The following is a 144,179-nucleotide window of genomic DNA, read 5'->3' as shown; positions in this document are numbered from 1 at the left end:
ACTGTGTACTAGGCACTGTGCCACTCCTTTGGTGCAAAAAGCAGTTGAGGTATGATCCATCTCTCGGGGACAAAAGACAGACTGGTTGAAACTAACACACAAGTAGAAAGCTCAGAAACTACAGATTTCTTAGGTTTGAGTCTGCACCCCAGTGTAAGATGTCCTGCAGTTACATATGTAGAATGACAGAGATAGACTAAGTTAATAGTCATCCCTACACGGATTTGTTTGTTAAAGCAGTGCTTATTGCCTTTCAGGGAAGAGAGGTTTTGTTTTTGTTTTTGTTTGCTCGGTGGCAGGTGAATTGTGAAATAGTATCTTTTCTCTGTACACAGTATTAGAAGAAAACATTCGTAACTTTTATTTTCTTTACTGCATCTGTTAATGTAAGAAGAACAGAGATTCGCCTCTACCAGTTCAATCACTTATTTAATCTCTTTGAAAATAGCTCCCATGTTCCTTTGTAGCCCACCCATTTCCCATTGCCCTGTTCCTTCAAAGCTCACAGCAATCATAACCATGTCGGAAAATTCTTCACCAACTTTTATGAAAACTGTCCTGTTATGCTTTCCAATTATCACGCACACATGCTTGTTCACATTCATAACTAATATAACTTTCCATTTATGTTTATGATTATTGATTATCTTATTACTGGCTGCTTTCTTTGCTACCACATAACTTTCATGAGAGCAGGGGATATCTATCTTTGTTTCCTAAGTACCTAGTAATCTTGGTTTTAAGAACAAATAATTGCTAAAACCAATGTATGATTTTATAGCTAAGGAAATGGGTGCAATACAATTACACAACATGCCTCCTGTCACAGAATTCATAAATGGCAGAGACAGATTTAGAACCCATGGTTTGTATGACTCCAAAAGTCCACGTTTTTACCCCCTCCTCCCTTATATAATTGTGTGTTCCCTCATTTATAAGAGGGAACACAACTTCCATCAGGATTGAGTGCCAGATCAGGAGAGGAAAAGCCACTAGCTGGTGTTTCTAACAATTGATGTCTAGGCCCTTTTTCTTAGCTTGTGATCTGCAGAGAACGTTTCTCTTTCTGGCTAGGTGTGAGCCTGACATTTCCCAGAGAGGCAGTGAGACTGGGACCGTGAGACTGATGTATGTCCTGTGGAATGTAAAAATAATGTCCTCCACTTCCAGGCCAAGCCCCTACAATATCCCTGCTAACTCTCACATTTTCCCTCCTTTGCCCTGAGGTGCTAGAAACATATCCCTCTAAGATGGCAATGGTACTAGAAGGAAGGGGATCAGATTCATTTGTCACCAGTCAGAGTACATCTTCCTCAGAGAGTGTCTGAGTGCAACAGGGTAGAGGACTGAGCTGTTACATTTGGGAACCAGGTAGTACAGAGTCTGTCACATACTAAACACTTACTACGCATTAGCAGATATTAACAAAACCTCTGCCATGTTTTAGGTGCCTTATTTGCAAATTGGAGAAGCACGTAACTATCTCATCCAGTTGTGATGTTTAATACAATAAGGAGTAAATAAGACAACACAGATGAAGCCTTGGACATAGACTGGCAGAAAGAAGTGAACCAAAGACTGGTAGCTATTATCCGGATCTTCTTTCAGACCAGATAACAGAGCCTGGCATCAAGATTAGCTTTCATTTTCCCTCGTAATGATCCCATTGTGAATGCTTAAACAATTGTATTTATTTCTTCCTGCGGCAATGTGGACAGATTTAAGATCAATTCAAGGCCAGAATAACTTTTCAAATATCCAAAACTGGGTATCACCTGGTGGAGGTTAAAGATGGCAGGTGCCAACATGTCAATGATGATCTCTCCGTGTTCCCTTGGTTATTTCCCAGAAGATAGAGCAGTGTAGCCTGGAGATGGTGTTCTGTTTTTAGAAATTTTCATTCTTGATTTCCACTTATTTTTCCCGGAGTATGCCTCAGGGAGCTCCACTAATATTTGTTAGAGCCGTGCATCTTTCTACCATATGCATTCAGTGGTCTTTAGGAAAGGAATATCGTTACTTCTCATTGACATTGAAACATCTCAAGAAATACTTGTGAGCAGCCACCCATGTCCTCTCAGATTTCAGAACTTTCTCCTTCAACTCACCCAAGGATTTCTTTACATTTATCCATCTCTCTGCAGCTCATCCCAGCAGGTGTTAATTAGGTTCTCACTGCTTAACAGTGTGTCTTAGGAAGAGAATGGGGTTTGAGGCCAGACAGAAATATGACCTCTGGGTTTCTGACGTTAGACACTTGCTAATAGTGGTACTATTTACGGAGATAAAAAACCTGAGACCAGTGAGCGGTTTGGGAAAGAGCAGATGGGTGTGATTTCATCATGTTGAGTTTGAGGTCTTATTCAAGTCTTTCTATGATGAGTACAGTTACACAGAATGGTAGCTCAGAAGAAAATTTTGAAGCTTAAGGGGCAAGAAAACTGCAGAAAAACTGAAGGAGGAACTGAAAGTGATACTAGCGATCTTTGGTAGACATTCTTAATGCTTCCAATATTTCTCATCCGCATGGAAGACTACCTTCCTCATTCCCTTTCATTACAGTGGTTCCATGTGAATAGTTCCCGGCACTTGGTTGCATCAGGAGGTGATGTGTGCACTTGCAGCTGAAACATTTAAGGGCTCGTGCTTGATTTTCCCATCCAGGCTCCTTTCTTTTGCTGCAGCAATCACGAAAGGATGCTTGGGAAGGAAGCAACACACATTTGAAGCATCCCTTCTCAGAGTCACCACCTGCAGAAAACTTGACCATGTGTTGACTGGAGCTGCAGCAGATATTGGGAGCACAAGAAATAAGTTTTTGTCGTGTGAGTGCATTAGGATTTGGCATCGTGTGTTCTTATGCCACAGAACAGCCTCTGCTGACTGACACAACACATTTGCAACAATTGGAGTTAGGCCTCCAGACATGAGGGACTCCAAAAATAGACATTGGCCCAGGCTGCTCTGTTTAAGGGAAAGTCGTGGCATCGGCATGTGTCTTTGGCAGAAACCAGTGGAATAACAGGTTCTTCAAACATGAGCAGGAGGGAAGAATGCATGCAGCTGGTTTGAGAGGACTAAAGTACACTGAGTACCGGTAAAATACCCCTCAGGATTCCCCGAGCTTGTCTGCTTTCCAGAGACGGAGTTGGTAAGTAGGATTATACTATTTAGAAATTGTTCTTATGCAACCAAATATTGGAAGTGGCAGGATCCTTGAGGAATTGTATCTAGTCACCGGCAGGAGGGAAGAGTAACTTTTGGGTGAGAGAATGACTTCAAAGGAAAGGATGCTTCCATGAAAACAACTTAGGTAGATAATTAGTATGGATATATATATATATTTGAATACTGTGATGTAAATTATGTTTTAGAGCACATTTAACATTTTTTAACTTCATTTTTTAATTATTATTTTTAAAAATTTTCTTTTGCCCCAATTGTGTATGTGTCATGATCTTACCATCCTGGGGCTTTTGCCCTGAATGTCTTTTTATGTTCCTAAACTGGTGGATTCCTTTATGCAGAACATCCTCTAAGATGACCTGTTAAGGCCTTTCCTTCAAAAGCTAAGAGGCACTGAGCCCTAAGTAAATGGCTTCCCCTTCCTTTCTCCTGCACCCTATTCTATCCTCTTTCTTGCTGCTGGGGTCCTGTCCATCCGTGTGTTTTATATGCTGAGTTGCCCGGTAAATCACACCTAGATGTCAAAGGCAACACAGAACCCTCCCGCCAAGTATCTACATTGTATACTAGGAACTAAGTCTTCTCTGAAGTTCATGCTTCTTTTTTGGTGACCAGGACTATATAGAGAACTTTAAAAGCTCCACTAGCCATCTCTTTATGAGCTTAAATAGAAATTAACCTTAGGAGATACTATCCCACCCCCAGCCCCAGTACATTTTCAGCTCTTCGGATGCCTTTCTAGTTTTCTAATCTTCCTAGGTCATTCCTAAGCTGAAGTTTTATTAGTTAAATATTCCTTTCTTTCTGCTTTCTTTCCTCCCTCTTTCCCTCCCTCCCTCTATGCCTTCCTTCTTCCTCTTCTTCCTTCCTCCCACAAATATTTTTCTGAGTGGCTATCACACACTTGTCACTACAGTAGAAATTTGGCAGTAAAAAGTTGAATTAATTGCGATCGTAGTACATACATTCTAATGAGGGAACCAGAGGAATGCCCACGAGGATGCGGAAGCAGAGTAAAGTCAGTTGGTCATGGAAGTTTCCTTTTGAGGAGGTGACATTGAGCTGGAACTCAGGGATGGAGAAGGATGGAGCCATGCAAAGATATGAAGAAATCAGATTTATCTTCCTTTACAGGAGAAAAGAGGAAGGTAGAAGAATTCTTTGCTAATTCATTTTTGTCTTCTAGAAAAGATTTAATCTCCTCTAACCAATGCCAAGTTTAGGAGCAAAGGAATAAGAAAGAATAACAATAAAAGAGTGACCTTGGCTTGGCAAAGGGCTGCTCTTTCTGAGGTTGTAGCAAAGGAAGAGGCTGAATGGGAGGTCAGTGGTCACCAAGAATTATTCATTCATGGGAAGGATAGTGATCTATCCACATGCTTACCCAGTGGCAATGTAGCCAATTTTAATTGTAGTATTTTGTTGCAAACTAATCCATACAGGGAAGACCTGGATAATTTGTTATGATATCAGTGATAGCTAATATATTGATAATTTGCTCCCAAATTTATTAAGTAAAAATATAACCATTCGAAAGTGTAAAATTGGTTACTTGGTGTTCTCTCTATTCTACTTTAATCAATTTTCAATTTTTTCCCATTTATGGAAAATGCTTTAGAACTGCAGGCATGTATTTACATAACACATGCAAAGAAACCTTGAAAAACAACCACAGCAAAAAACCTGAATAGAAATTCAATAAGGTTAAAATTTCCTATGGAAAGTGTTAAGTAGAGGTTGTAAAAACAAGTTAAACCAGAAACAAGCTAATGCATCCAAGTGTCCTTGAGTCCAGGAAAATGATACATTAATTCACAAAGGGGAAATTTAGCTTACTTTATGCAGAAATTTGGATATAGGAAACTTAGGTAAAAAATGAGACATAATCAAAAGGAAGAAAGTCTCTTTTTCAGAATTCAGTGTTGGAATATGCCATAGAGCTAAAAAAGAAGGGTTACTATCAGAACTAAGAAGAAGAATAATAGTAAAAGTAATAATAAAAAATAATAACAGTGACTGACTAATGGGCTCAGTGTTGTATTCACATTTTAATATAATTCAACAAACATTTGATGGGCAAATACTAAGTTCTGGATTCTTTCTCTCTCTATATATATGTTTTTTCTTTTTTAATTTGTAACTCATTTAATCTTTACAATGATCCAAAAAAGTTGGCACATTATCACCACCATTTAAAAATGAGGAAGCTGAGTTAGGGGGGAAGTTAACTGATTGAAAAGGAATTAGTCTTATCCTGAGAACAAGGGTCAGTAAGTACAAAAGAGAAAAGGCATGTGGTAGATGGGAAGTCTCTTATGCAAGCATTTTCAGAAGGAAATATAGGATTCCATATACAATGTGGGTGGTCCCAAGAGTCCAAAGAAATGGGATACTCACTGTGGTCCAGAAAATTGAGAGAAGCTTCATGGAGGATTTGGAACTCAGGATTGACCTCAAAGGATAGAGTGGGATTTATTAGAGAGGAAGGGAGGGAGGGTGTTGTAGCCTTCAGTACCCCATGGGTTCAAGTGCTTATAGGACATTCTGGGGCTCATGGCGCAACTCAGACCCAGTGGAGAGTTGTCGAGAACAAGAGCAGGCATGCTAGCACATTAAAGCCCATTGACCGTTTAGCAAGATTTCTGTGCCCTGTTAGGTCTCAAGCATGCTTTGAGTATAACAGGGGAGGTAAGCACAATGGCCACCATACACAGTACAAATTGTGTGTGTGTGTGTGTGTGTGTGTGTGTGTGTATAATCGTATCTATACCCTTTGAAATACATATATACACCTATATATGTATATATTAATGTATTATATAATACAATATACACAAAATACATAACAGATATGTGATTTAAATATATTTTATACATGAAAATATTTTACACTGAAATTATATGTATATGTGAATATGTATTATCTATATATTTATATCCTTAGATGTTGATATAGACATAATAAGAGGGAATTATTTTTCCTGGTATAATCAAGAGACCTAAAATTGCTGGAGAAAAAAGAGTTTTGGAGAATTTATCTTTTCTCCAGCAATTTTAGGTCTCTTGATTATACCAGGATAAATCATACCCTCTTATTATATCTGTATCAACCTGAAATTTCTTTGTTGGGGGAAGATACTCCCTCATAACATGAAAGCGATTATGTCTGCTTCTTGAGTAAATTATAATTTGTATTTTCTTTTGGAGTGTTTATATTTTTTTAATCTCTCTGGAATGAAAATTGTTATTGATGAAATAAATAGGGAAATAGGTTTTTGTAAGAAATACATTGTATAATGACACACAGCTTACAAAGAGTTTCAGCACATACTCATTTCTTTAACACATATAACATTCATACCATTTGTCTGAAAAGACAGTCAGCCTTGCTGTGGTGTTATTGAGCTCCTGTGGTCACAGAGGGCGTAGGTATGAGACTAAAAAGACAACTACCCAGGCCCTGCAAAGGAATCTGGTCTGGTCCCTGTGAGTTCTTCGCAGTGAACAGAAATTCAGTTCTGCCGGGCCAGCCATCAGCGTTGGGTGGGGTAGCTTTTCCTCCCTGGGTGACTCCACAGCTGCCCTTGCTGTGACAATCTGATAACCTTCTTTCTCTTCAAGTGCAGAGGAGTGGGGGCATGCAGGATCAGATAAGAGAAAATGGATCCTGACAAGGCATTTTCAGGTTTTCAAAAGGCAGGTCTTCATTCCAGCCTGATGTTTCATCGGGATTTATAATCTTCCCATTATGAGAAAATCAAAAGAGGTCATTTGGTGAGGTTTTATCTTCCTCTTCTTTTGTGGAGCCCTTATGAAACATTTATGAGTTTTCTGACAATATCAAACCAAGCTTTCTTTGCAGTTCTGTCTTCCCAAGCTGTGCCCTTCAGAGGTGCAGCTCTTTCCACTAGATAGTGAGCATGCCCAGTGCTGTCTTGTGAGGTTAACTCGTTAATGGCGATGGTTTGCCTTTCTGCAAATCTCCCAATGGTGATGACTCCCAACTGTCTGAAATAATAACTAGTGGTAAATTAGTCAAATGGAGTGGCTTCATTTTGGATAGTAATTTTCTATGGCAATGACCTATTTTGAAATTAACCCCCAATCCGAGATAGCATGCAAGTAATGGGATATAAAGTGAGTTCTAAATTTTGTTTCTTACTCCTTGTATGTTCTAAGCCAGGATTCAACTCTTCTCTGTTTTAGCTTCTTCATTTATATGTGCAAGGCAAAATCAAAGCTGACAGACCTGTGCTGCAATATGGAAATGAAACTTTAGCAAGTATTTTATAAATACTTAAGAGCTACTTAAATATAAAAAAGTTATCAATATTAGTGACTTAATTTTCCAAACATTTATTATTTATCGCACATCAGGCCCCTTGCATCTGCAGTGCTACAATTACAAAGATGAATATGGTGACAGATAAATTAAGATCTCAGCTAGGAAACATAGGAATAACGTGGTAAATATTAAAATAAGTCTGAGGTAGACAAGTCAATAGAAAACTATTAACAAACTGGTGTAAGAGGAAAGAAAAATAATTCAAAAACTAATTGAGCATCTACTCTGTGCCAAGAAATTAAGATATTATTTCATTCATTTCATGCAATCATTCGGTCCAGTGAATCTTTTTATTTCCATTTCACAGATGAAAAAAAGTTGATGCTTAGAAAGATTAAACAACCTGCTTGAAATGTCACAACTCATAGGTGTGTGAACAGAATTTAAATAATTTATGTACAAATCCAAACCTGTTCTTTTCCCACCAAACTGTACTTCTTGGTTGTGTTATCTGTTTTATGTAATATGACACTATTTTAAAAAAAAAACAAACTCCCCCACCCATACACACACGCACACACACACACACACACACAGCCTCCATTAATTAATATAAATAAAAAATATATAAAACATCTTACTAAAGAATTACAAGCTAAAAATTGAAAATGAATGTGCTCAATTCAGTTTATTATCCAGCTCCAGAATCAAATGGAGAATCAACCAAGTGAAGAATCAATCAAATGGGGTCATAACATACAAAAATGGTTTCTCCAAAATTCACATAATTACTTTTAATTACAAAATGCCTTGCATTTTGATTTACAATTTTGTGTGGGTGTTTTCTTCTTCTTTTTTTCTTTTTAATTGTTCCACGCGTATATTATCGTGCGGGCTTTAAAGTACTTAGAGAAGATTTTATGCTTTCTGTTTCTTTAAGATGAGGAAGGTATAAAACTGAAACTATTGGAGTTCTCAACACTATGTTAAGTTGTTACTGTAAGCAACCATGAAGACTTGATTAAGCATTCTAAGGAAACATAGTAGCAATTTAACAGTGCTAAGTTTTAAAATGGGAGGTGAATCTCAAATAAAGGAACCCTATTGTAGCAGATTGTCTTTTCCAAAGAATACTCTGGAATATATCCCTCCTACAGGTTCTTTTACAAACTTATCACTGGTTATCCATATGTTAAGGCTGTATCTCCTACATTTAAACCTGGGTGGACACTTGTGACTGAAATGGCCAAAACAGTATGTCAAAAAGGACCCTATAGGACATCCAAAGCTAGGTGGAAATATGCCTTATACTTCTCCCTAGGTTTTTGTGGGGACTGTTGTTTTAAAACCCAGCCACCATGCTGTAAGAAATCTCTAGAAGCCTTTCGAGGGGCCTGCATGGAGAGGAAATGATGCCTCAAGCCACATTCTCAGCTGGGCTCCCAGGAAATGGCCGGCACCAACTTGCCCAGTTTTGTGCGTGCACCATCTTGAAAAATGGAGTCCTCATCCACCAGTGATGCTGGAGCTGATGCTTTGTGGAGCAAGGTGAGTTTCTTCCACCAAAGCCTGACTAAATTGCAGATTTGTAGGCAATCTGAATAGCCACTGGTGATTCAAAGCACTAAATTTTGAGGTGCTTTGTAACGTAAAAATTGATAACCAATTTGTTTCTTAAGTGCTTTGCAGATACTATATGTATAACCGTAATATGATTAATTTTGTTTTGTTCACTATTGACTGATTATATGCATATGCTTCATCAACTGAGGTTTTGAGCAGGGATTAGGCTTGATTCCAGGTGAAACCCCAGGTTCTAACATTGTGTTCAATAAGTGTTTTCAGAGACTGGCATACCTCCTCTCTTGCCAAATTATATAATGGGAAATGTGTTCTGAGAAAGATGATCAGTTTTTCAGGAATAAATGGTTCAGTTGTCTGCTAGATTTAGGAAGGACTTGGGGGAATCAAAACACGTGTCATCTAATAGTTATCTATGAGAAGTCCTACCGGGCAGGACCTTCTTTCATTGAAATGTAATCTTGTTGAATATTTGAAACAATAGATTTGATCAACAAATAGTGTTTCTCTCACGCACCTTTAGAACCATTTTTTGAGGCATAGTTAATGAACAAAATCTGCACATATTTAGATTGTGCAGTTCAGTAAGTTTTATTATTTGTGTACACCTAGGAGAGCATCACCACAAGCAAGGTAGTGAACATACCTGTCACCCCAAAATATTCCCCATGCCCTTTTGTGATTCCTCTTCCCCAGCTCTTGCCAGCCCCCCTTCCACATGCAGCCACTATAATGGTGCTTCTGTCACTATTATAAAAATAAATGAAGCCAACAGGCATCACGATCCTCCAGGTAGGATCCACTGAGACATAAATTATCCATATGATATTTTTGTCAAAAATTTTAAATATAACCATAAGGTAACATGCAAACAAAATCCAGATTGTGGGAAATGCTTGCATGTCACATTTATTTATTTATTTTCGCTAATGAAATGAAAATAGTCAATAAAGCAAAAGGGGTCCTATTTAACGATGTGCAGGGAGGAATAAGATACCATTTCAGACAATTAGAACGTGATAAGCAAAGGGTCAAACGTGATTTTGTGCCTTAACCACGTTCCCGTCTAGAGAAGCAGTGAGGCACAATGGAAGATACCTAAACATGAAAGTTACACTTTGTGCCTCTAAGTTACTCGTATTCCGTCCATGAATTCCCATCCAACTTCCACCCCCATCAACTTGTACCATGAATCCAGGTTGCCTCACATCCAGTCTATTTAAATCAGGGATGCTCCTGCTCTGCTGAAATTCTCGGGGTAGAGAAGATGAAATCCAGAAGCATCGGTTACCCTGGCCAATGGCAAGCAGCCTTGGATATTGAGCAAACGGAAAAGCTTCTTCTGACAGTTGCCTTTTCCAGAGTCTTTAATTATACCTGAGATATCGCTGTAAAAACTGGAATTCGAGCAATAACGAGTGTTTGCAGGTCTCTCTTTGGGATTAGAGATTCATGAATTATGCATGTCTATGCAGATTTTTCACCTGTGACAGGTGTAATATGGGCAATTTCCCTAACATATTAAGAAAACCAGCCATAACACCAGTAACGGATATAAATGAGATGCTCCCATCAGTTTATTTAAATATTTCACATAACCGCGTGGTGGGAGAATGCCACAGCGTGAAACTCAATTATTGGTGGGAATCCTACAGTTAGCAGCCCTTGACGATGGGGTGCTTGGAGAAAAGATGGACATGTTGTGGCTTGTTTACTGCTTCATTTATTTATTTTTCTCTGCTGAACCATACCTCCTGAGTTGTGGCACACTCCAGCTGAAAAACCAGCTGGTGGGCTCGGCAGAGCATTTCCCTGAGAGAGGAGACAGATGTCAAAGAGGGGAGGAAAAATTACCAGTAGCCCGTACCCACCCTGGATGCAGCTGCAAGTTGGAACGCTTTGCTTTCAGCCATCTGGGTCACATAATTCCCTGTTCGGAGACCCCTTTTCCTCTGTAATCACTTTAACTGGCAACGTCCTGAGTGGATTATTTTAAGGAAATCAGTCACTGCTTTTGGTAACTCATGTGAATTATGTATGCTAAAGATTAAGAAAATAGCTTCAAAATGAATGATCTCTAGTTCAGTGAGAAGACTCTCTGGACTAGGAAACTAGAGACTCCATGTCTTGCTCAGATCCTGGAAGGTTGACTAGCTGCGCCCCTCCTCAGAGAAGTCATGTGACTTTTCTGAGTCCTACTTGTTTTATCTAACTGTAAAGCAATAGGATTTCCTGGGCAAGTCACATGACCTCTCCCAAGACACGCCCTTCACTTTTGTTTTAAGGAAAGTGAGAACTGGCATTTGCTGAGAGGTCAGGTGCAGAGACGAGCTTACAGTTCAGCTTCAGATGAGATAAGGAAATAAAACACGCCTACAGTGTTTGTTATGTACCAGGTGCCATTCTAAATGCTTTATGAATGTTAACGCACATAATCCTCTTAACTCTATAAATGTGTAAAAGAATCCCATTTTACTCACGTGAAATCTGAGAAACACCTAGAATTTGCCTAAATTACAAGGCAAATCCAGTGGCAAAGCCAGGATATGATCCCTGATCAGATAGGGCTGGCTCCAAAACAAACACAAGTAGCAAAACATCCCAACATCCCAAGGCTTTGAACAGTATCCCTGCTTCCTGAAATTGACCAATGGCGCTCTTAAAGTTTAGCAACCAGAACTGAGCAATTCATTAAGTGAACATTTAACCACCCCTCTCTTTTTCTGCTAGCTATCCTGTGTAATGGAGTGATGAATAAACCTTACTCACTGTCTTTACAGCTGAGAATAAAGTTTTGGGGACTTTGGCTGTGAGAATGAAAGAACAGAAAAAAAAAAAATGATGTAACCACCAGTTTAACCTCTGAGAAAGAAAATCGATTGCTTTACTTTCCCTCAATTATTTCCTTCCATGGTCAAAAAGTAGAAAGTCTGTCTGTATATCAGTCAATACGGAGAAATATAGATAGAATCTGCCACAAATTTTATGTTGTATATAGCGACATACTTAGACCATATCTAAATGAATTCAAGTTGTTTGCAACCTTGGCTTGTCTTTCTTTTTTTTTTTTTGAATTTTATTTTATTTATTTTTTATACAGCAGATTCTTATTAGTTATCTATTTTATACATATTAGTGTATACATGTCAATCCCAATCTCCCAATTCATCCCACCACCACCCCCTGCACCCCTGCTTTCCCCCCTTGGTGTCCATACGTTTGTTCTCTACATCTGTGTCTCTATTCCTGGTTTGCAGGGCAGAAATAGAGACACAACCTTGGTTTGTCTTCCTAGTCTGACCACAACTAATTGCGTGAGAAGCCCTATACTTGTAAGTCTCCAAATCTCCCCTGTGGGCCGCCTTCCCCATGGTCAGTCTCATGACCAGCAGAGGCAAAGCACGGTGTTGCCCTTTGGTCTCTGCACACCAAGAATAACTCATTCTCCCTCCAATATTTTCTCTTGGATTCTACTGTTGTATATGTGTTCAAACACCCAGGAATCCAATCACTCAATTCAATTGTTTATGGGTCTTATCCAATACCTTTATTATAAGGAAGTCACACTATGGGGAAAGTGGCTAAAATGAGATTGTGAAAGAACAAAAGGGGACTATTTTTAGATTCCAGAAAGAAATTTTAAAAAAGGAATATTAGTGATCTATTAAGAAATGGATATCATTTAAACCCCTTGGGTTAATTTCCACCAGCAAATATTTTGTGAGTTTAAAAATTGTATCACTATAATTCAGCTTTCAGAGAAAGTCTGTAACAGACTCTATTTATGAAAGTCATAACCCAAAGGTAGCTGTGAAATCCCAGTGTCTGTGAAGAATTACCTTTCACAGGTGTACTTGGGGCTCTCCTGGGTCACAAACACTGTAATTAGAGCTACCAAGATAGTTGTATAGAGGTGGTATTTTTAATTTGAAAGGGAAAATTTTATTTCCTTTTAAGAAACAACAAACTGTACAATACCAAATAAAATTGATTCCTTCTCTTAAACTTCTTCGCTGTTTATTTCTTGGTTGGTACCATCAGGGGACTTCGTGCTGGTTTCTGGTTGGAAGCAGCTGCAGCCATGCGCCATAACTCCTGGCAAGAAACATATGCTCAAAAAGCAGGGCCCTCACAGAATACTCGGCTACTGAGCAGTGCCTGTGACCTGATCACCTGGACAAGCTTCTGGTGACCTGTGTGGGCCTGAGTGTAAGTCATGAAGACTTCTCTCAGTACTGAGTTTTAGGATCCTTATGAGGACATGTTTGTTGATACTGAGTCTTGGCTTTTCTAACTTGACGAAGGCTTCTCTAAGGACTTGGTCCAATTTTTATCCTCTTTATCTTGTAGTTTAGGGTAACCAGTCAGCAAATATAAAAACAAGGGCCTACTGTGCAGCACAGGGAACTCTGCTCAATATTCTGTAATAACCTAAATGGGAAAAGAATTTGGAAAAGAATAGATACATGTATATGTATAACTGAATCACTTTGCTGTACACCTGAAACTAGCACAGCATTGTTAATCAACTCTATAACAATACAAAATAAAAATTTTTTAAAAAAAGGAAAAGAAAAATAAAAATAAACAGTTTAATAAAGTGAAAAAAAAATACAGGATGCTTCCAAAATTGGAGTTTTGATAAATAAAAATACACATACACACACACTATACACACACAATATGTGTATATGTATATTATGTATATGTATACATGCATACATAGATTTTTTTAAAGTACACATATGCTCCATGAAACATTTAGGATACTAGAAAAAAATGTTTATCTGAAATTCAGATTTTTCTGAGGTTCTATATTTCATCTCACATCCATATTCTAGCTTGTGCTTGCCTTGGCTGGGATAATTTGCCCAGACCCCAGGGCTCTCAGGTGGAAACAAAACACTGCTTTATGGCTACACGGAGTGGACATTCTTGGGGACATCAATCCTTTTATTCTCCTATATTCAGGGCATCTGGCCGCTGATCCTGCCACTATGTTGACCTCACTCCGGATCGTTCTGAGCCATTGCAAGGCCCTGAGGAATGAAGTGGTCCAGGACACCTCACTGATTCCTCATTCATGCCAGTCTTCATGCATCACAGTCTGAGAGCCTGGGGCCTTCAGTTCCCTTAAAGGCTGGCCCCTCACAAATTTGAAGGGACATTCCAAGGACTGAGTGCATATTCCCCAGTTCTCTCAATAGCGAAAATATCTGCCCCAGCATAACAGTAATTCTGTCACCTTTATCTTAACACACCACACACACCTCTTTTGCTGAGGACACTCCTTGAGATCAGTGTATATGGGCTTTTCCAATACCTCCCCTTCCCTGGTGTCTTTTTATTGCTTCCATTTTCTCTGACTTTGTTAAGGGGGAGTCTTAATTATCATCATCGTGCTCAGAGTCATTGCCCTTGCCAGGAAGAATAAAAAAGAATCACTTGTCCACTGCCCCCTCAGATGTCAAGACTTTACACCGTGGGATATTCTCTCACGTTATTACCAGCAACCTTCGCGTGGGGAGACTGCATCTGGGGACTCACGTAACTGACAGCCAGTAAATTATCCAGATCAAAGTTGGGAACATCAGAACAGTGGGATTCTCCTCATTTACTATGTGTTTTGTAGAACAAAAGATCAAGTGTAAACAGAAAATACACTATTTATTCTGTCATCCAGGTGTTTTGATGCCTGGATGATTTGTCCCCTCTTTTTTTGGAAAATTAATGATTGGAAATATGTGGAAGAAATATCCAAATGACTGACTAATGGTTTCACTTCACACTATGAATTTACATGGTATTGATTAAGTATAGCTCTGAAATTGTAGAAAATGCAAGGTAGAGCACAGGATTTCACACACCTGAGATTAAGATTCTGTGTCAAAGATGGGAAGATTGTTCACCAAAGTGTTTCCCTTAACGCTCAGGCACAGAGCTTGACTACATTTCCCAGCCTCCTTTGCAGTTAGGTAAGGACATGTGATGGGTCATGTGACATATACCAGGAGGAATACGGGCAGTAGGGGTACATTTCCAGGTCTGTCTCATAATACCCTCCCACGCTGATTTTCTGCTCTTTTTCCCCATCCACAAGCTGCATGGAGAGGACTTTGGGAATCTTAAGGTTGGAGGAGCCGTAAGGTAAAGGTGAGTGAGTCTCTACTGAAGGAAAGTCTCCCAGGAGGCTCTTTTAGCCTGGAAAATTCACATTGAACTACAATACAAACAGGAAATGAACTTTTATTGAATAAAGATTTTATTATTTTTTTTAAAGCAGCTAACATTCAAAAACTAATGGAAGTCATACATTCATTCATTTATTCATTCAGTAAGTCAGTAAGTAGTTCCTCAAAGATATGCTGAGTGCCCACCGTGCATCAGACTCTGTATGTTTTATCCATGGGTGAATGAAACAGACACACTCACTGCCATGATGGAGCTTGCAATTTACTGAAGATAAGGGACAGCAAGGAGAATTTAAGTGATCATGTACTTTTGATAAATGCTATGAAGGAAACAAGTGGGAGAGATTGTCCCTATTTCTAAATACCTGCCTGTAGATGGTGGTCATGATCGAATTTGTGGAGGAGGTGATGTACAAGCTGAGACATGGTGGATGAGAAGGAGCAAGCTATACAGAGAGTCAACAAGGAAGGTGTCTGGAACACTTGCAGGCATTGAGTGGGCAGAGATTGGTGGTGAAGGAAGCCCCTGTTGCTGAATCCTAGTGAGAAAGCTAGATACTGGGTGATTGGAAAAGTAGGCAAGGTATGGGCTATGTTGACCGCATGGATCACATAAGGATTTTGAAATTTAAGTGCAACCATGTTTATGTATTCCTTGAAGAGATTTAAGATGGGGATTGACGCAAAACGATTTACATTTTAAAACATAATTTAGGCTGTTGTACATAGAATTGATTATACAGGAGTGAAAGTGGGAGTGCAGAGCAAAACAGGTGGTGTATTTCAGTAGTAAAGGTAAAAGATAATGAAGGCTTAGACTAAGGGAGGTGACAGTAAAGGTGGATGAAGTGGACAGATTCAAGGCATAATTTCAAATAGAATCAGCAGATTGGACGTGGAGATGCCGAAGAGGGGAGGTATGAATGAATCCCAGTTTTACAGCTTAATCATGTGGGTCCAAGTGGACATAAGAGAGGAAGAGCAGGTAGTAAGTGAAGATGAGGTTTGAAGATAAGATTATCTTAAGAGATCAGTTTTGGGCTTGTGAAGTGTAAGATGCTGGTGAGACATATCCAAGCAGTGATATCAGTAGGGACTTGGGAATGATATTTTGAAAATCAGTGAGAGGTTTAGGTGGGATATGTAAATGTGGAGATTATGAGCATAAGCATGTGTTTGAAAACATGAAAAAGAATGAGATCACCAAAGAAAAGAGTACAAGAAAATAGAGGAGCTGAGAGTTGAGCCCTGGAAAAAGGTCAACATGAACCAAATCCTAATGACGTACAAGTATCTGCCTATTTTCAGTTATTTCCCCTGTAACCCCATTGTTTCAAGTCTGAGTCTAGTGTTCTTGATCTGTGCTCCTATGATTCAATGTGATTTCTTCTATTATGTCAGTATCTGTACTATATTGTGATGTCATTTTGGCAGCCTCGTTTTTATGGAGAGAACTTCTTTAATCCATCTGTACACCCCCAGTGCTAACAGTCTCAACAGGTAATAAATAGTTGGAAGGATGGATGGATAATATTTTATAATCACACCCACACTTACAATCCTCCAATATTATGCCTTTTTCATAAATTGATAAATACTGCAGAAGACTGAAACTACAGGTACCATTGATGGAATCCAGCTGTGGAGACCAGATAAATAGAAACTAATTTATATTCTCTGTATTCACTATGAAAACTCAGTAAAAGACATTTCTGAGACTGGTATGTCTAAAATGTACCCAAATGCAATCTCTGCATCTATTGAGATGATTTTGTGTTTTTATCCTTCATTCCATTAATGTAGTGTATCACATCGATTAATTTTCATGTGTTGAAACATCCTTGCATCCAAGGAATAAATCCCAGTTGAACACAGTATATGATCCTTAAAATACTCTGTTGAATTGGTTTGCTAATGCTTTTTTTTTTGAGAAATCTGTTCATCCATGTCCATCAGGGACATTGGTCTGTAGTTCTTTATTCTTGTGGAGTCTTTGTCTGGTTTTGGTATCAGGGTTCTACTGGCCTTATGGATATTTAAAGGTCCTCTCTTCTATTTTTTAGAAGAGTTTATGAAGGATTGGCATTAATTCTTCAATAAGTGCTTGGTATAAATCCTGTGAAGCTATCTCGTTCTGGGTTTTTCTTTGTCGAGAGGTGTTTACTATGGATTCAATCTCCTTATTTGTTATTGGTCCATTCAGGCTTTCTATTTCTTCTTGATTCAGAATTGGTAGGTTGTGTGTTTCCAGGAATTTATCTACTCTATCTAGGTTGTTCAACTTGTTGATATATAATTCTTGATGATAGTACCTTATGATTTTTTTAAAATCCTGTGGCATTGGTTGTAATGTGTCCTCTTTCATTCCAGATTTTATTTATTTGGGTTTTCTCTCTCTCTTTTTTCCCTTGGTGAGTCTATTTAAGGGATCTCAAAGAAACATCTGTATTCCCAAGTTCATTGCGGCATTATTCACAATAGCCAAAACATGGAAACAACCTAAATGTCCATCAAAGCGTGAAAGGATAAAACAACGTATACAAACAACAGTATATTATTCAGCCTTTAAAAAGAAGGAAATCTTGCCATTTGTGAGAACATGGATGAACTTGGAGCATGTTATGCTAAGTGAAATAAACCACACATTGAAGGACAAACATTACATGATACCACTTATATGAGGAATTTACAATAGTCAAACTCACAGAAGCAGAGGGTAGAACGGGTAGTTTTTGGGGGCTGGTGGGGGAAGGGGAAATGGAGAGATGTTTGTCAAAGGGTATAAGTTTCATTTCTGTGCAGTGAATAAGTCCTAGAAATCTACTACACAGCACAGTGCCTGTAGTTAATAATACCATATTGTATACTTAGAAGTTGGCTGAGAGTGTGAATCTCATGTTAAGTGACCTATAATACACACACACACACACACACACACACACAAGATAATAATAGATGAAGAGGGTGGAAGGAAACTTTTGGAGGTGATGGACATGTTTATGGCATAGATTGCGGTGATGGTTTTGTGGATGTATAATTACCTCCAAACTCATCAAGTCATATGCATTCAATATGTGTAGTTTTCTGTATGGCAATCATACTTCAATAAAGCGATTGTAAAAAATTGATAAAAATATCTTTATACATCCTGGGAAAAAGTGTACTAAGAAGTTCTTTGGAATCCTAGAGCATTCCAAATTGCTCAATTCTGTTCTCCAGTTTTAGAACATTCAAAATGCAAGTAACATCCAGGGGAATATACGTCCTGGGCACTAACTGTGCTGTTAAGGGCAAAGTGACTAGGTCTGCTTTAAGGCTGAATTATTGGAATTAGAGAATTCATTACAATCTCTACATGAGCTCTATTGGGAGAAAAAAACACACTGTCTTTGCAGTTAGCTTTGTTCAAATCATTCACTGGAGGTGTAAAGGAACATTACCTATTTTATGATTTGTTGTAAACATCACCCTTGAGTGAAAGAAATGGTTTCTTTTGTTCTTTTTGTTTCAACTGTGTCTCTGTCTGTCTGTCTTTCTCTCTTTGGAGACTAGTGACAAACCCCAGTTTATTTCCTTTGTGGTTAATCTACAGGTACTTCCTATACCAAGCAGTGAGAAACCACAGGCTTATTTATTTAACAGACACCTGAATGCGCCTACTCGATGTCAGATCCTGGCTTGAAGTGAGAGGTACCTGGAAGTCATTGTCTCATAGTCCAGAGAGAGAACACACTACAAAGTCGGGGAGGAAGAATGACATTTTAGAGGGAGGATGAAGTTGAGGAAGGAAGAAGGAAGTTCCAGTGTTTTGCTTGAGTGTTTGAGTGAATAGTACAGTTACGGACAGCCACTGGGAACCTCAGAACGGAGTAGACTTCGGCTGTTTGGGACATATTTAACTTCAGTACAAGAATTTGAGATTGATATGTCTACTAGGAAGTTGTGTACTTGGGTCTGAATTTTGGGGTGATACTAAAGATGGAGATAACTTTTTCTACTGTGTATGTCCAATTAGCAGCTCTGAAGTTACATCCCTTTCACTCCCCGTTTTTCAGACACAGAAAAGGTGAGAAAAGTGGGAGCAGACAGGAATTTAACATGTGCTAAGCATCTAACTTTATACCATATTTCATTGTAACCTTCCCACGAGTTTCTGGCAGGCATTTTATGGCCTTTATTCAACAGGAGGAGACTGAAGTTCAGAAAATGAAGGGGCCTGCTATTGCCAGGACGCACCCTTCTGTCTGGTGTACCCCAAAGCTTGTGTCTTCAACTACGCTAAGCAGGGACCACGATGTCTTTCCGAGAAGCTGGCTGATGCCTGCCATGCACGTAGCTTTCATGTTTGGTTGCACTGCAAATTTCTTAGAGGTATTTGACATTAGAGCACCTTTGTCTTGCACGAAATTGGGGCTCCAATGCTTGCTAAATGGATAGATGAATAGATAAATCGGTGGTAAAAGATTAAGTTTGACATAAAATCACCATGTCTATTTATGGAAACTTATAAAGCGTGAATTTGACCACATCACACTCTCCCATCAATTGAAAACCTCCTGGAGACCCATATCAATATAAGAGCAGGCACAAAATAGTTAAAATGGCCCTTTAGACTCTTCTCAATCTGGCCCAATATGTCTTTCCAGACTTTCTTTCCACAATTCCCGCTTATTCACTATGACCCAGTTATTCACTTTTCCCACCGTTGCCCTTACCGAGCGGTTTTTGTTCATCGTTTTGCCTGGAATATTCTCCCCTGATCTTTTAAGATCTAATCCCCATTCTACCTTCCATGTCCATCCCGTGACTTTTCAGTCCTCAAGACTTTCCAAACTGAAGCGGCCTTCATGAAAATCACATCACTCCACACTGAAGCATCTGAAAGGAAAATACAGATGACAGTCATTTTTCCTTATTTTTATTCAAGTTAACCAGAGTGTTGGTATGGGTAGGGGTGGGGATATAGATGGAGATATAGAGGCAGACATCGGTTAGGAATGTAAAACATTATACATTAGATATTAATATTCTCAGGGCGTAGTGGGAGGGCAGGGCCTCTGGAGGGAAGAGGACAGACTCAGTGGTTTCCTCTCTGGGAGAGGATCCGAAAACTGCTTTTGAATTTTGAAAACTGCTTTTGAATATTAAAAACTATGTCATGCTTAGGGGAACTACAAAGACTTTCTCTAGTACAAAGTGTAGTCGTGTGTGTGTGTGTATGCGTGTGTGTGTGTTAGAGTATATTGTGAGTCCTGAATCCTGGGATGAACAATCAAAATGAATAAGGGTGAATAGATATTAGTGTTCAGTCTTAATGGATGTGGGTAATATACTAAGGTGTTTAGATTCTGAAGAAACAAATCAATCAAAGAATTTTGACTATATGGGACATATCTTTGACCTCACTGGAAAGTACTATTTCATTACAAGAAGATTGTGTACTTTTATGTTATACTGATTTGGGTTTGAATCCCTTCCTCTCAGTTAATAGCTGTGTGACTTTGTATATTTTATTTAATCCATCTGTCTCTGAGTTTCTTTCTTTATAAAATAAAATAAAAATGGCTATCTGCTAGTGTTGTTTTGAGGATTCATAATATTATGTATATCAACTTTTGGAAACATAGTAGGCTCTTGATTCATTTTGATTTTGTGTTTATCACAATATTTTAGCCCCTTGTGATGACTTGAGTTTATGTGTCAACTTGACTGTCCAGACATTTGGTCATATGTTATTCTGGGTGTGCCTTTGAGGGTATTTCTGGATGAGGTTAACATTGAAATCAGTAGACTGAGTAAGCAGACTGCACTTCCTAATGTGGGTGGGCCTCATCTAATCAGTTGAAGACCTGAATAGAACAAAAAGTCTGAGCAAAAGGGAACTCTTTCTGCCTGACTGTCTTTGAGCTGGGCCATCAATCTTCTCCTCCTTTGGACTTGGATTCAGACTTAAATTTACACCATTGGCTTTCCTGTTTCTCTGACCTTCAGTCTTGCCCTGGAACTATACCACATGCTCTCCTGGGTCTCCACTTGCTGACTGCAGGTCATGGGGTTCCTCAACCTCCATAATCACATGGGTTAATTTCTTATAATAAAGCTCAGATAGATAGATAAATAGAAGTAACACTCTGAGGAGGGATTTTGTTTAGATGTCATGAAACAAAATAATGAGAAGTCTTTAGAAACTACAGGATTTCTGTGGCACTCCTGGAAAACAGAGCAGATACAATAGCTCCCTCACTGATCTGGCTGTTACCTGAGCTGGAGCACTAAATGCCAGCAGTGAATGTACAGCCCTGCAAGTCAGTTAGAAATTAATTTAAATCTCAAATGGTAAAACCCCGAAGCAACTATACTCCAATAAAAATTAATTTAAAAAAATGATAAAACCCCAAAAATATAGAAGATAGTTATAGATTATATCTCTATCTCTGTGTGTATCTATGTATCTACATATGTATCTATGTATCTATACATGTATGTATGTATGAATGTATGCATGTATGTATGTTTCTATCTATCTACCTATCTATCTATCTCCCATTGATTCTCTTTCTCTGGAGAACACTGACTAATATGTCCACTAAGTACACGAGAGATAGCCCTATATCTTAGCTTGTATTCCTTTTGAATGGAGTGTATGCAAACACATGCATTCAGGTAGTTTTTTTTGTAAAGTAATTTCATAGAATAAAAGTGGATGTCCTGGGAAGAATGAAAGATTTCAAGAAAAATCAAGGTAAGTGTGAATAATTGAGCTGGCTATAGTTTAAGGGAACTAATGCTAAATTTTACTGGGACTCTACAAGAAACCATTTCAAATATTCCTCAGAATGATCCATTCTGGGTGGAGGAGGCGCTGGCCCATTGACTCCCATGCCCCCCATTTGTCACTGACACTCCAGGAGTAATAACACCCTCAGATTTCCTCAAGCCGCACACTCTTGCAGCAGAGAGGCCTCAGGTCAGAGCATGATAGGCATGGAAAATGAGACACCAAGATCATCAGACTTCACCTGGTATAGCCCATCATAGTCTTTTGACCCTTTTTTCCTGATCCAGTCATGGTGGTATCAACCAGATGAAGTCTGACGATTTCTACCACATCTCATTAAAGCTATGGAAGTTCTGTTCAAAGCAGTACAATTTAATGGAATAAGTACCACCTCTTGAGTCAAGTCTTAAACTTGGATCACAATTTGGGGAAATAGCAGAAAAAGCGTGGAAAACAGGAAGATTTATTTTTCTTTTCATGAGGATAGAGAACGATCTGATTTAATATTATTTCTTGGCCGTGGGCTTTGTTATCATTTCCACTTTCTGCTGGGTGGTCTTGTACTTTTCATCTTCGGTGAAGAAGGTGGACATTCTCTCACGACGTGTGATTCTCTATGTGTGAGAGGCTGTGAGGTATGGGAGAGGGTGCACTATCCCAGGGGAATGGGTGTCAGGAATGAAGACACACAAGATTTAGTTTCGTTCAGCTACTTGCTAGCTTCGTGACCTTGGTGTCTACCCTTGTCCTCTCTGAGCCTCTTTTGTAAAAGGGAAGATTTTTATAGACTCTGCCTGACTGGAGCAAAAAAAATAAGCCTTGTAACATGGTCGTGAAAGTGAAGAGAAAATGCACATAACACCCCTGCTCCCCTTCATGCTCGACATGAAATTCTATAATCTTATTCAGATCCTAATCCACTGTACAAATGAGTCTGACAAAATGCCTCCAAGCTCCTTAAAGCAGTCCCTTTCAAGAGGAAAAACATTTTCACACATTAAAACGGGAAACGCAAATGAGTCATTCTCTCCCTGGTGACCAGACTTATTCAGTAAACATTTTCTCCCCAGAAGCCCTTTTTAGAGTCCCTGCTGTGAGTTATCATTCCACATCTTATTACATGAAGTCTGAACAGCTATGACTCTGGACTAATGGGGTTGTAGCCAATGTATTTTCAGGTTGGATTCATTAGATGCTAATTGCACAAACAGTGTCCAAGTTAATTCCCACCTCTTCTGTTTGTATATTCCTTGGCCCTAGACAGTAATAGCAAAAAAAAAATCCATCTATCTCCATGGTAACAGAGGAAGCCATAAAGAACCAATAGCGCTTGACCATGCTAGGGAGACAGAATATGTAGGTAGATGGTAACTGCATTTTAAACAGGGTGTTGTCTTTCAGGATAGGAGCTTTGTGCTCAGACTAAGAGAAGAGCTACAAGGACACTGGACATTCACCCCAGGGCTTGGTAGCCACTTAAAGGAACCCCAGGTAGTGATAATAGCCCCGGCAAGAAAAGCAAGCGATTGGTAGTAAGTTACACCAGAAACCAGTGGTTAAGACTCCGTTCTTCCACCGCAGGAAGTGTGGGTGGGATCCTTGGTTGGGGAACTAAAATCTCCCATGCTACATGGTGCAGCAAAACAAAACAAAACAAAAAACTAGTTGCTGAAATGCAGGAGGTTTCAGAAAAGGGAATAAGAAGTAGTTTGGGTGGCATCCACTCACTTAGTCAGGATATCTTTATATACTGCCTGTTATCTACCAAGTGCAATACTCTACACCCTGGGGATAAAATAGCAAGTAAGCAGACACATGTGGTTCCAGACCCCATGAGGCTCACATTCTTTCAAAGGATAAAGGCAATGAACAAGCTAGCAAGAAAATACATAAAATAATTATAAAGGTCAAGAAATGCTGCAAGCATAGGAAAAAGGTAGTATACTAAAATAGAAAAAGAGCAGAGAAAGTTATTTTATTTTGAGTGGTCAGAGATGACCTCTTTGAGAGAGACAAAGGTGAGAATGAAAAGGTCAGAGAGAGGCAGGGTGCAGAAGGAGAGAAGCGGCTGGGGAGGGCTGACTCAGGGTTTTCCTTACTAGAAATGTACTGAAATTTGGTAGAAAGTAATTGGAAATTTTGGCAAGTTCTAGAACTATTTCCCAACTTTAGGGCTGAGGCCAAAGGTAGAAGCAGATAATAAAAGAGAGAAAAACCCTTTATTCAGGATTCCATCACCCTGGAATCTCTGGTCAGGAATAAGTGAACACATCACAAGGATTATCATATGGTGAGCCGCCTGGAGTACAGTGACAGAACCTGGCCTGGGTGGAGGACCAGTTTCCCAAGTAAGACATTTCTTGGTTTGAAGGACCAATGATCAGAAGTCAGGACATGCTGTGGAGGCAACAGAGATCACCCCAACTGCAGTTATTCTCCCTATCTTCTTTTAAAGACAACAGCACTTGTAAAGGCCTATGGACTGGGAAATCTTTGGATCGTCATCTTCCTTTTCAAAGGAAAAAATATGTATAGCTGATTCACTTTGTTATAAAGCAGAAACTTAACACACCATTGTAAAGCAATTATACTCCAATAAAGATGTTAAAAAAAAAAAAGATGTGGTATATAAATGTATACAATGGAGTATTACTCAGCCATAAAAAAGAATGAAATAATGTCACTTGCAGCAACATGGATGGCCCTAGAGATGATCATACTAAGTGAAGTAAGTCAGACAGAGAAAGACAAGTATATGCTATGGCTTATATGTGGAATCTAAAAAAAATGTTACAAATGAACTTATTTACAAAACAGAAATAGACTCACAGACATAGAAAACAAACTTATGGTTACCAAGGGGAAAGGGGAGGGAGGACTAAATTAGGAGTTTGGGATTAAAATATATACACTACTATACATAAAACGGACAGTCAACAAGGACCTACTGTATAGCACAGGGAGCTATACTCAATATCTTGTAATAACCTACAATATAATGGAAAAGAATCTTAAAAATAATAGATATATACATATGTATGACTAAGTCACTTTGCTGTACACCTGAAACTAACACAACATTGTAAACCAACTATATTTTAATAAAAAATTTTTTTAAATTAAAAAAAAATAGGCAAGAAAACTGAGGCATATGAGTCAAGTTCTTTTTCAAATTGATTTTTAAGTGTCCTTTTCGCTAGTTGATGGGTTTTTGATAATAGTAAAGGGGGAGGGAGAAAGAGAGAGAGAGAGAGAGATCCTTGATATCAAAGATGGGAGAGTAAAGTGAAAGGAAGCCCTGACATCACTGTCGACAGGCACACCTGAACGATACCAGGCACAGGAAGACTGCATATCAGAAACAGAGACCATGGGGGAAAACAAGGCATGGAAAGATTTGTATAAAAGGCAGTGTCACAGCAGAAGTCTTACTGACTCATACAGCAGGAAGTGAATTTGATAAACCTGACTTCAAAAAGAAATCAAAACAAAACATAAAATCCAGGCGCTTTCTTTGGAATAGACACATAAGGCCAAAATTTGAACTAATCGAGTGAAGATTACTAAGCTTATAATATATTGGCTTACAAAGTGGTGTGAAAACTCTTCTAAGCATTTTTCCATTTCTATTTTAGATGTTAAATTCCCTTGACTTTTGTGGGTTGTGTTAAAAAAAAAAGTATATGTTCCTTTATCCTTTTTTCAAATTATTTTCTGATTAGAACTCTATCCGTTGGCGAATTCCAAGTATACCTACAATTCACTTCTTTGGGCTTCCAACCATTCATTAAAAGGCAGGAAGTTTCAAATTTAGGGAGAATATTGAGAAGGTAGGAGAACTCCTAAAAGCCCTGAATAATAGGCAACATAATGTAATATTCTCTGTACAACAATGCAGGAAATCTGTCTTCCTGTCCCTGACTTTCCACTAATTAGGTCTGAGCTATTGGGGGATTTATATTCATTTTTTGGTTTCCATATTTTTAATTGTGTAATTGAATGAGCCGAATAGAGCTAGATATTTTACTCTGCAGGGCGCTGGTGACTTGGGCACAGCCAATTGAAAGGAAGAGATGGGGAAAGGGAAATTGAATTGAGGGACAAAAATTCCAAAAACTTCACTCTTGACTCAACCAGATAAAATCTACTTTTAATATATTTTTATGCTGAGGCTATAGATACTTTGTGAATGGGAGCTCTATAGCTAAAAACATATTTAAAATCCATTAGCCTAAACAATCTTTAACATCCTTTTTACACCAAAATATTCACAGACCCAAGAAAAGATACAGTAAAGATTATGAGTCTGGAGGTGAAAATTACTTTTTTGCTCCTTCATTTTAATTTCAGTTTAAATTTCATTTTGAGTAAATGGGAGCTCTTTATCTTTATAGCAGTCTTTCTCTTCTATTCTGTCTTTTGTTTTAGGTTTGTGATAAAACTTCCTCTAGTTTATTATGTCAACAGCATGCTCCAGATTTGATGTAGACATATCATTGTTTTAGAAAAGTCTGTGAGCAATTACAATCTACAATTTATGCCCTACCTTAGATGGTAATAACTGTGATTCATTTTAGAAATGGCTGTTATAATCCAACCATTAAAATTCCATAACAAACTACTATTTGCAACCGTTAAACTGAAACAGTGCATGTTTTGAAGATTTTTTTTTAATATAGTGAGAGTTGTTCTGTTAGCTCTTTGCTTTGTCGAAAGAACATTAAGCCTCTTGGTGACAGGTTACAACAAAGACTAGTTTCTCTAAGGTCATAGCTTAATCAAACATTTGTTAATGAAAATTAATGACATGGATATGACTTTCTTAATGCAAAAATCCTCATTGAAGACATAAAAGATGTACACAAACACATACTATTATTTAAAATAAATTGACCAAAGATGATCAGGCCAAGAAGTTTTAATCACGTGGTGCAGGAAAGAGCCCTTATTTGCCAACAGAAATAGAAATTACGTGTGCATGGAGTGAGTACAGGACTCAACCTGTGGACCAGATTCATCTCCCCCACAATAATAATTTCCCATTCAACCTTGGAAGAACATGTAATGTTTCTGGGTCCCAGGTCTCTCATCTCTAAACCAAATTGACTAGACTACATATTCTATGAGACACTTCAATATTTGGAGGCATGAGACGTAATGAGAGAGTTATGATACTAATTAAAGATAGTATTTACTTTAAATGTCAACACTGGATCAAATCATCTCATGTCCATATAGTGTCAAAAATCTCTTTAATACCTGTCCTTAACTTTTAGCATGGAGACTAAACTTTTTACTTGACACGTGTAGCATTCCATACAGCTAAAAGGACTTAAGAAAAGGAATCTTCGTGTTAGGATACAGGTCTTTTTAAGAACCATGGGTGAAAGGGATAAGTCCCTTATATTCTGTAATCTTCAGTTTTATCTGAATACTGGAAAAAAAAAACATGCCCCATTTGGTGAGGAATAAAGTAGATAATAGAAAATAATTTTCATGGTATAGGTGCTCAATAAAGCGTAGTTGTTTATGGTGTAACTATGAAGTAAATAGTTTAAAACCTTGAGCACTATGTACATGTATAATAATCATTGCAGTCTTTGAAGTTATTTAATTATTTAGTAATAATATGTAACAGGACTCATAGTCTGAAGTTGATAAAAAAGCAAAGCTCAAAATGTCTTCGATACAATGAGAAGTTTGTTACCTCATGTAGTAATGGAGGGCAAGAATACAGCTGGAGACAATTTGATCAAGGCACTCACTGCCACCTGTCGTAATTTATCCACATCTCATCTTTGGGTCAGTCCACTCATTGGCTTTACCTTCTTCTACGGTCTTTGCCACTTGATAGGGACTTGACCACTTCCAACTACTAGGCTCAAGTCTTTAAGGGTCATAGCTAGGAAGGAATGAAGCTTCTCATGCCTAGGTACAAATGGAACAATTCTGGAGAAGAACTCAAATCAGCCATGCTTGGATCATACACCCATCCCTCAAAACAATCCCTTTGGCCAAGGAGTAAAAGCGCTGATTAACCAAGCTGGAGCCACTTGCCCCTTTGACATTCTTCAACCTAGTGTGTAGCCAGGGAAGAAGTGAACCCCTTATATCTTAGGGGTTGAGGATGCTGGTTTGTATTTACCCTCAAAATTGAAGTTTGCATGGATAAAGCCATTGATTGAATGGACATGAGCCCACAAGTATGATATTTCTGTGGTGTCCACCAAGCCCGTTCAACAATAAGCAACCTACGTCAAGATAGTTCCAAACCCACTCTTTGCACGTGTTTCTTGTGGCATCATCCCTACCCCTAAGACCCACTGTAATTCATTTTCGAACAAGCCAGGTTGGGGTTTCCTTTATCCCTTTGCACATAGCACCGATGGATTGAGGATAGAAGCTGAGCATTTCAATAGGGACCATGGCTCCCTGGGCTCTGGGATTCTAGTCCTAATTTTGTTCTCCCTTACCACAGAGCCTTGGGGTCATTTCATCTTCCTGAATCTTAGTTTCCATACATATAGAATGATAAGTCTCCAATATAGGGGTTTTCCAACTCTATTTTCTTTAAATTTACCTATTTATCTGTTGTCTGAATCAAAGAAACAGATTAGAGCTTTCCGTTAACATGTATTTTTCTGACAGTATCCTTTTTCTAATTGAGACATCTATTTTCTCTCTTATTTTTAAAAAGTGAGCTCAAGGGGCTTCCCTGGTGGCGCAGTGGTTGAGAATCTGCCTGCCAATGCAGGGGACACGGGTTCGAGCCCTGGTCTGGGAAGATCCCACATGCCGCGGAGCGACTGGGCCCGTGAGCCACAACTACTGAGCCTGCGCGTCTGGAGCCTGTGCTCGGCAGCAAGAGAGGCCGCGATAGTGAGAGGCCCGCGCACCGCGATGAAGAGTGGCCCCCGCTCGCCGCAACTAGAGAAAGCCCTTGTACAGAAACGAAGACCCAACGCAGCCAAAAATAAATAAATAATAAAAATAAAGGAATTCCTTTGAAAAAAATTTCTTTAAAAAAAAAAGTGAGCTCAATATCTGAGCTACTCTGAAGCCACTGTCTGTTACTATTATTTCCTGGGAAAGGTTTTCAATTTTCTGTCTAAACTCCTGTGTCTTGTATGGGATAAATCCACCTACTCTGTCTTCAGATTTTATTAATCCACTCTTTGTAGCCTTGCTTCTTTGCCTCTCTTTGTTCTACCAGCTCTTAAAATGGTCTTTAAAATGTTCAGTGTTTCAGTAACTGTCCTGGTTTTCACAGTTCTCAGTGAATTCAGAATTCACAAACCCATGGACATAGGATTGTTAGATGCCTTGCGTTTCTACCTGAAATGGGTACCTAGAAATGTGAGCCCAGAAGGTATAGTTCCTATCTTTCTTTTTATAGGATACTTGTTTTCATTAGAGAGAGTTTATAAAAGTAATAGAGCATCTAAGGTCTGCTCTAGCAGGAGTTGGACCATGTTTCTTTTGATAGATACCCTAATTCTACATTTGTGCCCTGAGAAAAATATTCGTGAAATGAGAGAAAGAGAGACAGGTTGTATTACGAAGATGGTGATTTTCTGTGTACTTTTTCTTTACTTCTACCAAATTTTAAAATTCCTGGTAGCAAAGACTGTGCCTAATTTATTCATAACTGTTTCTCCAGAGCCTAGCAAAGGAAGGCATGTAGATTACACTCAACAAATAAACATTGGAAAGACAAAAAGTGGTGCCACTGTTTTGTAGATCCTGAGATATAAATACGGTGCTTTTCAGTAGTCCAATATTTAACTACCATTTCCTAGGCATTTTCTATATAGCTTATCACTGTGAAGATGAGAAGAGATAACCCTTGATTTTTAGTTTCTTAAAAATCCACTCGAGAGATCACAGGTTTTAATCACAATTATTTGGAATTTATTTTGCTATGTGACAAGAGTCCCTTTTCTGTGTCCCATGCTGGCTTCACAGTGCAGGTGTGAGTTCTAACCTTCCTCCACTCCCGAAGTGGCTAGTGAGCTAATAACTGTCCTGGAATGCCACGGGCAGTGTCCCCTATGGGGTGACCAAACTATTTTCTTTATGAGAACTGGACATAGTTGCATGGACACACCACTTTCCCTTATACCATCCTCCTCCTCAACCTTGTCATCATCACAACAGTGATAATAATAGCTCACATGTTTCAAGTGTTTACTTTGTTTCAGGTTCTGATAAATGGCTTCATCCCACACAGCCCTTTGAAGTATTTACTCTTATGTTCCAGATGGAAACAGCAATAAAAACTGAGATGAATAAAGAGAGACTAAGTATCTTGCTTCAGGTCACAGGCTAGAAAGAGAAGAGCTGAATTGGGACCCAATGGATCTTGACCTTGAAATGGTCTGTTGTCCTGCTCTGGGACGGTTACTGTGATATCTCCCCTTGAGTGGATGTTCATTGTATGCCGGGCTTGCTCTGCCTCTTGCCTTATTTAATCCTCATAAGACTCCCTGTGAGACAAACCTTTTTATTACCATTTACAAATGAGTAAGCAGAGGGACATGGAAGGAGAGATAAGAGTGATTCCCCCCTCCCCCCCACACACACAGCTGATTATAGGAGGAAGGGGGTTGATGGCTCTGGACAGGGTGAGTCTTACACACCCTGCTGTGCAGCTTCCTAATCAAAACAAATCACACTCTTCAGCTTGTAGTGACTCTCTACTCTGCCCAGTTGACCTGAGTTGTCCCATTTAATTCCCTTAATAACCCTATGTTACAAGTATTCACTATTCCTGTTTTACAAGCGAGAAAAGTGAAGGCATAGAGATGTTAAGAAGCTCACATAAAGTTGCAGAATTAATAAGTGGTGGAGCTTGGATTTGAACTCAAGCAATATGTCTTCAGTAACCAAGCTCGTAACTGCTGTGCTAAACCATCTCTTAGATCTGGGGGCTGGAAGAACAGATAGCAATACTCAGGAAGAGAGGATGGATCCACTAATGATAAAAAACCCTGTGAGGTGGTTACATGCTGAGTTGTGGTGCTTGGCCAGAGTCACCATCTAAAACACCCAGAGGGGTGGAATAAGGAGGGTCCGAGGGAGACGCAAGAGGGAGGGGATATGGGGATATATGTATACGTATGGCTGATTCACTTTGTTATAAAGCAGAAACTAACACAACATTGTAAAGCAATTATACTCCAATAAAGATGTTAAAAAAAAAACAAAAAAACAATAGAAGCCACCGCAATGAGAAGCCCGCGCACCACAAGGAAGAGTAGCCCTGCTCACCACAACTAGAGAAAGCCCGCACGCAGCGATGAAGACCCAACACAGCCAAAATAAATAAATAAATAAATAAATTTAAAAAAATAGTCAAGTGGAAATAAGAGTTATGAATAACAATAAAGCAAGAGATGTGGTGGCAAAAATAAATAAATAAATAAATAGATAAATAAAACAGCTTGTGCACTCAAGCTGTACCCTTGGAGCGCTTCTTCTTAAAGGGTCCTGCCTCGGACAGTTGGAGGAGGGCTTACACTCCAATAGCCAGACTGCTGGTTCCAGTACCTTCATGTGCCGGTTCCTGACCCATGAATTCCTACTTAGACTTTGGTCCTTCCCTGAAGAAAGGTCTCCCCAACAGCGCCTGCATGTGTTTTGTCTCCTGCAGTGACCTGTCAACAAACAGCCTGTTGATTTACAATGTTTCTCCTCCCTTCCTCCCTTCCTTTCTTCCACCCTTCCTTCCTTCCACTCTCTCATTCTCTTTCTGTCTCTTAATTCTTCTTGGAAGATAAAGAGGGTCTGGTTCTTAGAAGCAAATATTAAATAGATAATGATGCCCACCCCCGCTTGGTTTTCTTTCCTTCCTCCTGTCTCAATAATTGCAAATGGCTTCTTGCGAGCATCAAGAAATACACACACACACACACACATACACACACACTCACACATATGCACACACACAGACACTTTTTATTTGCAGAAAGTATTTATATTGCATTAAGTCATTTCTCTCTTCCTCAAAGCCATCCTGTGATATCAAAAAGAAATACTGTTATTTTCATTTCATTCGTGGAATCTGAGATTCAGGGTCGTTAACGGTAATTCTCTGAGTGATGCTGTGATAGCAGGTGGCTCATCTGAGATCAGTAGCAGAATTTCCTGTGCCAGGTCCAGTGTCCTTCATGCTGTACCAAGTCACCTTGTGAATAATTCCGGACAACACAGGAACAAGAGAAATGCTCCCTTTCATGCTGCCAGTATCCATACAGCACCTACTCTATAATTTATTGTGTCTATAATTATTTATATCGAGGATATCAGAACATTTTAAACTGAGGTCTAGAAAATTGCTTTATTTCCCATTGTGGAAACTGCTTCTGTATTTAAAACTTACCAAATTTAAATGGTAACAATTATTTCCCTTTTTTGTATTTCAATCAAAAGGATTTAAAATAAAGGCAAAATGTAATCAAATCAAACTATTTTTATCCTCCTTATAAAGTTGGGAAATATTTTAATAAGACGTGAAGGGTAAATTTAACCATAACAGAGTGAAGAATTAATTTGCTAGTAACCATGTTGATTTTACCAACATGCATATTTGAATAAGGGTAGGAAATGCCTTTCAGAGAGAGACATGTATACTGTATAAATCTCTAGCTGAATTATAATTAACACTATGAAATATGGCAGGCTGAAAACTTTGGAATAGTAAAATATTATAGCAGCGCTTACTTCCTTGATATCAAAGAAGGAGTGTGAAGGAGCCAATGAGAGCAAAAGGAAATCTTATTTTATGGATACTTTTCAAAGTGTATCTGTATTAACTGCATTTTATATCAGATGAGTCAAATCTCATTTTTAGATCCTCTGCTGAATTGCTGTTTTGAGTGTCTCCTAAAATGGAAACATTCAAGGTACAGCAAAAAACCCCAAAAAAACACTAACATAAAAATCCAAGAATAAAATGTAGTGCTTCAAATAAATCCCAAGCCTTAACTGCTTATGTGAACTACTGATCCCTCTGTACTTATCTAAAATGATCATTATTTGCATCAGGCAGGGTTGAGGTGGGTGGAGGTACCAACTCTTAACAGAACTAGATTTCTGATCCTGACAAACATCTACATCATCAGAAAATATGCATTGTTTATAAATAATTCATGATATGTCATGGGAAACATTGCTATGAGCATGTTCTTTTTATATGGATGTTTTGTTTTGTTTTCCCCAAGACCATGTAGACTGAACTAAATATTTTCAAGGCTACATTTAAATGTATGCCACCTGAATGTCCTGACTTGGGATGATGATGGAGTTTTTTTCAAAGAGAATTGGATGCTTTATTGAGATCTACTGGTACAGCTGGAGTTTATGTGGATGGGTACAATACAGGTATGATTGGGATGAATTCCATCAGACTGCCCCCTTTTTTGGGGGGAGGGGAGAGACATAACTTTTATTGGGTCCAGACTACCCTTTTAACACCTCTTTCTGATGGCCATGATCAGAAAGACTCTTGGTCTTGCTTTTCAGTTGGATAGTTGTTCGCTGGTTGCACGAGATGTTTCATTTCTGAGGTAATGTAATGACACTAAGCATAAACATTTCAATAGAAAAACAAATAAACTTTCCCCATTTGCAATGAGATGACCTCTCTTAATGTATCATAGGCTAGTTCATTTTCTTGGGCACATAAGACAGTAAATCCTTGAGTAGAATTACGCACCTCAATGAGTGTGTAGACTGTTTGGCCATTACATAGAAGATGTATGAGGTATGTTGGGAGGTGACCTTTTTTCTTAAAGTCACAATTTAAATAAAATTATTCTTATTGGATACACTATCGTCGATTAAATATGCATTTCAAAATATTTTAGGTGGACTTTTAAATAAATAAAGGAATGTTTATTACTTTTGACTTTATAATTTTTAAAGGATATACTACAAAATTAAAGTTTTACAGGTGCTTTAACATTTTTCTAAATGTCCCAGATTGTAGCCTTATTATCAATGTTTGCGGCTTTATCAAGCTTGAAATAGGTATCACTGAAAGCGTATATTGTTGTTTGCACTTCCCAAAATATACCATTCCCTGAATTAGTTTTTTTTCTCTCTCTCTTTCTCTTTGTCCTCCCACTCCTCCTTTTGCTCCTCTCTTTTCCTCTCTCTGTCTCTCTCTATCTCTGTCTCTCTCTGACTGTCTCTGTCTCTGTCTCTCTTCCTGATAGTATAAAAGCATAAGTGAAGATAAGTTTTAGGACTTTCTTGCATTTCTTCTTTTTTATCCTGATATGAATCTTTAAAACCTTTATTCTCCTGCATTGTAAAATAAATGATAACCCAGACTTTACTTCCACATGTCTAGGGATAAGGAACTCGCTCCTAACTAGAGCACCCAATTTAATTTCGGACAGATCTGAAAATCTTTTTTTAGATATATCTTATTATTTTGACCCATTTCAAATCATACAATATAGAGAAAATATAGGTTCAGATTTTCTCCATAGTTTACAGAAATAATAAATGGTAAAAAGCAATAACACATAATAAGCTGATGAATTTTTAATCTTTCCAATTGAAAACCAAGGAGTCTAACGCTTCTTCTTTTACAAGTAAGCTTTTTTCTTTCCTTAATGGTTAAATAAATACCAGAGTCCATTACTCCACTCAATTACTCAATCTGTTATTTCTTTTGTCCTGCTTACAAAGTAACAGCAAGCAATGATTATTTCAAATTTGGCTTCTTTTTGCATATTTTCTTGACAGCTTTAAAAATCTGTCTTTTGAAGTGTGGTGTTCGCTGGGAAGGGATGCATAATTTAGGTCGCATAATTTGATAATAAAAACTCCATTTGTCGATGTACAGCCATTATTATTGGGGTCCATTCTCCAGCAAGGGCTGCAAGTTTTGGTGCTGACTGATGTATGCGTGCTTTTCTTTTATGTAAATGCAGAAAAGAAAAATGCCTTTTAAAATTTCTAAAATACTCAGCATACTCTTTCAGGTGTCTACATTCTCAGTGCTAGGGGTCTTTCCTCTGAAATAGCAGAATAAATTGGACGATTCTATCTCGCTTATAATGAACTATGCAAACTCTCCCCCTTGCATGGGGCAGAAGGCGAACATACCCTCTTGGGATGTAGGCTGCTGCCTTTGCAAGCCCGATTCAGCTGCCCTCAGCGTGGTAATGCACTCACTGGATTCAGCCCCACCCAGCTCCTGAGTTAATCCCAGTGAAGTCTGATGGAGTACACGGATACTCAGAGGCACCAGCACAGTAGGTGGCTCCAGGATTCCCTATAAAATAGAGTTAAAGGCGGCACTTTCGTGTAAGCTATAGAGTTGGGGTTACTGGTGTAGGGAGACTTGTACGGAAACTGTGTTTGAATAAGCAGGTATCTTTACCAATATTGCCAAAAGTGCTGAATGTTTTAATAATTTTTATGTAAAACTGAGGACACATTGATTTTGATTGAGAACACCAAATGTTGCAATATCAGGGGATGGAGAGGGTGATATAAAGAATCATGGACCAGAATCTCTTGGTGTTGCAACTGGTCTCTAGAACAGATTGTGCTGCATCGCCAGGTATCCAGGTAACCTATTCATCCCATTTCTTCTGTTACCATAAAGCTGTCTGTGTCTGTCATGTCATGGAAGCATGTCAATTTGATCTCTTTAAGAAAAAACTTACAATTTCTTCTTCCACCCAAGATGATACAACAGGAAATCAATTTACCTGACTGCCTGTGTGTGTGTGTATATATATACATATATATATATACACATGCTGAAAAATGGAAAATATTGGTTGGCCAAAAAGTTCATTTGGGTTTTTCTGTAAGATGTTATGGATAAACCCGAACGATCTTTTTGGCCAACCCAACATATAAAGCTGTGATTTTCAAAGCAATGAACATCAGATAATGAAGGACAGTTATACCCTAAGTAAGCTCTGTGATTGCCCCAGCTTACTGGCTGGAGAGTTTCCAGACCACAGAAAAGGTAGGGGGAACCCAGAAAGAGCTTGGCAGTCTTCATGTTTGAGGAGACAGGGCTGAGTATCAGAGAGGAGAAGACTAAACAGAGAAAGAGAGAGTTCTAGACACCTGCAGAAGATCTCCTTCAAGCCTTCAACTGAACACTGATAACAAGTGTGTGAGTTAATAATCAGAGGGCAGTGAAAGAACCCCCTGAAGGATTGGAGGGAACAAATCTTAGGCTCAGACAATCCTAGATATAATTACTGTTCCCACCAGTTAGATTGGAAAAACTCTTAATTCATGGAATGTCAAGTAGAGGACTTTGAAGAGTTTTGTCTTAGTACAACATTAGGGCACAAAATTAGCCATAGACTCAGTGATGCTCTTGTCCTACTTAATGAAGCTTAAAAACAAGTATCAAAAATATCTGTAATAAATTAGCTGAGATCCAGAACAAAGTTCAAGAATATTTATTTCAATATGTACAAAAATAGCCAACACAAGGTACAATTCACAACGTCTGGTATCCAATAAAAAATGATCATTTATGCAAAGATGCAGGAAAATATGAGGCTTAGTGAGTGGAATTATCAATCTATTGAAACCAACCCAGAAAGACACAGATGATAGAATTGGTAGATAAAGACACTGAAACAGTTATTATAACTGTAGTTGACATGTTCCCAAGGTAGAAGGAATACTGAGAAAGTCAAGTAGAGATATGGAAAATATATCAAATGCCTAAATCAGACCTACTGAAGATGAAAAATACAATATCTAGGTTGAAAACTACCCTGGATGGGATGAATAGAATATGGCATGTTGCTTGGTAAAAATAAGGTTGAATCTCACAATAGCCATGCTGAGTAAAAGAAGCCAGACAACAATAGATACACACTTGTATGATTCCATTTACAGAAATATCTAGAAAATGCAAACTAATCTATAGTAACAGAAAGCAGATCATCCACAGCTTGTAATGATGGGGGTGGCAATGAGGGCAGATAGAGGGACTATAAAGGGCCACAAGGAAGACTTGGGTGTGATGTGTATGTCTGTTGTCTTTTTGTGGTGATAGATCTGTGAGTATATACATATGTCAAAACATCATATCGTATATTTTAAACATTTAAAACTTAGTGTATATCAATACACCTGTTAAGAATATAAATAAATTATGTATGAAACAGAAATACTAACCATTTATAAAATGTATATATGTAAATAGTAAGGAAAGGTTGCATATGAGAACGTGGGATGTAGCTAAACTGAAAATATGAGGCCAATGTATGACACTAAATGCCTATATTAACCAAGAGGAAAGGCGTAAGTATTACTGAGTAACAATTCAAATTTAAGAATTTAAGAAAGAAATCATTCAAACACAAAATAGGAGAAAATAATAAAGCTAAGAACAGAAATTAATAACATATAAGCTTAAGTTGTAAAAGAGAAAAGAACAAAATCCAAAGTTGTATTTTTTTAAAGATTAAAGAAATAGATCTCTGATCAAGGAAAAATAATTGAGCACAAATAAACATAATGGGAAATATAAAACCTGGCATGAGCACAGGTCAGCAGAAATAGGAAAGATAGAGAAATATTATGGACAACTTTCCACCAAACAGTTTGAAAATTTCAATGACCTTAACAATTAGAAATTATAGCTAATCAAGTAGTGTACCGACATTCTAAAGAAGTACAAAATATAAATAACACTACTATAATTAAAATAATTGATGTTATTAAGTAAATTATTCACTTAAAATGTGCAAACAAAATCTTAGCACATCAGATTATTTTACAAATAAACTTACAGGTAAGTTCTATTAAATATTCAAAGACATAAACATAATTTGAAGAAAGGGAAAAAATAAGCATTCTTTAATTCATATTATGAGTCTAGTATTATCTTCATACCAAAATATAGTGTAAGAAAGTTTTTTTTCTTAAATCTTATTAGCATCTATCTTCCTATGTTCCTTTCCTCTTTGCATGATTTACTGTCTGAAACCAGGGAGAAAATACCAAACTATTTTTCCAAGTTCAGTCCCTTTAAACATGTGAGTGACTTTATCTGCTCCAATTTTTCCTTCTCAAATCTAAACAATGATCTGTTAAAATTATTTGTGTCAAACCAAATTGTAGTATACACAGAGAAGTAAAGAAGTACTGTCCTCACCTTCTGGAGTCTTTTTCTCTTAAGAAAGTCCTTAAAGAGTCAAGAATTGCAGAAATTCAATGTGCAACTGGGAATTCCAGCTTATATAAAATATAAGGGAAAATCCTTCTCTCCCTCTCTTCTCCACCACAAATCCTTCCGCTAATGCCTCCTGCTCTGCCTCTATACCCTTCAGGTTTGGCTCTCAGGATTTTCTGCCTCAAGTTAACTCCTGTCATCATCATGTCCAATTATAATGCATCTCTTAAACAGGGTTCGTATCCTAGAAGGTAAAAGATGGCATCTGAGCAGTCACTTCTTCTCGTGGGATCTTTGGCTAATCCATTATTAAAACCCATCATCTTGGAACAAAATGTCAGGTGCTCTTTTTACCACTATACAGTGTGTGATCATTGGGTGTCAGTCTCTTTCTTTTTGGTCCAGTTTCTAGTTTTCACAGAATGATTATTTTCCTTATAAAGTCCTGCATCTACTCCTCTCTACTATCCTAGGTAGAGAGGAAAAGATATCTATGCTAATAGATGTCTACTAAACATATGAAACAATAGCAGTACATATCTTTCAGAAAATTAAAGCCCTCTCTTTTTTAGGAGAAAAAGTTGAGGGAAGAAACAGAATGCATATATGTCAACAGTGATGTCACATTTTTATTTTGCTTCAATGTGCTTATAGAAGTCACCAATGTTACACTTTTCTTAAGATTATTACATATCCATATGTTTTCTGTTATCATTTTAGCTACTTCTGCATACTTGTAAACCCCAGAATCCCATAATTATTTGCATTCAAGACATGTAAGGAATCTAGTAAAGTCTGTGGAAGATGCATATGTTCATAGTAATGAGTATCTATAAACAACTACCTTTCTGCCATCAGAATTTCTGTACTATATGCCTAAGAGATTTATACGATATTTCAATCCCGCTAGAATTGTCACTCCTCCAAACACTTCTGTTCATCAGAGAGTATCTTTCCTAGTTGAATTCCCCCTAGGCAACTCTCTCATGATCAATAGCTTTGTTATCCAACAGATGTAACCAGTGCTTAATAGATCCCTTGCGAGTGGCACCATGTAGGTCTCATTTATTGTAACATTGATCCAGGGAATTTCTTATTCCTGCTGGTCCCAAGGGTTTGGAGCATCTGCCTCTTGCTATCTCCTGACTTTTAATGTCTTTTGTTCAATTTATTACTATGGGTAGCCTGGTTTTCTGGGAAAGGTAAGTGCATGTATGTACATATGCATGCCATTGATTAAAATGAGTTATCAATCTTAATGGGTGATGTTGTGCACTGTTCATCCAAAAAAACAGAACATCAGTAACACATTTGTTTTGAGTGAAAAATCAATCTAATTCTATTGTTTATTCTTTTTTTTCTTTTGTTTTTTTGTTTTGTTTTGTTTTGTTTTTCGTTAACATTTTCATTGGAGTATAACTGCTTTACAATGTTGTGTTAGTTTCTGCTGTATAACAAAGTGAATCAGCTATATGTATACATATATCCCCATATCCCCTCCCTCTTGCGTCTCCCTCCCACCCTCCCTATCCCACCCCTCTAGGTGGTCACAAAGCACTGAGCTGATCCCCCTGTGCTATGCGGCTGCTTCCCACTAGCTATCTATTTTACATTTGGTAGTGTATATATGTCAATTCTACTCTCTCACTTCATCCCAGCTTCCCCTTCCCCCTCCCCGTGTCCTCAGGTCCATTCTCTACATCTGCGTCTTTATTCCTGTCTGGCCCCTAGGTTCTTCAGAATCTTTTTTTTTTTTTTTAGATTCCATATATATGCGTTAGCGCACAGTATTTGTTTTTCTCTTTCTGACTTACTTCACTCTGTATGACAGACTCTAGGTCCATCCACCTCACTACAAATAACTCAATTTCGTTTCTTTTTATGGCTGAGTAATATTCCATTGTATATATGTACCATATCTTCTTTATCCATTCATCTGCTGATGGACATGTAGGTTGCTTCCATGTCTTGGCTATTGTAAATAGTGCTGCAATGAACATTTTGGTACATGACTCTTTTTGAATTATGGTCTTCTCAGGGTATATGCCCAGGAGAGGGATTGCTGGGTCATGTGGTAGTCCTATTTTTAGTTTTTTTAAGGAACCTCTATACTCTTCTCCATAGTGGCTGTATAAATTTACATTCCCACCAACAGTGCAAGAGGGTTCCCTTTTCTCCACACCCTCTCCAGCATTTATTGTTTGTAGATTTTTGATGATGGCCATTCTGACCAGTGTGAGGTGACACCTCACTGTAGTTTTGATTTGCATTTCTCTAATGATTAGTGATGTTGAGCATCCTTTCATGTGTTTGTTGGCAATCTGTATCTCTTCTTTGGAGAAATGTCTATTTAGGTCTTCTGCCCATTTTTGGATTGGGTTGTTTGTTTTTTAGATATTGAGCTGCTTGTATACTTTGGAGATTAATCCTTTGTCAGTTGCTTTATTTGCAAATATTTTCTCCCATACTGGGGGTTGTCTTTTCGTCTTGTTTATGGTTTCCTTTGCTGTGCAAAAGCTTTTAAGTTTCATTAGGTCCCATTTGTTGATTCTTGTTTTTATTTCCATTTCTCTAGGAGGTGGGTCAAAAAGGATCTTCCTGTGATTTATGTCAAAGAGTGTTCTTCCTATGTTGTCCTCTAAGAGTTTTATAGTGTCTGACCTTCCATTTAGGTCTTTAATCCATTTTGAGTTTATTTTTGTGTATGATGTTAGGGAGTGTTCTAATTTCATTCTTTTACATGTAGCTGTCCAGTTTTCCCAGCACCACTTATTAAAGATGCTATCTTTTCTCCATTGTATATTCTTGCCTCCTTTAACAAAGATAAGGTGACCATATGTGTGTGGGTTTATCTCTGGGCTTTCTATCCCGTTCCACTGATCTCTAATTCTGTTTTTGTGCCAGTACCATACTGTCTTGATTACTGTAGCTTTGTAGTAGAGTGTGAAGTCAGGGAGCCTCATTCTTCCAGCTCTGTTTTTCTTTCTCAAGATTGCTTTGGCAATTCGGGGTCTTTTGTGTTTCCACACAAATTGTGAAATTTTTTATTCTAGTTCTGTGAAAAATGCCATTGGTATTTTGAAAGGGATTGCACTGAATCTGTAGATTGCTTTGTGTAGTATAGTCATTTTCACAATGTTGATTCTTCCAATCCAAGAACATGGTATATCTCTCCATCTGTTTGTATCATTTTAATTTCTTTCATCATTGTCTTATTGTTTTCTGCATACTGGTCTTTTGTCTCCTTAGGTAGGTTTATTCCTAGGTATTTTATTCTTTTTGTTGCAGTGGTAAATGAGAGTGTTTCCTTAATTTCTCTTTCAGATTTTTCATCATTAGTGTATAGGAATGCAAGAGATTTCTGTGTGTTAATTTTGTATCCTGCTAAGTTACCAAATTCATTGGTTAGCTCTAGAATTTTTCTGGTAGCATCTTTAGGATTCTCTATGTATAGTATCATGTCATCTGCAGACAGTGACAGCTTTACTTCTTCTTTTCCGATTTGGATTCCTTTTATTTCTTTTTCTTCTCTGATTGCTGTGGCTAAAACTTCCAAATCTATGTTGAATAATAGTGGTGAGAGTGGGCAACCTTGTCTTCCTCCTGATCGTAGAAGAAATGGTTTCAGTTTTTCACCATTGAGAATGATGTCGGCTGTTGGTTTGTCATATATGGCCTTTATTATGTTGAGGTAGCTTCCCTCTATGCCTACTTTCTGGAGGGTTTTTTTTCATCATAAATGGGTGTTGAATTTTGTTGAAAGCTTTTTCTGCATCTATTGAGATGACCATATGGTTTTTATCCTTCAATTTGTTAATATGGTGTATCATATTAATTGATTTGTGTATATTGAAGAATCCTTACATTCCTGGGATAAACCCCACTTAATCAAGGTGTATGATCCTTTTAATGTGCTGATGGATTCTGTTTGCTAGTATTTTGTTGAGGATTTTTGCATCTATGTTCATCAGTGATATTGGCCTGTAGTTTTCTTTCTTTGTGACATCTTTGTCTGGTTCTGGTATCAGGGTGATGGTGACCTTGTAAAACGAGTTTGGGAGTGTTCCTGCCTCTGCTATATTTTGGAAGAGTTTGAGAAAGATAGGTGTTAGCTCTTCTCTAAATGTTTGATAGAATTTGCCTGTGAAGCCACCTGGTCCTGGGCTTTTGTTTGTTGGAAGATTTTTAATCTCAGTTTCAATTTCAGTACTTGTTATTGGTCTAATTATATTTTCTATTTCTTCCTGGTTCAGTCTCAGAAAGATGTGCTTTTCTAAGAATTTGTCCATATCTTCCAGGTTGTCCATTTTATTGGCGTATAGTTGCTTGTAGTAATCTCTCATGATCCTTTGTATTTCTGCAGTGTCAGTTGTTACTTCTTTTTCCTTTCTAATTCTGTAGATTTGAGTCTTCTCCCTTTTTTTCTTGATGAGTCTGGCTAATGGTTTATCAATTTTGTTTATATTGTCAAAAAACCAACTTTTAGTTTTATTGATCTTTGCTATTGTTTCCTTCATTTCTTTGTCATTTATTTCTGATCTGATCTTTATGATTTCTTTCCTTCTGCTAACTTTGGGGTTTTTTTGTTCTTCTTTCTCTAATTGCTTTAGGTGTAAGTTTAAGTTGTTTATTTGAGATGTTTCTTGTTTCTTGAGGTAGTATTGTATTGCTATAAACTTCCCTCTTAGAATTGCTTTTGCTGCATCCCATATGTTTTGTGTCGTCATGTTTTCATTGTCATTTGTTTCTAAGTATTTTTTGATTTCCTCTTTGATTTCTTGAGTGATCCCTTGGTTATTTATTAGCATATTGTTTAGCCTCCATGTGTTTGTGTTTTTTACAGTTTTTTTTCCCTGTAATTGATATCTAGTCTCATAGCGTTGTGTTCGGAAAAGATACTTGATATCATTTCAATTTTCTTAAATTTACCAAGGCTTGATTTGTGACCCAAGATATGATCTATCCTGGAGAATGTTCCATGAGCACTTGAGAAGAAAGTGTATTCTGTTGTTTTTGGATGGAATGTCCTATAAACATCAACTAAGTCCATCTTGTTTAATGTGTCATTTAAAGCTTGTGTTTCCTTATTTATTTTCATTTTGGATGATCTGTCCAATGGTGAAAGGGGGGTGTTAAAGTCCCCTACTATGATTGTGTTACTGTCGATTTCCCATTTTATGGCTGTTAGCATTTGCCTTATGTATTGTGGTGCTCCTTTGTTGGGTGCATAAATATTTACAGTTGTTACATCTTCTTGTTGGATTGATCCCTTGATCATTATGTAGTGCCCTTCTTTGTTTCTTGTAAGAGTCTTTATTTTAAAGACTATTTTGTCTGATATGAAAATTTCTACTCCAGCTTTCTTTTGATTTCCATTTGCATGGAATATCTTTTTCTATTCCCCCACTTTCACTCTGTCTGTGTCCCTAGGTCTGTAGTGGGTCTCTTTTAGATAGCATATATACAGGTCTTGTTTTTGTATCCATTCAGCCAGTCTATGTCTTTTGGTTGGAGCATTTAATCCATTTACATTTAAGGTAATTATCGATATGTATGTTCCTATTACCATTTTCTTAATTGTTTTGGGTTTGTTACTGTAGGTCTTTTCCTTCTCTTGTGTTTCCTGCCTAAAGAAATTCCTTTAGCATTTGTTGTAAAGCTGGTTTGGTGGTGCTGAATTCTCTTTACTTTTCCTTGTCTGTAAAGGTTTTAATTTCTCCATCGAATCTGAGTGAGATCCTTGCTGGCTAGAGTAATCTTGGTTGTAATCTAGGTTTTTCCCTTTCATCACTTTAAATATGTCCTGCCACTCCCTTCTGGCTTGCAGAGTTTCTGCTGAAAGATCAGCTGTTAACCTTATGGGGATTCTCTTGTATGTTATTTGTTCCTTTTCCCTTGCTGTTTTTAATATTTTTTCTTTGTATTTAATATTTGATAGTTTGATTAATATGTGTCTTGGCATGTTTCTCCTTGGATTTATCCTGTATGGGACTCTCTGTGCTTCCTGGACTTGATTGACTATTTCCTTTCCCATGTTAGGGAAGTTTTCAACTATAATCTCTTCACATATTTCCTCAGACCCTTTCTTTTTCTCTTCTTCTTCTGGGACCCCTATAATTTGAACGTTGTTGCGTTTACTGTTGTCCCAGAGGTCTCTGAGACTGTCCTCAATTCTTTTCATTCTTTTTTCTTTATTCTGCTCTGTGGTAGTTATTTCCACTATTTTATCTTCCAGGTCACTTATCTGTTCTTCTTCCTCAGTTATTCTGCTATTGATTCCTTCTAGAGAATTTTTAATTTCATTTATTGTGTTGTTCACCATTGTTTGTTTGCTCTTTAGTTCTTCTAGGTCCTTGTTAAACGTTTCTTGTATTTTCTCCATTTTATTTCCAAGATTTGGGATCATCTTTACTATCATTACTCTGAATTCTTTTTCAGGTAGACTGCCTATTTCCTCTTCATTTGTTTGGTCTGGTGGGTTTTTACCTTGCTCTTTCATCTGTTGCATATTTCTCTGTCTTCTCATTTTGCTTAACTTACTGTGTTTGGGGTCTCCTTTTCGCAGCCTGCAGGTTCGTAGTTCCTGTTATTTTTGGTGTCTTCTCCCAGTGGGTAAGGTTGGTTCAGTGGCTTGTGTAGGCTTCCTGGTGGAGGGGACTGGTGTCTGTGTTGTGATGGGTGGGGCTGGATCTTGTCCTTCTGGTGGGCAGGACCGCATCCGGTGGTGTGTTTTGGGGTGTCTGTGAACTTAGTATGATTTTAGGCAACCTCTCTGCTAATGGGTGGGGTTGTGTTCCTGTCTTGCTAATTGTTTGGCATGGGGCATCCAGCACTGGAGCTTGCTGGCTGTTGGGTGGAGCTGGGCCTTAGTGTTGAGATGGAGATCTCTGGGAAAGCTCTCGCCGAATGATATTATATGGGGCCAGGAGGTCTCTGGTGGTCCAATGTCCTGTACTCGGCTCTCTCACCTCAGAGGTTCAGGCCTGACCCCAGGCCAGAGAACCAAGACCCTGTCAGCCACACGGCTTAGAAGAAAAGGGAGAAAAAAAAGTAAATAGAAATAAAAATACTAAATAGTAAATTAAAAAAAATTTTTTAATTATTAACATAAAAAATAATAATTAAAGAAAAAAGAAGAGAGCAACCAAACCAATAAACAAATCCACCAATGATGACAAGCGCTAAAAACTTAACTAAGATAAACATAAATATCAGAAACAAATCAGTAGCAGACAGGAAACCCAAGTCTACAGTTGCTCCTAAAGTCCACCGCCTCAATTTTGGGACAATTCGTTGTCTATTCAGGTATTGCACAGATGCAGGCACATCAAGTTGTTTGTGGAGCTTTAATCCGCTGCTTCTGAGGCTGCTGGGAGAGATTTCCCTTTCTCTTCTTTGTTCGCACAGCTCCCGGGGTTCAGCTTTGGATTTGGACCCGCCTCTGCATGTAGGTCCCCTGAGGGCGTCTGTTCCCCGCCCAGACAGAACGGGGTTAAAGGAGCAGCTGATTCGGGGGCTCTGGCTCAGTCAGGCCGGGGGGAGGGAGCGGTACGGAGGAGGCGGGGCGAGCCTGCGGCGGCAGAAGCCGGCGTGACGTTGCAGCAGCCTGAGGCGCGCCGTGCGCTCTCCCGGGGAAGTTGTCCCAGGATTACGGGAGCCTGGCCGTGACGGGCTGCGCAGGCTCCCGGGAGGGGCGGTGTGGAGAATGACCTGTGCTCGCCCACAGGCTGTCTGGTGGCGGCAGCAGCAGCCTTAGCGTCTCATGCCCGTCTCTGGGGTCCGCGCTGATAGCCGCGGCTCGCGCCCGTCTCTGGAGCTCGTTTAAGTGGCGCTCTGAATCCCCTCTCCTTGCACGCCGCGAAACAAAGAGGCAAGAAAAAGTCTCTTGCCTCTTTGGCAGCTGCAGACTTTTTCTCGTGCACCCTCCCGGCTGGCTGTGGTGCACTAGCCCCTTCAGGCTGTGTTCACGCCGCCAACCCCAGTCCTCTCCCTGCGATCCGACCGAAGCCCGAGCCTCAGCTCCCAGCCCCGCCCGCCCCGGCGGGTGAGCAGACAAGCCTCTCGGGCTGGTGAGTGCTGGTCGGCACCGATCCTCTGTGCGGGAATCTCTCCGCTTTGCCCTCCGCACCCCTGTGGCTGCGCTCTCCTCCGTGGCTCCGAAGCTTCCCCCCTCTGCCACCCGCAGTCTCTGCCCACGAAGGGGCTTCCTAGTGTGTGGAAACCTTTCCTCCTTCACAGCTCCCTCCCACTGGTGCAGGTCCCGTCCCTATTCTTTTGTCTCTGTTTTTCCTTTTTCCTTTTGTCCTACCCAAGTACGTGGGGAGTTTCTTGCCTTTTGGGAGGTCTGATGTCTTCTGCCAGTGTTCAGTAGGTGTTCTATAGGAGCAGTTCCACATGTAGATGTATTTTTGATCTATTTGTGGAGAGGAAGGTGATCTCCACATCTTACTCCTCTGCCATCTTGAAGGTCCCCCCTCTATTGTTTATTCTTTCATTCATGTGTTCATATTATTATAATTATATCTCTACCCTCAGGCAGACCCGGTACTGGTGTATAAACTGACAATACTCAGACATGTCCTCATGGAACTCAGCATCTTGAGGTAAGTGTGTGTAGTTACCTGTCCTTACATTTGGTATTTGGAGTCCATACATTTCATGGAAAATTGCATTTCCTAGCAAGCTTGGAAATAGTGTTTTAAAACATTGCCTATTGTACTTTATATCTGAGGACTATTATGGAAACCTGTCACTTACCCCCTTTTTACAGTCAATTATTTACCTGTCTGTCTGTCAGTCTGTCTAATCTGACTGTCTTAAGGAAGACTCTGAGACAAGGACTTGGAAGCAGGCAGCTTGTTTGGAGATGATTTCAGGAAGTACAAGAGAGGGAGTGGGAAAGTGGAAAGGGGGACGGGAAAAACCAATAAAGAGTGCATCAGTGAGTAGCTTTACCCCTCTGAACAACTGGAACGCAAACCCACAGAGGTCTCTTTGAGAAACCTTAGCATTTTCCGACCAAAATCTGGAGAGGCTGAGGTCATTTATCACTGACTCCAATCCCCTAGCTGTTCAACATTGATCCTGGCAGTATTAGCTTCCTGCTACTTGCAGGACAGAAAAAGCTTGTGTGTTCAGAGCAAGCCCTCGAACAAAGAAGTCAGGGAGAGATACATTGTCATCTTGCTGGTAATTATCTACTAGAGATGCAGGTGAACTCAAAGGTGGTCAAGAGAGTATGGATTGCAACAGACACTCCTGCTACACTATCTATGTATTCTTACATTTCATGAAAATCTCTAGTTATCTCTGCAGGTGGAAGGTGCTGACGGCCAGGAGAGAGAAGTGGGATGTACTTTGTACTGGATTGCACAGGAACTTGTGGGCAGTCCAGGACTAGAAATGAGAAATACTGGGTTTTGGTCTAAGCTCTGACTACATGACAGCAATTCTTCTATTTTGTTACAGCTGCTGTTCCTCTTCCTCCTCCTCTCCCTCCCCCTCCTCTTCCTCCTTCCACTATTATCTAGATGACTGCTTTCTCACTATTACACTACTATTAAGCTTATTTGCCCTTCTATCTACAATATCCCCATTCCAAGATGAACTCAAATATAGAAGACATAGCCAGTCAGTGTTTTATAAACTGCATGGTAATGGGGGAGACTTGTGGAAATTTAAGTAGGAATTGAAGAAAAGGAAATAGCAGGTAGAACTGAATCCACTATAAAACAAGAGAAAAAAAAAAAGTTAAACCCCTTCCATCCATCTGAGATTCTGATGGCCATTCCTCTCAAATGCATTCACATTAACCCCAAATTCTCACTAGACATATGGACCCTGTGAAGATTCAAAATGCCCCTCTGAGAAACAAAGTCACTCTGCACCCCCATTAGATCAATGATCTGGAAAGGCAAAGGTCTGTGGTTTTGACGTTTTATTGATAAGAATAATATGCTCAATATTTCCAACTGTGCTGATGTGTTGATATTTGACTTTTTCAGAAAAAAAAATACAAAAGGAATTTTTTTTCTTAAAGGGAAAACCAACCAGCTGTTTTCTGAACTGTTAAAAGAAATTACAGTATTTTTCATTACCACCAGAGATACTTTATGGGTCTGTGTTATTTATTGACCCACAAAATCTCAGTTTGGATGCAGCATCTGGCTGCTCAATGAAGTCTAACATTTTACACAATTTTCCACCTGGACTCACCAGAAAATACAAATCTAAACTTGATATAAATGCCAAATACTCCTTTATGTCAGATTAATTTATTTCCAAACTTCTATAAAACTGGTAGGCTACCAACATCCTCTAGATTAAGTTCCCATCCCAGCCCTCAACCCCACCATATCCTCGTGCCCGTATGGGTTCCTGCACCGATTTGCCATTTTAAATGAGGACAAAGGTGAAAAACAGGTGACTAAAAGAGGAAGTGTCACTCAGGAAAGGCAATGACACCATCTTCCCAGCATCCTGGTCTTAGCCTGTCCTCCAGGTCTCATTGTTGAGGTCACTTATACTCGCCTGTGTGAGCAATGCTACCAACTCCCCCTCAGGTTTTCCTTTGCAGGGGAGGTCTGAGGGGCCATGGGTGGTCTGGACACAGGTTCAGAACCTGGTTATGTGCCTGACTCACAATCAATACACATAATCCATTTTATTAAATTGAATACGAGGTGTTTGTGCCTAACCAATTCTCTGTTAATAGTTTCCATCTCAACTGGACTGAACACTTCCTGAGGACAGCAATGTGACTATCATTTATAACTGCAGATGCTGTGCTTAGCACCGTGCCTGGTATATGAAGGTACGTACTACATATTCTGAGATAAATTAATAGCAATGCTAATTGGTTTCTTTAAGAGCAGTGCTATGAGGAAGCCTCCACCTCATTCCCTAGTTCTCTCCCTCTGAATCCCTGTCTTCGAACACTAGCCTCAGGCTTGCCTGCAACTGACAGATTTCTGGCCCCTTCATGTCATCCCAAAGCTGGGAACCTTTATCTATTGTTCTGGTTTCTTTCAATGTATCCTGTAAGGCACCTTGAACACACACTATCTGTCCCATGAGACCACATGCTTTCCTGATATGATTCAGTGCTTACCTCTGGGGTTTACTGTTTCATTACCTATACCTACTCCTGTCATCAGCTATTTAACTCCACACGAGTTACTCTCATCTCCCTGAGTGTCTTGGTGGACTCCATATCTCAGCCAGTTATAAAGTTTCTCCATCTCCTCTAACCCACACTTTGCCTGAAGTCCATGTGAAATGTCAGGGTTCTTGCAAGATAAACCTACCAGCTTTCAGTTGGGATATTAGAAGTCACTTACTGACTACAATCCAGAGGTGGTAAAGGATTAATGTTATGTGATTCTCTAATAACTAACACCTCAGAACTAAATGGATTCATAAGCCTTGATGCTGACATTTGTTAGCTGTGTGATCTTACATTGTGTTACTTAACTCTATTTAAATATAAATTTTCTCATAAGAGAAAATGATGATGATGAGGATGATGATGATGAGGATAATAATAGGTAGTTAGAAGATTAAGTGACAGTGTGTATGAAAATGTGTAGATTAGTGCCTGAAACACAATAAACACGCATGATTCATATGATTAACATTTACATTTTAAAAATACATATTTTATGTGAATACATTTTAATTGCATAAACTGCATACTATATTTCAGAAAATTCATCTGGCCAGGTGATCTTACTGATACCCTCTCACTATCCACTTGAAGCCCCATAATAACACTGAATGCCATGCTTTTTATTCCTTTTTTGCAGTTGAAGAAGTTGAGGGTCACAGGACTGAACTTGTTTATACATAATTAGCAAGTGGAAAAAATATAATTTTAATCCCTTTCTGTTGACATATTTCCAAAGCCATTCAATCAAAAAAATTCTATCAAAATCCCCCTATAGCAATTACCCTATTTCCCTATCTTGGCAGAAAGTTTTAAGTAACAGGACAAATTTTGTGAGCATCATTTTTTTGCCATTTTAAAACTAAACTTTAAAAAGATTTTTGAGATAATTTATAAATCCACGTGCAGTTGTAAATTGTAATACAGAGAGAGTCTATGTGCATTTTACCCAGTTTTACCCGTGGAAACATCTTGAAAAACTATAGTACAATGTGGCAACCAGGATACTGACATTGATACAGTCAAGGTACAGAATATTTCCATTATCATAAGGATTCCTCATGTGGATCTTTTATAGCTAAACCCCCTTCCATCACACCCCTGCACTATCCTTAACCCTTCCTAAACACTAATCTCTTCCCCATCTCTATAGCTTTATCATTTCAACAGTGTTTTATAAATGGAATTGGATGTAACAGATGAATTTTTTTTCCTACTCAAATTTGTCTGGAGATGCATCCAAATGTTTGTATGTATCAATAGTGTGCTGCTTTTTATTACTGAGTAGGATCCCATATTATGGATGGACCACAGCTTGATTAGCTGTTCACTCATTGAAGGACATCTGGGTTGGGTCAAGTTTGGGGCTATTACAAATAAATCTACTGTGAAGATTTATGTACAGATTTTTGTGTGAGCATAGGTTTTCAATTCTATGATAAATGCACAGAAATCTATTGCAAGAAACTGGCAAACTGTTTTCCAGAGTATCTGTACTATGTACATGCCCACCAAGGATGTATTAGTGGCCTAGTTTCTCCACATCCTTGTGATCATTTTGTGTTGTCACTATTTTTATTTTAGTCATTCTGATAGGTTTGTAGTACTATCTCATTGTGCTTTTAATTTGCATTTCTCTAATGTCTAATGATGTTGAACACCTTTTCATAGGCTCATTTGCCATCTGTAAATTCTCTTTGGTGACTTCTCATTTTATACTTTTTTTTTTCCATTTTTCAGTTGGATTATTTGTTCTTTACTTTTGAGTTTTCAGAGTTCTTTATTTATGGTAGATACTAGTAGGATACATAGTTTGCAAATATTTTCTACCAGTCTATAACTTATCGTTTCATCTATCTAACAGTCTTTGGCAGAGAAACAGTTTTTACTTTTGATGAGGTCTAATATATCAATATTTTATATTATGGTTCATAGTTTTAATGCCAAGTCTAGGAACTTTTGCCTAGTTCTAGATCTTTAAGATTTTTCTTCTACTGTTTTCTTCGTAAACTTTTATAGTTTTATAGTTTTACACTGAGGTCTGTGATCCATGTTGAGTTATATTTATGTAAGTTGTGAAGTTTAGGTCAAGGCCACTATTTTTTTTTTTTTATTCCTTCAGCACCATTTGGTAAATAGACTGTTCTTCCCTACATGAATTGCTTTTTACCCTTTTGAAAAAACCAGTTATATGTTGTATATGTGTCTGAGTCTCTTTCTGGTTTCTCTCTTCTGTACCATTGATCTATGTGTCTATCCACCTGCCAATACCACACTGCCTTGAGTATTAGCTATTTAATAAGTCTTAATCCCACCACCATTTTCTACTTTTTCAAAATTGTAATAGCTATTCTAGTTTGTCTCCCCATATAAATTTTACAAGCTAGTCTATATCTACGGGTAATCTTGATTGTGTTTCAATAGGCATTGTGTTAAACCCATTTATCAATTTGAGGAAAATTGAAATATTTACTATGTGGTGTCTTCCAATTCATTACCATTATATTTCTCTTCATTTCTTTATATCTTCATTGATTTCTTTAATCAGCATTGTGTAGTTTTTACCATACAAGTCCTGAATGTGTATTATTAGGTTTATGCCTAAGTATTTTATTTTTTTAATGATTTTAAATGGCATTCTATCTTTAATTTTGTTTCCAGGTGTTCATTGCTAGTATACACATATACATTGATTTTTGTATGTCAATTCTGTATCCTGTCATCTTACTGAATTCACTTTTTACTTCTAGGAGTTATTGTCTATGTTGTTTGGTATTTTCTATGTACATAATCATGCCATCTGCAAACAGGAACAGTGTTATTGCTTTCTTTATCATCTGTTTGCCTTTGATTTCCCTTTCTTGTCTCATACTGGCTAGATCTTCTAGTATTATGTTGAATAAGAGCGGGGAGAGCAAACATCTTTGCCTTGATCATAATCTTAGGGGGGAAACATTAACTTTTTCACTTCACTTTTAAATATCATGATATCTGGAGGTTTTTGTAGATTTTTTTTTATCAAGTTAAGGAAATCTCCCATTACTCCTAGTTTTCTGAGAGTTACTGAGAATGGGTGCTGAGTTTTGCCAGATGCTTTTTCTATATCAGTTGATATGATTATATGATGCTTTTATTGGTTTTCAGGTATTAAATTAGTTTTGCATCATGGACTTAACTCCACTGCTCATGTTGTATAATTCTTGTTGCATGTGATTCCATGTACTGATACTTTATTAAGGATTTTTACATCTATATTCATAAGCAATATTGATCTGTAATTCTTTTTGTTCTTTATTTGGTTTTGATATCAGGGTGATATAGCTTCATAAAATAAGTTAAGCAGTGTTCTCTCCTTTTCTGTTTTCTGGAAAAGTTTTTGTAGAATTGGTGCTAATTCTTCACTAAACATTTGGTAGAATTCTCTGGTTTATGTTCATCATATTATTAATTTTTTAACTTGTTTTCCCTGTTTTTTATTTTTATGTCATTCTTTGGGTTACTTGCACAGTTTGGGGAATTCATTTTGATTTCTGTATAGTGTTTTTGAGTGTAACCCTTTGTATAACTTTTTAAGCGGTGGCTCTATGTATTATCTCATACATACATAACTTATCATAGCATATTGGTTTTGACATTTTATCAGTTCCAGTGAAACATAGAAACCTTTCCTTTATGTTCCTTTATCCTCCTTTATTTGTGATATAGTCGTCTTAAATATTTTCTCCATATGCATTTATAACCTCCTTCAACAGTGTTATAATTTTTAACACCCTTAAACCTAGAAAACTTAAGAGGGAAAGAAAAAGTTTATTATATGTACCTATACATTTGCTTCCTGTGTGTTTTTCTCACAGATTGTCTCATTTGATTCTCACATCATTTCTTAAAGTAGATATGACATTGTTATTTTCTTCCACAGACAACAATCTTAGTTTTATAAAGAGACTCATTGTCCTAGCTTACTAGCTCCTAAATGACATAACCAGCATTTGAATTCCAAATCTAGGACTCTTTTTTTTTTTTTTCTCCAACAGACTGCCTTTCTAAAGGAATACTGCAATGATTAAGATAGGCTCCTACAGGACAGTCAAACTGGGTTTGAATCCATATTCAGCAATGTGGGAGTTTTGTGAATTAGCAAGATTAACTTCTTTTCTTTGCTTTTTCATCTGTACAAGATGGTAATAATCTCATCTATCTTGTAGGGTTGTTATAAAAATCACAACTCTTAGGGTATATTAATGGGTATGTAAGAAGTCAGTTATTACTATAGATAAAACCAACTTTACATATAGGAACTTTACAAAGAGGAGTCGAGTTGGCATGTCAGTGTGAGCACAGAGAGACTAATTTGATGGGAGCTGAAGGTGTGGTTGGAGAGTCCTGTCTAATGATCAATTTGCACAGGTAAAGCTGAGCCACAGATTACTTTAGCTTCAGATGGGAAGACAAGAGGGGCTAGCTGAAAGATTTGAATTGCAATAGTATGATAAAAGATGAATTTTTAAAAGATGAATCTTGCCCAAAGGGTGTGTGGAAAAGGCACCGGAGGCTGAGAACTCTCTCTGACTTTCTAAGCCAATCAAAATCTACAAAGTTGACATGTCTATTTCCTTGATTCATCTTTCATAAGAGCTCCCGTATAGATCGGTTTTTTATAAAATTAGGCTAAATTTTCAAACAGCATATCTGGGTTTAAGGATTCTTTGTTCATTGCAAATAGTCCCAGCAATAAGAAGATTAATTTTCAACAACTCAGTGCGTATGGTTGTAATGTATTCTCCTGAAATACAATTTTATATCATACCACTGGAGGGGAACAGATTGAACTCAATTCTTTCATTCTCTCCCTTATTATTGAAATATTGAAGCACAACAAAGACACCTTTTTTTCCCCTAATTGCTCATTCTCTAGCTGCTGGCATATTGTTGATTCTCAGAATTTCAAATATTGATGTCAAAGTGACGATATATATTTCTGCACCACAAACAAGTGTCAGAAATAAAGAAACTGCAAGGGGAAAGCACACGATAAATCAAAAAATCTCCTACCACTGCACTTCCTTACCAGGAATAAACGTTGCTCAAGAAAAAAGAAATAGAAATGCTTGACTCTTTGAAAGGAGCATGGAAGGTTCGATATGGATTCATTTATCATCTCTGGCAAGCAACGCCTTCTGGGCGGCTGCAAGAGATTGCCACCTTGCCTGTGTGTAAAGCCTGAAATCAACAGAACCTTCCCCTGCAATCTGTTTTACAACGCCTAAGAAGGAACTGCCATAAATGAAAAAGAAAAAGGACTGCCTGCATATGTTCTCAGATCAATATTTTCCAATGGTGTGCATTTTGTTGTGTCACAACTGAGGAATGTCTATAAACATCAATAAAGAAAAGGGGAAGGAAGAATCAAAGAGAAAGAGAGGGGGGGAGGGAGAGGATGAATAAGGGTGTAACATACTTCTTATTACTCTGTGCTAATCTCCTCTAGGTTCTGAGTTTATTGTGAAGCTTTATTCATGGACTAATGGTTCACTGATACTTTCTTAAACTAATGCTTGTGGTCTTTATAAATAATATCTTATATATGTCTAGCATCCTGTGAAACTTCTATATCCATAATCTCACTCAGAGAAGTCGGCAATGCTGAAATAAGTATTGCCACTGATTGAATATGGATATAGTAAAGGAACTCAGAGAAATTATCTATCCAAAATAAAATAAGAAGGCCAGTCATTTGCAAAATGGTCTGTTGGACCACAACCTTATGATTCAAAATCCAATGCATTTCTGCTACTTGTATCACTTAGGTAAATCAGTTGTCTGAAATAGAAGAGCATCTATAATCGCAGTGTGGTGATTAATAATCAAAGTGGGTTGATGTATGGTTAATTTGACTGGGCTAAGGGAAACCCAGAAAGCTGGGGAAACATTATTTCTGGGTGTTTCTATGTAGACATTTCTAGAAAAATTAGCGTTTGAATCAGCAGACTGAGTCAAGAAAATCTACTCTCACGAGTGTGGGTGGACATCATCCAATCATCTGAGGGCTTGTATAGAATAAAAAGGCAGAGGGAGGATGAAATCTCTCTCTGTTCTTGAGTTGGGACATCCATCTTCCCTGCCCTGGGACATCGGAGCTTGTGTTTCTTTTGCCCCAGGGAGGTACTCAGGTGTCCCTCCTGCTTCTCAGGCCTTTTGCCTCAGACTGGGTAACACTATGGACTTCACTGGTCTCCACCTTGCCAATGGCAGATTGGGAGACTCCTTGGCCATAACCATATGAGCCAATTCCTATAATATATCTCAACTTATATATCTATATCTATATATAAGATGTGTATATATATACATATATACATATATATATATATATATATATACATATATATATATATATATGTATATATATATATGTATATATATATCAGTGTATATCCTACCGGCTCTGTTTCTTTGGAGAACCCTGACTAATACAGATAACTGTCCAATTCTATGCCTATTTAGCCATTGATAAGCCATTGATAAGCTCTCATTCGCCTTTCCTTTCTCCTTCCAGCCCCTCAGCCCACTGTTTTGAGTATTTCTGTGGGCTTTTTGACATTTAAATTCAGTATGTTATATCAGTAATAGTAATAATTATTATTATTGTTGTTAAAATTGTTCCATATTTGGCTGGGGTTTAGGCTTCAGACTGGTTTCTATCTACTTGACATGTTCCCATCAGTCTTCAATACTTTCTGTATTTTCTGGCACAAGATGTCCTAGGCTTACCTTACATTTTTCCAGCCGTGGACTGAAAATTGGTTATTTCTTCATGGAGCCCACATTCCTTTTCATGGAAAATATTATCTAGAAATCAAGACCTGCTATGTGGTAAGTGTATTGCTCCTGGACTATCCTAGTAGCTCCAAATCAAATCCAAACTATTGCATTCTTCCTCACAGTTTCCTCTCCCACATTTGTATATCCTTTTTTTTTCCCTCAGAATTAGAACCCTGGTTCCAATAGCATCAATCGACTTACTTTCTCTATCTTGCAGTTCCACTGCACAGATACCACTATCAACTATCATGCTAATGCTTTATTTAAGACTGTTTGCAGTTTAAAAAAATTGTCTGGATTACAATTCAGAAGAGGAGTAGCTGTAGGCTAGGGACCAGCACACTTTATCTGTAAAGGGCAAGATAGTAAATATTTTGTGGGTCACATGAGGTCTCTGTCATATATTTTTCTCTGTTTTTTGCTTCTTTTAAAAAAATCCATTACAAATATTATATATAATATATATATATTATATATATAATACACACACACACACACACACACACACATATATTAGCTAGAAGCTGTACAAAACAGGCCAGATTTCATTAACAGGCCATAAAAGCCAGCCTTATCCTAAGCCACTGAAATAGCATCACTGCCTCTTGGTTCTTTCTGCTGTATTTTGTGTCCAGACTGATTTTTTTTAAACCACAAATTTGATGCTGTCAAACACATGTTTTAGAAACAATTTAGAAGAGGAGGTAGTTAGGAGATGAGTGTAGTTGTCCGTGTATAATATGATTGTGAACTTGGACCGGCTCTGAGGCCATGGACTTGGAGAGAATCGTCACCACCGTCAATGTGTGGAAGGAGGAGTTTGGCCTCATATTCTTTGCAGTTCCTCCCATTAAGACTGAGTGTATTTTCCCCAACCCTTGAAACAATCTTTAGACAGGTGACTCGTTTTGGCCAATTGAATATTAAATGAAGGCAACCAGAAGCTGAAGAGGCCTTGCACATTAACATGTGTCCCCCCACTTGGTACCCTGAACCTATGGATTATCATTTGAATAGGCTCAATCTGGCCTTTCAGAGGATGAGGGACTGGAGACAGGTGTGCAGCCACCCAGCTTAGATCCGGGCCATGGAAGTAAGAACATCCTAGATGATCAAGCCCCAGCCAAGCAATCCCAAACTGGAAGACCTGCCCACAAGCCTCATAGAATCACAAGTCATATAATAGTTTTAATTACTATTATCATTTCATAATTTTAAGCCTCCATTTTTTGGACTTTTTCTTTACAGTAGGATGTCTTTTTATTGTGTCAGCCTGGCTAGATTGAGCTACATTTTACAGAATTCTCTTTCCTGTGTGTTTCCTATTAGGATGGGCCACAAGGGAGATTCTTACGAGGTCTGGAGGGCAGAAGAAAGGCATTAGCAGTTTTATAACTGACATACATTTTTACCAATCTATGGACTCACGTCATGAGAATGAAGCAGCTTCTGGGCCGGGAATTGCTTTACAGTCCCTGGATTCTCCTTCAATTTTTAAGGCTCCTGCATCAGATGTGCATGTTTAGCTCTGTGACAAGGGGTCCTGGCTTTTGTAGGGTACCCACATCACCAGGGTCAGAAACAAGAGCAGACGTGGGTTTCAGCGCACTCTCGTGGGATTCTAACTCATGCTTGCGAGGTTCCAGCCTGCTCCTGGTATTCCCCCTACCTTCCTGCCCCACAGACTCCAAACTCCAACCTCAGACTTGGAGACACAGCCCTGTAGAACCTGCCTAACTAGCTACATAATCGTGCAAGCCAATTCCTTCTAACAAATCACCTTTTATACCTCCTACTGGTTTTACTTTTCTGATTGAACCCTGACTGATACATAAATAATTAATACAAAAGGCTCTGAGAGAAAGCAGGGGTCATGTGTAATTTGCCTTATTATGGAAGGTGTCAAGAAAAATAAAAAGGACAAATTTGGGCTAATTTCTCCAGACTATCCAAACTTGGAGATTGAAAAAAGACCTTTTCATGCCCATGTACTCTAGAGGCTGGGATAAACCCCAGAGATAAATAAAACCCTTCAATGACACAGTACACAGCAATGGCGGAATGAAGATTAAGGGCCTACTTCCTTTCTGATTGAGAGATACATGAAAAAAAGGAAATTTGTATTCTCTGCTGCTCCATGAAACTATAGAGACCTTGCTTTCTTGTCTGCTGTCTGTTGAAGAATTGAGGTGGTCCAATTCGTAATAGAAGCCATAGATATTACACTCTCCAGGATCAGACTGTCAATCATTAATAAAAAGATTGAATTTTCCACATCAACAGTAAATTGTTTGGGACCCTTGGAGTAGTTAATATCTGATAATAGTCTTTTAATATCAGATCAGGTCTTTTATAATTATATGTTGATCTTTCAATTATATTATTATTATTATTATTCATCTTCTTAATGTTGGTAAAGCAGAGATGTCTGAAGAGGAAAAAAATAAATAAAAGATTCTAAGATACTCAGACCCAATGTACCATCCTTAATTACACCATCACTCAGCTAATTATCTTTGATAGATGATTTACAGTTTACATCTTTAACCTTGTACAGTTTTAAAACCCAACGAAATCAACATTTCTTAATAGGACAGTTGTGTGACAAATACAGAGACTAATTATCCTGAAAGATCACATTAGAAGTAAACTACCGGGTCATTAGCTGGAATCTGAGATTCTATACTCAGGTGAGTTGAAAAGACACACATGAATCGTAAGCAGATTCTCTTCTCTCGGGGGTTTCTTTTCGGAGGCATAGCAACAAACTCACACTATTATGAAATCAAAGATGTGTCTCTTTCAAATTCCACCATAGTTTGACTACCACGCATGGAGTTGAACATATTACTTAGCTAACAGGGAAGTCCTATATCAAAAGTTGGAAATTACTTTCCTCAGTGTCTTTAGTAACTATGATCTCCAAATATTTTCAGGCATTTTGTTCAGGGCACGCAGTTAGACAGGGTAGGAAGTATAGGAGTAGATATCAGATTCACTGGGATTGAGTCTAGAATTAGTGTAATCACCCTACTGGTAAGCCTGCGGATGGATGGGCCCTGGACAGACATATGCCCAACAAGACCTGGGTTCCTGTCCGGACCCTGCCAAGCGAATGCATTGCTGGAATACATATGGTCTGGCTGGTACAATCAGGACACGCGTCCTTGTCTACACCCAACTGTACCACTACTAGGACGATCACCATGACAACATTTCTGAAATCCTCTGAGACTTGGACACCTCAATGGTTAAATGGTGAGTAGAAAGACCATGTACTTGATGGGAACTGTTATGAGACTAATGTAGCGTAATATATACAAAGTCCTTAGGTCATTGCCTGGTACATCATCAACACACCACAAATGACAGCAGTATAATGAAGGTGCTACTCCTATTCTTTCCTGCATGGACTCATTCCTGTAAGCGTTCAGGACGTCTCCTGGCCCAAGGTCATTCAGGAATATTACATCCTGGTGGGAGGGAAGACCTGGCCTCCAGCATTCCCTCCGTGTTAAGCACCTAATCTTCACTCATGCACTCATCATTGCATTGACATCCTTGCTTGTGAATTTCCTTCCCCTTAATCTTGTTTCTTGTTCTCCTGTTATCCTCTTACCACCACCAGTTTGGGGCTTGACTTTATTGAAACTTTTTTGGCTACGATTTTAATTTACATTCAGCCACACTGCTCACCATGATAAAAGTCTATCCTGATCTGCCCTGACTCCCAATGTCTGACAACCCTTTGTAGAGCTCCATGTAGGCTATATCCCTTCTTGGTTTGCATCAACTTTAAAAATGAAACCTAGAAATACGTCTGATACTATTGGAGACTTGTCTTAAATGTCAACCACTGGGCTGAGGCTCTAAAATATCCTACATTTTCTGCTAGTAGTTTATTCCTGCACTGGGGTGGTTCAACAGTCACTCAGCTACTATCTCAGGGGGCCTGGCCTCACATTGCATCACGTCTCTGTTACTCACTGGCTATAAGTGACCTGAATAAATATTGACAAACATGAATCATTCATTCTACCAATATCTCTTGAGAACCTACTCTATGCTAGGTAGGCACTGTTCTAGACCCATGTCATTTCTAGAGAGGTATCACGTGTCCAATTCCATGAGCAAGATGCTTGATATAATAGAAGAAATACTCAGCACAGTGAGAGCAGGGCAAACTGATCTTGACAAGGGAACAAGGCAGAACTTTAGTGTGAAAGAGAAACAAGAAGCCTGGCTAAATTGGACAGGTGGAGAGAGTTCTCCAGGCAGCAATGTAGGAAGCTTCACATGCAAAGTAAAGCATAGGCATTTTAATAAATGACATAAATTAGGTAAGTGGAACATGGCTGGAGCGCAAGTCCTGGGAACTAAGGACACGTGACAAAGACAGTGACAAATCAGATTAACATGCAGGAAATATTAATTCCGTCATTCTCCATAGCCCCCCCCCAAGAGGCTATACCTCGCGTGCCATGGCCTTGCACTTGCGTCGGTCAATGGACTGACTCAATGCCAGTCTTGAGCCAAGTACTGAGAGGCATTTTATATTCCCACTCATCTCTCTGGATGCTTCTCACCTTTGCCATGAGAACATGCTCAGATAACCATTTCAGCTTCAGCCAGGGTCCCAGAGTGAGCCCTTGGGTGGGCCTGCAGTCTGGATCCAAGCCCAGGTGACCTATATCCAAATCAAGCTACCTGCCAACTTTCATAACGGTGAGCAAGAAATAAATGCCTATTGTTTGCCACGGAGATTTTGTGTTTGTTTGTTACCCCAGAGATAGTTGACAATGTCTTATAATGAGGTAGTACTTAATATTTAAGACCCTGATATATATTACCTTGTTATTGTCCTTCCAACAATCCTACGAAGAATGTGTTGTTACCTGCATTTTACAGACAAGTGAACTAAAGCGCAAATGGTGAAGTGACTTTCTGAGATCACACAGCAAGAGAGTCTAGATTCCAACCCATCAGGGTCGGAAAAGGTGAGACGAAAAATGTTGTCCAAGTCTGGAAAATGCTGGTCTTTTAATCATCTTACAAAGTTTGCATTTCCTCTTAGAAGTTTGCAAGGTATTGAAGAAGTTTTAGCAGGTGAATGGCACTCAGATTTTGCTCTAATGATCCTCTAACCTCTGTGTGAAGCATGAATTGAAGGAAAAAAGAGGGTTCACAGATAGAAATAAGAGCCTGTATGACTTAGGTTTGAACTGGGGTGGTAGAAACGGGGATGGCCATATGTAGACTTTTAAAGACTATTGTAAAGGATTAGCAATTCGGTAGAGTAGAATTAAAATGATTCTCATATTTGTACAGTGAAGAATGGGACGCTGAGAAAGGGCACTCTTAAAAAGGAATGGCCAGGCAGAGATGAACAATTTGATGTACTTGTAGGCAATGTTTAGGAGGATGTCTGATAAATTGTCTTGGCGCTTCAGTGTGAAGTCTGGGCTAGATAACGTGTTTTGATCACAATAGAAATCTTGCGAGTGAATGAGATTGCCTGGGGAGAACATAAGACGGCCTAGGACAGAGCCTGGGGATATCTACGAGCAGAGAGGAAGAAGATGGGCCCAGAAAATCCTGCCAGGAGGTAAGGGCAGAAAGCAGGAGAGCATGGCCTTGGAGAAGCTAGACCAAACCTTTCCAGGAGAAAACCATCACAACTTTCTAATGCTGCTAACAATGTAAGCACATGTAGGGCTGAAGGGTGTCCACTTTCACATAGCAGAAGCCACCAAGTTGTTGACATGTACTAAATGCTCTTCATCTTCTATTTCATAGTGCTCTCATTACACTCCATGCTCCAACCAGCCTAAATGAAGAAAAGTTCCCTAATGTGCTCTGCTCTCTCTTGTCTCTTGGCAGGGCTGGCTTCGTGCATGTCCGATCTGTACAGTAGCGGTAGGGCCTCACTCAGAAGAAAGGCAAAAGTTGGTTAAATGCTCTGCTGTCACCATCTAGAAATTCTGAATACTTTTATCTTTGAACTTGTATTTTGGAAGTGAAGTTGGAAGGGTCAATGGAGCATGCAGGTGAGCAGAGGAGATACATGTGCTGTGCATGCCCACTGTTTCTTGCTGGCCCATCTGCATATAGCATTCTTGATGCCTCGGGGACACGGAAGTCTGGTGAACAGGATGTGTGAGAATTCAGCAAGACTCAAAAAGTGTACAAGGTGAGTATACTTGCAACTAAGGGAGGGAGGGGGATGCTGGCTGCCAGGAAAGGCTGGAAATGATGACGTAGAAGGAAAGGGAACGATAAGGTCACCTGCAATTCCTTTTCCTTTAAGTCCTTCCTTGTTCATCAGTAAAACAAAGGTAGAGATTGTTGGTAGAACGTTTACGCTTCACAAAGTAAAATAAAAACTATGAGTTAGTTTTGTGCAGCATTTCCACTGTTCTGGTAAAAATGAAATACCTATGCATGTACAAACCACGCAATTAATTTTAGTGATTTTACATATCAGTTTAATGCTTTTATATCTGCAACAAAACCCGGTATTGTATAATATAAAGATGAATGGATAAATTCATGCTAATAATTCAGAATTTTAGTTTTTCTCTAGATAAAATGCCATCAAATAGCAAATGAAAACACTGTGACAAGTGACAGACGACTCTCTGAACAAGGGGAACTTCCTCTGCATTATGCACTAGACCCTACAAATTATGTAGTGGGCCCTGCCTCTGGGTTTATGTATAAAAGGAGTCTGCACATACTTCAGGTTTCAGCTAAAACATCACTTCTTCAAAGAAGCCTTTCCTAGACATTCAAACATGTTTTATTTTCTCTCCCTCTATGGTCCTCTGTCATGTTGTGTGTGTTCTTTTCCTTATAGTCATTTCTGATTTATATGTCTCTATTCTTTGCTAGACTATAAACGCCTCAAAGGCAAGGGTGTTATTTTCTTTACTGTTATATTCCAAAAACAGTGTATGTAGCTCAGTTTTTAAAATAAAAATGTATTAAACACAATATATTTACAACAAAGAAGTGCCAGATGTAATTTTCATTAAAGAAGCAACTTTGGAGAAATGTGAATGGTTTGGGGAATATGTGTGGAATTTGGAAAGATGTATACTAAGACTGTCCCATTAGTTGGAGGCTGATGAGGAAGCATTTTGCATTTCTAGGGGGTGTTTACTTACTTATTCAACAAATGTAGTTGAAGGTCTGCTATATGCTAGGCATTTATATTAGTGCATGGGATACATGAAAATTCCTGTCCTTGTGGTGCTTAAATTTTATTGGAATGACATTTTCAGCTCTGTATTTTAGGAAGGCCATATATAGATACGATCAGAAGGTCTCACCGCAATATGGATGCACTGTCACTGAGATTTTCTTCAACAATCTCATCTTCTTTTCTGGAAATGTTAGAATCTTGTGGTAATCAGCTGTCACACCTGACCCTGAAAGTCTCAAAACTTATCTAGGAATTCAAATCTCTTGTCACAAAATTAATGCCTTACAATTGTGTTTGCCTTTCTCATCTCATTTTACAAAATCTAACCTTATGTGAATTCTTGAAAGATCACACTACCCCGTGATTTGGTCTCCAGAAACAAACTGACAAGTATAGATTGCCAAGTGTTGTGGGAAAAAGAAATGCAGGATTTTGAAAGAGAATTTTCCATATCCAGAGGGAACTACAAAGGTAGAAGCATTTAGAATAAGGAGAGTTTGAAGAATCCGCTGGGTAAAGACCTCTGGCCCTTTACACGAGTGTTCAGCACTCTTCACCATAATTGTTTGACTACCTTGGTTCTTTTAGCTCCCAAACCATCAGCCGAGAGGTGGTAGGTGAAATCACAATAGGATATACATCTCCTCAACAAAAAGTAGGCATTCCAAAGAAAAGAAAAGAAAAGAAAATCAGACAAGGGTGAGAACCATGAGGAAAACCTACAGCTAAAGGAGAAACTGAAGGAGGTAAAGGAAATGGAGAGAGTGGTCTTGGTGATTAAGTGAGAAAGTGCAAGCACATCCAGGGTTTACGGAAGAGACAGGAAGCTGACCTCGGTTTTGCTGCATTTTTGAAATGTGAGTCTTTTCATGAAGCGAAGCAATATAGTCTTAAAATAATGGCTTCCCAGACTTCTTATAATCAGTTCACCTGAGGAGCTTTTTAAAGAGCATGGTTGGGGCTTCCCTGGTGGCGCAGTGGTTGAGAATCTGCCTGCCAATGCAGGGGACACGGGTTCGAGCCTTGGTCTGGGAGGATCCCACATGCCGCGGAGCAGCTAGGCCCGTGAGCCACAACTACTGAGCCTGCGCATCTGGAACCTGTGCTCCGCAACAAGAGAGGCCGTGATAGTGAGAGACCCGCGCACCGTGATGAAGAGTGGCCCCCACTTGCCACAACTAGAGAAAGCCCTCGCACAGAAACGAAGACCCAACACAGCCAAAAATAAAATAATAAAATAAAAAAAAAATAAATAAAGAGCATGGTTGCAAGACCAGGCATACACATTTTTTTTTTTTTACAACTTCCCAGGATTTTGATGTACTACCATCATTAATGTTTTATTATTGTATTTTATTTTTGCATAAATACGATTTAGAGGAGCAATGAAGTAGCACCATCTACTCCTCGGGCACCTCAGAGTTGGCACAGAACACAAAAAATTTACACCAAAATCTAGCAAGAAGAATGGATTTCTTCATTAAGCCATGTCACCACAGATGGAAAAAAACCAAAACAAAACAAAACTGGGAAGTGCAGAACAAACTAGATGTAGTCAATGAAAAGAAATGTTTTCATAACTGCATGAATAGTGGTTTCAGCAGTCTTCGGAGCATAAGAGATGGGGAATTGGGGCATCAGATTGAATTACGTAAGATGAGAATAATGAATAATTATGTTTGGTATTTTTGTATAACTTTATTAGCCGAGTGCTTCTCTGTTCTCGCTGGATTTCTCAAGAGAGCAAATGACAGGCTGGTTTCCTATATGGGATTCATTTGTTTGCTAACCTGACAGCGTAATGTTTGCAGTCACGGGAAATGCTCTGTGTGAAGTGGGATTAGGCAGGGCAGAAACTAGCTTATGTAGAATCAGGCAGGATTTTCCAAGTGCAGCACAAAATCCAGGGTTACGGAGGGAAATAAAGGCAACAATTAAGTGGTCACTAGGCGCTGCATCACCTCTGCAATCTTTGATGAACCTGGAATCCTGTCCTTCAATCAAGCTACTCTCCTGATTTTTCAATGCATCCCTTCTCACTATATCTCGGACATCTCCCTGTAGCTTCGCCTGGACTACAGGAAACCCGAAGTCAGCACCTCCACCACAGAATGAGTGGTCTTCCCCCAAGACCTCCGTGTCTTGTCTTCACCATCTTACAGAGAAGTCTGTAAAGTCACAAACCAGCATCATCTTCCCTATCTTAATCTGCACCTACCTATTCTTTCTCCTTCATCTTTTCTTCTATTGTTAGTCTCACCCCAACATTGCTGTTTGCTTACATTAAGACCCTTTTGTCTGAGGTCCTTGCTTTTAATTTCTTTCCACTCCAGATACCCACTGTCCTGGGGAGAAAATGTAGAAATAAAAATCTGATCAGATTCTTCGACAGTTTAAAATGGCTTGGCCGTTGCTACCAGGATCGAGACCCAAGATGTCTGATTTCACAGCTCCTTTGAGCCACACTTGCCTTCCTCTCTGAACCCGGAGGGCACAGAAAGTTGACTACAATGGTTAAGAACACAAGTTCTAGAGTCAAGGGGTGTGGATTTCTATCCTGGGTCTGCCATTTAAGCTTTTGCTTAAATTTGGTGTTCTACAGCTTTCTCATCTGTGATATGAGGATGAGGAAAATGAATAATAGACCAACCCACAAGGTTTTGGCTGGCAGTAGTTAATACACTTAAGGACTTAGAATAATGCTTAGTTAATAATAAGTGCGCAAAGAAGGTAAGCATTATTTTTGCTTTTTCACTATGCCCTTATGTTCATCTTCATATTCTTTTATGTCCCTTCCTTACTCATATTTTTATGGATTTACGTGTGTTGTTTCCCTTGTCAAGAAGCGTAAATTGTCCTCCATTCCAGTCTCAGTTTAATGACATCTCCTGGAAAGCCTTCTGTGGTTCATTAACTTTACCCACACCACACCCAACTATTTGTTTTAGGTGTCTCATCTCTGAGTTCTGATTCAGTAGTTCTGTATCTGATACTGACCAGGGTTCTTGGCCTTCCCCAGTCAATAGAAATTGACTAGAAGCCAGAAAAGAAATTCAGGCAAGGCTTTATTTGGGAGTGGGGGGAGGAGGGAGAACAAACAACAGGTTCCCTTGCTCACTGGCTCCCCAAGGGGGGGTGAGATGGTTCTTTATTTGGGGGTGAAGGTGGGAGTGTGTCCAGGGGTCGGGCCGGAGGGGTGGCTTAGGTGTTTTGCCCGCCCCTTTCGTGGTGTTGAGCGCAGGGGACATGGGCAGTACCCTGCTTTTGCTCCCAACACCCTGTTTTTGCTCTGGGCTCTTCAGAAGTGGCAGTTGAGTTTTTTGGTCTTTTGTATCTTTTTGTCCAGAATTTGCCCCAACTGCGCATGCACGCAGTTATTTTTAGTCCCTTATAGTTTCTTTGTATTTTGTTCCTCAAGGAGAGGTTTGTCCAGGTGCAAGCATTGCAGCACTGCAGCAAAGGGGCCCAGGTCCCAGCCTGTCTCGTATCTAACTTTATAATAACCATTATTATAATGATTTATTTACTTATTCGCCCCTAAGTGCATTCCTTAATGACAGCTCATGTTAGTACCCTCACTGCTTAAAGCCTGGTACACGCTCAGTGCATTTGTCAAATAAATAAATGAATAAAAAGGGAACTGTGAAATTGCCACAGTGAAAAGCATAAAAGAGAATTAAATGGGGGATGCTTTGCCACATCGGAGGGAACACTGAAATATACAGAGGAATGGCAAATGTTTTATCTTTCTCCTCTAAGGGGTCAGGAGTATAATAGAGTTAATGAAGGCTCTATAAGATTTAATCTAGGGAGGGAAGCATCCCTCCCTAGATTTCAAATTGCACCAGAGCTAAGTGACCATGAAATGGAGAGATGAAGATGAAGTAAGAGGAGGATGAGAATGAGGACATGAGGGACCAAAAGGAACTGGGGAATTCAGGCAGATTCCCCAAACTTGAGAAGCCAGAGGCTCAGAAAGCCAAGGAGACACGAGGTTTTGAACAGCAGGTCTGTCTGGCAAGGGGGAGAATAATTCCTATGTGATTAAATACCTGAATGAGGTTGATTCCACCAGCTAACCCTGACACGTAGGGCACAGCATGAATTGGTCAGCCACCCACTTTTAAGTCCAAGGAAAGAGAAAACAAATAAAACGGTCTGGTTAGGTCTAGTTTTGAGTTTGTTTATATGTTTGAAGCTGGGATCTTCTCACTCCTGCTGAACATTGTGGCAGAGTCCCATCCAAATTCTAACAATGAGGGCATAACTGTTATCGTTTTAAATGTTCTTTACATCACTATTCTTGTTATTTGGGCTGGAATATGCTTTCTCGGTGGCTTTGTGATGTGTCAACTTGGCAAGACTGAACTACTTTTCTCAGCATCTTGTGTCTTGTATGTTTTCTCTTAAAATGGACCACAAGGGAAGTTCTTGGGAGATCTGGAGGACGGAAAGGAAGCGACAACTCTCTCTTAAGCCCACATGCTTTGTTGCCGATCTGTTATTGACTTCATTGGTTTAAAGTAGTGACTGCTCTAACTTCTTTCTTCTTCACCTTCTCCGACTCTTGGATCATGAGTGTGGATGTTTAGGTCTGTGGTGAGGGCACCAGATTCTTCAAGGTACCCACATCGCCCATATCAGAGGCAAAAATAACCTATACAGGTCTCAGTCCATCCCCATGGTTCCAGCTCATGCTTGTGGATACCATCCTGCCCTACTGTACCTCTGTCTTTCCTTCCTGACTACCTGACCTATAGGCTTCAAGCTCTAGCATCATATGCAGAGATACAGCCTTAAAGAGCTACCTCCCAGCTCCACAGTTGTGTAAATCCAAATCCTTTTTAACAAATCTTTACCTCTGTCTCTATTTCTGTATCAATCCTCTCTTTCTGTTTGTGGGTGTGTACACACACATATATACATACATGTACATATATGCACGCATGCATATGTACTATATATATATATATATATGAACTGGTTCTGCTTCTCTGCTTGAATTGAGACTGATACAGAAGTCTTCTTCTGTTTGCTTATTTAAGCTGTATCTTCCACACAGAATAAAATGTCTTAAAAGTCTTGTTTGCTCTTTAGACACACTTTCATAATCACAAGTCCCATCCTTACGCATGATCTCCTACATATTCTCACACCCATTCCTTTTTGGGATTGACATGCATACACTAATATGTATAAAACAGATAACGAATAAGAACCTGCTGTATAAAAAAATAAAATACAATAAAATTCAAAGAAAAAAAGAATCATGGAAACAACAAAACAACTACAAACATTAGAATTTTCACTTTGCTTAATTCACAGGTATCAAAAGGTGAATTTTCACTGTCCTAAAAATATTAAGTATTGGGGAACTCAATAACTTATAAGAAAGCCCTCCCACTCTGTATTATTTCTATTAACTAGAAATTCCTCTCCTTGTGGTGATTTTTTAAAAGTCATGTTCTGAGAACTCATCTAATGATTTTGCTGCTCCTGTCTGGAATACAAGAAAATAAGTCTAAGCCATAGTTTGCATATTAATCCTTCAGAAATCTCAAGGCTGCCGTGGTGTCCCCATGAGTCTTGGGTTCTCCAGGTACTTTAACTTTTCTGAACCCTTATGGAGTACTTTAGTGCAGTCCCAAGGCTTTCTTCCCAACAGGACAAACTGCAAGCTCCCTTCCAGGATACGTAGCCTGAAACTATCTGAAGGGTTTTTGGACTCATTTCTTAGAGAACTGAATTTTGGCACCTGCAATTTCATAATGCATTATTGCACAGCCTTGAGGCTTATATTCAAAGTCAAGTACTTAGTATCTGACATTACGGTAGTTTATCTGTGGCGTGCTTTGAAATGGAGTTAGGAACGCACTATGATCATGTAAACTCCCAGACTGGCCATAAAGAAACATGACAGCTAGTTGGAGAAGTTCTAGTTTGATTTGTGGCACCCTTGTTGAGTTGCTTAGTTGTGATTATAAATAGTACACTCCCTAAACATAATGAAGTAGTGACTGACAATAGAAAATCAATAATGCATGAAAACATCCCTGTGATTTACTGATATTGAAGCCATCCTCACACTTCAGGGTTCAAAGCTTGTTCAAAAACCACTTTCAAGGACCAAGAAGTGAGGGCATGTACGATAACATTGTGGAGAATGCGGACGTCGACTAGCTTCACATTCATGGTTTAATAATTACCAAGATGACTCGATTGCCATGGGATGGGGAGTTCATAGACACAGGTCAGCTGATTTATAGTATGGCTTTTTAATTGCACCAACATTCTTCTTCTTCTTTAAATAGTGCCTCTGTTTATGGGAAATAATAAGTAAAGCAAGCACCTGGGCCTTCGTCGTCGCTACCGTACGAGAATAAGGTCTCACATGTCATCGTCTCGAACATGTGGTTTACAGGGAATAGATGAATGACTAGCATCCACTCTCTAAGGTGGCAGCTGACACGTGGTCCTCAACAGAGGACAGCACTGCACCCAAGATAGGGAGCAGAGGGGACTGTACCAAATCATTAACAACATAATAGCGTTTGAAGAGGGATTAGGATATTATGCGAGACGGGAGAAAAATGTCGTAGGGAGGCCTTCCATGAGATAAAGAAACAGATGAGGATAAGATTCTTTCAGGCCAGCAATACAAATGTTGTTTAAATTCCTTAGTCCTTTACTCCATTTCTAATCTTTCTTCTATTTAAAACCATCTCCTGTCTTCAGTTACTTCCAGCATTCATGGTCTACCCCTTTGGACGTGATCTAAACCTACTTGCTTCATTGCTGTTTTGTTTTGCTTTTCCTCTGCTGGAACAACACCACCGTGCCCTATGCCCTTTCTCTGTAGGATCCATGACCACTTCTAGGCCACAGAGATGCACGAGAGAAAAATCATACATTTCTATCTACTGTGCTACTCTGAAACTTGATCTCAAATGCGAAGGAATGCTGACCTTGTCCGGAGAAGCCTGAAGAGATTCCTTAGCCAACATCTTCTCCCTTTTTCCACAATAAATGTTTTTTATAGTCTCATAACTCCTCAGACCTCGCATCTCTCTGTACAGTCAGAGTCTCAGCTGATGACCTCAGCTCCAATCCACAGAGAAGATAAAACTCCAGTTCAATGACCATATAAGTTCTAACTGAGAATTGCTTTTGTGCTTGGGGCTCTGATTTAACCTCCTGAGAACAAATATAAAAATGCTTGGGATGCATGCCCTGCATTTTCTCTCCCACTTTTGGAATAAGCCAGGGCACCTCCTCCGTCTCCTTTTATTCTTCTTCTAGAGTTTCAGATCCCAACAAGGTCTACATTTTCAAGGACTTCACATTGCCTCCTCTTCTCCACAGATACAGGGATTTCAATTCTAGTGGCGTCTTTTCAATAGCATCAAATAATCACACACAGAAACACACACAACACACACATACTATTAAATATCCAACTCAACCCCAGGTTCCACTCCTAATACCACACACTTCTTTCTTACTGTCTCATAACCATGCTTCTTGAAAGAATTGTCTGAACTCTTCTTGGTTTCACTGTCTTACTTTCCACATATTCCTCAGTCAACTACTGGGAATCTACGTGGAACAAATATTTTTTAAAAGGGGGAGAAGGAATTTTGCACACCGTATATTTATGTTGTCATTATTCATACCAGATAAAAATGTACATAACTTAAATTTTCTATAAAGGGAATTTGTGTACTTAAAGTATAGTACACCAAGGTCGTCTTTGTAGCCATATAAAGGTTTAATAAAACATGCAATGCTGTTAGAAATTATTTTTAAGAAAGCAAAATACGCATATATATGTATATATATGTTTATATAGTGTGTGTGTATGTGTGCATGTGTGTGTGTGTAAACGTGATCACAGCTATGTAATATCCTGTACTTAGAAAACCTGGAAGAAAATGTACCCACATGGAATACTCTCAGGCATCAGTCTCCTGAAAGAGGGACCCTGCTCTGGGCTTTCCTCAGACTTTATCTCTGTCCTCATAACTGTCTGTGGGGCAAAGAAGATGTGCCTACCCGGAGACCTCACCCTCCCTGGTCCTGACAAGATCTTAGTTATCAGAGACTCTAGTCTCTCATTAAGTCCCTGCTTAAGTGGTTCTAGCCTCTTTCTCAAATCTGTCCTTCCAAATATCAACCATACCACCGAGAGCTGACCACCTGTTTTGGAGTCGATGAAGAGGACTTAGATTTGCTGGCTGGATTACATGGAAAGGGCACATGTTTGTGTGAAGCCCTAGGGGAGGGGCCAGTGCTGGGGTCAGAGGAGGGGATGGGCTCTGATGCCGTGTTAGGGTGAAACACTTCTAGGGTTCTGAGATGTCACTATTTAAGCCTAAACTGCCACGTCCTTATTTAGATATATCTGTCAAGGTAGGAGGAAAATATATATTTCAGTGTCAATTCGTTAATTTCATTCGCCTTGTAGATATTTAAATACATGGTAAATGGGTTTCCTTTTGTACTTCTGGCACAAGCACGAGTCTGTGAGCCCTCCCACTAAGATACTAACAATCATCTATCGCATCTCTGTGAGTAAGGTTAATTCTTTCTCTATTTCCCTCTCCTTCCTTCCTTCCTTCCTTCCTTGCTTCTTCTCCTAAATCTCCATTTTCCTAATCTTCAAAACTTTTTTGTTTATTACATTTATGGTTAGACAACAGCAAAATAAATTTTAAAATATGGTGCAGTACTCAACAGATAAAATACAACGTAAATTTTAAGGTAGGCATGCCAATGAGAGACTCCATAAATATTTGGCTCCAGGAAATGTAGATAGTGCACACTGAAAATTAAGAAAAGAAAACAATGCTAAGACCACAGGTGGTAAGTGTTGGTATTGAGAACAAGTAGCTCTGCAGTGCACAATGATTTTCCACTTTAAACCACAAATACAAATCCCACAGCAACAAAGGACATGGAACAAATGAATTAAATCAATACATACAAAAATATTTCTGTGAAGCCTGATGAGAAAGCTTTTTCAAGTTTCCTTCTCAAATAAATATGATTGACGGGGAAGCGTTAGCAATAGTAATGAGCATAAGAAGGTAACGAGACCCCCAATTTTCGAGGTCAGGGATCTATTAATGCTGGGATGATGCTAAGGAAATAGAAAATATAATCGCTTCAGTTTACTTATCCCAACGCAACATTTTATCTCGTCTCATCTTTTCTCTTTCAGCCAAATGAATTTCTCCAATAAAAGTGTTTTACGAAATTTACATGGGCATGAAGTTAGACATGAAAGAGTTTTACATTTTCTTAAAATTGCTGTCTTGCTCCTGATTCAGGCAGGGGAGATGCAGTTTGAAGCAAATGAGACAACTTTTAAAGGGTCGTCCACAAGACAGCACAGGGGAAGGTCAATATATGAATGAACTAGATCACCGTACCTCGGCCAAGAACTTAGCAAGTTCTGCTAGAAGAATGCCATTCAATAATGTTGCATTTAAGCATCCCGGTTTCCTTATCTTAGAATACAGAGAGAGACCATGCTACAAGGATGCTTTTTTTAGAAAAAAATAATAATTTTGTTGCTGTCATAAATGAGGTCTTGTTTAATGCTTTATATTCTTGCTGGCACAGTTTATATATGTGAAGGCTATGGATTGCTGGGTATTAATTATATACTCTGCTATTTTACTGAAGTTTCCCAGTTTGTTCTCTTGTGTTGCGTTTTAGTAATGTAGTTATGCCATCTCCAGATTGTGATAGTTGTAATGACTTTTTATGTACCTTTCATTATTTTTCTTTTCAAATTGCATGAATTATTTTCTCTAATGCAATAATAAATAGTAGTGGTGGAGTGGGCTTCTTGTCTTGCTCTTCTAATTAAAGGAAGTGTCTCCAGTGTTTCCCGTGTTAACCATTATGTTTGTGTTTGGTCCCAGAAAAAACTAGTTCTTGGAAAAATTTCCAATGGTTGTACCCTGTATACTCCAAAGAATTTCATCTTCGCTGGCCCCCAAGTTTTTAGGGAGGTTTTTAGGGAGGTTTTGCTTTTAAAGAAGCATGAGGAACTATCACAGTCTCCTGCACGGTGCTCTGAGGAATGCAGAAAACAAGGACCAATTAGGCTGCTCTCGTGGACTCAGATCTGCATTTTTGCTTCTTTCTAGTTTGATTAAATCCACTTCCTTTTCCACTTTTCAGGCCAATAAAACCCGAAATTTATTAATATACATGTGACTATGGCTTTTACGTGTGTTCTCATTTTATTTATGGCCCATTCATTTATCTGTGGCCAATGTTCTCTATAATGTTTCTCTATAATGTTCTTTATATGTTTCTCTATAACGTTTATCCCATGCCACTCCATTTTATTATTTTCCAATCTGCCCTCCGTGTTGTCATCAGATTGTCCTGCTATAAATGAAAATATGATCCCATTATTCCTCTGTTAACGTTTTTTATTGAACCCTCAATGCCTGCCTAATAAAATCGAAGCTCATTTACAAAGCCAACATCAATGTCATTTTTCAAGTCCTGGTTCCATCTGCCTCCACTTCACCACTCCTCCTTGATCAGGCAATGCTCTCCTCCTCTGTGCTTTTGTAAATCCTGTTTCTTCTCTTTGGATTCCCCCATCCATTCTGGAAGCACTACCAGTGTGTTCCAATAACTAGAAACCCTTCCTTCCCGGGACCCACTACCAAACTATTGATACAATCCCTAGCTTTTTGTTTCTACATGGGCCACAGTAGGAAGTTTGGAGCCATGTGATTCCAACAGAAGTGAGGGATGCCACTGCCAGGACAAGCCTCTAAAACCACTTGTCGGGATCCAGGGGAGCAGGCAGGGGACTCCAAGGAGAAGAAAATGGCCAGAGGCTTAACGTCAGATTCCAGCTGAGCTGTGGGTGAAGTGGAACGTGGAAGCGAGGTGGGCAAGAAATAAGCCTTTATTGTGTTAAGCCCTAAAATTCGAAAGTATTTGTTAGAGAAGGTAGAATCACTTATTTGAACAGTGCATCCTCCTCTCTTTCACCAGACATCTTTAAGGCCTCTTGAAGGCCTAGGAAGCTTTCCACAATCCTTGCAGAGTTAGAATCTGCTTTCTCTAGCATCCTTTATACTCGCCATAGCAGTTGCTCCTCTTCTTCTAACAATCTTTTTAAAGGACATCTTTACAGATGTCCTATAACTCCCCTGAGGGTAGAAATTGTATCTTTGTACCTTTACGTCCTCAGCCACATTGTGTAGAAGCTACAAGATTTTCAATTAACGTTGAATAGATGAGTGAATGAGTGAAATGAATCTAAGGCATATATTAAAGTTTAGAAATAGAAAAGTGGTGATGAATAGTATGCCCATCAAAAGTTGGGAACAATGACATATTCTTAAATCTATTCCTTAAGTCACAGGGTATCCTGTTAATCATTTCCTGAGGAACCAGTCTTGTAGCCTTAATATGAATAATTTCCATTTTAAATCCTACTTTAGCTCTATTACTTTGCCAGTAGTTTAGTCAGAGATAAAATTCCCTTGTCATAGACTAGGTTTATAACTCAGTTGTATCTAATAAATTGAGGAAAACCACAGAACTCGATTACTTCTGATCACTTTTATAAAAGATAAACTACTCTAGGGACAGTTATTTGGAAACCTCAGTGTTCTTTTGCACTGGTCTTTTGTTTATGCGGATGAATTCTAATTTCAAAATTGTTGCTGTTTTATGACAGTGATGGGCTTTATTAAATGTTCTTAGTTCTCAGAAATACACAAAGGAAGACGTTGTTTTGATAGATGCCTCAACTGTTATAGAAAGACCCACAGAACCAGATGGGCTCAGAGCATTGTTGCAGTGTTTACAGTTGTGTAATTATACCAGCTACAAAAGGGGGGATCAATTACTCTCTTAAGTTTTCTTATGTCTACCTTTAAAAACACAGAATGACATTAAAAGAGGAAGGAGGGCAAATGAGTGACTCTTGCTGCAACTAGATGTCAAGGTTTAAGGAAATAAAGTAAATAGTTTAAAATTTATTTTCCTCTGAACTTCTTACCCTGAATACCAAATAGCCACATTCTTACTTAGCCCTGGAGAAAGAAAGGAGGCAGGAAAAGTAAGCAAATCTACTAACATTAGGACCCTGATAGAATTCATATTACCCATGATCTTTTGCACAAGTGTGTTGCAGTAATTATTTCTCAAGGGGGAAAAGAAAACTAGATTAATTTAAACATGTACCAAAATAAAAATGTGGGACAAATTTGCTTTGCTCCTCTGTAAAAGCAGAATTACAATTTTCTTTTTTATTCCATAGACCCTTGTGAGTGCCATAAACTAATGTGTGGCTTCTTAACAGATCACAGGTATCCTGTAGGTGACAAGGTAGTTAGACTTTACCATCCTCAAAGTTGCCTTTACATGTTATTGAGGCTTAGTATCAAATGGAAAATAATATTAATGCATTAACATTCAGGAGACATATAAAGTTGGTCTTTTCATTTCACTTTCACTCAATAAGTGTCGATGACATCTTCAGGTTTTCATATAATTTGCATATATATATATGTATGTAGGTATTAGCATGTTTCATTATTATAACTAACCTATTGAGAAAATATTATCTATATTCCTCAAAAAAAGAAACTGACATATTTAGAGAAATAGTCCAATGTCACATGTCTAGTCACCATCTCAGCTGGGTTTCATTTTTCTTCAAACTTTGTCCTTTTTCTTTCTGACAGTTGCATAGTATTTTTTTTTTAAACAAAGAGCTAAACAAGAAATCATTTTACTGCAAACTTTTGTTGTTCTAAATTCTTCAGAATATCTAACCTACATTGCCTGTTTTCCTTGGTAAAATCTACTTATAATGTTTATTTTTCCCCCTAGATTATTGAGTATCTCACTCAATGTCTGTCAAGCACTGCAAATTGTAATTATGATTTTATAGGTACCTAGTTACTATAGGAAATCCCTAGGAATTTTCCTTTTAGAATAAATCAGTAACAACCTTCTGTTAGTTTGTGATTTAGCTCTTTCTCCTACATATTTTAAGTGTGAGAGATCTTGCAAATGCACATCTGAATTGGTCAATATGGTGTTCAATTTAGTGGCATCATTAAGGAGAAGTTAGATAAATGCCTTGACTTCAGGACTCTGTAGGCAATGGTTCTGCTACATTAGCTGAGTTCCCAAAGGGGAAGTATGTGCATTGAGGCCAGAGCTGGAGAAGGGGTCAATTTTTGAGTTAAGAGGGAGAGGGAGGGAGAATTGGGGAAAAGAACAAAAGAGGAAAAGGGCAGATCCTCAAACCCCAAGTGACTGCAACTTCCTGAGAGACATGCTAGGCAAATCATGCCATTTATCATATGAGACTTTGCATTACACATATTCTGCTCGGCCTGTGCTGGGACCCATAGGAGATAGAAGCCATCCTTTTGCCTAGAGTAGGGACAACTTTAAGCAGCTTCAACCTGGTTCCATCTTGGTTTCATCCCTGACTCCCATCTTGGGGTAGGAAATGTCCTGAAAATTGAGGGCTAACTTAGGAACATCTTATTACATCAGCGTCATAGAATTTCTAAAGACTGTAATTCCAAACTAAAAAAAAAAGTAATAATAATAATAAGCAGAATCTAAAATAAGTAAGTAAGTAAACAAACAAATAAATAAATAAACCCTATTCTTCAACTTGAAAACTCTGTAGCCAGAATTGTCCCTGCCCTGAAATCATTAAAATGATCTCATCCTTGGAGGATCAAGTGAATAGCCTTGTAGACACCCCTCAATTCTCCACAAAGACTACATTGTGTCAAAGGAATATATAGGGATATACGTATTATTGTGTGCTTGTGTGTAGAAGTATGTCTGAGCAGACATTGAGTATTTCTATGTATGGATACAAATGACTCCGTATGTTATGTGTCTAGATCGATTTGTGTGTGCATTTTTATTAGAGAAAATGAAGGGTGATGAATCTTTTTCCCTCCCTTGGCTATTGAGCTACTGGAGAAGCTTCGACAACGGTGACAGGAAGAACAGTAGCCAAAACTGAAGATCTGTGACTGAGATTTACATAGACCAGAAGAACCCCTTTCCCCCAGAACAGCATTTGTACGGTCTTCAGATTTCATCCCCATTTGAGTTGAATAACGACAAGGTGGAGGTAATATTACCAAGATATATTAGATTCATCGGCTCCCAAACGACACCACGCCTAGTCTTGGGGGATTTCCTTCCATGACTCCCTTTATGATTTTTGTTTGTATTAGTTCATATTAAATGAGAGATCCAGGCATTAATAGTATGAATGCCAAGAATGAATAAGACCCTAGTTATCAAAAGGTAAAAAAGCAGTCTAAGATAATTAGAGTGAGCAGGTTAAGACCCATTTAACAGAGAGGGAAATCTCCATTGCCAAGATCTTTTTTTAAATTGCCATCATCTCTAGTCAATATTGATTCAATGACTATCAAACTGGTCCTTTTCTTGCACTGCCTGGATCTCCTCCAGCCCAGTCTCCATTGTATTGTGAAAGTGACCTTATACAATGCAAATCTGCGTATTGTACTACGCGTCAAAGTCTCTCAATCACTTTTAAGAGAGAGAATGCAGCTCCTTATCTGAACCCAAAAGCCCTTGGATCCAATTCAGAGCACTTCCTTTCAAAAAGGACTTTGACAAACAAAAGTACATCTAAATGACAGTGACAAGGTTGATAGAGGGTCTGTAAATCCTGAAAGGATAAATGTTATAAAGAACTGAGAGTCTGGAAATTGGATGAGAGAAAGTTACAGAAATAGAGTGTTCAGCGCTGGGGGAAGAAGTGTGCTAGAACCAGCTTCAGAGAGGGTACAGGATACAGCCACTTGGGAATAAGGGAGAAGGGAGTCCAAGGACATGTTAGCGCTAGATCTCAGAAAAATTTCATAATCAATGTGCATCTCAGTTTATACATCTCTAAAATGGGGTAGTAGTGGTTTCTGTCTCATAGGGTTGTCTGGAGATCAAATGTCTATGAAGCAGTTAGCACAATTCCTGGGCCATCAGTGAACAGTCCATAAATGGTGGTTAGGGTGACTACTATCTCCATTATTTTCAACAAGAGCATTTCAAAAATGAAATTAACTGCCTTGTAAGGTAGTGAGCTGCCTGTGTGGGAAAATAAAACTTCTTTGGTTTTCCTGTAAAAAGCCCTAGCTTCCTGAGACTTGGAAATGTATATGATAGAAAGATGGCATTTGCTTTTACTTCTCCCAGAAGCACTTTACTCCCTTACCTACCATGAGACTGAGCTCTGTAGCCATTTCTCTAGTTAATTGCTCTGATCACAGAGGGCTAACTAGTTCAGTCCAGACTAGGTCCCTAGGTTAAGCCCTGAGGTGCCAGAAGGATTGAAGTGCTATTTCCCCAGGTGTTTGCAGCTCAAAAAGGTATGAAGCTCAGATCTAGGAGACACCTTTAGGTCTTAAAAGACCTAAAGACCTAAACAAATTAATTCCCAGGATGGTATTTTTAAAAATTGTCTTAATTTTAACTGCAAAGCAGATCCCAAGACCACCCAGTCTAACAAGTTGGAAGGTTCTGGAAATTATGTATTTAGGGGGGAAAATGGAACGTTAAAATATCTGACAGTTTAGACTGGAGGGGAAATGGATTGAAGAGATGTTTTACAAGTTTTTAGAGTATGTCGAAAGGCTTAGATGGCAAATAAATCTAAGATCAAAAAAGTAAAGTGATTATTATCTTCAGAGATAATGCAATAGTTGTACAAGAAGAGAAACTTAGCGATGGTATACTATTTGACTCAGCAGGAAATATTTTCATAGTCAGAATACTGAAATCAGCAAGCACGTATTTAAGGCTGTAGAAATATATATGGGGGTATTGGGGGTGTGAAAGAGGCAGTATAAATGAGCTAAGATTCTAAAGTGATAAATAAACTGATGGAAAAAAAAAATAAAGCCAGTATAAGCAAAATGAAACTAAAAGTAAGGGAGGAGTTTGCTTCTGGGAGAAGGATAGGAATGAGAATGGAAAAAAAACTGCACTATTTTTTGAATCTGTTGTGTTACAAGCCTTTAGCATAAATTACATGTTTATTATTGCATGTGATAGTTTGACAATAAACAAAATTAAATGTCAAACCAATAAATCCAGATAAATTTCATCCCAAATCAACCCAATAATTTTCCTTTCTTCCGAACCCCACAGTGTTTCCTTTTTGTCTTTTAAGTATTGGGTAACCTCCCAGGCAAAAGACACAGTCAGCCCCTAAGCTTGCCCAATGGGGCACTAGTAGAAGAAAAAAGTGCCTGATGTACCTGTATTACCCAATCACATTTGTCACCAGAGTTGTCCTCCCAGATCCTGGAAAACCTATGGAGCAAGAACTTCTTGAGATTCCTCCACTTTGTTCTTGATGCATATGCATTCCTATCACGGAAGGTTGGGGTAGGGTTCATTGCTGTGAATATGACCCGGACATTTTCTGCTTCAAAGAGGACTGGAAGTGGGGATTGCTTTAAAAAATGAACATCTAGAAACCACAGGTCCCATTCTTTCCCTGTTCTCAAAAAGTTCATGTAGAGTATGGAAACAATAATTCCCTGCATTTTTAAACTCTGCATTCTATCACACTAATAATTTATTAAGAGATTCAATAAATGAATTAGTGAATAAAGTAAACAACGAATGCCTGAATGAATGAATTTTTCTCACCATGGGAGTGAAATAAGACTTTGATACTTTGTTCAGGTGGACTCTAAAAACGATGAGGCAGCAGATCCTTCCCCATTCATTTTTTGATGCCAAAGGCCTGACTAAGCAGAAAAGTAAATAATCCATCCAGAATCTAAATTATTCCTGAACAGGGTGGAGGTTTTTGGTTAATTTAGTTTCTAAGTGAAGCTGCCATCCAAAATTTCATCAGGGTGAAGAAAATCTAATAGGTCAAACATTACAATCTCACATTCATAGATGCTACAAGGTAATCTATTCTGCCCATCACCCCATGCATTTTTGGAGTGTCTGTCTCTGCAGCTCTTGATGAGAAATTATAGATCCTTCCCTGGGAGGGAGGGAGCTTGTGAATCATTATATTGTCAACTTGAAGTGTCCCAGTTTTGAAGGGAACTTCAGAAGTAGAGTTTTTGTTTTGTTTTCTTTAAGTAAGCTAAAAACATTGTCTTTCATATTAATACAACAGGAAGGAAATCACAGGGTAATGAAGAGAGTCTTGGACATGGAATCATAAGATATGATTTCCAAAATGGTGTATTCATGACTTGACCTCTTTCAGTTTCTGTTTCCAAATCTATAAAAAGATGAGAATAATTGTTGGCTCAAAGAATAGTTGTGAAGGTTGGTGAGGTATAAAATCACTGGATTATCAATTCAATAAATATTTTCAAGTACCGGTCACTGGACCACATACTTCCGGTGTCTTGGTGCTCATAAGAGGGGACAGGAATGGGATCACTAGAGAGTACTTCATCAGTGTTAGCTTACTGAGGAGAATCAGTGGTGAACAGCAATGGATCTCTCTAGACATATAGAATGGTTTTTCCAGGAGTATCATATTAGAAAAGAACTATTACTGTATTTTCTATATTTTGTGATTCAGAATCCCCATAAATTGAAGGAAAGCATTCTGACTTATAAGGAGCAGTTTGGGCGGAGGAGAGTGAGACAAAGAGAAGGATAAAAGGACTTGAGCTGGAATAATGAGGTCAGGGTTCTCAATTTAATCTATCTTCATGTATAAGTCAGTCTGTAGGGGAAGACATTATCATGATGAAAGAAGTAAGGAAACACACATGATGTTGTGAATATCAGTGTTCAGTCCGGTAATTGCCTTGACTAACTATAGCAAATACCCGACTCTTTCCCCAGGGACAGACTAAATACATCCATTGAAGTTTGATCTATAGTCTCCTGACCTCCTGGATCCTGTATTTTGGGGCAGAAATGTGCCAGAGCTTTCTTCCACTTTAAAATTTCTCCACCCTGGGCCTCTGCCTTTGCATCCTGCTTTGCATCCACATTGACATATAGGAATGGCCATCAGGTGGCTCCCTAATAATAGATTTGCATTTATTAATAAAATTGGTCTTCAAAGCTTTATTCAAAGAAATGACTAGTGGAAGGGATCTTGGCTACTGATGGTAGAAAGCTGGGGGTTGACATGATTGGTCTGGTTGATCATTCCCCAAAGGTGAGGTTACACAAATTGGTCAGTAGTCTACTTTGCCAATCTATCATTAATTTTTGTGTGCCTTAAAGTTTGCCCAGTATTTTGTATGTATAATCTCATATATTCCTCCCAAAGGCACTCTGAGGACGGTTGTTGCAGAGGACAGTTGATAGTGTTGTTCAAGCTCAGGCGCTGCAGTCAGAAGACCTGGGTTCCAATTACAGTTCCTCATTTACCAGCTCTGGAACCTCTCTCATCTGAGCATCAGTATCCTCTAATATAAAATGGCGTTACCCATAGCAACCTCACAGGCTTACTGGAGGAATTACGCGCAATAATTCACAAAAGCACTCAGCGTGGGACCTGGCACGTGGTTAGTGTTCAATAATGGAAACTATTTGTATTTCTGGTTGCTCAAGTTTCCATAGCAACAGTGTTGGCCTTAGCCCTGAGCAAGAGGGGGTCTCCGCTCTGGGCCCATGCTTTAGAGGTCCCTACACATGAAAATATCCAAGAGTTAAAAATTATATTACAAGAACACATGGCCACTTTTATCACTGAGGAACTGGTGCTCATCACTGACACCTGCTATGTAACCCGTGACCCTAAGTATCTGCTCTTGTAACTGACATCATTCAGGACCCAAGGAGACATGGCTTCAATATCTTGCCTTGAAAGACTGCATTCAAATGTCATGATGTCTGTGGTTGGTGCCCAAAATGAACATGGATCTGCTTTGGATATCAGAGAGGGTGAAACAGCAGGAACACTTGGGTCAAAATAGGAAAAAAATCAGATAGCTTCAGTATCAAATGCAACAGCTCCTTATATGTGAAACTTTGCAGAAGTGCCACACACACATCCATTTTCTTCATCTGTTTGTGTTCTTATGTGTGGTTCTAGAAGACTCATCAGCTGCAACTGACAGCAGAGACTCAAGAACAATATGTGCAGTGAGTACTGTGAATTGATTCAATGTTACAGAATTAGACATAACTGACATGTATAGATATAACAGCCATAAATTGTGGCATTGATTCTTTTTATTGCTGGAGGTTGAACATTATTAATGGATTTTTAACAAAAATATTAACTGATATGTAAGTACATTTTTTAAAAAGTCAGATTTAATAATTTTTATTTAAAATATTATATATGTTCTTCCTCTTCTTTCCCTTCCCTTCCATCATCCTAAAGCCATTAGATGGGGCTATACACAGTAGGCACATTTACTGGGGAGGGCGGACAGTGGCAGAACACGAAGCGTTGGGCTGGGGGCAGGGTGAAGAAGGCATCACACATGGGGCATCTTGGGGCTGAATGCCCAAGTCTGAGTGGGATGAGGAGGGCATCCCCTAACAAGGGTTTCCAAGCATGGGGTGCTGGAGCCTGAGAAAGGTAAAGGTGCATCTGCATAGCAGAGCTGTTTAACATGGGGTGCTGGAACCCAATGGGGTACAGGAAAAGCCATGAGAGTGTGTGGCCTGGCACAGAGTGTTGGAGAAAGAAAGGGGTGAGGGGACATCCCCAGGAAGGGGTGGCCCACTATGGGGTGTTAAAGTCCAGTGTAAGCAGTTCTTTGTCACATGGGAAGTCCCAGCGCAAGATGTCAGAGCCCAAGTGGGGTGAGGAGGGCTTCTGTTTGAGGATGCTGTAGCCCAAAAAGGGGACCCTCAACAGAGCAGGGTGAGAAAGAGTGTCTCCTGGTCAAATTGGGTCAAGTTAGCCATCAAAGTAATGACAATAATAGATTATAACCCACTGAATAAAATAGGAAGCCATGGGTCCATACTGATGCCAGTAAGTAAATGAATAAAATCACAAGTTTGAAGAAGAAAGAGGTTTGAACAGAGTATTAATGTACCTCCCCACAAAATACTTATTAACTAAACAGGGGAAACATGTAATCATGCAATGATGAAGGCTGCCAGACATCACACTGATCAAGCGATCAGTGTGAAACTCTTCTGTCACCGGACAACTCGAAATCACATGCCATGTGATAGGATGCACTGAGTAGGACTCAGCTTCACTTCAGTGATATTCCTGCGCAAAAATGCATAAACTGAATCTACACATGAGAAAATACCAAACACAAGTAGAGGAGCACTCTTCCAAAAAAACTGACCTACGATTTTCAGAAATGTCAAAGGCATTAAAGTCAAAGAAAGATTAGAAACTCTTCCAGACTGAAGGAAGCTAAAACATGACCTGACAACGCAATGCTCTGTGCTCTGAAATTTAATACAGAGGAACCTCACTAAAATGGAGTCAGGAGGCCAGAAGGGGGAGCTCTCACGCAGGTACCATCCCATGTCTATACCGGTTTCAATAGAAAGAGACCTACTTTGCAGCTCTGGCAGGACATGACACTACTTTATTACCCTTTGCAGGAGGAAGAAAACTTTCCTTTGCCTGGCAACAGCTCAGCCAATGAGAGACTGTCACAATTCAGCCAATGGAAAGCCACTATACTTCAAATTCTCAGTTTCCTCCAATGGCCTTTTTGCTTATAACAGCCCCTCACAACTTCCCCTTCTCTTCTATGAAAGAGTTTCCTTTCTTTTGTTTTATGACTTGCTATAGTTGCATGCCCCAAATTGTATTTCTTTACTGCTCCCTAATAAACCCATTTTTGCTGGTAAAATAACTGGCTGTTTTATTGTTTTAGGTGAACAGTGTGTTTCTGAACTAGAAACTTTTACTTTAAAGAACATCATTGGGAGGATTGGCAAAAATTTAATGGGGTCTAAAGATTAAATGTGTCAATTAGATGTATAATGGTCAGTGCTACTTTACTGATTTTGATTGTTGTGTCGTGTGTATGTAGGAGAATGTCCTTGTTTGTAGAAAATACACGCTCAAGAATTTGGAATCATGAAGAATCAGGTTTAAGAAAAAGAATATTATTTGCATGCACTTGCAACTCCTATGTAAGTTTGAGATTGCTTCAAAACTTAAAAATACATTGAAAGTGTAAAATTTTGTTTTAATTTGGCATAATTTGTATTTTGCATTGTGATATTAGTAGACAATGTTGAATATTTTAAAAGTACATTTTGAAAATATGTATTTAAAATTTACATTTTAAATTATTCTATTTGATTTAATTTTAAATGAAAATATATTCACACCTTGGGACTTCCCTGGTGGCGCAGTAGTTAAGAATCCGCCTGCCAATGCAGGGGACACAGGTTCGATCCCTGGTCCAGGAAGATCCCACATGCCGTGGAGCAACTAAGCCCGTGCGTCACAACTACTGAGCCTGCGTGCCACAGCTACTGAAGCCCGCGCGCCTAGAGCCCGTGCTCTGCAACAGGAGAAGCCACCGCAATGAGAAGCCCGCGCACCGCAACAAAGAGCAGCCCGTGCTCGCCGTAACTAGAGAAAGCCCGCGTGCAGCAACGAAGACCCAACGCAGCCAAAAATAAATAAATAAATAAATAAGTAAATAAAAGAAAATATATTTAAATCTATATTCTTTTAGTATAACCACATTTTATTTTTTGACTCATAGATAGTTAATAATGAGGACAAATTTGGATCCTGATAAAAAAAGAAATACCAAAGTCTTTTGAGAAAAGGAAAATTAATGCTTAAAAGAAAAAATAAAATCCTCACAGAATTCTCATTAAATTTTTAAGAAATTCAGAACAATGAAAGTGAGCAGACTTCTATGAAGTATGAGCCATATAAAATCCACGTACAGGATATGACAGATTCTTAATGAAGATTTAATTACTGATTAAAACCAGGAGACTGTAAAAGAGAATAATTTTTATCATGAGTCTGGCTTTCTCACTACAAAATGAAGAAATTTATACTCAGATTGGACAACAAAAATTAAATAACATGAACTTTGTGATTTTAATGGATCATGGTCCTGGAAAATGGCTGTCACATCTTTCTAACGGTGTGAGAGAGTTTCTAAAAAATTACAATGTAATTCTGATTTAAATTAGTGATAGAAAATATCCATTTGTCAACCATGCCAAAAAGTCTAGTATTTGATTTTATTAAAAAAAAGGTGTTTTTTCAAATGTAGAAAGTAATTGGCTTTTACAGACTAAGTTTAAAGATAACGTATTTTTGTTATTACTCCTATGTGTTTCACAATAAATCTTCAAGACTGACTTTCATTAATGCAGATTTTGTGACCTTAGATATTTGTGTGAAATAAAACACCCATACAATTGCTAGGATAGAAAAACAAAAGACAAATAAATAGCAAACAACAATATTATTCAACCAAGACAAGTAAACACTGATGCAGAACGCTGAATAATTCAAAGAACGATAGTCCTTAGCAAAGCGTAATGAGGCTTTGCCTGGCTCTGACAGCCAAATATTTATACAAAACCATGTACAGTTTCTAAGTTTAGTAGAATTGATTTTGAAATCTAATGTCAGGATGGCAAAACTTATAAAATGTAGGCCAGGAAGAGGAAGAAGAAAGGAAGGAAGGAAGGAAGGGGAGAGAGAGAGAGAAAAAAAAAGAGGGAAAAAAAAGGAAGAAAGAAACAATGATCCTTATCTAAAATGGGAAATTCAAAATCATATTAATAATTTAGTGGGCATTAATGTAAGACAAGAACTCACATATAAAGTTTTAAAAGTAAATAATTTTCAGTTCAAGCATGGTTGGTAAGGAAAGGTGTACAACTCAGAATTATGGCTGGTATTACAAAGCATTGTATGGGCCTTGCACCATTACATGGTTAAAGTTTTTTATTAGAAAGCATGGCCCCGACTGTGCCAATAGTGATAATATTCTTTGGAACAGTTAAACGATTAGATATGACATCTTGTGTATCTCTTCAAATATTTTGGATGAAGGATATCTGAGTTTTTGTTTTTGTTTTTGTTTTTCTAGACAAGCAGTCAAGCAGTGAGGATGGCAACTAAAGGCTATTACAGGAATTAGATTTAACTTAGGTGGGAACTTAGATGAGAAATGAGTGAGAGTGGAGGAATTAAGCTGGACCATAGAAGATTCGAGAGTAGGGCTGTTGTCCTGTGAAAGGCAGGTGCTTCTGGACTGGAGCAGCCAGGGAAGCTAGAGGTGGGGGGCAGCAGCCAGGAGCTGGGGGGTGGGGACAGGGGATGCAGACCACATGACCTCCGGAGATAGATGCCAGTGGGGCTTCCTTGGAGGGTTTCCAGCAGAGAAGCGGTCTATGTATATTTCAAAGGATTCCTGTGCAGGCCAAAGCTGCATGTTGAGCATAGTGATTACACAACATAAGAAGATTCAGAGTCCAGGACGGACTGGACTCTCTAGCTCAGAATTCCTTGTGCTGCGAGAAGAAAAATATAAAGCAAAATAAAACATTCAAAAGGTTAATTAATGAAGCCATTGTCTTTTCATCCAAGTCTTTTACTGGTGCTTCTCCCCTTTCCCTGTCCCCTCCTCCTCCTCCTCCTCCCCCTCCTCCTCTTCCTCCTCTTTCACTTCTGCTCTGGCCACTGGACACCATCCTAACACCCAAGAGATTAAAGGCCTCCAAAAGGAAGAGACATCTGATATGAGGCTGAAAGGGAAGGCAAGGATCATTAGTAGGAGAAAGTGGCAGAAAAAATTAATCTGAGAGAGGAGATGTGAGCTCAGGGATGGGAAATCTCAGAGCACTTTCAAAGCGACTGGAGTGAAGAGGGATTAGAGTGACAGGATGAAATGAAGGAGACCCATGAGTGAAAGCTGGATTATAAGGACCTCTGCTGTCATACTCTGTCACACTGGGGAATTCCTCTCCTCCAGCTCCACCCCACCAATTCCAAGGCACTTGATGTTTTTGGGATGGTGATGAACAAGATTTGAACTAGTTTCTTGGGGTGGTAACTGGCACTAGTGTCAAGACTGGGTTTAGGCTGTGGAAAGGCAGTTCCTGGGCTTCAGGCATCACACCGTCATTGCTGATTCCATGTGCATTTACCCCATGAGGGTCCTGCTCTCCCAGCGCCTGTGGTTTGAATCCAAAACAAGTGCCAGCCCACTGACCTGACTTTTTCACAAAAAAGTTTAGTTAACTGTAAACTACAGAAGACCCTACAAAGAACATTGATGAAGAAGCCAATTTTGGATATCATCCAGACCTGAACTGCTCCTGTGTTGCACTGTGACATATAAGCTGTGTGACTTTGGATGAGTTACTTAAACTCTCTGTGTCTCATCTGGGGATGATACTGCCAACCTCAAATGGTTGTTTGTGAAAACTGGACAATGTAGAGATGCCCTGGGCTCAGTGCCCAACGCAGTAAACGTGGATGCATGGGAACTCTTCTTAGCCAGCAAAGAGGTGGCTTCTTTCTTGTCCTGCAGAAATGTATTTCAAACATCTCCTGTGCCAGGAAGCTTCCCCTGAGCTCTGCATCCTCAGATAAGGAGTCTCCTTCTCTGCTCCCAAGGATCACGTTGGTGGTCCTCATGCATTGTCTTCATTTGTCTCCTCTATCACATCTATGCATTTGCTTCAGGCTTTACAGTCCTGGACTCCACAGGGTCGTGCTACTTGTTGAATGATCGCACGAAGGTATCATCTGATTACCCTATTCCTCCAAATGCATGTGACGTCCTCCTTATTTCTTCTTATTCCTTTAACTTTGCATTATTTTTCTGTCTCCCTCCCTGCTGTCGCTTCCTCTCTTCCTTCTCTATACCCCTTCCTTTCACTTCCCCCTCTTTCTCCATGTCTCTCTCCTCCCCTCCCACCCCCAAGGACATCATAATAAAATGAGGCAACGTGTCAAAATGATCTTAAATAATGGGTCATGGTTAGTATGAAATTGCTTTACCCCACGTGCTGCCTGCCCATTAGGTGTGATTAATCAGCAGCATATGACCGCTGGAAGAAAGAAGCTCCTGCCAAAATATTCGTTAATTTAGCTGAAACAGAAACTAACAAACAAAAGTCCACAATGCTCATGTGCATAATAAAGCGCTATGTTGGAGTGACATAAAAAAAATGCATCTACTAAAGAATGCAGACGGGAGACTCCCCCATTAACCAGATCGGGGTCTAATGATAATGAAGGAGAGAAACGGGATTAAATGCCACATGGGATCCTTTTGACAGCTGCTTCCAGCCTGACGCTGGAATTCCCTCCATCAGCTCAGGGCACCCTGATGTCCTAAGGAGCCCTCCTTATGGGAGGCCATTCAGTTCTTCCGGGCAGGGAACAGAGACTGGCATTTCTAACTATGGTACCAGAACAGACTCTTTCCACAAATAAAACTCTTGAGCTATTTTTAGGCGATGAATTTTTAATGAAGACCAGCTGTGCAAAATGTTAGCATGGGGCCAGGGGACTGAGATATGGTCTTCATTCAAGAGGATTAAAAAAAAAAAAAAAAAGAAAAACAGGAGAAAAAAAAGATACATCTTCTAAAAGTAGTCTTTCATTACCAAAGTTTTCACCCACGCCATTCTGGAGCCATTTGAAAGGATGATGTTATGGGTTAAATTGTGTGCCCCCCCAAAAAAAGATATGTTGAAGTCCTAATCCCTGGTACTTGTTAATGTGACCTTACTTGGAAATAAGGCCCTTGCTGATGTAATCAAGTTAAGAAAGGTCATACTACGTTAGGGTGGGGCTAATATAATGACTGCTGTCGTTATAAAAGGGAAATTTGGACATACAGGAAACACCAGGGAGAATCCATGTGAAGACGGAGGCGCAGACTGGACTGATGGACCTACAAACCAAGGAATGACAAAGATTGCCAGCACCCACCAGAAGCTAGAAGAGAAGCATGGACCAAATTCTCCCTCAGAGCCTCCAGTAGAAACCAACCTGGCTGACTCCCTGATTTCAGACTTCTGGCTTCCAGAATTGTGAGAGAATAAATTCTGGTGTTTAAGCCACCCGGTGTGTGTTGCTTCATCATGGCAGCTCTAGGAAACTAATACAGATGGGTAACCTTGGACATTCGATTGAATGTTTTTGGAGGCTGTACAATTTCATAAAATTATGAATACATCAAATGGGCATAGGAAGGAGCATTCCTATTTACTTGGAATGAGCACCCTTATTTGATATTAAATTTGAATCAGAGTACCAGAGAGGTTATAGTCACCTAATAATCCAGATTTTGCAGGTATTCGCTGGGCTCTTGCTGTGTGTCAGACTGTGCTATGAGCTGGGGAGAAAGCAAAGAGAATCCCATCCTTTCTGTCTGAAAGCATCCTCTCCCAGGTATTTTCATGGACGATGCTTTCTTCTTAGAGATCATGGGGCAAGTATCTCCTTCCTCAGAGACATCTCCACACCATCCCATTGAACTTCACCTTAGTTCTAGTTGTTTCATTCATAGAAAAATTATAATTTACAATTATAGTTTGTTTTTCTTGGTTTGTTTGTTTAACTCTCTGTCATTGGTCATTTTGCTTCCTATCTTCCCCTAGACCACAGGCTTCATGAGGTCAGGGATCATATTTATCTTGTCATTGTTACATCTCTAGCACCTAATTTAGCTCCTGACACTCAAGCAAAGTGCAATGTTTATGAAATGTCCTCAGTCTTCTCCCAACAAATTCCCACATGATTTCCTACTTGCCAACACTGTATTCTTCAGCCATGTGATTTTCTTACCAATTCCTGAATATACCGTTCCCATTTGCTCCATGCTGTTGCTTTTGCAAAGGAATCCTTTCTCTTCTCTGTCTGAGGAAATCCTGCCCTTTCATCTCTATCCCATCCTCTCAACCCCAGAGTCAATCAGTCTTGGTCCTGCTGCCCCCATGATATCCTGTCCATGTCTCCATCATACCATTTATCCACTGCATCAATATTTCCCATTTATATGTCTGTCTTTCTCTCTTTATATTAATCCCTGAGACATAGCATTAATTATTGTGTATAATTCAGTATAAAAATATTGTCCGAAGAATATTTGTTAGGATTATGTCATCTTTGGAAAAAGAAAAGATGAGAGCAACTTTACTGTCAAAATCAGAACCTATAACAGAGTCTGACACACATGATGTTCAATAAATATTTGGTGAATGAATAAATGAATGCATAAATATGGAAAATCTTTACTTAAGGAATGTATGTCAGTCAGAATCGTGTCAAGAAATAGATGCCACCCTCAATCAAGTTAATTAAGAAATGTTAATAATAGGGACATTGACAGAGGTCTGGGCAAAATTGGAGAAAACCAGCATGAGTTAGTAAAACCTTGTGGGAAAGTAACATTGAGACCGCTTATCTCTCCTAGAAAAGGCCAGTGGAAAGTCACAAGAACTTATAAAAAGGGGATGCCTGACAGGAGCTTAGGTTAAGACAGGGAGACACAACCAAAAGTGGCTTCTTAAGAGGAGGGTAAGGATCCAACAGCCCTTCTTCTCACACCTGTGTTTTGCTTTGCTGATTCTGAATCTACCCAGAAGTCAAGGGGCAAGTGAGCTCATGACTGCATTCCTAAAGTTGTTCATGAAACAGGATGGAAAGCTGACCTAGAAGGGCAGGTGGAAAATACAGGGCAGAACGCAAGAAGGTAAAAGCAGTAACCACGTGAAACATAAAGTACAGTTTTCTGTCCTTTCCATTTATTATCAACTCTAATTTAAAAAATGTAGTCAGTAGCTATTATTATTTCCATTTTAGAGATGGGGCGACTAAGGCACAGAAAATGAAAGCACCTGGCTCAGTGTTCCATGATCAGAAAATTGCAGAGCTAGTCAATGTTACTCCAGACATCACCCAGATAATTCTCAGGGCTCATCAGTACGTGCTTTCTGTTTGTTTTTTAAAATTGTTGTTACTGTTTGTTTCTAAACGTTTACTTAACAGGATAGGATAGTTGAAACAATTTTCAGGAGACCCAGTTGCTAGACCCATGTTTCTAACAAATCAGTTGTGAATAAGTCAAAAACGGGTGAGTTAACATACAACGTAGCAAAATGGAGGCACTGGGCCTAATATACATAAAAGCACAACTCCCCAAATCAGGAAAACTAATAATTTAATATTGACATAATACCATTGTCTAACCATGACCCAAATTAGAGTTCATAAATTAGCCCAATAATATAATTTATATATGTTTTATATTTTTTCTAAACTTTGCAGATCATTTGAAGGCTGTGCTCCTTTACTACGAAATACTTTATTCTGTATATTTTTAGAAAACAAGAACCTTCTTTTAGCCAAAGTACAATGATCAAAATCAGGAAATTTAATACGCATACAATATTATTATCTTCTTTCATTTTCATCAGTTGTCCCAGTAATTTTTTTTTTTAGCTGTGTTTTCTGGTCCAGGATCCAATTCAGGACCTCACAATGCATTTAGGTGTCAATTTCACTTAGTTTACTTTAATCTGGAACTGTTCCTACCCTTCCCTTTATCTTTCTGTTCTTGACCTTGATTTTTTTTTGGGGGGGTGTGGGGGTAAAAGTACAGGGCAATGATTTTGTAGAATGTCCCTCAGTTTTAGTTGCTCTAATGTTTGCTTATGTAGATATGGGTTACATGAGTTTGGACAGGATATAATTGACTGGTAGTGGATGCCTTCCCTTCCAGAGCCATATAGCATAATCTACTCCCAACACTGGTGAGCTAGTTTTGGTCAATTGGTTAAGGCAATGTTTCCCAGCTCACTTCAATATAAAGATACTATTTCCCCTTTGTGATTCATGAGCTACATGGAGAGGTATTTTGAGGTTATGTAAATGTCTCCTTGGTTTGTAACCCTCTCTCTTAATTGGATAGTCCAATTGCAAGATCTGAGACCACAATGATTTTGAAAATTGAGTATTCAATGGTTATAGGAAGAAGAATAGATAAGAACATATAGGGAGGAAGAAGGGAAGTTAATGAGCAAATATCAGAGCCCTTGGAGATAGTTGACCTCTGTGATGGCCCAATAGAGATGGGATGTGGAAGTATAGCGTGTGTAATGTGTGTTGAAACAGTGTGTCATGCACTCTCCCATAGCCAGAGACCACTCTGGTGTAGACATTCAGACATTTCCCGCCTGTTTGGCTTGTCTGGTTGGTTCATATTTTAAAGGCTGGGAGCCTGTTGTACACCTAATGTGTGCCCTGGCATGGCCTTATGCTGTCACATTGGCCAGTGACAAGTGGAGTCCAGTTCTAAGCCCCTGGGATGACAAAATCCTTTCTGCTCTGCTGACAGTGTATGAAATTATGTAAGGAAATCCTTAGAAATGTTTATTTCTGAGGCTTGAAGGAAGACTAAAAACCTCAGAGCCAAAATGTGTATTTTTTTGGGTAGGAACTGAGGTTCTTATAGGGTCCGTGCCAGGGGTCTGATCCAGCCATCCTAACTCGTCATCCAGGTTCTTTCTAAAGCACTACATGGCAAAAGTCTCGACGACTGATTAGGCATACTTACAAATATAGGAGACCCTCCTTCAAATATTTCAAATAAGTGACAGAATTTTAACAGTATGTAAGCATTAAGCCTATGTGTAAAAGAAGCATTTACTTAAAAAAAAAAAATCCTTCAGTAACTGAGATATACTATGTCAGCCTTCTTTTTCTCGGTTTATGCACATTTGGCAGATAGTAGTTGAGAAGAGATCCAATTCACAGGACCATCTTTCTGTCCTCCAATCCATCCTCTTCACAAACACAATTGTTATTTAGAAAAAGCTTATTACTGGGCATGCACTTTACAGCATACCCCTGCCTGGAGACCTTCGTAGACTTTCATCGTGCAGATTGTCCTCCCCAGCTGGGGAACAAGCAGAGAACTCGAGTCACAAGGGGCATCCACAGAACAGACCCTGAGCATCTTCCTGAAGCATCCTGTAATTGATGGTAAGTGAATGTATTTTTAAATATTGCAACAAATGGATGTGTAAATAATTATAATGCAATAGTGAAATTAACTTTTAAGAAAGTTATTTCAAAACAAAACAAAAGGTCATGCTTGCCATCGGCTGCTTCAGGAAACATGAGGACCCCAACAGGCTGGGAGCCTGGGTGAACGCTTCAGAGAGAAATACCGGGAAAGTGCTTTGTGGATTACCTTACACATCCTTAAAAACAATGTTTAATCCTCACCTTCCAATCTTTCTCCAATTTTTGTTTCCTTCCTTCCTTCTTGTTATCCTTCCTTCCTTCAATCATTTATTCACCAAATATTTTTTGAGCATTTCCTTTGTGCCAGGCACCACGCTGAGCTTAGTGGATACAGAGGGGAATATAGCACAGGGGTTTCCTGCTCTCACAGAGCTTTTGGTCTAGAGGGCGGGACGAGGGTCAGCAAACAAATAAGTGAAACAGACATATGTATTTAGAGTCAGAAGCTATTTTTGAAAAGTGATAAGTGCAAAGATTTAAAAATTTAGTGAGTCATGAGAAAGAGTGACATACAATGGTACAGAGTGTGTCTGTACAGAGGGTATCAGAGGAGATAATAATGAATCAAGGAGTTAAAAGTAAGAAGCTCCTGTAGATCTGGGGAAAGACCAATCCCGCCAGCGGGAGTGAGGAATAACAAGACAGGGATGAATGGAGGGCAGGTAGAAGAAGAGAGCCCGTCGTGCTCCGCAAGAGAAGCCACCGCAATGATAAGCATGCACACCACAACGAAGAGTAGCCCCCGCTCGCCGCAAGTAGAGAAAGCCCACACGCGTCAACGAAGACCCAACGCAACCAAGATAAATAAATAAATAAATACATGCATAGATTTGTATTAAAAGAAAAAAGTGAGGCGGGGGGGACGGGTAGAAGATGGGTCAAAGAGGTTGTGAGGATAAATCACGAAGTGCCCCAAAGACACTATAATACGAGGACAACATTAGTAAAATAATAATAAGGATTCATTTAGTACACATTTTATTATAATATAATATGATATGGTATGATTCTGCTCAGAGATGCTAAGTGAATTTCTCAAACCCACACAGTAGCTATGTCCATTGAACTCCAAACTTGTGCTCTGCCCTTAGAAGGATACTGCCCCTCTGGTGGTTAATCGACTTGGTCAAAGCCACAGGGACATTGGTAGAAAAAGTATTTAAGTTTGGGCTTTTTGACGAGTCCCTTCTGTGTGCAACTTTATATGCACTTGAAAAAAAGCCATTTATGGTCACAGCTCACCAAAAGGAGATTTTTGTTCCTCTTATAAGACTTTAGGAAGATAGTCGTAGGCACTTCCAAAATAAAAGCAAAAGATGGAAGGGTGATTAAATCTATTGGTAACCATTCTGGTAGAGAGAATTCCCTTGTTGCTAAGGGTTGGCTGAATTATGATCCAAGCGTTCAACTCCAGTGAGCAGGCTCATAACGCCCCCTGTCGGTGAGCCTGAGCAGATTCCGAGAATGCTCAGGACAGAACACAAAGCTCTGGCAGCAGACATGCCAAGGTTGCCCTTTTGCACTTTTAAACATCACCGGGATGTACAGAGTCCTGCTTTTTCTCCACAGGGTCCCAGACTCCACTGCGACATGGATGGTAGGCTTTGCACTGATGGAGAATTAGAAAATTCTAGAATACTAGCACTTGAATGCCACATCATCCAATTCCAATCTTTTTCTTATACAGAGGATGAGATAGGTATCTAAAGAGATGAATGGACTTGCCCGGGGCAACGCACATACTGGCAGACTTGAAACCAAGGCATGAGTTTCCAGAACTGAAGACCAGAGCCTGATAAAGCCATCTCATTGAAATAAGGTAGAATATTTCACTTTCATTTTGAAATAAATCATAGAATATATATTTTTAAAAACACATAATATTTAGTAGGAAAGAACAATTTAGGAGTGGTAGAGGACATGATACTAAATTTGTAAAATATAATAATATAAATAAAACCACCATATGCATAGATAAATGACAGAATTATAGAGCTCAGGGAATGATCAGTAGTTATTTCTGTTCTTTAAGTATAAAGGAAGTTTTGTTTCTTTCTTTGTACTTTTCTGATTTTACCTAAGTTTCTAAAAACATATATGTAATATTATGTGTGAGTAGGAGAACAAAACCAAATAAAATTAATAAAATTTTTTGTAAAAAAAATCAAAAAACAACTAACAGAGAACTGATGTTGCTTTTTCATATTCACCTGCTATTTTTTCTCGTGTAGCAAAGTAAAAACATAAGAACTTTCATATCACTGCTCATTATTTTCAAAATGGAATGCAACACAGTACAAGTTATTTCCCCAGGAGCATCTTCTATTATGCACTCACATTTTGAATGAAAGCATTTTTTGAATCATTATTTTTTGCCCCCAGACTGCTGCTTTATACTGTCTATTTTTTTAATATTCTGGGAGATAAATGGCTTTCTAACTTTTTCTGAACTTATACTATCTTTTATATTATATAACTGATGGCCAGCAGTGTTCCTATTAATTCTCAAGAACCAATGAGTCATTAAATGATAATGGATATCTAAAAGAGGTTTTGGAATAAAGTAGGTGCTCAATAAATATTCTAGAAGGGGTAGGAAGGAAGGAAGGAAGGGAGGAAGGAAGGGAAGGAGGGAAAAAGTATGAATGATGAAATAAGTGGCTAGATAATATGAAGTATCAACAAAAGATTTTAGAAAACATCCACAAAACACCCAAAAAACAATAGAATTATTCTTCATGAGACTTTAGTTCAAGCCCTAGCTCTGGCATGAAATCAACAACATGATAATAGGAAAGTCATTAAGTCTTTTGAATCTGTTTTCTCCTTGATGAAGTGCAGATAATAATATTAACAATAAATTTATAGATGTGCTATGACTATTACATAAGGTAAACTTTGAAAATGCGATTTCTGTAAATTATGATGCGTTAATATCATAAAAGCCATTTATCCAAATTCCATTATTGGTATTTTCCTAGCCCAATGCCTGGTATATTGTAGATGTATACTCATTAAAGGTATACCTAATAAATGATCGAGGGAGTGAACAAAACCTAGAGAGATAAAATACATTGTTGAAATTTAAAAAACAAAAAATATTAAAGTCCAGAACTCCTAGCTAGAGTTTCAGTGTTATCTCCTCTGTGTTTAAAGTCTGTGATCTATGTTATATCTGGATCCTTTTCTTATGGAGACTTTCTTCTCGTGTAAAGATTTAGTAGAGTCTGAATATCAGATTCAAATATACAATTTTTATCTTTAACATAGTCCTCATTAATTGCAGTTCTCATTAATTTCAAGTCAGAAAAGATCAAGAGATGCTGTTCAATTAGGTTTTTTCAAGTCAGAAAAGATCAAGAGACGCTGTTCAATTAGGTTTTTCTTTTTTTTTTTTTTTTTGCTCTATAGATAGCAGTGCACAGCACAATGAAAAACTGGCAATCTGGCATTTTGTTAATGCAGATATAAACCATTATTAAAATAATGGGTTTCCCTACAACTTATTAGTCTTATGCAAAATGTGTTATTTGTTAATTTACTGCATGTGTTGATTAGTTGATATGGGGTATGATCATGAAAACCGCCTTCAAAAAATGTTGATTGAGACTCTTCCACGTTCAAAGCTAGGGCTTGGGGAAACAAAAATGAGAAGGATGATATTTAACAGCTTTCAGTCCACTGGGAGAATTAATAAGAAAACGAACGCAGGTTATAAAGCATTACAACTACAGTTACAGAAGTAATTATAGAACAGAAGATAGTAAGGAGTAGCATCTATTAGGCACCAGGCCTGCAGATACCTAGTGAGGGTTTGCTCATCTTTGATGGAGAGGTGGAGAGAGAAAGATTTCTGGGGTGGTATTTTCTAAGTTCAGCCTTGCAGGATATATAGAGGAGATATAGTCAAGGATGGGGATATCATTCCAGAGGCAAAGCCAAACATGAGCCCAAGCTCAAGAGGTGAGGAACTGGGGAGAATCCAGTGGTTCATTATGACAGGCACATATGAGATGGAAGTGGTATAAGTAGCTAGAGAACAGATCCAGAAAATTTCTGTGTTCCATGAAGAGAAGATTGAATTTCCTTCCAAGGTAAAGACAGATTTTGAAAGATTTTAAGAAGGGATTGGACCATGCAATAAGTTTAACACTATGGATATAGCAAATTCTCCAGTTTCATAGATTTTTCCCAATGTTATGTTAAACATTTATTCCCCTCAATTTCAAGAAGTATGAAAGTTTTAGATATTAGCTAAGGTTTGAATCTTCCCTAGCTGTATCCATTGATATTTAGTCAGCAGACATACATTGTTACAAGGGAGGATTAATGCTGTCAGGTGTAGAGAACAGAAAGACTTCAAGTCAAGATTTCTCATTCTGAACTTTGGGCTTCCAATAGTCCAGTTTTCTGGCATAAACAATGGGTTCAATAAAATCCTTTTTTTAAGAACTGCCACAGTGAGAAGAGAAAATCACCTATGCCAGAGCAGCAGCTGAAAATGTTTAGAACACAGAAGACTTAGATGTAGTATCTGGGATCTCCACCCATCCCCATGTACCCCAGGACTGAACTGATGGAAAGACTGAGGGACCCAAGTGTAAATTGGACTTGCCCATTGCTTCCTGAATAAGGCTAAAATATACGCCAATTTTCATATGAAACTCCCCCTATTGCAGCAACTTTAGAATAAGAATGGTGGTGATTTATACCTATTGCGACATGTCCAGGCAGGAAAGACTGGATACAGCCCCAGGTGTTTACCACAGCCTCAGAATAGCAAAGGAGAGTGCCCAAACGACCCTCATGCTTGGAGGCAGGGAGGGGACATTGTGAGCTCAAAATTAGTTGAGGGATGGAGGTAACCAATAGGATGAAAAAATATAAATTATCAGGAGGAATGGATATGTCAGAGGAGGCAGAGTAAATCATTCATCCAGGATTCTGAAGCAGGTGAAATCACATCTCAGTTAGTGAGGATCAGATGAACGCCTCTCTGGGTCCTTGATGTTGGGGGACTCATAAAGCCTTCCCCAGAAATTACAATAACCCCATGGATGGGGAAGGTGACCAAAATTCTACTTTATTTGATTAAATCTATGTGGAAATGCCTAGGCTGCATTCTCTGCTACCAGGCAGAAATGGCACTTAAAATAAAATCCCAGGAACACAAAGAATATTCTAGAAAGACAAAGAAGGTCTGAAATCAGGAATGCATTCAGTCAATACCGCTTGACATATTTGTAAATCTGGCCCAGGGACAAAACCATGTTCTCCAATGAGATTTTGTTTGTAATGAAGTTAATATTTTAATCTCCATCCATCTACTTTTTAACTTTCATTTCTTGTTTCTGAGCTTGCTTCAGAAACAGGATATTGCTCATTGGTCTTTTCCAGCTCACATATCAAGTGATGGGAATGGAGACTTATAAACAATTAAATATGAACTGGGTTTTAGTGTTTTGATGGATGAATACTCAGCAAACCCAGACCACCACAGAAGAGATCAGGTCAGTCTGGATGGAAGAAGAATGTGAAAGAACATGGTACTTACACTCTGTCTTGGAGGATGAAGAGGTGTCCTCCAAATAGTCACCATGGAAAGGGCATTCTAGGGAAGAGGACCCTTGCTAACAAAGGCTGGGGTGCTTAACAGAGCCTAACGGAGCCTTAACGGAGGCCTAGAGACAGTTTCTATGACCAGAGTGTATAGGCTGCCAGGAGGGACACAGCAAGTGATATCATCAACAGTCTTGTAAATCGTGCTCAATGGGTGAATAAATTAAGAGCTACCAGTTTTGAGGGCAAAGGCCAGATGACTTTCATAACAGTTCTAAGGGCATATCTAGAGAAGTAACCAAATTATGGCTACTGAGGATGACCTGTAGAGATGGTTCATGGCCATTAGGTTTTTATAGATATAGTCACAGTTTTTTGGTTTTTAAAAAAAATTTTTTTTTAATACCAGCAAGAGAGACTTATAAATCAATAATGAGAATTCACATTAAATGGACTTTCCAAATTATCTAAAAGAAGACTTCTTGCCTTCAGGTATAACTGTGAGAGAGTTCTAAAAAGACCTGCCTCTGAAATGATCACAGACCATCAGTCAACACTGAGTAGCTAAGAGAACTTATTTTAGAATGTATTGCAATAGAGAAGGGGAAAGCCCCATCTACAAGGATAAGTTGGCTGAGATTACACAAAGAAAAATTATTTAATATATGCATTTTCATTCTGGAAAAGAGAATTGTGGGAAAATTTCTCCTTCTTTGGAGATGACACACAGCCCTTGGTCAACCAGATTATACAACAATGTCCTATGTAAAGGTTTCCTAATTACTTCTGCCCTTCACCTCTGCTGTATTTTACTCACCGAATTCTTGCTGCCCCTGTAGCTCTCTAGCCATACGGCCAGTATAATCCTCCCACATTTTTATAATTAGTGACATAATCACATTTAGTTACCTGGACCTCACAGAATGTTTTCACATGTAATAAGGACTCAGAAATGTTTAATGCTGTTAAGGTTCATCAAAGGTACATTAAACTTGTTTTTTTTTTTAATAGAATATCACATTCTTCTATTCTGTATTTTTTATTGAAACTCAGAGTCACATTAATCAAACTCCAGGTTCATGATACTACATTGGTTCAAGTGTAGATTTCTTTGATGTTGTTCACTTTTCCAACCTTCCTCTCTTTTTAAAATGATATAATAGTATATTGCTATTTATTATATGATTATATATAATGTATATATATAAATGATTTTTATAAGATAACAAAATGAACACCCCTACATCAACCATCCAAACCAAGATCTAGAATATATCCAATAATTTTCATCTACCTTTAAGCTCCATCTTTATCTCATATCCTACCTCCCAGCTAATTTACATAAAATTATCAACTCAATTTAATTTAATATTCATTTATTTAGTACTTATACTGGGACATCTATTCTGTCATTTATTAATTTAACACATTTATGGAACACCTACTATAGGCTGGGAACCCAATGGCATAATCAACTTGGGTGTGACTTTCATTTGACTTCAAGTCTAGTGATGAAAAACCATTAAATAAGTAACTATTAGAGAGAAACGTGTAGTCGCAGCCCAGCCACTTGTAAATTCTGGTTAGTACCTTCCTTATTATTTTAAAAACATTATAGTCATCTCTTCATCACTGCCTTTTTTTTTTTTTTTTAATTCAAACCACATAACTTACATTGGCATGGTAGAGTGAGCAATTATTTGGGATCTGAACGTGCTTGATTTCTGAATCACTACTGATGAGTTTTTGTTGTTGTTGTTTTTAACTTGGGCAAGTTAATTCACCTCTCCAACGCTTGTTTTTGTTTTTGTTTTGGAAATAATTCCTGCTTGCCAACTTTGGTAGAATAAATTCTTCTGTGAGTTCTACTTAACTAGTTGCGAATGTCCCTTGAAAAATGGGAACCAAGCAAACAGGAGTATCATTTAATATTATATATAGCATGTTATTTTGTCTTCTCTCATCCATTGATCATCTCATGAAATTGAGACCTACATTTCTAACAGGTGTCTCCATGTCTTTCTACCTTTTGTTCGCTGCTGAAATGTTCTTCCTTTTCTCCTCCTCCAGAACCCACATTCATCCTGCATACACTAGGTGAGAAGCCTTCTCATTCCTCTGTGCAGCAGGTCACTGAATCCTGTGAACACTGTGAACTGGGTGTCATTGCTGTTTTCCTGATTTTACAGATAAGAATCATGAGGTAGAGAGATTAAGAAACTAGTATAAGGTCACCTTGCTTATACAGTATAAGAGCCTGACCTCCAGTCTGTTCCAGGAAAGAGCAGGAATGATGGATATTGGAGCTGGCTAGGACTAAGCTGAAGTGACTTAAGGGCATAGCTGTTAGGAAACTGTGTGGACATCAGGTAGGGGGTCAGTACTCAATCTGGAAACAAATCTGAGAGTTCCAGCTGAAATCCAGTTCTGTCTAAGTGAGATCAGATCAGATGAAGAAGGGTATGACAGAGATACACTGTTTGCTCTAAAACTGTAGCTGGGAAGAGCCAAATCGGACTACACGCTGGATCTGTTTCCTCTACTTTAACCTTTGCTTTCCACTGCTTTTGTTCACTAAAAGGATACTGTCTATACACAATGGCCTGCCTCGGGGAACCCTGCTTCTCTGCCTGAACGTTAAACCAAAGTGCCTTTGTTCAGGGAAACATCTGTCCACCTGTGGATGGCTGCAAGAAAGAAGAAATTAGCACATCCCCTCCCTGAGGCTGGCCATTCCAGGGGATATTTGCAAAACTTATGGCCTTTTTACTTTACTTCCTCATCTCCTCCCCCTCTCTGATTCTGTAAAAAGAACTGGCACCCAGACGCAGATGAGATGGTTTTTCGGAGACACTAGTCTGCCATCTTCTCCATCTGCTGGCTTTCCGAATAAAGTCGCATTCCCTGCCTCAACACCTCGTCTCTGATTCGTTGGTCTGTCGTGTGGAGAGCAGAGCGAGATTGGACTCGTAAAAAAACCATGATTTTGGCAGTAGGAACATAAATGATGTCATGAATGTCTACTGACAGACCATGAGATCCTCCTATGCACTGCAAAAAAAATCCAACAATGCGTGCCTTACCTGTGTCGCTTATCAGCAGACAACACCTATTTCCAGCAACTAATATTTTAACATGCTTATGGTCAAATTTTTAGCAACCTTCCAAAATTAGTTTTAAAGGTGATTGATATTTAATATTTTTAAACTAAAATTACGGCATAACTAGAATTTCCCGAAGACTCTAATTTAGTATTCGAACAAAAAATGTGGTTGCCATGCAATGCTTTGTGTGCAATGTTGCAAATTTCCTACTGTGCATACATAATCAGAGATAATTGGGATTCTCATAATTTTGTTCTGAAGTATGTTTTCTGTACTGTCTTGGGCTGGTCGCGAATTTTGATTGCTGCTATTTTGGTAGTCATTAATATATATGGCGGATGATGGTTAGGTTTAATTTTGCTGATCATTTTGTTCCTCTATAATGACTGTGTTTTTAAGGTTCTGAGTCCTATTTGTTATTTTCTATGCCTTTATCATCAATGAATTGCTTCCCTTTTTTCCTACATCAAAACTGGAAAAGAGTAGAGGAGACCTAGTTCTTTGGGCTGATGGTCTGCTGATTGCTGGTGCCTAGACAAGACAGTTTCTCTTTCTCCCTATTTGTAATAGTGCCTGTATCTTAAGGCTGTTGTGAGGATTAAGCCCTTGCCAGAATTATGGCACCTGACCTATGAGATGCACTCAGTTAACATATTTTTTTACTCTCTAGCATTGAACTATTGTTGGAAAATGGCTCTCATTACCTCTACAAAGAGTGTAAATACTTAAAATGGCTTTATCCCATTGTTTCTAATGATCGTCAAAGGAACCTCATATAAGACTTCTGTTCTTTCTTTGGATGCTTATTTACAACTATCTCAGGAAGGAAAATGGTCCCCCCTTTCCCGAGTCACTGCTGTTTTTGTTTCAAAAAGCAAATCGATTGTGTAAACAAGGAGGGTAGAAATGAACATTTATCAAGTTACTACTGTGTGTTAGACACTGTACTTTTTAAAAAACATCTTTTTAATGTATTTATTTTCTCATAGTCCTTATGACAACCAAATGAAATAACTGTAACAACAACTCAAAAAAATGAGGCAAAGAGAAGTGAGTTTCCAGGTTATTAATTCTGGTCTGACTCTAGTGCCCACCATCTTTCTTTCCATAGTGACAGGAATCAACAGACCAGGAGCAACACCGTCCGCTCTGGTCCATTCATCACTGCCAGACGTGCGGGGCACCAGCTTGTTGAAGGCCCATTTAAAAACTCTTTTCCACCGAGGAGAAGCATAATGGCTACGGAAGAGGTCAATTCAGGCAAACAGATGAGGCAAGCGGTGCCTGTGATATTTTAAGATGATAATTAATCACCCTTATATCGCAACCATCTAAATACTGTGGGCATTTGCTCTCCATCCTTATATAATTCTGATTGCTTCTCATAAAGAGATTCATTTTGAAAATGACTGTTTCCTTAATGTAGTAGAAATACATTTTCAATTTTCTGTCCGCATCCAACACAACGCCAATTAGTCTGAGATTTGACTTAGTAAGCTACTGAAGGCGGTGACCAAGAAGCATGGATTGGATGAAATGGTTCCCTCGACATCCCTTTACCTTTGCTTTCATTATGAGAATTACTCATGAGATATATCTGCACATGTAAAAAAATGAAAACGTGGAAATTGGCTCCAGGCCAGAAAGAAATGAAGCAAAGTGTAAAAGGAATTGGGTGGTGGCTTCAAGCTCCTACTGTGCTGATACATTTCATTGAGGTCCAGAAGGCAACATTTAGAGGTGGGACATGTGCTTCTAGTTCACTCTGTTCATAAAGCAATGCTTTTTCGCAGATCTATTCTTGTTGAAAGCCCACCAGTCCTTCCACCCTCAGTTCAAAAGGCCACCTCCTCCAGGAAGCTGGCCCTGATGTTCAGCCTGCCTTTTGGAAACAATACCCATAGAACGCATTGCTCTGTACTGTTGATTGCACACTCCACAATCCACAGACAATCCACAACATTGTCTGTGCAGTGTTCTCTTTTTGCTAGTACTCTTTTCACTACCGCATTATCATCGTCCTTGCCACTACACGGCCATAAGGATAAAAAGCCAGGGTTATTCAACTTTGTTCTCCCGAGTCCAGCAAGGTAAAGTTGTCCTCTCAGTGATGGTTGAATCGATCTCTTCTGATGATTACCACCTTATCTGCCTTTGTAAGTCAGCCTGCAGACCTCCACATGTCCAGTCCTCCAAGAATCCACCACATACACACACACACACACACACAAATACAGTAAGAACAACAAAGAAGAGGTATGATCAAAAACTTTCCCTAGATCTCCAGGTCAACAGAATCAAATACCAATCCAGGCAGGGGTCAGCAAACTTTTTCTGTAAAGGGCCAGATAGTAAATATTTTTGGCTTTGTGGGCATTATGGTCTCTGTTACAACACCTCACTTTTGCTGCTGTGATGTGACAGGGGCCATGGGCATAGCTGGGTTCCAATAAAGCTTTATTCACAAAAACAAGGAGTCAGCTGCATTTTACCTGCAGTCTGTAATTTCAAAAAACCTGCTTTTTAGTCTAATGAGTTCAGTCATTTGTGGGCCGTGAGCTTTCTATTCCAATAAAATCTTTGATGTTCTCCATCACATTCACGTAATAAATGTTACATGCAGTGGAATCATTTTATGAGTCTCAAGTTGTCCATCTCCAGACACCAGTTTCTCTAGTTCCTTCTGCCTGCACGGCTCTGTTGCCTTCCTCTCTGAGTATGAGGAAGGCTATTTCTGAAAAGTCTTTCCTGATTCTCTTCAAATTAAAGAGTTTTTTAAAAAACTTTCTCCCATGGTGTCTTGTTCCAACTTCCCCCATTTCTTAGCATATTGTTGTATATTCATCTCTTATCCACTGTCCCCCTGGTCTCAGCCTTCAGAAGGCGCCCACTGTCTGCATTTGGTAGACATTCAATATTAATTCAACTAAATTTTAGGTTGTTGTACATCCTACAAGCTTGATTGAAGTATCCCTTTCACAAAAGCTTCTGGGTGTCTTATTATTTTTTTTAATTTCTATTTTATATTGGAGAACAGCTGATTTACAATGCAGTGTTAGTTTCAGGGATACAGCAAAGTGATTTAGTTATGCATATACATATATCTATTCTTTTTCAGATTCTTTCCATTATAGGTTATTATATTGAGTAGAGTTCCCTGTGCTATAAAGCAGGTCCTTGTTGATTATCTGTTTTACATATGGTAGTGTGTATATGTTAATCCCAACCTCCTAATTTATCCCTCCCCACACACCTTTCCCCTTTGGTAACCGTATGTTTGTTTTCTAAGTCCGTGAGTCTGTTTCTGTTTTGTAAATAAGTAAATAAGTATGGCTTTCTCTGGGGATATACCCAGGAGTGGGATTGCTGGATCATATGGGTATCTTTCTATTTTGGTGAAAGGGAGCTGACTGGTGTCAAGCAGATATGGATTAACTCTGGCTACTGGAAAGTCTTAGGAAATTTTTTGAAGTTCTCATTTCTTCATGGTTTTCCACCCTATAAACAAACATGTCCAGTGCCTACCACATCGTAAGTATGCAGTAAATAGATGTTCTATGAGTAGTTAAATGTTGTTTATAAGACTGCTGAGCCTATTATATAAAACCATTTATGTAAAGATTGGTCCATGGGAAAGCATTTAATACATTATGGTCTCCCAATGACTTGAGGCACTTGAAGTTAGAATTTTTATGTCTACATCACCTAACAAAATTCCAGGCACAGATCACAGGCTCAATAAATATGTTTTGTGGGAATAAGTCAATCGGTGAATTAATCATTTAAATTCATCAGGCAAGGGACAGTTAGGAAGAATCCATACTCCAGTGACTGAGGAAGGGATATTTTCAGGGTCTGGATGGAGCATCTGAGCACAGCTCTGTGTGATGTCATATGTATGAGGCCTCTGGGATGTGCAATATCAGGGGATAGAAACTGGATCTGGACACTTAGGTGAAGGGGATGAGTCCCTGCAAACCAGGCAGGAGCACAGATACCTTGACCTTTTCATTGAATGATTTATTTATTTTTATTTCATCTATAACATCACACCTAGAGCTTGATGTATGAAAAATAGTCTTAGGTTGGTGAATTAAGGAATATTTGAAATGTTTTTTTGGGTCAGGTCGTGAGCCGGAGAGCTTATATCAGAAAGATCGCTGATCTTTTAGTTATGCATATACATATATGCATATGTTATCTACTCAGTATAATAATCTATAATGGAAAGAATCTGAAAAAGAATAGATATATGTATATGCATAACTAAATCAGCGATCTTTCTGATATAGAACATTGGCGTCATAGGAATAAGATGAGCCTCAGTGAGGTTAAGTAAAGAAAGACGTTAATTCCTGCCCCACAGTTTGGTCAAGATGAAAGAAAACAAATTTTGACAAAGGGTTTTGTAAAGCATAGTTTGTAAATCATAAACTTCTCTAAATAGCAGGTTTTATTTGTGAAAAAAATGGGTGGAGTCAATCTCTAGAACAAAGTACTCTCGATTCTTTTCTTAGTGCTCTTTTGACTATCACACGTACGTGGCAGGAAGGGACAGCAAATGAGGTTGAAAAGGAAGAGACAGCATTGCCCTCAACAGCAAGGGTGCGCATAGAACTGGGTACTTCCCGAGGCCGGGGACTGGATTTTATTCAACTCTGTCATCTCAATGCTGGCATGAGGACTTTTAAAAAAATGAACATGAGAAAGAATGGAGAAAATGAATAATTTAATTCTTCTACACAAAGGAAAAAATACAGAAGCAAAAGAATGAATCTGACATGACAAAAAGAAGAGTTCACTCTGTCTAACTAGACAGACTCAGATCTTCATCCTTTGCGGTGTTCATGTGATCTATGCAATGAAAGCGTTTCAGATGCTCCCAGCCAGTGATTACAGGCTGTCAGCACCTAAGCAGGACCTGGTTCCATACACCACATCAGTGGTCCCTTCTCTTTTTCTTCTCTAGGAAATGGCCTGTGCTGTGCTCAGGTGTTCAAAGCCCTCATCTCTGCACAGTCCTCACCTACTCCATTTCTGGATACTGGCGTCAAGCATCAGCACCTGTAACTACTCAGAGAAAGCGCGCTAATCGATGTCTCTGCTGAAATGGGACTCATCTAATGAGGCTGACAGGAAAGGAGAAAATAATATGCAGGTATTGGAATAAAATACAAGAAGTCAGTTCCTGGAAAAATAGAGTAATGTGTATGAACATTTACTAGGTAGGTGCCTTTCTCCTCTGAACCTAACAGAGGGCAACAGATAACCTTGGTGGAGAGAAAAGCTCTCTGAAAATTGTCTTGTGCAGTCCCCGGGGAAAATTGATACCAGGCTGGAACAGGAACTAGAAAAAGAGGGTGATTATTCTGCTACCTCCTTCTTGAAGCCTTTTTCTCCCTCCACTGCCACACCCCGCCGCCGCTTTCCCCGTTGACTCCTGTGTATGTTCCCTGCTCACTCCTTTCATGTTGATAACCCACGCCCAGCCCCAGACTTTGACGGCAGAGGTTTACAGCTGGCTCCTTTCTCTTCTCTTCCCACCTCTCCTCCCCAGGCAACCCCACTACCTGAGATGCTCAAGTCTGTCTTTGAGACCAAACCACTCTCCCTCCCAAGCTCCAGTCATCTCTACAAGAGACGGGGGTGAAGGCCGGGTACCGAGGTCGGGAACCTGGAGGCAACATAACCCAAAGGAGAAGCCAGAGGAGCTATAGCTAGGAGTGCTGACGTGAAATCAAAACCAGAGGGATGGAGAATAAGGTGAAAAAGATGAAATATGGTGCTAGGGAGCAGAGAGAAGTGGTTCGGGATGAAGACACAGGTGTCAAGGGTGGACTGCTTCCTCTTCTTTCCAGAAGTCCCCTTCTCTTCCCAGATGCAAATTTTGTACCTGTTAATGCACCTGTAATTGCTTCTTGCTTAGCAGATAACAAGCTTCCTGAAGTTGGGGTATTATTAATTAGTCATTTCTCATCCAAGTGTTCAGTACAATGCTGAATGCATACAAGGGTTGATGTATAACATTTTTAAAACAAATATACATTATCAAAAGCAGTCATATAGGGGCTTCCCTGGTGGCGCAGTGGTTGAGAATCTGCCTGCTAATGATGGGGACACGGGTTCGAGCCCTGGTCTGGGAAGATCCCACATGCCGCGGAGCAACTAGGCCCGTGAGCCACAACTACTGAGCCTGCGCGTCTGGAGCCTGTGCTCCGCAACAAGAGAGGCCGCGATAGTGAGAGGCCCGCGCACCGTGATGAAGAGTGGCTCCCGCTTGCCGCAACTAGAGGAAGCCCTCGCACAGAAACGAAGACCCAACACAGCCAAAAATAAATAAATAAATAATAATTAAAGGTGCTAATAATTTTAAAAAAGCAGTCATATAGCTTGAAAAATATCCTAACTCTATTTTTGTAGATGCTCTGATGGCACTTTATATGTAAAAATCCTTTGGTCAAAAACACAGTAGTAATCTAGAGCCTTAGAACAAACAAAACCCTCAGAACCCAAGGTCCCAGGACCTTTCGCTAAACCACGGCTTGGATGCCAATCTGAAAGGCATTCAACAGAGGAGAACTTCTAAATCCATATGCCCTTTCCGTGCCATGCTGGGAATTACAGTAAAACATTTTAGTTAGTTCATATTTCTTGAATACTATTTATTACATCAAGAGCCTATTTCTAGAGTTTTGCATCCTATTTATAAAGTCCATAATTTCACCATTGAACATTTATTTCTGACTTTCATTATGCTAATTAGCAAAACATCTGGTGTTGAACAGAGTTAAAGATAACTAAAATCCCCAGTTGCCATCTGTGGAGGGTGTATTTCTGATTAAGACAAGAAGTAACTTCTACAGTTAGCTTAAACTATCACGTACATAATATCAAACTGTTCATGATAAAGGATTCTAAAGAAAATCACTGGTATCCTAACACCTCTGGCTACTTAGGGCACCTGGAACTCTCTCTGGGCAGCTTTCTGGGCAACCAGCTAAAGCAATCTCCACTTGGTGGTCACAAGTTTAATCCTTAAACATTTTAAGATACAAAGGTTCTAGACTTACCCCCTAAAGTGAGAAATAGCAACTCAGACCTTTAGAAGTATTATATAATGCTGACTTTCATTTTCTAAGGCAGTGATGGGTGGAAAGATGCTGAAGTTTCTGGACCCAGTTCCAGTGTGGGTGAGGCGTTGGGAGGATTTCCACACCACTTAAGCAGTTTTAGGGCACCAGTATGGTGTCCTTCAACTCAACTCAGTGACGGCGCTGTCTACCTGGAGAGAGCAGCAGATTCCATGGCTTAAGGGCTCAGTCCTACAAAACGGTCCCCACCCCCTGCAGACACCAATCACAAGTCCAGGTCATGCCCTGTGCTTCTGACAGACCCACTTTAGATCAAAGAGGCACTGGTAAACTCACCTGTGTATTCAGATGCATTCTTATGGGAAATGTCAATTTTTAGGAAAATAGAAGAGTTTTACAGTAGCAGTGGAGGTCCCAAACTGTGTTTGCTCACCACCTCCTTCTACCCCCTAATTCTTTACTCCTTCCTTGGGGATCACTGAGGAACCTCCACAGCATCTTACAGCTCTTGAGAAGACAATTCAACCCCTTTACTTTACAGTCAGATTTATCAGAAAAGATAGTGAAATCGGTTGAAAACAGCAAGATGAGCCTATCTCACTGCCCTGAAGTCCTCCCAGCCCAGTGATGGCCTTTCTAACAAAGACAGAGAAGGTCAACAATGTTGCTAATCGTCAGCTCTTCTAACAATGTTTACGCACTTACTGTACGCTCCATACTGGGCTAAACTTTTATCTATATTATTTCTTTGAATCCTTACCACAGGCTTATAAGAAAGACTTTGTTAATGTTTCCAGCATGGAGATGAGAAAATAAGCTTAGAAAAGATAAATAACTTTTACATACAAACAATGGGAGCCCGGAGGGAAAGTGACTGAACCTGGGTCACGGGGGACTTTGTAATGTGTCAGAGCAGATCCCCCTCTCTACATTTTCCATGCGTGCTCTTTAGGAGTTCAGCTGTGATAAACGACTTCATTTCTCCCACCAGACAAGAATAACAACCTTTTACGTCAGGGCTGCGCCCTCCCTCAAGACTGGAAGTTTTCCAGAAAGGGTGATCAGGAGACCTTTTTAATAGGAGCAGGACATTCGCAGAAATGCCAAGTGGTGACTTGTCTCCTCACACAAACTGAAGCAGCACCTTTCAAATGTCAGCAGCTCAGGGAAAGGCAATATCAGTGGTATAAATTCAGTACCCACCTCCCTTAATGATAGTTGTTCAAAAGTATCTCAATGAAAATGAGAGGTCAAGCTTATTTTCTTTTTCAACACCTGTTTGCCAGAGATGCTTGCTGTGTTTATCCAGGTCTGGATCCTTTAGGGGCTGGTTCCACTATGTTCCATTATAAGCTGCTGCTGGACTTCAAAATCCAGTAGTAGTTTGTCAGATGCTGGTGCTGAGGCTGGCTCATTGCTTTAGGAGCTACTCCAGGAAATCCCTAACTTTTAGATTTGATAATAAGATATGGTTTCTCTAGGTCAGGCTTGCAAGACTCTTAAGATGTGATGTATGATTTAGATGCGGACAAAGTGAGAGAGATGACATTAGGACAAATCTGAGCCTCTGCTTCATTTGCTGGCTCTGCAGTCTGAGTAGAAATTCTGTCCTTCCTCTCTGAGCCGTCCATGAAGAGGGGGGTAACATGCATCTCCAAGGGTTTTGTGCGTATGTGTGGAGTGTCTAGGGCACCTTCAGCACGCATTCAGTACTTAGCTGTAAGACGAGCATTTCCCTCTATTCTGTTTTGAATCTCTGTGTGAGAGAGACCAAGGTCCCAAGGTAAATCTCTCCAACTGACCACATTGAGTTGTCCGAACCTTAGTGCCTTGCCTCATGGTGCAGGCATTTTGACGGTCAAGTCCCACAAAATGGTAAGATCTGTATAATTAGAAGTATTTAAAAGTCACCACTTACACGTCACCATTTGAAGATTCTTCCAGAAATTTTGGTCCCAGTTTGTGGGAAAACTACCAGCTGAGACCTGGGGGTCCATAAAGGGTGGTGCCAATCATTTCAGTAAATGGCTCTAGAATTGAGTGGAGGTGCATTATGTAAACTACATTACGAAGTTCCAGGTAGACATGACTTTTGGACATGTAGACAACCCCCTACAGCGACTTTCTCTTAAATATAGGTAGAGTCATGTAGCGGCAGTTTGTGGGGTTTGGAGGGAAAAAAATAGATTCCATCAACAGATGAATGGATAAAGAAGATGTGGCACATATATACAATGGAATATTACTCAGCGATAAAAAGGAACGAAACTGAGTTATTTGTAGTGAGGTGGATGGACCTAGAGACTGTCATACAGAGTGAAGTAAGTCAGAAAGAGAAAAACAAATACCGTATGCTAACACATATATATGGAATCTAAAAAAAAAAAAAAAAGGTCATGAAGAACCTAGGGGCAAGATGGGAATAAAGATGCAGACCTACTAGAAAATGGACTTGAGGATATGGGGAGCGGGAAGGGTAAGCTGGGATGAAGTAAGAGAGTGGCGTGGACATATATACACTGCCAAACGTAAAATAGATAGCTAGTGGGAAGCAGCCGCATAGCACAGGGAGATCAGCTCGGTGCTTTGTGACCACCTAGAGAGGTGGGATAGGGAGGGTGAGAGGGAGGGAGACGCAAGAGGGAAGAGATATGGGGATATATGAATTTGTATAACTGATTCACTTTGTTATAAAGCAGAAACTAACACACCATTGTAAAGCAATTATATTCCAATAAAGATGTTAAAAAAAGAAATAGATTCGAGTTTAGGCTGTATGTGATTTTAGGCGCATCCACATCTCCTAATCTTCTGGAGGCAGGAAGTGGACATTTAGTCTTTACTTTTGCTTTTGTTTTTATTTATATGAGATGCAATAAAATGTTGTCCAAATACTGACATTTTGAGGATTAAATAAAAAGTCAGTTTCACAAAAATGAGTGTTTTACCTGGCAGACACGTATGTGATGCTGAGGGACTAGATAATGATTGTCAACTGAAAGAGACACACGCCCGCGACATAAGAGTTGTGAGTTTAAGTTTTACTCAGTGTCTTACAGAGGACTGTAGCCTGGGAGACAGGCAACCACTCAGTAGCTCTGAGTAAACTTCTCCAGAGAGGTAGGGGAGAAGCGAGTACACGTGAGTTTTGTCTGGGGAGTCTGTGTAGTCAAGTGTACATCTTGGTAAAAGATGACTGCTCATCACAAAGAAAAGATATCTTTAAGTTAATTATTTTAGTGCTTTTCTATATATGAGAAGCTGCAAGAGTCTGGGTTCATGAACATTCTTCCCGAGATATACATTTACCTATCTATGGGGCCTGCTTGTCCAAAGCACAGAGCATCCTGTTATCACCTTAATTTGCTCTCAGAGTGCAGTCAGTCAGCAGCTGTATCGGGTTAATCCTTGCAGAACTGGGTGATGAACAGCACTCTCTGTTTTTTGTTTACAAGGACTAAGACCCAATGACAGTATATTTCATGTTACTTTGAGACACAAACATGTATTATGCCTGCAAAGGCTTATGAAATGTGCATTGAGTTCTTGGTTAGCTTAAGATTAAACAAATATACAGTGACCATCTACTGTGGTCTTTCTTTCTTTCTTCGTTTTCTTTTTTGTATCGTGCTAAGCAATTTCAGATGTGTAAAGTAGACTGTGAGACTCCTGCAGGGCACCTTAGGTTGGGACTAAAAACAAGCTGCTAAATGATCCTTTAAAAACACATAACCTTGAACCTCAGTTGCTGTAAGACAAAATAGGATGGCTGATTTCTATTTTTTTAATGTTTTAAAGGAACCATGTTTTAAATGTCTTTTCTTTTTAAGGAAAGTATTATCTGATTTGGGATCTTTGCTCTAACTCCTCCTTAAACAGCCTAGGATAAAATATTGAAAGTTTTTTCTCCATATGGAAATCAAATAAAGTGATTTTTAAAATACGAATAATGGAAATCAATTTACTACGTGCAATAATTAAATCTCCAAGGCGTGTCTTATTCATCAGATCACAGATAACAATATGTGATGCTCCTTAACAAAGGGCTAAGTTTCGTTCATTCGTTACCTGCATGACTTTGGGAACTTTACTTAAGCTTTCTGAGCCAGTTTCTTTAACTGTCATGTCAGGGTTGCTAACACCTCACAGGGGACTTTGTGAAGATTAAATAAGGTTTCACTTGTGAACACGCTCAGTGCTATGCCTGGGGTGGCATATGCCACAGTCTGATAACCCCTTACGCTAGGCGTACCTACTTGCTGTGCATCTGTGGGATGCAGAAAAATGCCTTTCTTCTAGGTCCTAAAAATGCCTTTCTTCTAGATCCTAAAGCCTCTTTCACCTCTGATAGTTAGTGACGTTAGGTTAGAGCAAGCCTGCGGACAATCTGAGGGTAGGTCCGATGCATGATGCAAAGAGCCAACAAATTAATTCTAAGAGAAATAATAGCGAACTTTGAATGGCTTCTAAGTCGTGCGTGTATATTTTCTCATGCAGTCCTCACTCCAGTGCTGAGAAATAACTCTGATTTGCATCCACACTTTATCCATGTGAAATGGTCGCAGGGAGGTTAAGTAGTTGTAGAGATAAGACAAGTTATTGAACTTTTTTGTCTGCCGTGTTCTTATCTTAAAAACATAATAATAATGATAGCTCTTTCATAGGGCTGCTTTTAGGATTAAATGAGATGACACAAGTACAGCATTTAGCACAGTGTCTGGTGTAGGGTAAACTGCTCACTAAACCTTGACCATTGATTTTCTTGGTAATCATAGAGCAGCACACAGAATTTAAAAATGAAGTGGTTGTTCATTAAATATTTGTCCAAAAGATGTAACAAAGAATAAGTGAATAGCAATTTCCAGGAGCAGGAAGTTTAAACAAAAAGCTGACTCTGCTTTCAGTTTTTCTATAATGAAAGCAGGGCCCCTGTGTTTCTAAGTTGTTTTGAGGTGATGCACTAGAGCATGGTCATTGGATAAATTGTTCAGCCTTTGGAAAGAAAAACTCGCTAATCTTTTCTCCCTGCTACGGATCAGATATTTTTTCCTCTTAAGCACATTTCAGTGCCATAAAAGATTCCTGTCCTTCTGCCCAACAAGGACCATGCCTCTTTGATAGGCTATTAGCAACTTGACTGGTCACGTGGAGAAAGCATCCACGTCTCCCTGAGGCCTGCCCTGATCCACACTAGCCAGAGTGATCTCTCCCACTCTCATTCAATCATTCCTTCCTTCCTTCATTCATTCACCAAATATTGCTTGCAACTCCACTATGGGCCAGGCACTAGGCTAGGTATGGAGATAAAATTGTGAGCCCAACCAGACATAATCTTTGCTCTCATGGAATTTTTGGTGTATTGGAAGATTTGGATTTTAATCAAGTAATCTCATAAATAAATGTAAAAACACACCTATACAAAGTGCCCATAAAAAGAGATGATGGGAAGGTATGGATATGTAGCAGGGGGAAAAGTCTGGGTCCAGGAGGTCTGGGTCGGGGGCTTACTGAGAAATGATGGTTGAGCTGAGGTTTGAGACAGGAGAGAACAACAGACAGGTAAAGATGTGAATGTGCGGTGTGTAAGGAGAGAGTATGGGTGCGTAGGCATGCACTGAGAAAAGGGTGTGTTTTCAGAGCTTTTAGCTGGGGGAGACAGCGCTGTGACAAAAGGAAGAGGGGAGTATCTGAGGTGGTGAGAAGTAAGGAGAGGGAGGCGGGGCCACACAGAGCACGTGGTCAAGTCCTGTCCAGTCTGCCACTGGGGTGTGTGTGCGTATACTTGACTCCTTGAAAAATGCTGTCCAATAGCACTTTCTCCAATAATGTAAATGTTCCATATCTGCAGTCTTCAATTTGCCAGCTACTGACTGGGTATGGCTAGTCTACCAAAGAACTGAGTTTTTAATTTTATTTAATTTTAATTAGGTCAACTATAAAAAGACCCATGTGGCTAGTTTTTCTATTGGATCGCTTAGTTCTAGCATCTGTCCCATGGATGTCTTAGATTATAAAACTTATTGCATAATCACTCCCTGGTCTAACGTTTTACTATTCAAAGTGCCCAAAACCACGCCTCTCAAATTGAAGATGGATTTTCTATTTATGAGGAAGAAAAAGACGTGGAGAAAGAACAGAAAAATAAGTTGAAAGAGGAATGATAAGCACCTTAACCTAGAACTTTCTGAAGAGCTGATAGTATCCATAATACAGATAAGCATCTTACTACATCTTACTGATGTAGAATTACGACCACTGATACTTCTATTACTATGACTCGTACAAGCTAAATGTTTATGGAGGGTTTTTTCCATACCTGTCATTACTGTAAACCCTCAGTCATGTATTAGCCCATGTTATCTTTACAGTGGTGCTATGAGATAGCCATTATTTTTATCTTTTTTTCTGAGGAGTAAAGTGAGGCACAAAAGCCCCAGTCTCTATCCGTGTAGGTGTCCATGGTGTATCACTGACAGCTGTACTTTTCATCAACTGGAACAAGTTTGGAACAAAGACCTTCCTGCCTTCCGGGGTCACACATTCCATTTTTGGGTGTCACTGACAGGTTCCTGATTTGTGGCAAAATATACCTCCTGATTCCGTCCATTGTCTAGACTCCTGCCCATGAAGCAAAGCAGGACAAATTTAAATCCAAATGGAAAAGCACCCAATGGCTTGTACAGATGAGAGAAAAGCCAGTTTCCATAGAATTGTCGACTCAATCTCCATGGGGGCTACCAAAAGGCGAGGGGATTTTTGAAGGTCTCTAAATGGTCCTCTACCTATAAATACTACAGTAAACCCCACTAGAGGAAGCCAGCACATAGGTGGCTTCAGGCAAGAAAGAGTGAAGCAAATGTACAGCTTCATCAAACATTCCCAGTTCTTCCTTTTCCTTAAATGTCACTTTCTCTGAGCTTTTCCTTTTACAGCCCACCTCTGGGCAGAATTAATCACTGCCTTGGAGGTGTTCTCTTAACCATTTATCTGCACCTCTTGCTTTGACTACTGTATTTTATTCAGCACTGTGCCTCTAGCACCTAGAATGACATATGGCTCAGGGCAAGTTCTACATATTTGTTGAGTAAGTGAGTAAAGAGCAATGGTCCTGTTTTGTAAAGACTTGTTTATATGTCAGTCTCTCACCCTAGTATGAGCACCTTAATTCAGGACTGTGGTGAACGGCTGGCAAGTAATATCTGTGGACGTGACTCAGAGTTTCTATAGCTTGTGCAAGTCAGTCACTGCCTTTCGGTACAGACATAATAGGGAAATCTAGCTCTAAAAACTGTTTTGCCACTGATCTACCTGCATCCTCAAACCCACACAAGTATTGGCTGGCTTCTCTTTCTAATGGAAAACTGTTTTTAGTCACTTTCTGTGTTTTCAGGTTGGGGAAATGGGTTTTTCCTTGTTCTTATACTCGGACATTTTTAATTTATTATCTGTTTTATCATTTATACAAAGGGATATATTTGTTCCCAGAAATATACAAAGTGAGGGTAATGACAACTGGTGCATAGGGTAGTTTGAGAACTTAACATGTCTTGTTAGAACAATGCCTAGGATACAGTAAGTCTCAAAAGGAAGGAAGGAAGGAAGGGTGTTTTGTAGTTGAAAGTTGATAGAGTTTTGGTCCCAGGAAGATCTGGTTTCTCATACTGTCTGAGGTTGCAAAGTAACTTCAGTCTCTGAGCCTCCTTTTTTGCATCTGTGCAGTGAGGAGACCAAAACCCATTTGCAGAGTTGTTTTGAGAATAATCCAAAATCAAGGATGACAATAGCTGTACCCATAGAAGACACATCGCAAGGGGTAGTGTTTTCCTCTTCACTCTGCATTTTGTCCTGTGAAGGCGTTCCACTTGGGCTGCGTATTAGATCATGACCACGATGGGATGTGAAACCACAGTGCAGTCAATCTGATCATCAGTCACATTGCTGCTTGCTGAAGTCTCCAGGATAAAGTAGTTATAAATTATTATTCCAGGTGCTCTGCTGGCTGGATTTGACCTGGTCAGTAGAGATGAATAATCATGACGATTTTTGTTCTTAAAAAATAAATAAATAAATAATAAAAGCACTACATGTTTTTAGTAGAAATTTGGCAAAAAAGAAAAATGAGAATGGCAAACTAGACATTTACAAGTCCCATGATTCAGAGAAAGCCACTCTTGCATTCTGCTGCATTCCCTTCAACTGTGTTTCCTTTACCTCTTCCTCTATCTGTACCTGTTCATCCTGTATGATTGATTACACATATGAGCTCCGTGAGGGTAGGGCTCTTCACAAAGAGTTGTGCTGTTCAACTTTCTGTCTCTGACTCCTACCATAATGTCCGGCACACAAAGCAGCTTCTAAAACACATTTATTGGATTAATTTGCATAATTGGGATTGCATTTTCTGTAAAGCTACACATCTTACATTTTCACTTGAGTGTTTTTATGCAGTGCTGAATATTCTTTGACACACCATGTAAATGGGTGCATAATGCTAAACCTTTGACCATACTATGATTTACTCAATTAATTTCTAATGTTGAGAAATTTAAATACTTTCAATGTTTTCAAAATTAGGAATAATATCACCATAAATATCTTCATAAATAAATAAGATGGATTATTGAATGAGTGTTCAGAATATTAGAAGAACATAAAAATCCTATTCGACTAGTTCACTAAGAGAGACCCTAATATGGGTGCATCTAAGTTTACTTTGAGGCTATTGATGTATATTGTGAAATTGCAGTCTAGAAGGAGTCAATATTTTTTACTTCTAACACCAGCGTGTGACAGTAGTCATCTCAACCTTGACTCATTAACAATATATATTTTCATTTTTGCTATTTTGTGGTTGGCACATGGAACCATATTTTTATGTTAATGATAATTGTAGTAAGGCTGGATTATATATTTTTATTAAAATTATTCAATGGTGTCAAGATAGTTTGTGAAGAGGTGATCTGTGTTGGCATCCAGAGTTTACCTATGCCTCCAGAAGGAAGACCAGCACAGTTGGAAATAACTAAACAAACAAACCTTTCTGGCTTGCAGTCATGGAACAAAGGTGGTAGAGAATGCTGGCTACAAGGAACAGAAAACATTACTGCACATAACACAGGTAAACCCAATTAATCATATCTGTTAAAAAAAAATACAGATCTTGTTAAGATACCCAAATGTTTGGTATAAAGCACCAAATACTAAACTTTTTGGTTCAGTTAATTTTTGGATATAAACATAATGCAAGTCCTTGAGTACTTAAAATGTGGTTTAACTTCATAAATTCATATATTTGCTTTACCAAACATTTATTGACTATCAACTATGTGCTAAGCACCAGGCTTTCTGTTTGAGATATGCAAGTGAGAAAGACATGTGCTTCTCCTCAACTTTCTCATTAGAGGAAGAGACAAAATTTAAATAGTACTGACTATGCAGTGTGAACTATGTTATAACACACATATACACAGAGTACCTTGGAAACAGAGAGGGAGACACATCACTTTGCTTGAGAAAAAGAGGCACAGTAATTCTTGAAAAGACAAGTTTAGTTGAGAACCTTTGTAGGGGATGAATAGGAATTTACTATGAGGTTGAGGATATAAAAGGGAAAAGGAATGACATTTTTGAAGGCATAGGAATGAGTACACTGTCTTTTTGCATAACTTTACTGTCTTCAATATGGCTATATGGTAGAAACTCAAAGATTCTACAAAGAATCTCAAACATATTTAGCGACCGGTACGGTGAAATAATTACACGGAAGTCTAAAAAGACACTTCGTTTGAATCCTAAGGAGCTGAAATATGTCTTGATGATGATTGTGAAATCTTAACTAGTTTCAAATAATGAGATTTCTATTTTAGAAAGATCGCTATGTTTGCAATATCGAGAACTAATTGCAAGTGAAGAGATGAATGGAGGTAGGATGATAAGTAGTCATGATAATATCCCAAGCATCCAGCAAGAAACGATGACCGACCCAAGAGAGGACTGTGACGGTGAGATTCAGGAGCTGTCCCTTATAAGAAGCACTAGGATGTACTAGTCAGTTTTGGCTAAGCTATACTTCAGTAACAAACCACCTCAATTTTCAGTGGCTTCCAGAAATACTTTCTCTCTCACTCATGTTGGTGTCTACAGTTGGGGCTTTGGTCTATGTGGCTTCTCACCTTTGGTCACAGACCGAAGAACCAATATCTATTATTAGAGCAGAGGGGAAAAGAGAGAGGATGACCAAAATGTTCAAAGGTTCTTAAGGCTTTTGCACAGATATAGCATATGTCATATCCTTGCACACACCATTGGATAAAACAACTCATACGGCCAAGCCCATGGGGATATATAATCCTTTAGGGGAAGTGAATGTGTGAGAACAAAAATATAACCTGTCGCAGGAGATCAAATGAACAGAATTTAGAAGTTCATTTGTTGGAGGGAGAGGGTAGGCAGGGCTTAAAGAAGAATGATCAGAGACATGGAGAAATTTAAAATGATTACTATGGCTCTTTTTTGTCCCTGGCTGACAAAGAAGTGTGCTATTCACTAAAATGTTGAATTTAAGAGTCGACTATATCAGAATCTATATCAGAATCTATATCAGAGTAGATTGAACAAGGAAGATAATGAGTTCAGTCTTGAAAAAATTGACCGTGATGTCAAGGGGGAGTGTTTCAGTAGGTATTTGTCCTATGGGTCTCAAGCTCAAGTGAATTTAATTCTACTGACATAGGTTTCGTATTCATCAAAAGCTATAACTACTGGCTCTTTGTTTACAATTCATTGAATTTAATTTCCATCATATTAAAAGTGGTAAAATCCATTTTTATGTGGCCAAATTCTTTCTTTAAGAAAAATGACAGAGAAGCAGTAGCTTGGACTCTAGTATAACAAAAACTCCATCCCATGTTTTTATTTATGATGTATACTCTACATGCTTTCAAACAGATTCCAGGTAGAACATGGAGATAGAAGCTATTATCTCTAGTCCCATTTTAACACACTGGAGCTATATATAGCTCTCCCACAGTTTTATTGAGATATAATTGACATATAACATTGTGTAACTTTAAGACGTACAATAAAACTATTTGATGTACAGTTGATCCTTGAACAGAACTGGTTTGAACTGCACAGGCCCACTGATATGCAGATTTTTTTCAACAAATACATACTACAGTATACAAGATCTGGGGTTGGTTGAATCCATACATGTGGAACCACAGATATGAAGCGACCACAGATACTGAATGCTGACTGAAAGTTATACTCAAATTTTCGACTGCACAGAGGGTGGGTGCCTTTAAGCCCCACGTTGTTGAAGGATCAGCTATATTTATAATTGCAAAATGATGACCACAATAAGTTAATTAACATTCATCACCTCACATAATTACTATTCTGGGGGGAGGCAAGCTGTTACCAGGAGCTCAATTTCTCCAACTGACATGTCAAAGCTCCGTGAGGAAAAAAATAACTTAATCTGAGTTGTATACTCATGTATAACTAGCACACAGAACAGTCTGTGACATGCAGTCAATACTAAGTAAATATTTGTTGAATTAATTGCATTAAGAAATCCTAGGTGCTATGATTTATCTTACTTATCTTATGGTTAAATTGAGGGTTATATTTGATGGTGGGTGCACTGGTGAGGGTTGTTTAGTGCTTTAATTCTTGGGTGGTACTGTTCAATAAACAATGTACTCTGGTAAGAGAAATATGGCTAAGAATGCCCAAGAAAGTCTTCATGGAAGGTGAACCTTGAAGCATGGGGCTGTTTTACTGGATAGCAAAGAGTTAAAAAATAATGGACTCATAAATGTCTGATCGGTTTTTGCACATTCAGCACAAGCCATGCTTACTTCATGCATTGCCCAGCCAACTAAACACACCGAGAAGTGCAGCTTTAATAGAGCTAGACATTTGGATTTATGAAGCCAGTGTTTAATGTAATTGTGCAGAATGCTTAAGCACACAACTTCTCAGATCCACTCTCGCATTTTGAATTTCGTTGTATTCCTATTCCTGTTTCGTCAATAAAGTTTCTCAAATGAATGCACTTTTATTTCCCCAAGTTACTACTCTATAACGTTAAATAAAATCTGTGCCAGAACTAATATTGGCAGAGCTTAATCTCAGCTGCCTGTGCTTTTAATTATTCCACGTGCCTTTTTATTTTGCTGAGCCTACATGGTGGAAAAAATAGAAAAAATTGATAAACAGCAAAATGAGGCATAAATCCATATTCACACACACACACACATATATATATATTGCACAAGCTCAAATACACACATGTGTGAGACTCACTTTCTAATTAATCCATGTATCCAAATTAATGAAGGTCTGGTGCTCATCTTAGTCGTTCCTGGGTTTAGGAAATTGGTACAAACCTAATTAAGCATGATTGAGAAAATATTACAATCCTAATCCTTTATAGACTTCCTTCTCTCAGCAACTTGATCTGTTCCATATCATTTATTTGCCCAAAATATCTCTACTAGAGATACATTTGTTTTCCCTCCCTGGTAGTACATCATCTTTGAAGCATTCTCCTTAGGTAATTTGTCCTTCCAAGTCCTGGAATGAGCTGCCAGCATCCTGCATCACGTCCCTATTTCACTGGATGGATATCAGTGACCTGAACCAGGGGGATACAATTCACTGATTAGGTTGGCAAATTTTGATTTTTTTTTAACATCTTTATTGGAATATAATTGCTTTACAATGGTGTGTTAGTTTCTGCTTTATAACAAAGTGAATCAGTTATACATATTCATATATCCCCATATCTCTTCCCTCTTGCATCTCCCTCCCTCCCACCCTTCCTATCCCACCCCTCTAGGTGGTCACAAAGCACCGAGCTGATCTCCCTGTGCTATGCGGCTGCTTCCCACTAGCTATCTGTTTTACGTTTGGTAGTGTATATATGTCCATGCCACTCTCTCACTTTGTCCCAGCTTACCCTTCCCCCTCTCCGTATCCTCAAGTCCATTTTCTAGTAGGTCTGCGTCTTTATTCCCGTCTTGCCCTTAGGTTCTTCATGACCATTTTTTTTTTTTTTTTTAGATTCCATATATATGTGTTAGCATACAGTATTTGTTTTTCTCTTTTTGACTTACTTCACTCTGTATGACAGACTCTAGGTCCATCCAACTCACTACAAATAACTCAATTTCGTTTCTTTTTATGGCTGAGTAATATTCCATTGTACATATGTGCCACAACTTCTTTATCCATTCATCTGTTGATGGACACTTAGGTTGCTTCCATGATTTTTGGCTCTCTTAGAAATTACAGAATTGGGATATGGAAACAGGTTTACTGAATCATGGGTTCCAGACTAGATGAAAAGACTCATGCAATACAGGCAAAATTGTGGTTGCCAAGATGGAATACAGGCAAAAGAAGAGGAAATCTGTATGCAGAGAGAAAATTTACATAGCATATATAAGGAGAGGTGCAATGTTAGAACAAAAGCATATTAATTTTTGATTGTTGCTGTAAACAAACTACAACATGTTTAGTGGCATAAAAGAGCATAAAATTATTATGTCAGGGCTTCCCTGGTGGCACAGTGGTTGAGAATCTGCCTGCCAATGCAGGGGACACGGGTTCGAGCCCTGGTCTCAGAAGATCCCACATGCCGTGGAGCAACTGGGCCCATGAGCCACAACTACTGAGCCTGCGCGTCTGGAGCCTGTGCTCCGCAACAAGAGAGGCCGCGATAGTGAGAGGCCCGCGCACCGCGATGAAGAGTGGCCCCCGCTTGCCACAACTAGAGAAAGCCCTCGCACAGAAACGAAGACCCAGCACAGCCATAAATAAATAAAAATAAATAAATTAAAAAAAAATTATTATGTCACAGTTCTGTTGGTCTGAAGTCTGCCGTGGGTCTCAGTAGGCTAAAATGAAGGTGTTGGCAGGGCTGCTTTCCTTTCTGGAGGCTCTGGGGAAGAATCTATGTCCGGTTCAATCAAGTGGTTGGCAGGATTCAATTTCTTGTGGATGTAGGACTGAAATCCCTCTTTTCTTGCTGCTTATCAGTGGGATGGAGGGATATCACCTTCTAAAGCTTGTGGCTTTAGGTCTTTGGCTTGCAGCCTTCTTCTTGCATCCTCAAAGCCAGCAATGGTGAGTCAAGTCTTTCTTATACTTCAAATCTCACTTCCCCTTCTATCTCCTCTCTCCTTTGCTTTCTCCTTGGGCCACATCTGTCTTATTCCAGCCAGAAAAAATTCTCTGCTTTTAAGGCTTCGTGGCATTAGATTAGGTGCATCCAGATAATCCAGCACAGTCCCTTTATTTTATGGTCTTCGGCCTTAATTATAACTGCAAAGTCCCTTCACAGCGTTAGATTGAATAGCCAGGGGATTGGAATCTTAGAGGATCATCTCTGGGCCCCTTCCTCCCACATGAAGAGAGAGCACGAGAGAGGCAGAGGCAGGGAGACAGATGCTCAGAGGGGCTGATCGCTTCCTGAAAACATTCCAGCACCTGGTTCAAGTCCTTCCTAAGGCGTTAAAGCATTTTCTTCCCTGGGTTTCCATGAGACGCTTCTATATCCTTGCAGTATCATCCCTATTTGCTTAAGCTGGCTTAAAAAGGTCATGTTAACAAATGAACAAACAAATGCCCCCCATCCAAGACTTTTCTGACACCATTAAAAGTTCCCAATATTAAATAGCAATATAGTGTTTAAGAAAGTGTGCCCTGGATTCATTACACATGGATTCAAGATCAGTTATCCTCTCTACTAGAAGTCTGACTTCTCAGAGCCTCTGTTTTCTTATCTGTACAATTGAGATCAGGTAGATGCTCACTCATAGATTTCCCATAAACATTAAACAGATATTGTGTGCAAAACAACCTAAATGTCCAACGACAGATGAATGGATAAAGGGGTACGTATATACAATGGAATTTCTCAGCCATAAAAAGGAACGAAATTGGGTCATTTGTAGAGGTGTGGATGGACCTAGAGTCTGTCATACACAGTGAAGTAAGCGGGAAAGAGAAAAACAAATATCGTATATTAATGCATATATGTGGAATCTAGAAAAATGGTACAGATGAACCTATTTGCAGGGCAGGAATAGAGACACAGACGTAGAGAATGGACATGTGGACACAGTGGGGGAAAGGGAGGGTGGGACGAATTAGGAGATTAGGATTGACACGTATACACTATCATGCGTAAAATAGATAGCTAGTGGGAACCTGCTATAAAGCACAGGAAGCTCAGCTTGGTGCTCTATGATGACCTAGGTGGGTGGGATGGCAGTGGTGGGGTGGTGGGAGGGAAGTCCAAGAGGGAGGGGATATAGGTATACATATAGCTGATTCACTTCATTGTACAGCAGAAACTAACACAACTTTGTAAAGCAATTATACTCCAATAAAAATAAATAAAAGCAGATGTGACAAGGTGAGTCAATCAGACTTCTAAGTTTATTTTTTAAGTTACCTCACACTTGGCCAATAGGAGATAGAGGAGGCAAGCTTGGTTTCCCCAAATTTTTCAAGTACATAACAAAACACACATGTATTATATCGCTTTTCTTGTCTCTCTTCTTTCAGCTCCATTCAAACTCCAGCCAGATTCCACCCTCCTCCCACAGTGGGACTATCCAGGCCAGAGTCTACTACACAAAATATGACTTGTCTTATTACCATCGTATTAACATGATGGGTGACACATTCATTTTAAGGGAAATGGAAAAGTATTTATGAATTTTGAGCACCTGGGGTCACAAGATATGATTTTCTGAAACATTTGTGTGTTTAGTGTGGAGAATGGCTTAGAAAAATAACACTGGACAGGGGCTGGGAGACCAGTTGCATAGGTGGAGGGGCGGAACGAATGGCTGTAGGTGTGTAGGTTTGATGGGAAAAAAGACAAGTTCCTTTCTGGTAGGGTCTACTGTGCCTGTGAAGGATGTGACAACATTGTCTGGTGGAAATACAGGAAACATCCTAGGGTATTGATAATGATTCTAATAATAATATTAATAGTTAACACTTATGGGGGCCTGTTAACTGCTAGGTACTGGGTAAATTATCTTTTAAGTAATATCACAAAGCAAGAAGCAATGTTAATAACATCCTTTGAAACAAAACAAAACAAAAAAACCCCAGAGGTACAGATTAGTTAATGAACCAAACTTAAGACACATCACTGTGGAAGGAGGATCCAGAATTTGGTCATAGGCAATCTGGGGTCAGAACCTGAAATCTTAGTGGCCCACCTTTCTGGAAGAGGACCTGAGGGAGAGACCACAGGCAGGGAGGGATTTCTAAGAGTTACTGCTCTCGGCTTTAATTTGTTATTATTTTTTGGTGGGAAGAGGGAAGCAGAAGGATATGACAGAGTGGCCAGGAAAAACCTTTGCAATGTCTGAATGGTATGTTTTATGAATATTTCTCTTTGACTGGTATACATGGACTCCACCTGAAAATGGTTCAATTCCCTCAATGGAAAAATCTATATTCTTTTACACATGGCTCTCTCAATGAGCCTGGAGATATGATGGACTGTTGCCCATAAAACACTTCCTCATCTGTGGTTTCATAAAGCTCATTAAATTAAGAGTTCCAAAAGAGAGTGGATATCCAGTTTACACCAATAGATAAATTGAGATTGTACTTACAGTTTACAAGGGTTAGGAAGGCTGTTTCCAAGGCATGTTATATGTGGGTTCTTGTAACTGGAGCTCATAAAATTGACATAAATCAAGAATAATAGGTATTCTCTAGTGAGTACTTTCACAAATTCTATTAATGCTTAAGCAATATTAGTAGTCACTTATAAAAGGCTTTGAAGATGAAAACCATTCTAACTTTTCAGTTGCATTGCTACGTGAAATAGGAAGATGAATTTCTTACAAAGTCTTTAAGATAAGTTAAAAATGAAACAGTGGTGTAATTATTATTTGGAATTTCTTCAAATTGGATTAATAATGTGATTCTCTTTATTGTTTTATTTCAAGATTTTGGTTTCTTTTTTTTTTTTTTGCATCCAAACATTTAAACTTAATGAAATGCAAGTAAAATATTCCTTTTATTATCTCTTCTTCTCTCTCTTATAGATGTCTATACATGAATATATAGATATAGATGATACAGATAAATCAAGGAACTTTTAGTGACTTACAAATGTTTTCTTATATATTTGACTCTTGTATGTTTTATATATATTCTACTTTCCATTAGTTCTTTATCTAACTCCCAGTTGACCTTTTACATTTATATCAGGAATCAGTTTTCCAACAAGCTTTCTTGCATTCCTGTGGGTTGTTATTTTACCCTCATATTCACCACATATTTATTCAAAATATTTATCCACATGGTAATTTCCCCAATATTCAAACCCAGCCACAGGCCTGAAATTATCGGAAGTGACCTAGTGGTAAAATAAGTAAGCTCACAGCTGTCAAAATTGTAATTAACATTCCAGTCTTCTGGCTTTAAATTCTCTACTATGAAGCAATGTCAAGTGTCCTACTCAGAGTATATTATTAGTTACCTAGCAAATATTTATGTAATTATGGGTCTGGTTAATGTTCTTTGTGGGAAGAGGTATAAAATAAGGTCTCTAATTTACTGTTCTTCACGGAGCTTACATTCTAAATCCCGCCAAGTTCACCATCGTATATTTATTGGACAGGAGAGAATATTATATTTTGAGAATGTTTTCAAAACTGAATAATAAAAATTAGAGAGGCAACTGCTCAAATCTTACTTATGGCACAAGTAACACCTGTGCTACCCAACTGTCAAAGAATGATGATTTTTATAGTGCAAAGCAGTTTCTCCTTCCTAACTATTAGGGACTTGTGTATATTAAACATGGATTTTTTATGTTTTCTTAGGGACTTAACTTTATATTCCACTGCAAATGCATTTTTTTCCAATAGACTATTAGTTGATAAGTGTCCTTTTGGGATTAGATTGTCTAGTTTAATTATTATTCTTCCAAGATCTTGGATCTGTAACTTAATCTCTCTAAGCTATTGGCTTCTATTTTTTATTATATCATAATACTGCTAAATTCCTTAAACTCCTACTAATTTTATGAGGATTATCAGAAGATAAATATTAATAACAATACACTGATTTAGCTTTATAGTTCACAGGCCACTTTTGCCTTCCTTGTCTCATTTGATGGCACATTTTTTTGTTTTTACTTTCATTTTTCCTGGGTTGTAATTTAGATACCTTTAGAAATTCTGTAAATTAAATTATAATTATTTAAATTACTTACTACCAATATTCAAGAGGGGATAAAATATACTATATAAATATAAAACATACATCAGTAAAGAAAACAGAGATACAAAATTAATTATGCCAAATAGATAGACAGATGATTTATCAACTAGATCTGCACCCAATTGAAATGCTGTATGGAAGGATAGTTAAAACTCACCAGTAATCAAAGAAAGTCAAAATTATAGCAATGTGCATTTCACAAGCTACGAGTAATCTAGTTTAAAAATGTGATGGTGCTATTAATGAGTGTAATGAAACATCAAATAAATGTGCTGAATAAATGAAAGAATGAATAACCCCAGAAAAAGTGCTAATAAGACTCTAACACTTGATACAATACGCTTGGTAAGAAAATCTGAAATCTGAAATAAAATATGTATAAGATAATCATGGAAATAGTCACACATTTAATCTTTGTTTCTTTACATTTAACCTAAGGGAGTAACACAGACACATGAAACAGTAAATGTTACTAACATACTGGAGGGGAAACAAAATTTTACCTTTTCCCCCTCTTAGTGTTTTTCCAGCTGGGCCTGAGAATTAAACTGACATAACACAGATTAACGGGAGAAATCCCACACATTTATATAAGTTGTACATAACACAGGAGCCCCATAAGGAAATGGTGAAGCCTATGGGCTTCTATATCAGATTGAACAAAGAAAGGTAATTATGGAAAAGCAACTAAACTCTGTGGGGAGGCTAAAGGAAGATGTGAGTTATTTCAACAAGGCCTGTTTGTATGGAATTATCTTGGCTTCAACTTCTCATTCTTGATGATACTGTTACTTTTCTTCTAGTATAGGGAGGGCATCATTTATGAGTGTTTGTACCGCCTTTTCAGGAAGAAAAGAGAAGATTAGAATGTCCTACTTGCATTTGCTGTTTCTCAACTGCCTTTAGCTGAAAATAATGCATATATGGAAGAGACATATTTTGATATGGCACGTTCTGCCACCCTTTAATGCAAAATTATAGCATTATGTGAATCGTTATGGTACATTATCCTGGTAAAATATTATAAAAAACATGAAAATGTATCACGGTAGTTACAAATGACACGTAGCATATGCTTATAAGCTATTTGTAAAAAGATGATAAGGGACTGCTATGAACAACTCTGTACCCACAAATTGTATAAATTAGATGAAATGGACTAATATGTTGAAAGACAGAAGCTACCAAAACCTGTACAAAAGGAAAAACATATCCTAAATTCACCTATACCTATTAAATTAAATAAAGAATTTAAAAAAATCTTCCGAAAAAGAAAACATCCAGTCCAGATGGTTTCACTGATGAATTTCATCAAATATTTAAGAAAGAAAAATACCAATTCTCCACAATCTATTTCATAAAATAGAGGCAGAAGGAACACACTCCTAATTCATTTTAAGTGACCATAATTATCTGAACACCAAGTACTACAACCAAATACAGACATTACAAGGAAAGAGACCTATAGGCTAATATCTTTTATAGATATAAGAAAAAAATCCTCAACAAAATAATAGCAATTTTAGTGCAACAACTTATACAACTAATTTTATGCCACAACCAAGTTTGATTTATCTCAGATATGCAAGATTAGTTAAATATTTAAAAGTCTACCAATGCAATCCATCATGTCAACATGTTAAGGAAGAAAAATCATATGATTATATCAACTGATGCAGGAAAATCATTTGGCAAAATCCAACAGTCATTCATGATAAAAATTTTTCTGCATAATAGTAATAAAGGGAAACTTCTTCAGTTTGATTTTTAAAATCTATAAAAACTCTCCTGTTGACAGAGTACTTAATTGTGAGAGACTGGATACTTTCCCCCCAATATTAGGAAGAAGCCAAAGTTTGCTCTCTCGTGCGTATTAAATAACATACTGGGAATTCTGGCTAACACAACGAGACAACAAAAAGAAATAAAAGTTGTACAGATTAGAGAGGAAGAAATAAACTGTCTTTACTCGCCAATGGCATGGTAGTCTATGTAGAAAACTCTGAAATACCACAAAAATTTCTGGATAATACTAATAAACATGTATTGTAAGGTTACAGAATATAAGGTTGATATAAAAAGTCAATCGTTTTCCCATGTACCATCAGTGAGAAATTGGAATTTGAAAAATTTTTTAAAAATGACATCTTCAACAGGTTGTAATAGTATTAGTACATGGGGCAAATCTACATAATATATAAAGAGCCTATATGCAGAAAACTACAAAACACTGATAAAAGAAATCAAAGACCTTAATAAATGGAGAGATATTGCATATTCATGGATTGTAAAACTCAATATTCTTAAAATGTAAATTCTTCCCCAAATTATCTATAGATTCAATGCAATCCCAATAAAAATCCCAGCAAGTTATTTTTATATGTCAAAAAATGATTCTAAAATTTATATAGAAAGGCAAAATTCCTCAAAGAGCCAACACATTGCTGATGAAGAAGAACAAAGTTTTAGGACTTACTTCAAGAATTATTACAAATCTACAGTATTCATGACAATGTAGTATTAGTGAAAGAATAGACACATAGAACAATGGAACAAAATAGAAAACTCAGAAATACACGCACTGAATTTTAGCAATGATAAGAGTCTAAATATAGTCCACTGAAATTTAACAAAAGCACAAAGGTAATTCAGTGGAGGAATTGTCTTTCCAATAAAGATGCTGAAACAATTGAACATCCACATGCAAACAAACAAAAAATAAAATAAAATAAAATAAAATAAGCCCAGACCAAGACCTTGTACCTTACATAAAAATTAACTCAAATGCATCATAGACCTAAATGTAAAATTATAACATTTCATATCATGTATAGGAGTATATATATAAATCTGCTCTGTGGAAGACATTGTTAAGAGAATGAAAAGACAAGACACAGACTTGGGGAAAAAAGTTAAAACCATATATCCAATAAGACCTTGTACGCAACTAACACAATGATCTCTTAAATCTGTACAACAAGAAAACAGTCCATTAAAAATTTTAAAATGGGAATACAAGCTGAATAGATATCTTGCTTAAAAAGGTATACAGATGGTACATAAGTATATGGATAGATACTCAACATTTCTGTCATTGGGGAAATGCAAGTTAAAACAATGAGATACACCCCTATTAAAATGGCTAAAAATAAATCTGACAATATCAGTTGCTGACATGGATGTGGTTCAAAAGGAAATCTCATTCATTGCTGTTGGAAATGTAAAAATGGCATAGCTAATGTGGAAGACAGGCTGGCAGTTTCTTATAAAATTAAATATATGATTGACTAGCTGTACTCCTAGGAATTTATCCATGTATTGAAAAATCTGTCCACATAAACAAATATATGGGAAGGTTTTTAGCAATTTTTTTCATGGTTTCCCAAATCTGGAAGTCACCAAAATGACTTTCAAGAGTTAAGTACATAAACAAAATGTGATATACTCTTATGCAGTGATTTTAAATGCATATTTTAAGCAAAAGAACCCAATCTGAAAAGTCTACATACTGTATGATTCCATTTATATGACATTTTGAAAAAAGCAAAACTATAGAGATAGTAAAGAAATCGGTGTTTGCCAGGTGTTTGTGGGGAGAGGAATAAATAGAGCACAGGGAACTTTTTAAGGCAGCAAAACTATTCTATATGATACTGTAATGGGGGGTACACGACACTATGCATTTGTCTAAACCCATATAACTATGCAGCACAAAAGGTAAAACTTAATGTATGCAAATTTAAAAATCATTTAGGTGGTCTGGGGATTCCAGAATGGAATACATACTTTAACGAAAGATGTTAACATTATTGCAAACTTGTGAAATAACATCACTGAAATGGTGATCATAATTAATTTGAAAAAGAGTAGAATCTGTAAGAGTACGGGTAAAAGGAATTATATTTAACCCCTGCACTCTAGGTAATAGAGTTGTTTTTCATGGCGGTAAAGATTTACAATTCTGTAAGCCGTTATATATTAATACTTGAATTAAACAATTAAGTAAATGAATGGCAGGAGATGGGATACAGGGATCCAGGTACCACTGTTGGTATACGAGGTTATAATCAAGGTGGGGAGACTAAAACGACTCATGTTTTAATGGATTAGGGTTGGAGACATCAGTAGGAACTCACGTTTAGTTTAACGTAGAGACATATAGATACAGATATAGAAATATTTATAGATATATGTGTACACGTGGGTTAGTACTCACATTTATTCCATTGTTCTATCAGTTAAGAGGGCGTAGAAGCCAAAAAATCCCAGTAGCAATGAGCCTACTTAGCACTCAGATCTTGGTTTCTAATACAGTTGTCCACCAAAAGAAGCCAAGATTCCTCAGAAAAAGTGGCTGCTTTGAGAATTTGGGCAGGATACACACAAACTTATAACGAAGCATGGTGTAGTGAGGAAAAGTAAGAATGTTAAAAAAAATTGATGGGCTTACTTCAAAAAGACACGCAGTGTGTCTAAAGATAGAAATTTTGGCATTGTGGCAAGTAGGGTGCAAAGATATATTCTCCTTTGCCCCATAAAGTTGCAGTTAGCAAGAGTGCTTCTCACATCTTCAGAGACAGAACATTTTCCAATATGCATGCAAAATGTAGTAAACATAGATACTGGCAATGCTTGCACTAGAGATAATTGTCACAATTCAACATTGTGTTCTCCTTTACTCATGGAGTTTCAAGGACTATGTGAAGTAACAGGCATCGAGAAATATCACATAAAATATATGTAATAAATATCCGTTCTGGATTTTTTATTGTGTCCTTTCTAGTGATTGGAGACATCACAGTTTGTTCCAAAAGATGTCGTCACTGCGCACATGGCCAGGCTGCTCGTTGTCAAAATGCACAATGATGTTCATCATGATGTTGCTGTTAATTTTCTAGGGCTTTCCTAATCAGCTACCACACACTGGGTGCCTTAAAGAACGGAAATGCATTTTCTCACCGTTCTGGAGGCAGGAAGTCCAGGATCAAGCTCTCGGCTAGTTTGGTTTATCCTGAGGCCCTTCTCCTTGGGTTGCAGATAATCACCTTCTTGCCATGTCATCACACAATCTTTCCTTTGCATGTCCACAACCCTGGTGTCCCTCTTTTGTCCAAATCTGCCCTTTTATAAGGACACTGGTCAGATTGGATTAGGGCTCACTCTAGTGGCCTCATTTTAACTTAATCACCTTTTCAGAGGCCCTAATTCCAAACACGGTCATATTCTGAGGTTTCCGGGGTTAAGTCTTCAACATATGTATTTGGAGACTCAACTCAGTGTATAACAATGCTAGTTTTAATAATTAAAACAATAGAGATGTTCTAAATATACGATATAAGCGAAATGATCAAATCATTATATGATATGCACAAATTGAATATTATCCCGCCATAATATGTATCTATAAGACTAGATTGTTTTCAGGATGACTGTTCTTCAATGGCAACATAATAATATATCCAATATAGTAACCTGCTGAAATTTAAACAAGTTTAATAGGACAGGAAATGCTCTGGCCAACACAAAGTATAGCAGCGTGCAAACCTGGATGTAGTGAGGGCCCTGACTCTGTAAACAGAAGGATAGAAAGAATGGTGCTTAACTAGGAATAATAGTTAATTATTCAGTGTAATTGTTTTTAATTTCTTTCCAAATGTGTGCATCTTACAGATTTTCTGTAATGAGTTTGTATTATTTTTATAATGATGAAATTAGGCTAGGCCTTTAAAACAATATAATAAAATTCATTAATTAAAACAAGAATGAAAATTGTCTAGACAACCTGGTTTCTTGCAGAGGCTCCTCAGGGTCAGCCACGGTCTCAACCACGGTCTCGGCCATGGCAGCCTGAGAGAAACAGGAAGAAGATCATTGTGTTTTCAGTGTGCAGCACTGTTATGATTCTCTCTCTTTCTCTTTTACAGCTTTTTTCTTTGCCAAGGAATGAAGGCTGGATGCCAGTGAAAATGGTGGTGCTAGGAATGCCACATTCTTCTCTCTCATAAAAGCAGTGATAAAACAGGAGAAAAAAATCCAGGAAAAAAATCAACTTTTTTGGTACAGTCATCCCTCTGTATCTGAAGGGGTTTGGTTCCAAGATCTCCTGTGGATACTAAAATTCACGGAAGCTTAAGTCCCTTATATAAACCTATGTATATCCTTCTGTATACTTTAAATCATCTCTGGATTACTTATAATACCTAATACAATATAAATGCTATGTAAATACTTGGCGGCCCATGGCAAATTCAAGTTTTGCTTTTTAGAACTTTCTGAATTTAAACAAATACATTTTTGACCCCCAGTTGCTTGAATCTGCAGATGTGGACCCATGGATGCAGAACCTACGGATAGATACAGAGGACCGACTGTAGTCTGGAAATGAATCGGAGACTTGGAACCACCCAAGGAACCTCTATTTTATTGGAAAATAATTAAAATAAAAAGAGAGGCTAATTCTTGGTAAGAACAGTGAGCTTTGTGGCATTTTACCTACTCCAGCCCTATCTTCCACAATCAAGCTAAGCGATAGCCATGAAGATACCATGCCTTCACCGCACTGGAGGGAGGAGAAGGGGCCTCATTCACAAAGAATTGGAATAAATGATTTGTTCTGCCTTTCTGGTGGCCCTTTGTTAGACTGGCTCAAATGGATTGGCATTATTCGGAATAACTTGAAACTAGCCAAGTGCCACGGGTCCTGCGGAGTGAGAGGAGGCATCTGTGGAAAACATTTATAGGCTGCTATCCTAGCTGCCTTGCTGGAGGGGACAGAAAGCAATTGGTGCAACAACTGATGAACCCAGAAGCCTGGGAGGAAAAGGTTAGGGGATGAGATTCTGTAAGGGTTTTGAAAACCTCCAGAATATTACAGGAATCTAGAAAGCCACACGCATGCTCAGGAAAGACCGAAGCAGACTCTGGACTCTCAACCCCTGCTGATCTTGAGGCTCTGTGAGAGCGGGAGGTGAAGACTAATACATAGGAGGAGATCACAGAAAGGATGTGACCTCTGGTTGACCTGAGACCTGGACCTGGGTATGGGAGGCTCCTCCCCTTGTCCCCTGTCCTTGGAATGTGTGTGCTTCCCACAGTCCCCACCATGGGGTGGTTCTCAAGGACGCAGCCTTGAGACACTTTGTGTGGTTGAGACCATCTGGAGGGTGTCCCGGACTGAACCCTGATAAGGCCTCACTATAAACTTTAAAGAGCCCACTGGGCGGGTGCAGGGATGTACTTGTCTTGTGACCCAAGATGAGCCTGGTATGCAAGTTCCCTGCTTATTCAACCTGCCACCTTCCCATCTGGAGTGGCTGCCTCTTTCTTCCATCTCTCCTTGTCCTCCCTGTATGCGGGCCAGTTTGTGAACCAACAACTGATGAGATGGAGAGATGGGTCTTGGGAAAGAGGCATCCGTGGGGGAAATCCTGGGCTGGCGAGCAGCCTCTAGGTGGGGACGGGAGCCTCCCATGAGTATAGCATGCAGGCCAAGATTGCCTCCACATGATCCATTGGAGGGACCAGAGGTCTCATGTTAACCTCACTATTCACTGGCTCCACAGAAATAAGCAAAAGGAGATGTCTCTGGTTGATACTGGAGCTGAATGTACTCTAACATATACATGGTAACCTTCAGAAATTTCCTGGTCCCCTCTGTGCCCTCCTTTTGAGGGACAAATTGCTATGGTCAGAAAGAGCCTCTGACCCTGGAGATTGATCTTTATCTCTCTAATACCAGAGAACATACTGAGCACTGACACCCTGCTAGGTCAAACTCTGTAAACCTCCATCAGTGAATTCTGCCTTTGGGTCAGAGTAATCATACCAGTGGTCAGGGGAAACACCACCAACCGGGAACCAGCAAGTCTACTGCCTCTGCAAACAATTATTATTGTCAAACAGAATAATTTGCCTGGGGGACATAAGGAAATAGGAGAAACTATCCAAGAATTGCCCCTAGTGGATATTGTATGCCCTGCCTATAGTGCTTTCAACAGCCTGGTATAAAATGAAGAAAACTGAACAGAACCTAAAAGACCTGTAGGACACCGTCAAGTACACCAACATACACACTCTTGAAGTTCCAGGAGAGGAGGGAGAGGAAGGAAAAATATTTGAAGAAATAATGGTTAAAAATTTCTCAAAGTAGGTGAAAACGTTAATCTTCATATACAAGAAGCTGAAAAAATTCCAAGCAGGATAAACTCAAAGAGACCCACACCCACACCATACTTACATTGTTGAATACAGAGACAAAGACCTTTCAAAGCAGCAAGAGAGAAGCAGCTCATAAGGTACAAGAAACCCTCAAAAAAATTAACAAAAAATTTCTCATTAGAAACCATGGAGGCCAGAAGGCAGTTGGATAATTTATTGAAATTTCTGAAAGAAAAATAGCTGACAACTAAAGAATTCCATATCTGGCAAAGCTATCCTTCAAAATACGAGGAGCAATTAAGACATTCTCAGACAAAAAGTGAGATTTTGTTGCGATCAGACCTGCCCTACAACAAATGTTAAAGGAGGTTTTGCAGGCTGGGAAGAAAAAACACTAGACAGTGACTCAAATCTACATAAAAAAAAAAAAGAACACTGAGAAATATAACTATGTAGGCAAATATTTTCAAAACCAGTACAAATGTATTTTTGTTTGTAATTTTTTTTTGTTCTTTCTTCTTCCCTCAAAACTCAAGATTTCAAATCTTGTGCTCACTTTATTTCCGATTCATTACAGGTTCCAAATATTATGAATCCTCTTGTAAAACCTAAATAGCCCTTCTGTGCATCCTGGGCTCCAGGTAATTTTAATGATCCATTTCCTTTATGCATTCTTGACAGTCTTATTTCTCATTGTTCCTGACTTTGCTCTAACTAGGGTGAACCTAGTAGACACATTTGGGAAGTATTACTGTATTGTTAGTTCAAGAATAATGCTAAGATCCTTGTGTAGTTTTCAGCCTTATCAGGATATTTAGGAATGTCTCCAATGATCTTATTTGTGGATGTAATGCTAAAAAGCAAAGCAGACAAATAAATATTTTTAGGAGAACGTTCAATCTTGGGGAAGTTCTAATCCCTGCCACTGCAACACACAAAATGTGCAAACTAATACTTGAGAAATTTCCGTTTACAGAGGGGTATTGACAGGCTCGATCACAAGCTGAGAAAAGTTAATAGAGTGGAGAGTGTTTGGGGAACTACCTCTCACGAGGAACAGTTGAAGACACTGGTAACGTTAATCTTACAAAAGAAGAGATTAAAATAGTGCTTTTCAAAAGCACTTTTAAATTACTAAAAGACTTTGATTTTGTGACAATTAAAATCCAAAATCACAAAGCTGATGAGAAGGAGGGCTACTGTGGTTGAAACAAGGTCAGAAACCTTAAGACCATAAACCAGTCTCTGGAGCTTAACTCTTAGCTCCTCTGTCTTGGGATCCTTCCTGGGGTTATAGAAAAGCACTTTTCTAAGAAGATAGTTTTAGATATGATACTATAAGATACTATAAAATTCCATCGTAAGGAATAAAAAACAAATTATATTGACCTAAAAGAGAGCTTTGAGACTATTACTAAAAGTATAACTGGATTATAATAGAACACATGGTATAATGTGTGATTATATTATGGGCTAGTATTATGGTTATGAATCAGGACTTAAAAACCTGAATCCTTATTTCTCCACTTACTCACTGTGTGACCTTGGCCAAATACACTATCTACGATTGAATTTCTTCATCTATAGAATAGGCATATAATGTACCTTTCTTGTAAGTTTTTATATCAAATGATTAAATAGTATCTGTGATGCATTTAGAAGATGCTTGGCACTAGTTATGCGTTTAATACATAGATAAATAACTAAAGTCAATGCACAGACAAATCAATCAATCAACCTATGAGCAAAAAATTGCAGAAGATATTGTTGTGTGAAAGTTAATTCTCTGTAAAATTGAAACTTAGAGCTTCAGTGACTAAGGGTTTGCTTAAAACATCCCTGTTATAGCTAAAGAAATAAAGTTCAACATTGTATCTGATAATGAATTTGTGACGTTCCTTATCAGTACACTGAGACTCGTCTCAATTCACTTCCGAACAAATGATAGAAATTTTATCTTACATGATTCTTAGGTTTAATTTCTTGGGGATATTTTGTTCAAATGAACATCCAGCTTTAAACTGCTGAAATATCTGGATTTACTTCTAAAACACAAAATTCAAAGCAGATCTGCTGTTGTGGTGTGTTGGGTCTGAGTAGAAAGGATTCAGATTCCAAGTAAAATACCAAAATTAGGAGACTGCAAGTACAAACCAGAAGATGTTCCCAAGTCTATAAAAGTAGTCAGATAAGTTATAAATTAATAAATAAGAACTTATAATTTATAAATTAAATTAGCCAGAGCCTTGTGAGATTAGTAAAACAGGAACTGAGTTTAAGATTGAGACATCTTAATGTCTCAGCTTTAGTTACTTTTCTTCTTCTCTCCTCCTCATCCTGTTGAGAACCAATCCAGTGTGTGGTTGACAAGGCAACAAGCCAGGGACCCAGGCAGACCTTTTCCTGGCAGCCTCCCCAAACTGAGTTTCATACTAACATGACAGGGAGTTTGCAGTGGATTTGACATGATCCATTGCTATTCCATAACTTCCCTTTGACATCACAACTGCAGACGTTAACCCAATTGAAAGATTCCAGTATCCCCAGGGGTGTCCCTTCTATGTTAGAGGTCTCATGAAAAGTTTATCTAAATAAAGCTTCCCTATCATAGGACTTGTATGCCTAGACCTTCCTTCTACAGAAGATATTGATATAAAAGAGAGTAAAAATGGTAGGTATTTTATTTTCTTAGTAACTTTTTTTTTTGCTAAGTGGCTTCAGGGTAGGAATCTCAGGTTGTAGAGCTCCCAGATAGGAAATGCCACATCCCCCCATCTGTGGGTGAAAAGCAGAAAGTCCCTGTGCTAGGCAAGATGCTGCTGCCTTTGAGTGTTAGGATGAACTATCCATCTGGCTTTAACAACAGTGCTGTTAGAGCTTCAATTCAAACAGATGGATTCTTGGATTAATAAATTGAAAGGACCAGCTGATGTGTTGGCTTAGAGTATTTTATCAAATATAAGGTGTAAAGAGCTGGAAATAAGTGTGGCGATATTTGTGACCTAATTATTATCACCTCAGAGGACATCAAGGCTATCAGATGGTTTAAAAGAAATCAAAATCTACATCAATCTCGATTACATCAAAGGTCAGCAAACTTTGACGGAGTAAGACAATTGTTCTGACTCCTTTTTAAGAGTCTGTGGTAGGAATAAAAATATTCAAGGTACTAAATAGTAAAAAACAAACAAAAATCACTGTGTCTATGAAGAAGATTGTAACCATGAGAATTGAAGAAGAGAAAGTGTTTATTCATTGATTTGTTTGGTTGAATGATTAACTCACATATTCATTCACTCAGAGAATGGTTATTGAATATTTAAGTCTGCAAATTTTCCTCAATCTCTTTTTCCACACTCCTGCTGTTGATATTTGTATGTCCGGTGCTCTAACTACATTGTGACTACATTACAGTTCCTAGAAATCACTATGCCTTTTTATGTTTCTAAATAGTTAAGTAGGTATTAGTTTAGAATACTCATTTTTCTACCTAGGTTTTCCGAATCATTTTTTAAAAGACTTTGTTCAAATTTTACATCCGTGACATCGAGTAAGACTGCATGAGGTGATTAGGGTGCCTTTTGCAATGTTCCTAAAACCTATAAATTTGCAAATGCAACTATGCTAGAGAACTTAAGAGGAGAGTCATGTAAGTTACCTCTATACTAACCCCATTCTTACATAGACATTTGAAGGAAAGAAGAGAGAAGAATCCACGGTGGAAAAACTAATTCTGGAGGGGGAAAAAAATTAGGAAACAGAAAAGAGCTTCAAAATTCAAATTAAAATCCTCCAGGATTTTGGGGAAGATGCTGCAGCCAGAATACAGAGAACTAGACTGCTCAACAGAACAGAAGGCAAACATTTCGAGAAAAGGAGCGCTGAGTTAAGATGAATGGGCTGGGAACTGGGGAGTGGGGAGAAGGGGCAGAAGGCAGAGCTCACTTTGAAGCATTTGAGCTAATAAAGTCTCTACCTACCTACACCACAGGTAGGTGATTCATGACCCCTCTACCTTTCAAGCCCATTAATGCCCCATTTAGAATATCCAGGAGATGGATTACTGCACCAACTACTCTGCACACTGGATTTACAGAGAGAACTTAGTGCAATATTTTCTCCTCCCATAAATCATGCTGGAAATATTGATTGTGGTGCCCTATACTTATCTACAAGTTTTATGTGATTAAAAAAAAAAAAAAAGCAGTGGTTGTTTCAGCGGAAGGATTTGAAGAGGAAGGGTCTTGTCGAGAAAACACATCTATGGATGTTTTCTAAAATATGTAAGGCCAGTGTTATATAGTGAGGGAAGAGTAGGTAACACAGCGCTGCCGCGCGGGACTGATTTATTAGATGCCATACAAGTGCTAAACTGCCTTAAATCAATAGTTTGCAAGACAGCAGAACGTTGGGCGTGATAAGTCATCATCCTAATGAAATATAGATTATTCCAAACCTGTTACACACGCGGTAGGTGTCAGGAAAATTGTTCACTTTTCAGAGCTAAACAAAACCGTCTATTTCAGAGGAGGGAAATCAATAGACGTCTGTGGCTTGCCTTGTAGCCTGAATATATACATAAATGGAGATTTAAAATTGCTCTTTGACACCTGTTTGGGTTATACTGCCTTCACTGTTACTTAATTTTTGAAAAATAATTTTATAAGGAGTATGCAGAAGCGAGGAACAGAAGGAGATACACCTCCTCTCCCTCGTCTTCATTTTTCTCCCCTTTTCTTCCTCTTCTTCCTCTTTGTTGCCACTCAAGGAGCATCTATTATGTGACAATAGATAATAGATACTGACCTGGGTGATTTGTGTGGGGTAATCTAGGTAAAATTTAAAACAGCGCTGAGAAATAGGGATTATTTCCTCGTGCCACTGGCTAGGTAATAGGTGCTCAGAATAATTATGTCATCTGCCCAGTGTTGAACATTTAGGGAGTGGAGAATTGGGCATGGCATGCAGATATTTGAATGGACTCTGCTTTCCATTTGGAGATCTCGTGAACATTACATCAATCTCCCCACATGGACCCCAATTTGCTTCATGTTGCCAAAGTCCCTGTTTGCAAATATCCTCTTCCTCTACGTGGCTGCAGGGGTGAGCCCCATTCCAGGGCAAGCATCTTCCAGATGGGGATTTCCCAACATGGCCTGTCATCAAAACAACCAGGGGTCAAGGTCGCTAATACAGATTTCTCAGATCGTGGGAGAATTATGCGGGAGATTTTTAAGAGGAAGTCTGGAGACTATTATTTTTCTTCCCATGGGGATTTCAAGGTTGGGAAACATTCAAATAACACACATGTTAAGCTCCTTACTGAGATCTTTGGGTTCTGAAATCTGCCATTAAATTCTCATGTCCTCTAAGAAAGAAATAGGGAAAAATTAGTTTTTCCTCTGTCAGTGTGATCTTTTCTCTCCAACTCATTGCCTTGCTCTCTTTATGACTCTTCATTGGCTCCATCAGTATATCCCTGGCCCTCATCTTTTGCTCATGTTATTGATTTTTTCCCTCATTTTTTTTTCTTTATTGCAGTACAGTTGATTTACAATGTTTCAGGTGTACAGCAAAGAGATTCAGTTATACGTGTGTATGTGTATATATACATATATATATAAATATATGCATTCCTTTTCAGATTCTTTTCCATTATAGGTTATTAAATGATATTGAATATAGTTCTCTGTGCTATACAGTAGGTCCTTGTTGATTATCTATTTTATATAGCAGTGTGTATCTGTTAATCTCAAATTCCAAATTTATCCCTCCTCCCTTTCCACTTTGGTAACCGTAAGTTTGTTTTCTATGTCTGTGAGTCTACTTCTGTTTTGTAAATAAGTTCATTTGTATCATTTTTAGATTCCATATATATTAGTGATATTTTAATAGACTTTCATACAACCATTTGCTCACATACTCAACACATGTTTATTGAATGCCTATTGTATGACAGATATGATGCTATTTAATCATCAGGGCAAAATTCCAAGATATACTTTAATATGATCACCTCCTTTTACAGATGAGAGAATAGGAGTGCCCTTTCATTTAAATTAAGTGGAAGGTCCAGAATTTGACTAAAGGCCTTATGATTGGGAGTTTGAATCTTTTCCATATGTATCAGCTCACCCGGATCCTGAATAACTCCTAATATTTCACTCTTATGAATGAGTTCACTTATTCACTTACTAAAAATAATTTTAAGAAATCTTCTTTTGTATTAGGTGCCAGAGATAAAATTGTGAGATTAAAAGAGACATAAACCCTGGTTTCCTGATTCTTAGAGTACAGAGGAAAGCAGCAAAAAATAGTTATCCAAATAATACATGATTATAATTGATGATAAATGTTATAAAGAATGTAATAGATTGCTGAGAGAGAACATAAGGGGAGGCGGGACCTTGTTGGATTAGCACAATTTCCCTAAAGAAGTTATGCTTGAGGTGATTCTTAAAGCCTAAAAACTGGATGAAGAGGGGAATTTCATTGAGCACTCATAGCAGAACAGCATGAGCAAAGGCCCTGAGGCACCAGCACACATTGTATCATGAAGGAAATGAAAGGGAGATGAGGGGCTAAGCAGAAAGACCAGAGGGGAAACAAAGGGCTATAGAGTCGGAAAGTGAAAAATTACTGTAAGGTTTTCAGGTTGTGTGAACATTTTGGTCTTTATTCTTGAGAAAGGGACACAGGAGCTCACTGAGCAGGAGAGTGATGCAACCAGAAGAGTTGAAGCACAGGGGGCTGGCCTCCACCCCAAGACAGCTCCTCGTCTAGAGTGGAGTGTGACCTCTTGTAACCTTCAGAGTCCTGCCCGTTTGACTTCCCCCCCACATTCACCTGCTCACTGCTCCTCTATGGCCATCCCTGGTAAAAGCTCAAAGAAAATATAAGCTTCCTGCTCTGTCCTATAAAATGTATGCAGAATCTATAGGTATATAAGCAGGTGACTATACCCAACATGATTATTAGAAGCTATGACTTTTGAAGGAGAGTGATTTATTTCTTTTGGTCCCAATATAAATTAACCAAACATGGTGGATAGGAAGCTATCCAAGGTTCATCTGAGAAAAGGTGGGAGAAAAACTGGAAACATAGACAAAGGTGAATCTAAGCAACATGGTGGGTGTGTGCAGAGGTAACGAAAGACATACATAACAGCAGACATCCAAGGACCTGGAAGCGTGAGGTGAAGCCGTATTCCAGAGAGATGGTTACAAATGACCAGAGAAGAAATCGGGATGATAAAAACAAAGGTAGAGAGATACATCTGGCTTTCAAACAGAGCTTTAGGAAACTAGACCTTTCCTTCAATCACATAGCACGATTGGGAGGGGCTAATAATGCAATTCTAGGTAATGCACGTGATTCACAAATATTTGGAATCACTGTTCCTCCCAACACCCCATGATAATAATTTTGTACAAATCCACACCAAATATTATAGAGCATGAACTCAAAACACATTTATCAGGACTTCCCTGGCCATCCAGTGGTTAAGACTTCACTTTCCAATGCAGGGGGTACAGGTTCGAGCCTTGGTCCAGGAAGATCCCACATGCCACAGAAAAACTAAGCCCATGGGCCACAACTACTGAAGCCCGCGTGCCTAGAGCCTGTGCTCTGCAACAAGAGAAGCCACCGCAATGAGAAGCCCGCACACTGCAACGAACAGTAGCCCCTGCTCGCCGCAACTAGAGAAAGCCCGCGCGCAGCAACGAAGACCCAATGCAGTCAAAAAATTAATTAATTAATTAATTAATTAATTTTAAAAAAAGACTTCACCTTCCAATGCAGGGGGTGCAGGTTCAATCCCTGGTCGGGGAGCTAAGATCCCACATGCCTCAGGGCCAAAAAACCAAAACATAAAACAGAAGAAATAGTGTAACAAATTCAATAAAGATTTTAAAAATGGTCCACATCAAAAAAAATCTTAAAAAAATACCCAAAACACATTTATCTTTCCTGGTAAACTGATGCTCAATTTTTTTTTTATTAATTTGCTTCTCTCTTTACTTTAAATACCAGAATACGCCAAAATAAAGTTAATGTTTTTCAGTCGCTTTCCATGTCCTGGAGCTTTTGAATAATTCCTTTCTTTGTCTCTTATATTGTCATTTAAACAATAGGTTTTAGCCATTCTATTCTTTTTTTTTTTAATTCAAAAATTCATGTGGTGTTCAATGCATGCTACTCCAGATCCTGTTATGCATGGTGATGTAATGTGTACCAAAAGAAAGTTGATGAATGAGCTTCCATTGTGTACTATTTATCAATGCCTTTTTCCATGTATATGTTGCATAGAATTTGTTAGAAACAAAGGACATGTGTTGAATGACCTAGCCTCAGCCAAGGAGTGGTGACATGTTTTTGAAATGGGCTTTAATGTGTGAAGAAAGGTCATATTTTGGCAAGGTAAGTTTTTAGCTGTGTGACCTTCACCTTTTTTGTGCACTCACGGGGCCAGCAGTAACTATTCATATATTGGGAAGATTGAGCCATACCATGACACGCAGTAGGCTGTCGGCAAGAGATTCTTTCTTCCTTAATAATTCCACTCAAACTAAAGTATTTAATGATTCTAACCA

Source organism: Eubalaena glacialis, chromosome 17 (assembly GCF_028564815.1).
Source record: "Eubalaena glacialis isolate mEubGla1 chromosome 17, mEubGla1.1.hap2.+ XY, whole genome shotgun sequence".
NCBI classification, from domain to species: Eukaryota; Metazoa; Chordata; class Mammalia; order Artiodactyla; family Balaenidae; genus Eubalaena; species Eubalaena glacialis.
The sequence above is the reverse complement of the archived record's forward strand: the minus strand, read 5'-3'. Positions refer to the sequence as shown.